Source organism: Eublepharis macularius, chromosome 12, assembly GCF_028583425.1.
Source record: "Eublepharis macularius isolate TG4126 chromosome 12, MPM_Emac_v1.0, whole genome shotgun sequence".
NCBI lineage: Eukaryota > Metazoa > Chordata > Lepidosauria > Squamata > Eublepharidae > Eublepharis > Eublepharis macularius.
The window spans coordinates 41,199,734-41,343,912 of NC_072801.1; the positions used below are offsets into that span (position 1 = coordinate 41,199,734).

Sequence of the window (144,179 nt, forward strand, 5' to 3'; positions counted from 1 at the left end):
ATTAAAAGGGGAGAAAAAACATCCTATTCCCATTCCATCATTCTACACTTCATTAATAGTTTTTTTGGGGGGAAGCCCCATTGTTTTATTACTTTTCCCATTTTTCAAAAAAGTCTTTGATATTAACATTATTTATTACAATAGAGTCAAGCAGCATGAAAAAAATATATCTTAGCTACATTACCTTAATTGCCAAAAATATACACATCTGTTTCTTATTTAATTAAAAATAACAAATGGGGAAAGAGGGAGTGTTAAAGACACAGGCAAAGAATTAAAATGTAACATTAACATCAAGAGAAAGGTAAAGGAATGTACCCCAGTGCAACCAAAGCACAGAACTATCGGATGTTTTCCACTCTGTCAGTGCTCAAATCCACATTTTCCCACTGCTTCAAACATTCTTTTTGTCACAGATCTGAAGTCCTGTGCTAAAGTCATAAGGATTAGAGGCATGCCATTTTGAAGTAGCTTCATAGTTGGGATGCTCTTCCTGATAGGTTTGCTGGGGGGTGGGGGGCTTCAGATAGAAAAGGTGCCCCGAAATGGCAGTGACCAAGGGGTTTGAAGCACCTTCATCTTTTTTTTTAAGGGAAAAAAAGGTGACAAAGAGGGACGTCACAGGGCTTTGTGAAATTGTGTTATGGAGATAAGAGATTTTTCTTTTTCTCTCATAGATAGCATCTACTGGCTTCAACAGTGTAACCAGGGGGTTAAGAAAGGGAAAGGATGTCCATCAACAGCCACTACAAATGTCAACTCTACATTAATGGTTGAAGGGGGCAGTTGCCTTCCTGGATGCCTTTGACTAATCATCTGTATAAACAATTGTAGCATTTATGGCCAGTGGACTCAGCTATGGCCACAAGCATAGATGGCTTTAAAAGGAGAGAGATCCACCTGGGCTTTCTAGTCATGTAATGAGATGGAACCTACCCATTCAGAAGCGGTAAACTTCCAGGGCAACTGGTTGGCCACAGGATTATGCAACAGGATGTTGGACTAGATGGACCATGGACCTGATCCAGCCAGGCTCCTCTTCAGACATTGAACTAGAAGCACCTGGACCAAAAGGGCTCTTCAGATTCCAATCTAACATTCCATGTAAACAACACTCCTTCTAGGAAAGCAGCCGCCACCCCGGCTGATGGATTTGGCTACTATAAACAGAGACAGATCTGGTCCATAGGGGGCACAGTCAACCGGGAAGTTCTCCTATGCAGCAGAGCAGTAGTCAAGCTTCACTGCTTTCAGTGTTGATGGCTAAACTAAATTGAGCTCTCAGTATTCAAAATAAATAATTTGATTGTGTATTGACAGTCACAGGATGGGCGTGGATGCAACTGCATTGAGAGGACTGGTGCCAAAGCACCTTAAGGGCAGAAGAGATAACAAGTGAGATTGTAGCTGCTTCAGGGCGAGTCCAAAACACTTTTTGAGACTAAATAAAATGAAAATGGCCTTTTTCAGCCCACTAATTTAGGCTGCAATTCACACACATGTTCTCCAGCACAGTCTCCATTCATTTTAAAAGGGCTCACATAGGAGAACACCCTGTTGGTCTAAGCTCCACAAGTCCTGTCCGTCTTCCATTTTCCCACTGGTAAGCACACTCGAAGATACACCACCTTGTCTCATCTAATGGTAAGACTGCATCTAGCCCACCCTGGGAAGGAACAGGCAATAGCACACCTCCCTTCACTATGGTCTGCTAGCTACTCCTTCCATACTTATTTCCCTCCCCTCTTCTTAAAATATGTCTTTGCTTAGGGGGACAAAGAACGTGAAATGTTGAGAACTGGGTGACATACTAAGAGTATGGTCAGATTTGGCCAAAGGCAGCCAGTTCTTGACCAACCCCAATCTAACCATTCAAATATGAAGTTACTAAGTTCTTGATACAAAGTAATGTCCTAAATAGATTGATCTTGTACAAGATAAAGACTGCAGCTGGAGCAGAGGCTGGATGGGGTGGTGGTAGAGGGCTCTGATGTTTTCCTTTTTCTTAAAGAAGAAGTGTTTCTTTGGGTGATTCCAGAAACAAGTGCTTTCTTTTTCTCTCTCCTCATACCAACTTCCACCCTAAGTTCCTAACTGTATTAACTTGAGGTCAACTCTGATCTAAAAAGTTGTTCAAACCAGTGAATACTGCAGCAGAATTCTCACACAGAAATACTCTTCCCAGCATGATCCTGCAATTTGGTTGTGTGCAATTGCTATTTCTTTTGAATAACCACGAGGACAGATTTTAAAGGGAGAGTTTAACCCAGGACTTTTTGTCCCACAGAATAAGCCTGCTTTTCTTCTACCTTTGTAATGCTGTTTGGCAGTACATAGCAAGAAACTGAACGCTAATTGAGCACACACACACTCTGCCTGTACTTCAGACAGCCTTTCATTTTATTTTCCTTTCGCTTGCTTGGTGCCTTCTTTTTAAAAAGAGGTTAACATTGCTCCTAGGGAGGAGGATTCATAATATCATGAGCCCCCAGCCAATCCATGCAGTGGACACCTGATTTTTCCTACGGAGATCTGCCATAACTCAGAGCAGAACCACAAGTGACAAAAGGCAGAGATTGGACACTTGTCTGCTTCCCTCAAGTTTTGATGGGAAATGTAAGCAGCTTGGCAGAATGTTGGACAAGTGACAGTTGAAAAGTCCATTGGACAGCAGTCAGAGAGCGAAGGTGCGAGACCAGGATGCCTACATTTCCCATCAAAACTTGAGGGAAGCTGACAAGTGTCCAATCTGTGCCTTTTGTCACTTGTGGTTCTGCTCTCAGAGCATGCGTATCTGGATGAATGCCCATTTCTTCTGCTATGCGTGTGTTTGCGGGAGGGTGAGTTATGCTGACCACTGAAGGAGAGCCCCTCTGCACCCACGGGAAGCCTTCCCAAAATCTCCTGGTCACTGAGGGGTAACTGCTACACATTTTCAAGCCTATCTAGCCACTTGGCTTTGCCTAAAGCATCCAGGTCAAGGTTCTCGGGATGCAGACCCAAAGCTCTGTGGCTGCTTCCACATGAGCAGAATGTGCACAGCCACGATCACTTTGCATCATTTACCGGCTGGCTTTTCACAATCCCAGGGCATAATCTTCTAGTCTTATCTGCTGCCTTCACAGATACGGCTATGTAGTAATTAACCCCTCTCACATCCATCCATGAAATGCAGACTGAATAGCATACCAGAGAGCAGGTGCAACTGTAAAAAAGGGGAGCTTATAGGGAAACATCTTGTGATCACCCTTCAAGTGAGCCAAGCTGTATTTGCAGAGAGAAGCAATGCCCCTCCCCAAGTCATGGTTCAACCTGATTGTATGGTGGACTAAACTACCCCCCCCACACACACACACACGAGTATGCTGACATTATTCCAGGCATTCACAACTTATGACTATCTTAACTCAAGGCAGAGGAACTTGTTTAAATCTTCTGTTTTCTTGTTCCCAGGCAAGCAGGTGGAAATTTGTGAGGAATGGCTGGTAGGTCGAGTTCATCTTGATGGGATTACAAATTGAGGAAACCACTGACAGACAAATGTGGGGTAATGGTTTGGTTTTAAGTACTAAACTATCCCCTCAGAACCACTATGGGGCACTGAGTAAGCAGTGGGGTGGGATTTTAGCACGGGACTCTTAAAAGTGCAAAGGGGGTGCATCTAGGATCTCCCCCCCAAACAAGTGCACAATGTCACATGCGAATTCAGAATCATCTTTGCCCAACCTCACCCTATACATAGAGGGTCAATCCTCAACTTGGCCAGTTAGCATGTATTTTTGGAATACGTGCGTACACTTGCAGGGCATCATCAGTGAGCTGTGGGCAGGGGTGTTGCTTTAGCTCTACCCATTCACCCCCCAGCTCATTTTCAGGAGGGCTGGGCTTCTCAGAACCTGGATGGAGAAAAATCAGTTTAAATTTTAAAAAGGTATGTGTATGTCCTTAAAGGAGATGTATCAGCAGGCAGAGGATAAGTTAAACAATTCCACCACTCTGGCCAAGCCTTCCTCTGCAAATGCCTGCTCCCCTAAGAGAAACCTACGCTTGGGAACCTCTCCCAGGGAAAGCGTAGGTCTGTTCTGCAGTCACTGAAGGGGTATAAACTTCTCCACCACTGGACTAAACAGAATTCTGGTGCTGTGAATCTTCCAAGTTAAATCTTGTTCTTCTTCCTCCATTCTGATCTTCCTCTTTTTTTTAAAAAAAAGTGCTACGTTAATGATGAATTTGCTCCTTTGCATCTTTTTATCTGGGTACCTATTCATTTGCCTTCCTTGAGCAGATACATGGCCACATTGCGTTTCTGTCTGAAAAGACCTCGCTCTCTCTCCACCCCGCCCCCAGCCAGTACACTGCACCGTGTGCATTTGGATGTACGGGTGCTCAGGCACAGTTGTGCAAATTTAGCATTTACCGATGGGAAGAAATTAAAAAGTCAAGCCTGCAATTCCAAGTGGAAGAAGTACACACGTTGTGGAAAGCATATGTACCCTAATCTAGGGAGTGACCATATGCTTACATGGGTATCCTTAGTTGAATGAAGAACCCTCACAGGCACTGCTTGTGCACCCTACCCCCATCCAGCTTCATACCCAGAGCTCAAATGAGATAATTAATGGAAGTGCCTATCAGATGTTTGGTGGGAGGTGGGAGCAAGTGGATGAGTTTATCTCCCTCTCCCTTGCTTCCCACTCTCCACCAAACAGGTAATCTATACAATTACCATTTTTTTTTTAAAAAAAAACCAGCAATCTAGCTGCACACGTCAACAGCAGGATGGAGGCCAACAGAATTAGTACCATCAAGATAGTAAAGGACAAATTTGAAATGGAATGTGGCAGAAGTGCTGGTTTGGATGCATTTCAAAAGGTGATATTTGCTACCTGAACAATAAGTGCATCATGCCGATGGATACTGGGGGTGGGTGGGTTTAAAAACAACAACAACAACAAGATTTATGAATGTCAGGCTCATTCCATTTTCTAGCTGCTCCTTAATCTGTGCCGAAGCTGCCTTGACTGCAAAGAAGGGAGTGCTTGTTGAAGTCCATTTGGAACAGCGGCTGCTCTCGTCAGTTTCCAGTAGCTTCTCGTTAAACAATTTCATTAAAAAAAATAAACTAAACTACACACGCCAACAATCTGGAGTCCAGCACATTTGTCAAGACAAAAAAAGAATCCAAACAAATTAGAAGATAATGAAATCTTGAAAAGCTGAACCGTTTTCTCTTTTCTTCCTCCTCCTTTTTTTAAAGTCCAACTCAACCATACAATGGCAGGAATTTTTTCTTTTGTTTTTCAAAAAAGAGAAAAAGAAAGAAGAAGGAAAATCAAAAACCAAACACACCAAAACAGGTGAACCTGAAGAGCAGTGGTCATTCTTGGGGCATTGGCACACACTCACCACCAAAGTATTGGAATAGTGCAAATTGGAAGCGGTGGTGTGGATGCGCCTATCAACTGTATGTATATCTATCGAGGCATGAAAGATTTCTAAGACTCCAGGCATCTGATGACCTGGAGGCTATACGTTTAAGAGATCTGGATATATCTAGCAAAGGCGGGGTTCCCTCCACACAGATGATCTTGATCTCCATTTCCTTTCATCCCATCCTTCAAGAAACTGCTGAATGGAGGTGGTGCTTTTTCTGAGACATCTGGTTACGAAACAGAGATAGGCCAGGCAGCATTTGTTATGATGGGAAGACCAATGTTCTCATCAGCTAGGACCTGATTGAGTCTAGCACCATCAGTACAGGAGGATGTTCTTCACTAGAATGGAGCTGCTTTGGAGATGGAAGGAACAGCTCCAGCCTTTAGACAAAGTCTCCATCCTGCTTCTTTGGTGTTGGTTTTTCAGCAGCTGATCCAGTGAAGAAGGAAACAATCTTTTGAGCTGCTGGAAAATATCTTGAAGGTGAGCACAGATAACTATCGGTATTAGCCTTTTCAAACCATAGGCTGCTTACCAAGGTGCCTGAAGGAAGTGGTGAAGTCCTAATCAAAATGGAAGCTAAGGAGGATTTCCTTTGAGTTAATTCTGAATGAGAACGTTGCAGGTATTAAAGGAAATTTGGGAGAACCAAAGTAACTGTTCTTAGCCACACTGACATTGGCTTCCCCCGCACCACCCCAAACAGAACCTTGCCCCAATAAAAATCACTGAAGTCATATCCAAGTTCACGCCAAAGACCACGGAAAAGTGAAAGTCTTGATGCAGGATTCTTGTGGGGCTCCAGCAACTTCATTCCTAGTCTTGCCTCATGTAACTGAGACCTCAGGAGCTCCACCCCATTCCACTTTGCCAAGGCTGGTCCTTTGCACTTCTGAACAGCTTGCTGGATTTCCTAGCCTTGGGTTAGAAATGCCCTGCTTTGCAAAGATAACATCACCACCAGGGTAATGAGGCCATAGTCCGGATAGCAGACCTTCCTCTTGACGGGTGACCCGCAGGTATCTGAGGATGAACAGGCTCCTTCATCCTCTTTCCCCTGAAGTGCAACTTCCTTTGAAATAAGTGCAGCACGTACTGGAGAAAGCCAGCAAAGGGAGAAATGACGTTTCCTTCACCTGCCTTCTTGGGGAGGGGCTGGAACAACAGATTCAGAACCAGGGAACACAGATGCCGAACAGACCCTTAGCTTGGCATCACCACACCACTGCACGAAGACTTGCTCAGAAGACTTGCGTGTGGCCACTCTATGCTTCACGATCCATGGTTCAAGAACAGATTGTTTTCCTATGGCAGAAAGAAGCCCTGGGATCGCCCAAAGTTAGCCTTTGTCCTGAACTGGGGCACCTCCCTTTTCATTCATGCTCTGGAGGAAAAAAAACACAGCAGAGGCATACAGTTGTCTCAACTGGCTGTGCACCAATCAGCGATTTTTAAAAAACTAGATAGAAAGTTAATGCACCCACCTCAGGAAGAGCCTTGAGCCTGCAGATTATCACTGCTTCTGCACAGGGCTCTTGCTCCGTATTTCCCCCAGCTCCCAAATCACAGCAGAATTAAATTTTAATATAATTAAATAAATTGCTTGGTATGATCTTTCTTGGAAGACTGTAGCCAAAGCGCGGAAGGGAAGGTGCAGACTTTACCGCCCACTTTCAGCACTGCCTCTGCCACCATTTTCACTTCCACCTGCTGTTTCCCCTCTCTCTCAATGGGAGGCTTTTTGCAGGTTGGTAGTTGTGATATCCCAACAAAACAAAACAAAACAAAACTCTCCCCTGCACCTGTGGCAAGGGAAGGGGAATGGTAGGCAGGAGGGGAAAGAAAGGAGCAAATCTCCATGTGGAAGCACTGCTGCTGCTCCAAATGCCTTTGCCCTGGCAGGGGCCATCAGAGCAGAATGAAGAACAGAAGCAACTTATTTCAAGCATCACCATCCCTTTATTTGGACTCTTTCCTTGGACTCCCTGTCTCCCCTTAGCCTTCCCTCAGGTCTTTGCTTCTCAGTATATTGTCTCCTCTATCTTGCCTTCATTCATCCACCTTCCCTCTTAAACTTCCTTTCCTCAGAGGATCAGCCAGTTTTTAACAAGCCTTCAAGCCTTTCTGATTTTAGTTCCTGCTTACGAATTACAGTCTATTTTATACACAAACTATTTGAAATTTCTGCCCTCCCCGTCAGCCAAAATGGCTCACCACTTCTCTCTCTCTCTGTGCGGTTCATTCACCCCCCCCTTTCCCAGAAACTGGAAATGTCCTTGTGGACATTCTGTGACATCACAGCAGCTCAATGTCTAGCCAAGCACTTGTGGGCAATATTCAGTTCCCAAGCTTGCTGATGATACTCACCAGTCCCTTCTGATTGCCGCTTTCAACCTGCAGGTTGAGGAAAGGGTTGGTTTGTACGGAAAGGACAGGCGGGATGTTTGCCCCTGCGGCAACAGACATCAGACTGTTGCCAGGAGTGCTGAGCGGTGGGGAAGCCATCAAGGAATTGGCCGGATTGAGCTGTTGAGGGGAGATAGAGGCCAGGAGGGTACTGCTGGCAGCTGATGGAGCAGTGCTGTTCGAGTGGAGAAGGGATGCAGAGGTAGCCGGCAAGAGGCTGGCCATGGGCAGCTGAGAGGAGCCTGTCATCTGGAGCCGCTGCAGCTCTCTTTTCTGCTGGATTTGCTGCATCATCTGGAATACCAAGGCTTGCTGCTCCTGGGGACCACATCATAGTGCCAAATTACAGAAAATTCTTCATTACTGTCCCCTCCCTGCAACATATCTATAGCGAGAGAGGAGCTGGAGGAGCCCCACACTCAAGGCTACCATACTTGGTTTAAAAAGCTATGGCACCCAGCACTGATTGCCTCTGAGCATGTACAGTTACTTTTCTTCAAATAAAAATAACTTAGAAAACGGAAAGGAAAACTGGTCCTGTGTATGTGCAGGAAGTTTTCTCTTTTGTGAGAAGGGCCTAAAGGTTTTCTCAGCTATTCAGTGGGGTCTTATGTATTTATTTGTTCAGATATTTATAGTCTGTCTTTCTCCCCAATGAGGGACACCAAGCTACTTACAACATCGTTCTCCCTGCCTCCATACTATCCTTACAACAACCACCCTGTGAGGTAGGATCCAGAGGAGTGAGGTAGGTCAGACTGAACCTGGAGGTCCAATTTAGCTATCATGGCTAACAGCCAGTGATCTGCCCCATCTCCCTTTACATCCGCCAGAGCCAGGGGCCATCATCACGTCGTGTGACATGGGCAATGCCACTGGAAGTGCTCCAGCAGAACCCAGAAGTAACATCATCCCAGAATGCATGTGATGATGTCATCACACAGTGACAGGGCGAAGTCTATAAAAAGCCTCCCTCTGACTCCATCAGGGCCAGCCCCTTCTCATGCAGGGAGTCAAGGAGCGCAGGATGGCACACAGCAGTCTCCTCCCCTTCGTGTTATCCTCACAACAACCCTGTGAAGTAGGTTAAGCACAGAGGCAATCACCAGCCCAAAGTCTGTCAGCAAGTTGCTTGGCTGGCTACAACGCAATGGGGACCCGAAGCATCTTACAACATTATTCTCCTCTCCTCCATTTTAGCCTCACAACAACAACATTATGAAGTACTTTAAGTTGAGTGACTGGCCGTCGTCACACGGGCTTTTATTTAGCGCTAAAATGGCGCTATTTCCCGGCAAACACCCACCTTATTCCAACACTGTAGCGATTTTCTCTCTTCTGCTTTGTGCATGATAGTCGCGCTATTTTGTGCCTCAGTGTGAATGCCTCGCATTGATGTATTTCACCTCGCAACGTCCTATGCTCTCCCTTCAATCCCAGAATCCATTTCTTCCTGCGACTCCCTTTTTTTTATTTTATTATGTCCTTATAACGCCATAACGACATAACACAATGCAAATTTTCTGCTGAAGTAAAAATGACTCAGTCACCATGGCAGAGTCTTCAGCGATGGGGATCATGCCAGACAGGGAGTTTTCTGCGGGCAAAGGGCTATTTATATAATTTCAAAGTTGGAAAAACAAAAGGGTCATAATGTTTTGCTCTAATGGAATGTTTATATGCTGTTATTCCGTTATAGCGGAATTAAACGCCAGAATAATAAAAAAGGGGGGGAGGAGCTGCTTCTGCGCGGTTAGAGAGAACAGAACAGAGTGCTTTGGTGTGGACAGCTGGTGGCGCGAAGAGCCGTTAGGTGACCCAAAGAAACGTTACTGTGCCGATAACAGGTAGGACGCTATATGCTGTAAATTTAACGGAAGAGATGCCCGTGTGACGACGGCCACTGATTCAAGGTCATTCAGCAAGCTTCCATGGTGGAGTGGGGATAATCGGACGCTTTAATCATTACATCAAGCTGGTGCCATAGGGTAAAACGGAGGATGGGAGAACCATATATAGAGGCACAGAGCTCCTTGCATGATGGGTGACATAAAAATGTGATAAGACAAAACATCATTACACTGGGAGGCACAGGTCTGAGTCCCCACTCTGTTCTGGAAGCTTGCTGGGTGACCTTGGGCCAGTCCCACACTCTCCGTCAGCCTACCTCACAGGGTTATTCTGAGTATAAAATGGAGGAGAAGAGATCAATGTAAGTCACTTTGGTCCCCATCTGGGGAGAATGGCAGGGTCTAAGTGAAGTAAATAAGCTGTTATCCTTCCCTGAAGTCACACTTGTACCCTTCACATATCCCCCAGTCTCCATGAGGAAACCTGCTCCGCAATACGTGAACTACCGAACGGCTTACTCTCCTTGCCATTTGTAATTTTATCTCCTAGTGCTCAGTTATCCCTTTTTAAACACCTAAAAAGCCCTCCGGATGCTTTACCCCGCTGCCTTTTTTGGAACTTCCATTTCTGGCACCACCCCTCTATTCCTCCCCTAGCCTCGTGTGACTGCTGAGGTGGCCAGCGCTTGTGCGGGCTGGTGACGTGACACGTACCGGGTTGAGGGGCTGCGATGTGAGGAGCTGCTGCAGCTGCTGGAGCTGGAGCTCATGCTGGCTGAGGAGCTGCCGCTGATGCTCTGTCAAGTGGCTGATGCTGGAGGGAGGGAAGGCGAGAAAGGGCGGGGGAGGGGGTTAGCGCAACCCTACCGTCAAGAACATGCCAGCTTCTTTCCTGCCATTCCCCCCTCTCTCTTTTACGCACCATAGAGGCTATAAACTTACCCCCTTAAAAAAAAAGAAGAAACGGAGGTTCTGAGCATCCTGAAATCTATATTCGACCCCAAATACTCGCCCTTGTGTGGTGCAATCTCAGAGCAGCAGAAAGCACACAGGCTTTACTTACGTATCAGAAATGTATTTTTTAAAAAGCCTTGCTGCATAAAGATCTTAATCTTCACAAAATCATAAAAACCCCTAACAAATAATAAAAAATAACAGAAAACAGCTGCCGTAATAAAACCTGAGAAAGCGTAACAGCAAGCCTGTAATGAAACAGAAGCCCAGAAAATCTCTTAACTGTAGACTAATATGGATTAAAATGGAGTTTAAAAGGTATCAGTCCCTCCCCCGGCAACTAATCACTAAAGGCTGAGAGGATAAAATTTTGGCATGTAAAATGAAAAGGTCCCAGGTGAAGAGCAGGAGGAAAGACATTATATGGGGAAGATGCCACCATGGACGTGGCCCTGCCTCTTCTGCACACTTGTCTCGTGTCCAGGTTTGCAGATTATCAATGGCTGAGCGGGTTTATACGGGAAGAAGTGATCCTTAAAATATAAGTTTGTTCAAATCAGAATCTGGATTAAACGTTAAGGTGGGGTCACGTATATACATTACTTGCTATTAAGACTCTTCCCCAGGAATAATACTTAGGATTTATGTGGCACTAGAGAGTGTTCAAAGCTCTTCATGGAATCACTTCAGTAATCTTCATAATAACCCCATAAAGTAGGCCCGTGTTATTCTCCCAGTATTCTCCCAGACTGAGGCCTGACGTCATCAGCATAGTGGCTTGCCTAAGGCACTGAATTCATAGCTGAAGTTAGGTTTGAACTAGGGATGCTGTAACCCACCATGGGCTGAAAACCCCTTTGCTAAACTGTTCTTTGCTAGTATTTCTTCATCTTGCTTCTATCCACAGTGAACACTTTTCATTGGTCCTAGCTGTTAATGATGGCCAGGACTGCCTGGACCCTGCTGCTGTGTTTCTTAATAGCACTGCACGTGTGCATACTGAACATGATTAAAAAATAAACTAAACATCACAGATACACACACAAAATGGAAACAAAGACGGCAACACAACCAGGAACAGAAAATGTGGAGAAAAGCTGGACCTAGGCAGCTAGGAGCATGAATGTGCACGTGTTTGGGGGAGGGGTGAAGTTTTCATCCAGAAAATGCATTACTTTAAGTAAAATAATCACAGCAATTAAGGCAGGCAGAACCTTTCCTGACTTTGTCAGCTCCCTTCCTGAACTTGGCATAACTTCGATGCTGCTTCCCCTCTTTGTACCTGTTTTGGTTGGTGGAGAGCTGCAGGTTTTGGGGACCGCTGGTCTGTGCCAAGAGGGCATTCTGCGCCTGGGCTGCCATCGTCCCGTTCAGGCCCCCAAGAATACCGTTGACGGAGACCTGTTGCCCTCCAGCCAGATTCCCAAGGAGACCTTCCACCAGGCTGTGATTGGCTGGGGGTCCTCCGTGGGCGGTCCCCACTGCCCTGGCCAAACCGTTCACTGGTGGCTGCTGCTGCACCCCAGGGGTCAGTGAGAGGGAGGCGGGGCTCTGTTGTAGCAAGGGCAGGGGAGGCGGGGTGCTGTGAAAGGAGAGGGAGGAGCTGCTTCTGCTTGGACAGCCTGAATGTGGATCCTGGTATGGGAAGGGAAGGAAGGAGAATCATTATAGGGCACATTAGGGATTGTATCTGGGCCACTGCACTACCCCACTCCCAACTTTGCACCCAGCCAATCCAAATGCTCCATCAAGAAAAGCAGAATTCTCCTGTAAACGTCCAAATAGCAAATTTGCATAATGCCTCTTTATTTTGCATAATCCATTTTGAAAACATTTCCTTGTTAACAGAATTTACTGTGACGTTGCTTGTTAGTAAGGAAGGACAAAGAGGTGTCCTGGACACTGAAGCTCCATCCCTACCACTAGAGATGTTATTCTTCCACCCCAGGATTTCAACGGAGTTCTGCTTGGATCATATGGATCGCACTAGATAGATAAGTCTCTGCTTCGGAGCATGTTTCCTCTTGTCCTAAAGCTTCTGTTTGTGCAAGATCAATCGTTTTCAGTGTGCCCTTGTACAAATGGAAGTGTTAATGCTCTGTAGCAAAGATGCATGGAACTTGGTCACAGGATCCAAGCCTTGGCCTACACATTTTCAAGCAATTATTTGCAGCCATAAGGACTAGACACTTAAGATTTTTAAAAAACAGAAAAAGAGCGCTAAGCTGAGATTCTTAAAGAAGTTGAATTTTGTATCCTATAAAAACTGCGGCATATATGCAATACCAACCATCTCTCAGGGGCTGAACACAATGTCTTTCTTTCATATTCAGCAGCTCTAGTTTATGATTGTTGCATTACAGAGAAGAGCGTCCGTAAGTAGCAGTGGGCCAGAAAAACCATTGGCCTGGCCCCAGTTAAGATTGCTCCTTCACGTTTTTCAGATACCCATACCTACCAGGAGCCCAGCAACCACGCATATTGAGAGCACGTGCTACCCATGACAGCACTGTCACCATGTTGTATGAATGGGGCAATATGCATATTTTTGCAGGTGAGTACAGCTTTTGCAGGTGCAGACTAGAACCCTGAGGAATCTAGTGGTCAGTTTACAATCACCAAAGCTGTCTGCACCTGTAAAATACCTGCACTGCCCCTGTTCAGACAAAATGGCAAACAGGTATGTTGAGCTCTACATGTAGTTGGGAGGGCTCTCGATAAGTGGGGAGGCAACATCTGTAACAGATCTGTCATATATGGAAAGACGTTTGTGACTGAATGACTGGCTCAAGGGTATCAAAATCACCATCATCTGTTAATATGACACAAATTGTCTTACGCCATTCTCTCCTCTTCTGTTTTACCCTCACGACAACAACCCTGTGAAGTAGGTTAGGCAGAGAGTGTCTGACTGCCTCAAGGTCACCCAGTGAGCTTCCACTGCAGACTGGGGATACGAACCTGGGTCTCCGAGATTTCAGTACCACAGTCTAGCTGCCACACCGCACTGTTTCTCCTGGGCTAAGCACTTCACCTTGCCTCATTTGAAGTCAACTCTAGCTGGCACAGAATACAAGTTATGCATGTAAAGGTAACAGAACTTGATGTCCCATACCTCAGAGGACGTGGAGAGTGAGTTCTCGATGCCAAAGCTGTTCTTGCAGGGAGGGCTCTTGCTGATGCTCAAAGAGTCATTGTTGCACACTAGAAGGGAGGTCAAACCACAGACAGTCTTTTCTCTGAGTAGCTGCAGAGGACCTGTCTCTACTGAGTAAGCCTACTGATCCTTGCACTTCTGAGAGCAGCGTTTACATTTAGGGCTTTTGGACTAGGAGATGGATCTGAGCCTCAACATCTTTCTTGTTTACCTGTTTGTATAATTTATTCATTTGCTTATGTGACCCCATGATATCCCACTTCTCAGCAGAGTCCAAGACATGGCTCACAACTCTCTGATAAAAACTACAGTAAAATCAGTTAAGTCCACAATATTTAAAGAGATGATCAAGGTCACCAACAGCAAGCGTAGGACTATCTATAAGCTGCTCAGACAATAATCCCCTATTGCCAAGGGCCTGTGAAAAGAGAACCGTTTTCTTCTGGCACCTGAAGGTAAGAAGACCACTGCTGCACTCATCTGACATGACAATTTGATATCTGTCTGCACACAGCGGCTGTGCCTCCTTTACTCCTCTCACCTTCTTACTTCCTTTGCACACGGAACTTGTTTCAAAACTTCCTCTTTCGATCAAGCTCCAATTTCTGATGAAATCTAAATGCAGGTGTCTGGCCGAATTCAAGCTTGTTCCCTTCTCCAACCACACAAGGATTCTGATACTTACAACTCCAATATGTTTGGGAGAAAACAAACTTCACTTTGCCCAGCTGTCTGCATCTGGAAAATCGTGGCAAGCTACAGTTTGATCAAACTAGGAAGTTTTGAATCAAGATGTGAAGAGAGAAAGGATGAATGATGGGCGCTCCCAAGCCCAGCAACAAGCTATGCTCCTGCCTATCAAAGATAAGTCTCATGGTCTTGCTGTGTGTGACATTTTTCTTGCATCCACCCTAAGTCAGCCACAGGGATTTTTTGATCAGACATGTGCCACGAGTTCTGGCTCAGAACTCAACTCCAAGATGGGCAGGGGCACAATATGGATCAGGACTGCCGCACTTGGGGAAAGTGAGCTTAAGCCTTTCTCCCGCATCATTTCCCCAGCCTGAAGTAGCCACAGGAAGCTATTCTTTGCCCTGGCAGGGAAATTTATACATAGTCCATCAGTACACATCACGTTTCCCCAGTAGAGCAAAAGCAGCTCCCTGGGACCATTTCAAGTGAGGAGAACCGCATGGGACAAAGGCCCATGTGCGTCATGACCCCAATCACAAGTGGGCCTCCAGGGGCCTGGGAACCAAGTTCTGAGCATGGAACTTGCAGCGCATCAGAAGTCTCTGTTGTGCGCCTGGAGTAAACGCAAAGATAATAGCAAAACTCTCTGTTGCAAAGTCCGAATGCAGTCTAGGTACCAGCTGAACAGATGGAGAGAGGAAACTCCACATGCAAGGGCGACTACAGAAAGAGCCCTGCCTCTGGTAGTCATCCTCTTAACCCTGGAAGTGCAGGTACACAGGCAGGAATGTCTTACAAAGGAACCTGCTGACTTTAGACATCCCCACCCAGACTGCAGAAATAAGAGCTAGCACTTCGAACATTAGCACATTTCTAATTTTGGTGATTAAGTGCCACCTGCTGCTCAGAAGCAGCTGAGTTACTGACTTACCGTTAGGGGCTAGGATGTACTGGGCCTGGCCTGTGGGGCCGTTGCTGGTGGTCACCACGGGGAAGGGGACAGAGAGCTGGACGTTGAGGAGCTGCAGCCGCTCCTTTTTCGCCGCCAGAGTCATGATCTGCTCCTGGAGGCGCTGGTTCTCTTTCTGCAGCGAATGGAGCGCCTTGAGCATTTCTACAACTGCAGAAAATGTGGGTGGGAAGGGGGACCGGGGTGGGGAGAGGAGTGAAACAAAATGGGTTTGGGAGGAGAGGGGAGTTGGGGGGGGGGGACAACAGCAGTGATACGGTTAGGATATAGGTGGAATTATGTAGATGTACAACATTTTAGAGGTAAGCCTCAATGGAAGCGTGTGCTCACTGTAGAGCAGGGGTTCCCAGCATGGTGCTTGTGAGCACCACAGTGTCTGCCAACACCTTTCTTGGTGCCTGCCAAGTGTTTTTGGAAGTGGGTAAGGCCAGGTGGGGCTTTTGCTTAGTATGTTTTCTGACTGGCCACTTGAGATTTGATTGGCTGGGCAGATTTTTTAAAACTTTGCTTTGACAAGTAGCTGACACCACATCACAAGGATCTTCACTGTGTGACTGAAGGTAAGCTGTGGTGGCCATTTTGTGGCTGACTCCACCTCCTGCAGCAGCCATTTTGTGGTGGCCATTTTGTGGCTGTGCCCACCATGCTTTGTCAGAATTTCAAAGGGGCCTGCAGGCTCCAAAAGGTTGTGGACCCTTGCCATAGAACCTTCTGCCGGAATTGGGATTGGGGAAGGAGAGAAGCTGGTTTTGTGCTGAGGGGCAGTCAGATTGCACAATGCTGATAGACTGGCCCTTTGGATCAGTTACACAACTGCCTCTGATGCCGGGCAGGAACGCTGAAAACAAAGCCCCAAATAAATCCCAAGGGAAGACAACAGTCAGTTGCAGAACTGTATGTGTGAGATTATCCACCAAAGAGCAGGAAAGCAGATCGTTCCTCAGCGAGCAGCATGGCGAGTGAGGATTTGGACTCTGGTCTCCCAAATCCTAGTCCAACACTCATCCAGACTTTCAACCAATCAGACGGAGGCCACTCCCATGACTCACTGTTGACTCCGGCCTCCCCGTTGCCTTGTTTCTCCAGGAGCTGCTCAATGTTTGGTGTGGCCTGGGGGACATTCTCCAGAGGCCCACTGCTGGTTGACATGGTCTGATCAAAGAGGGTGGGGAGGCTGCTGATGGGGGACCTACAGAGAAGCCAGGGTGGCGAGAAAAGAACCATCAGAAAGAGAGTGAATATCCCCCCCCCCCCGTTCCATGATAAATGATTCATTCTACCCATCCCATGTCAGAACGCAAAGTTAGACGCTCAAAGACCCCAAAAGCGTGATTCTACAATTGGATGTTGCCGATGCTTGCTGATTTTACGTACGTGATTCTGTCATTCGCAGCTAGAGGGAGAGGTCTCATCTACTTCCCTGTCCCTGCTTTTCAGGTTTTCCCAAGTTTTCCCTATTTCTCTAGCTCTAAGGGCTAGAAACTTGCTCTCGCTCTTTAATCCAAAGCTTTGATTCTAAAAATTCTGAATCCTGCACCCCCTTCCAGTTCTAATGGAAGAGGAGAATACTTCTAGGTCCTACTGGTATTTCTACAACTGAATTATGCTCAACAAGCAGGGAACCTGCAAGGCTTGTAGGGGGCAACTCATTTTTCTCTCCTCAAATATTTCCTTTTTCCCATTCCTGAAAGCCTCCATAACCTCTCCTTTTTTTCTGTTTCCTTATCTCCTTTCCACCCACCAGACAACCCACTGTTGTCCGCCCATCTTCAGCTCCCCCCCCCCGCCACTGGCAGCCTCTTCCTCTTCAGGAAAAGTCTGGCTTAGTTGTGCTGTGGGTAACCCATATTCTCTCTTTTCCTTGCTTCTTTCTCTCTTTCCCATCCACCCACCAACTTAACTTTTATCTGCTTTCTCATTTTCAGTTATATATATTATTTATTTACTTCATATATACCCCACCTTTCTCCACAATGGGGAACCAAAGTCGCTCTCTTCCATTTTATCCTCACAACCACCTTGGGAGGTAGGTTACGCAGATAGCAAGTAACTGGCCAAGGTCACCCAGGGAGTTCCATGGCAGAGTGGTGATTCAGACCTGCGTCTCTCATATCCTGTTCTGAAACTCTAAACACTGAACAACACTGGGGTTTTTTTGTGGGGTGGCTGCTATTCAACAGTAGCAAGAAGCCAGGCCTGGGTGAGTCATGTGAGCGACATGATTGCAAGTTGCCTGGTGGCTGCTGTGAGGAAACGTTATTTAAAATAAGCATAGGAAAACCCCGAGCACAAAGTTCACCCCTCAGGTTGTTTAGTTCACTCTACCCTAAATCAGTGCACCACCCCTTCCCCCTGTCCAAGAAAATGATCTTACATGGAAGAAAGACTTTCTTGGGGTGACGACCCTCGGCAGGCAAAATTGCAGTCTTCTATATCTGGTTCTGGAAGTGAAAAAATACATTCGTGAGTTAAAAAAACTCACAGCTTACAGACCCCCCCACCCAATCCTAGTTTCAGAAATAATTTAGTGGTAGGAGTCAAACTATATATGATACAAACAAACGCAAGCCCAGTGGTCTTTGAGTTGCCAACCTTCAGATGGGGAATTATAGCTGATCTCCAGACAACAGAGATCCATTCCCCTGGAGAAAATGGCTGCTCTGGAGGATGGGGTCAAATGAGGGGAACTGAACCTTTCCTATATCTGTTCCTGTAGCCACTGTCACTCACTTTTCTCCCAGGTGAGTATCAGAACTTAGGTGAGGAGAAAAGCACCTGGAGTGGATTCCTGAGATAAACTGCAGCAGGAGTCAAGGGTGGGGGAGGGAAGCTTTTGGTGAGGACCAAGGAAGTGTCACATCCCCAGTCACATTTAACAACCTCTCCCCCCATCCCCTTGCTCTAAAAATCTGGGCCCTGGCTGAATGTGGTCAAGATGATGCAGTGATTAGAGCTGCATTAGTAACTGGGAGACTCAAGTTCAAATCCCTACTCTGCCATGGAAGTTTGCTGGATGACCTTGGGCCAGTCCCACACTCTCAGCCTAGCCTCCCTCACAGGGCTATTGTGTGGATAAAATGGGGAATGGATAACCAAGTACTTTGGGAGAAAGGTGGGATAAAAGTGTACCAGAGAGGTGTGACTGGGGCAGTCCTCGGTTTGCACAAATGGGTGTGTGCTTTCATGATGGGTTTGGCAACTGTAACTCCTATAGTATAAGCAGAAGTGAGCCAGTCATTATTGGCATTACACTCCAGTATCTTACACCATGTGGCTCAGACCCCTTCCAAACACCAGTCCTCTGATTTGCACACATTCTGTAACTATTTAAAATGACAGCCACTTAAAACCTCCGTGTAAAACTGGGATACATAGCCAGTGGCCACTGCCTGTCTCAAGGCATGTTATGCCTCAACCTGCCACCAGATGGCAGTACAGCTCAGTTGCTGCCTACTGTCAATCTGTGGCATGTCTTCCATTTTCACTGTGCATGCGCACCGCCTCATGTGTTCATTTCCCCAGGAGCCTCAGGCCATGTTCCTGATGCTTGGCTACTGTACTTATGTGTACTGTACAATGATACACCTAAAAACAAATATATTAATATTATAAACGGTGATTTTTTTTTGCCATAAGAACGCATGTTGGAAAATATTTTTTCATAACTTGCTCATTTCTATACACAGAAACCTTGTCAGTAATAAACAAATGAGGAAAGAGTCAAAGTAAGTCTGTTGATAGAACACCCTTGAATCTTTGAGGGATACTTTCTAATTAGAGCTCAAGCAATTTTTGGATGCACGTACCTGTCCGGTTGTTTTCTGACTGGTTCAGCAAGGGGTTGATGGATAGCCCAGAGGTGAGGGGGCTTCCGAATATGTGTGAGGAGGGGAGGCTGAATGTAGATCCTGCCAGCGAGAACACCTGTGCAAAGGGAGAAGACCAGGAAGAAGGGGGAGAAAATAACCAGCTTGTTTCAACAGCCATCTTCTCCAAATATCCCATCAGATCCTAGACAAGCATGGTGGGGGGAACGGGTGTACTGCATCTGTACTCCCACTTTAGAGACATCCCCAAACACTTGGCTCTTCTTTTGATAAAGGACTGAGAGTTGCTTTTTAAAAATGCAGTACTTTCCTCCCTATAGAAAACTTCAGGCAAAATTGATCTCTGCTATTTTTCAAGAGAAAAGACAGAGACGTATGTCAGTAAAGTCAGGCATCAGATTTATAGGATGCAGATCCTGGATCATGAGGTAAGTTCTGAAGTCCTTACCTGGGTAGTGGAGACGGAGGAAGCTGAGGAAGCTGCTGGGATGGTGCTGGCGAAGGGTGAACGGGTGAGCTGGGGGAGGGACGAAGTGCCTTGATGAGCCAGAAGGTTGGAGGAGAGGGGGGTGCTGCACACAGTCCGGAGCACCCCGCCCCCATGCGAAATAGGGTCCTTGTTGCTTGTGTAGATCCCTGCATGAAGAAATCAAAGCAGAACTTGAGGGGCAGCCGGACACCAAGGAAAGGGTGTCTATGTTGTGTCTGCACACCTGTTCAAAATTATCACACGTCTCTGCCTCCTTCATCCTCCCTAAACAAGGTATACTAGTTATAGCCCCATTTTACAGACACATCCAACTGAGGCTAAGGCTTTCTCTGGTCTAGAGCCCAAAGCAACCAACTTCTATTTTCTTGTATGTTATAAAGGCTCTAGATGCTGCATCCTCCCTGCTTTCCAACCAAAACATACAGATTCTTGAGAAGAATTACTTTTTTACCAGCTCGCTTGCATGGTCAATGGCATTTGAAGTGCTGTCTGGAATCCATACAACCTCACTGGACAGCATCCATGTCATCACTGATTAAGCTACAAAATTGCCCCAAGAGGTAATATTGTTTAGAGGAGTAAGGCTGATCTGGGCGTGCCTTCTCTGCATTCAACGCACATGCCATTTCCCTCTTCAGCAACAACCACCAGCAAAAACATTTCTGAAAGTATGAAGCAAAAGACAGAGCTGCACAGCACTGACTGACGGCTTGCTGCCTGTGATGGCCCCAAGATCCCCTCTCCAAACCCAGGTTTGACACTTTAAGAAAACTTTCCTGTTTAAAAAAAATTACAAGGCAGCAAACGTCAAGATTAATCTTTATCTGGTGCTTCAAAACGTTAAGAAAGGGAGAGCAGAGTGCTCAGTCAGCATTAGATGCGCTTTCAAATCATGCATATAACTTCAGTTGCTCATCCCGGACAAATGAAGGCTTGCTACAAAGAATGGAAAATTTGCAATAAGCTTCGTTTCTTATATTATGTCTGCCTTTCCTTTTCACTCAGCCTGTAAAGAGGGAATTTGCATGGGGGAGGATGAGACTGGTTATCCTAAAGGGAAAATGTTATGAAATTCCTCACCAGTTTCTCTCTCTCACGCACACATGTCAACCAGTCTTCATAAAAAAAAAAAGGAACTGGGGCAAAGATGGGGAGGGGGAAATCTACAGAGAGCTTGAGTTGAAAGGGAGAAGGACATACAAGTCCAAGACTCCTGCCCATTCATAACCTTGCTTAGTTTTATGTCTGTGCCCAGCCTGAGAGGTAGTGACCTAAACCAAAGGAAGGCCAGCCAGCAAATCCATAGCTGAGCAGCTGCACAGACATGTTAAAACATACTGTGTGGATGCAATTTCCAGTTCTGCACATTCTCTAACTTGTTCCAACCTCCCCCTCACCATGTTTGGGTTTGTTTTGGCAACAAAGATTCCCCCTCTGGAGCAGTAAAACAAGAGATTCCATCCAACCCACTGACCTGACTGGATCCCACAAAAGGTTTCCATCTGTGTGACTGTGCATGCAGGAATCCTAACACTACTCCTTGATGACCTCTTGCACTAAGTGAACGTGGGCGCAAAACACAGTGTGAGAGCCAGTGCATGTAGTGACTCAAGTATCAGACCAGGAAGGATCTGGGAAACCCAGGTTCAAATCTTCACTCTGCTATGGAAGTTCACTAGGTGTCCTTGGGCTGATCATTCTCTCTCAGCCTAACCTACCTCACAGGGTTGTTGTGAGGACAAAGAGGAGATAACAATGTAAGCTGCTTTGGATCCCCATGGGAGAGAAAGGCAGGACCTAAATAAAAGACATAGCAGAAAAGTATTTTATCTGATACAATTTCAAAAGCAAATTAAATGCAAAGCCATCCGCTGTATTTTCCATATATTAAAACTATCATCAGCCACCCTGAGCCTTTTTAGCTTATTTATGTCACTTATGTTCCATCTTTCTCCCCAGTGGGGATCCCAAGTGGCTTACATTCTCCTCTCCTCCACTTGAGCTGGATGTTCCTTGAGACCCGTTGCTGCTTCCTCTGGCCCCAGGTCTCCTTAGGGCTTGCCTGGTCCCCCCCCCCTGCACTGATATCGCTTTGATCAACAAACCAAAGGGCTTGTGCCCCACATCTCCATGCCCACAAATGCAAAGGCAGCAAATAAACATGCTGAACAACAAATCTCCCATTCCAAAAAACAGAGAAGGCTTACAGAGAAAAATGAGCAGATGACGACTATTTGTTGGCATTTTCCACCCCCCACCCCCAACCCCCAAGTAGATCCCGACACCTGAAGGGGCCTCTCTGCACATGACAGTTGTAGATGTCTGCTTAAGGCATGCTTTGTGAGTCCACCTAAAGTGTTAACGTGCAAAGTAAAACTGGTGCATGTGTTTGCAAACATGTCAATCAGGCGAGTTTGCTCATGGAGGGTGTTGAATTTGGCTGCAGCAGGCAACACTTTACAGTCTGTGAAAATGTGCAAAAAAATGGCCCGGGTTGCTGTTTGTGGGGGCGGGTGGGGGGGAGACCCACAGCACACGAAAAGTCTCTTTGTACACAATAGAAGCAGCAAAGAAAGAGAGGGGGAGAAAAGAAATGTACTGCCTGGGGTTGCGATTATGGGAAGCATGCGGTTTGTAGCAGCTCCTCCCTGGAAAATAATTACATCCTGGATTCTCTGTCTCTCTTTCTCGGCTCCTCCCCTGCCCCTAAGCTATGAGAGCAAAAGGCAGCTGTCACTAGGAAACTGAGCAAAGCTGAATGAATGACACCCCCACTCATTCACTGGCTGCCCACCCTATCTGTCTCTCCTGACCTCGACAGCAGCATCTGTAAACAAGCCAGCAGAGAGGGAGGCAAAACAGCTGCCATAATGCCATCCAGTTTCCTTCCCTTTAACGCTTTCTTGCCAAGGATGCTTCAACACAGCTAGTTTTTTTAAAAAAGAAATATATAGGATAACTTCACCAGATCTTGCAGTTTTCTGGCAAGTTTCTCCACTGCCACCATCTCCATCGCTCAACATTTCACTTCCAAAGCAGTTCTGACACTTTCCAACAGGTAATGGGATCACTACGCATGACCAAGATCCTTGCCCTGTGATTCTGCCACAAGGTGAGATGTTCAGGAGACCACTGGACCACGGCGGAGTCATTTCACCCAGAGGATAAAAGTAATGTAAATTCACCCTTGGCAGTACAAAGCTTATGATGGGGGCTTTAATTCTTCAGGAGTTCTGTCCTGAGAACAGTATTCCGGTTCCTGAACATCAAAGTCTTCTTTAAAAGCAACAAGATTTGAGTCCAGGAGCACCTAAAAGACCAACAACACTTTCAGTGCACAAGCTTTCAATGCACTGAGACAGTATTTTCAGTGCACAAGTTTCCATCAGACTCTCGAATATCCTGAAAATCTTGTTGATCTTTAAGGTGCTACTGAACTCTTGATGTTCTACTGTAGACCAACACAGCTCCCCATCTAAAAGTATTTTTTTTTAAATCTTATTTTAAAAATTATATTTATATACAAATATTTTTGCATATCTTTTCTATTATAACTAGGAATATAAAAAATGTCATGAAAAAACGTTTGGCAGGCAAATAGACCTTTTTTGTCAGCCACAGTCACTTGTGAGATGAGACTTGGATTGGGTCATATGGCCTACCACATGTCTCCTGGACCCACGTCCATGGTAGTGGGTGAAAGCCAGTGCCGACGGACTACGGGATTCGTTGGAAACTATTATTAATCTGTCCTTGGGCACCAGGGTCTTTCCTGGTGCACTAAAGCAGGCTGTGGTGAGGCCCTTTTTAAAGAAACCTACATTAGATCCCGCTGACTTGCTCAGTTACCGCCCAGTTTCAAATCTTCCGTTTCTGGGTGGCGTGATTGAGCGAGCAGTGGAAAAACAGCTGCAGAGTTTCCTGAAGGAGATCTTGGCCCTAGATCCCTTCCAGTCCAGTTTTCGCCAGCGGCACAGGGCGGAGACATTGCTGGTCGCCCTCACGGACGATCTCTGCAGACACCTGGATTGGGGCGGATCGGCACTGCTGATATTATTAGACCTTTCAGCAGAGTTCGATACGGTTGACCACAATCTTCTGACCCACCGCCTTGCCGACGTGGGGATACAGGGGATGGCACTACAGTGGCTTGTCTCCTTTCTCCATGGTGGGGGACAGAGGGTGGCGCTAGGGGAAGAACAGTCATTCTGCCACCCACTGATCTGTGGTGTGCCGCAGGGGGCAGTGCTTTCCCCGTTATTGTTTAACATTTATATGCACCCCCTCGCCCAGTTGGTGCGAAGTTTTGGACTTGGGTGTCATCAGTATGCAGAAGACACCCAGTTATATCTGCTGATGGATGGCTGGCCTGGCTTGGCTTGGCCCCAGATGTCCTAGAGCACGCTTTTGAGGCCGTGACTGGATGGTTGAAGCAGAGTTGGCTGAAGTTAAATCCCACAAAGACAGAGATCCTGTACTTGAATCGCGAGAATGAGGATTTGGGACCCCGACTCCCTACTCTTGATGGGACGGTGCTTACACCAACCCCGAGGGTGAAGAGTCTGGGGGTGATCCTGGATGCTTCCTTGGGAATGGAGGCCCAGGTCACTGCAGTAGCCAGGTCTTCATTTTTCCATCTTCGTCAGACCAGGCAGCTTGCTCCTTATCTGTCGACCCGTGATTTAACTACAGTGGTCCAAGCAATGGTCACCTCTAGGTTAGACTACTGTAACGTGCTCTATGCAGGGCTTCCCTTGAGTCTGATCCGGCAGTTGCAAAATGTGGCGCGCGGGTCACTGGTGTGCCGGGAAATGCACATATAACCAGCAGCAGCACCAGGGTTTTCGGCACCTGCGGGCGGCTGATGGGCCAGGCATCCGCGCGCACACACACACGCACCGGCCTACGTGATGATGTCATGTGTGGTGCATGTGCACGCCGCCAGCCTGATTGCTGTGACGGGTGGCTGGGATGGCGCACAGGTGGCCGCCGAGCTCTCCCGCTTGGTTGCTCTGTGCCACCGCAGACACCTGCCTGCGGCTGCTGAGCTCAGCCGGGGGCGTGTGCTGGCGGTGTTGGCGGCGCGGGGTGGGAGGACTAGGAGGCTGTGGCTCCGTGGCACATGCTCCCGCCCCCCGCACCTCCTCCGGCGCCCCCTCCAGCACCCTGCACCCTGAGGCCACTGCCTACCCGGCCTCAATGGGCGCGCTGGCCCTGCATATAACACCAGTATTGCGCCAGCTGCATTGGTTACCGGTAGAGTACAGAATCAGATTCAATGTTCTGGTTTTAACCTATAAAGCTCTATGCGGACTGGGACCAGCGTATCTGCGGGACCGCCTCTCCCCATATGAGCCCTGGAGGATGCTCCGTCCCAGTGAAAAACAGCGATTAGTTGTCCCTGGTCCCAGGGAGGCCCACCTAGCGTCGACCAGAGCCAGGGCCTTTCGGCTCCAACCTGGTGGAATGCTCTGTCTGATGAGACCAGGGACTGGCATGACTTGCTATCCTTTCGCCGGGTCTATAAGACAGAGCTGTTCTGCCAGGGATATGGTTGACACTGGGCAGGGCCCCCCACTGGATGAATAGAGGGGATTGTCCCTCCGTATCAGGAAATAGCTACTACCTGACCCTTTTGGGGGCAGTTGGATGATGGATTATATGAATTGTTTCTGTGCTGCTGCTTTTTGTACTCTGTATTTTAGATTTTAAATTATATATTATTGTCTATTGGTTTTAAAGTTGAAATGTTAACTTCTTTATAATGTATATGATGTAATCCGCCCTGAGCCTGCTGATGTGGGGAGGGCGGAAAATTAACCAAAAATAAATAAATAATTACTTACTCATTTCAGACCTATTTGCATGCCTAGCAACCAATTCGTTTCCTACTGAGAAAGGCAAAAAAGGCTGCCGTCATCAGGAGGGTCAACAAGGAATGTGAGGCAAGCAAAAATCAGCACAGATACTGTCTGAAAACATGACTGAGTGACAGTACAGGACCTGGAAAGGAGGGACGCCTTCTCCAAAACTTAAGCTAAAGAAAAACAAACATTTTTCATTATGGAAGGACACGCTCATGTTGACACATACATAAGGATCTTGCAAGTGCTGCAAAAGGGGCTCTCTGTACTTCCAGAAATCTTCCTCAGCCCTGTGGTGTCTTCAGAGACTGGTGGCAAAAATATCATTTATGTTGCCTGCTGTGGTTTGCTGACTTATACACTCACAATGGAAATAATGTTCATGCTTCAGAAAGCACACATCATGATACTATGCCAGAAGAAGAAGTAACACAGGAAGATTTTGTTATCTATGCGCATTCAAGTTTATTTCCACAGTCACTAAAGCAGAGGTCAGCAACCTTTTATCACTAAGAGCCAAACTACATAAAAATTCAGAGATCAGCAAAGAACCAGTACAGGAAAGCCCATTTGCGCAATGGAAATGGTACAACTCAACATTACTAATAACTGACAGGTTGATTAACAATCTATAGTTTCCACAGCTCACACACTGGTTATTGTGAGTCTTTTATTAAGAAGCAGCACACACGAGGTCTCAGAATGAGTAACACACACACACGCACGCACACAAACATGAAGAGGCCTCCTGTGCAATGGTATTCGCGTACTGGCATAAATCTGCACATAATTCACACTTGGATTCTTGGCAATTGTTCACCTTCATCATTTCACTTTCTGTAAAACATCTCTAAGAAGTCCTTCAGTCCCATAATCTTTGCCTGCCATGCCCTTCACATTTGGTTATTCCAATACCTTACCTCTGATAGGCCTTAACTTAAAAAATTTCATCTGTTTTTTTAGAAGAACTCGCATTTGGTTCTGTTTGGAGAAATACTTGCAATAAAGGCTCAAAAAGCAGTAGAAAGAACGGTAGATCACCTTCACTTTCTTTAGAAAATATGCATTTTGGAGAGGTTAACTATGGAGGGGAAAAAGATTCTATGATAGTCTGGTATGGTTTCAGGTTGAAATGTGGAAAAGCCAACATCCTGTCTGATTCTGATTGCACCGTGGCTGCGAAGGCACCTATTGGTTAGCACCTATGTTGTCACAAACACATCCTTCCTTGTGTTTATAAAAAAAGGGGGCAGTCCCATCTAAAAAGGTGGGTCAAGACTAAGGACTGATTCACTCAACCATCAAATGTTCAACCAGGTGTGTATGTGTACGTTCGCACCCACAATTTCAAATGCTGGGTTCACACGTTACCTAAAGAACCCATTGTGACCACTCCCCCAAATACTACTTTTGCTTTACAAACAAAAAGTTGAAATTCTCAACGTGCTGAGCTCTACATGAAATTCCTAACCCACAAAACATGCCTGTACACCTTCCGCTTGTACCTACCCGATCCCAGAAGAGAGGATTCCAGACTGAGGCTTGGAAGGGTCGCTGCCTGGCTGAAGGACCGCGAGGACCCACCGATACTAGAACTGACCAGGGACCCTCCGGAGAAGGGAGACGAAGAGGTCACCGTGGACCCTGCTAGCTGGGCACCTGGGCCTTCCTTGTTCTTGCTGCCCTTGGGCCTCCCTGGGCCGTGCTTGCTTTTCTTACTGGCCTTGTGCTTTTTTTCCTTCAAGACTTCGCCTTCTTCTACATTGAGGGGTGGCATCCGCTTGTGGTTGCCGCCCCCACTGCCGCCCCCGGAGGGGCTGACAATGGCGTTTGAGGTTTTGTAGTCCACAGGAGAAGCATCACGGCCCCTCTGCTGGCTGACGGCCGTCGTGGAGAAGCGCATGATGGAGCCAAAGCCTGAGAAGATCACTTTCTGCTCAAAGACGTCGCCTTTCTGCCCTTCATACAATGGGGAGCAATGGGCGGAGGAGGAGGAGGAGGAGGAGGCAGGCTTCCGGTATTTCTCTTCCTCAGCCAGCGGTGGCTGCTGCTGCTGCTCAAGCTTGGGGAAGGTCACGAAGTCTTGGGAGAAGGGCAAGGAGCTGCATGAAGTACCTGCAAAGGGGGAATGGAGGGGAAGCCTTATGCCTTCAGCAGAGGTAGAGGTCCGGTAACGGTAGTGCATTTCAGATCAGTCAATATTATTAACGACTGGGATGGTGCTAGGGACGACAGCGGCTCCCTGCTGAGGGCTCAGTCCATCCGCACAAAGAAGGAACAGAGAGAGTGGAGGGGAAAGGAATAGTTCAGAATGATAAAAAAGTCAAATGTGCTTTTCAACTGCCAGATGGTTGACAGAGATTGCTGGCGAGAAGTCAAAGCCCACCTCTTCTGTCAAGCTTTTGGTTTTAACTGCTTCGTTCCTCAACATCCCCTCCCCACTCAAATGATGCCTGTGTTGCTGTACATGACTGCATTCTTTACTCATGATTCTCACCTCCAAGGGGAGAACAGACATGGTAAGTGAAAAGCGATTAAAAACAACAGCAACAACCAAGTACTTATCAAGCCCCTTCCCTGAGTGCTGAGAATGCTTCACATACATGGAGGTCACTTCTTATCCTCATTTTACAGGAGAAGGTGCCTAAGGTCACAGCCAGCATGGTGCAGTAGTTGAAGTGTTGGATTAGGATCGGAGAGACTCAAGTTCAAATCCCCCCTCTGTTAAGCAAGCAAGCAAGCAAGCAAGATTGCCAAGAGGGAGCTCAAGCATGCAACATGCATGCAGAAGCTCCCAGATTGTATCTCTGGCTACGAAGGTAAAGCCTGACTCTGTCTGGCTGTGCCAACTAGATGAACTACTGACTCAGTTTAAGGTGACCTCAGGTGTTCATATGAGTGAGTCAACGGTAGATAAAGTTCTGATTTGGCTACTCCCTGGCTCACAGTTCTTGCTCTTAACTAGTATGCTTTTATGACCCAAATTGCAGAGGAGGGGCAGGCAGGAATAAAGTTCTTTTAAAACAATATATAACAAAGACAACCAATAAAGAAGTGACAGTACAAACAGTCCTTTATAACAGGGCTATGTACAAACATTAAAAAAAAGAATAGTCGAATCTGTGTGTTAAAGCAAGCCATCTTTATAAATCCTGTCAATCTACTTACTTTGCATCATCTGTTCTGATCCTGCTAGGCACAGGGCAAGCTAAGGATCTATGCAGGGCATGGAAGACTGGCTGCTCTTCAGAGCCACCCTCATCCCTTCTCGCACCCTTTGCCATTCCGCGTGGCACTGCCATCTGCTTTTAATTTTAATTAATGATTTAGTGAACTTGGTTGCTGCCTCTTCAAAGACCCACTTCAAGCAAGCCACAAAAATAATTAAAAATCCAACACATAAAAATGAATGCAACTAACAATAAATTCTTTTTAAGGCACTGTTCTCAAGTCTTATGGACTAGAAAAGGGGTTTTTTTAGTGCCTGAAATTAAGTATGATACAAGGGCCTGAGAGCACCACTGTGGTGTAACGGATAGAGAGTTTGGGCTGTGATGTAGGAGTCCCAGGTTCAAATCCTCACTATGCCCTGGCAGCTCGCTGTGTGACTTAGGGCCAGTCACTCCCTCAGTCTAACCTACCTCCCAGGGTGGTTGTTGTGTGGATGAAATAGAAGCAAGGAGGAGGACATTGTAAACTGCTCTGGGTCTCCTTTGGGAAAAAAGTGTGTTATAAATAAATAAATATTAGAGATAGAATGACAGCAGAGATAAGGTGTCAAGAAATAGCTACAACAAAGGGGAAAGGAATGGTGTTCGCCACTGAAAAGTTACTAACCATCCAGTGTCTTTCTTTGCAACCATGAGGGCTAGAGGCTTAGCTTTTTCAAAACAGGATCTAGTGCTTTAAAAAGGCCTATTGCACGCCACTGTCATTCTGTTCAACCAGCTCTTCCGCTCCCTTCCCACCCTTCACCTGCTGGTGGGAACGTGCCACTGGAAGAGGATGAGCCGAAACCAGTAGAGCTTTTCCCACTTCCCGACTTCTTGGCCTTGTGGCTGGTGCCATGGCTCGAAGATTTTTTGCCTTTCACTTCTGACCTGATAACCTCAGAGGTCTCTTTACTGCTTTCGTGGTGGTTGGTGGAGCTCTGAGGAAGAGAAAACAAAAGGAGAGAGAAGGTGTTAGCATTAACTCAGATGTATCATAGCTACCATGCATAAGATCTTAAACCAGTGAGAGCCAGTGTGGTGTAGTAGTTAGAGTGCTGGACTAGGATCTGGTAGACCCAGATTCAAATGCCTGTTCTGCCATGGAAGCCTGTTGGCTGACCTTGGGTCAGTCACACTCTTTCAGCCCACCTCATAGGGTTGTTATGAGGATAAAATGGAGAGGAGAATGATGTAAGCTGCTCTGAGTTCCCACCGGGGAGAAAGACGGGATATATAAATGAGGCAAGCAAGTTAATAAGTACATAAAGTAAATGAACGAACAACAACTGTTAACGGAACATGCAAACGTGAGGAAGCAGTGTCGCCGAAACCCTGAAAATCTTTGCTCAGCATTCCCATAAACCTCTGCCCACAGCACGAAAGCCTCAAAAGCTGTCCCTGATCCTGACTGGCTGTCACTCCCTGCTTCCTCATTGGTGGACGGGGACTATAAAAATTGCCAAGTGAAGGGCCATACCAGAGGTAGGGCTCTTTGACCGCAGACAGTGATTAACATGGAACTCCAGGGAACCACCCTCCTTTTGCTGTTCCCCCCACTCTGATATTTCACTGTTCGGTGTCCAAACTTCTTAAGTGACTAGGGCCATCTATCATAAATCCTTCTTACTCTTGGACAAGCAGTGGCATCTAGCTAGGCCAATGTCCTTTTAGCCTGTTCACTGACAGCTCTGCTCCCCCCTCCCCTCCGCTAAATCTCAAGTCTGGAGAGACCCACAGCTGGAGTAGAGAATATGAAGTTGTAAAATTAAAATTAACATCTGCGCAAAGACTAAGGGGAAGGAGGTAAGGGGAAGGGGTAAGAGACGCAGGACTTTAAAAACATAAGGACTAGCCTTATGATGTTCATATGAATAAGAGAGCACTTTTTGGCCAGGATGGGCAGCTTCCCTGCCTGGACAAATACTCTGAAGGATTCACCTAGCTGAAAAGGATAGCCTTCCACCCTCCTTCCCCCCAAATGAAAGAAAATACAAGCAGACTGATACCTGGATAAAATATCACTCTATTTATTTGGCTCTCTTCAATCAAGTCAACACTATGCAACAGCTGGGAGCCTAAAATGCATTCCAGATGTGCCAGAGGGGCATGGGAGAAGGGTGTAAATCCAAAGCATGAGGCCCCTTTGCCTTCTCTGACCATGTAACTCCCAGGATGTTGAACGTAAGCCCTGCTGATTTATGAACTCAGAGGGGCTTGGGACAATCCATGCAAGTTTCCACATCTGTCAAACCAAGGAGAAGCAGAAATAAAGGAAGGGGAAAGGCTGGAACAGCGGGAGGAGGTTGAAGTCTCAAGGGAAAGGCAAAGAGGAACCCATATTCCAAGAAGGTTCTGCCAGCATTTGGGCCTTAAGAACTGCCCCTTGGCAAAGAAGCTCTGGGCATGAATTTCCTCTCCACCTGCTCTCCCTGCCCATTTATTCTGTACACAGGTGGAGAGGACCCCCACCACACACACAAACCACATCAAAAGCCTTCCTTTCAGTGCACTGGGCCAAGAGGTGAATAATAATGTATTAATCCTGGGCAAAAAAACAACAACAAACTGATGCAGAAAATTAATCTCAAGTGGAAAATTCATTACAATTGCAAAAAAAGGGAAGTACTGAAGTGGAGAGATCCAGATGTTTTAGGGGATTATTGGCAAGACATTCAGACTTTTGCATTTACATTCAAAGGCAACCCATGTTCAGGGAAGGGGGCAGGGGGGAGGACACCATCACTTTGGGGAGAGGAGCCTCTGCCCTGACTCTGGCAACAGAAATCACAGCCATTCCCCTTTCGCATGGAAAATCTTAACACTTTTCTCATTTCCTCCATTGCTATAAGGTTCTCCCAGGCCCTCAGTGCCTCCCTGTCCTGCACACTAACTAGCCAGAAGAGGGGAGCCCTACACAAACCTTTCCCAATTTAGATCTTTCCTCGTACATTCTTTCTGCAAGCCCGGATTTTCTCGCTCACACCAGACTGAGCCTCCTTCTCCTCTCTGGAATGTTTCTAGCCTTTGCTCACAGACTGTCTCTCTGGACAAAGGCTGTTGGGTTTGCCTACATCACCAGTGAAATCATTTCTGCCTTAAGAATGGGTGTCAAGAATGGGCTCCATCAGCTGCGCCCAGCTGCCAGCCCCGAGCCCATGGTGGCCTGCTGGGTTACAGCCAGCCAGCCAGCCTTCTGACAAGAACTGGAGTAACTCCAGGTCGGAAACAGATGCTCCCCAAACCCTGGACGCAACCAGTTCCCTGAGACTGCTTAAACATTGGGAAACTCCGCCCTCCGACCTTCTGGGAACTGGTTCCTCACCTCCTCGGAAGCCATTTCCTACCACTGACTCACTGGAGCTGCTGCCATGGGGACAGCCTGCCCATCCTAACTCTCAGGTGTGAGCTGGAGCATCCACATCCTCCAACCATTCTACTTCCATGTGTTTCCCTGGTTTGCACTGGTGTGTCTGCAACTTGCTTAGCTCTGACCTTTCGGGAACATCAGCGTCAAAGTGGATGGGAAAGTGTGGATTCCTGAAACTTGCAGCCCGTATCTGGCACTGTTTTGCCTCCCTTTCCCCTCGCACCCACCACTCACAGATGTTTTGCTAGTTTGAACAACAAACAGAATTTTAAAAAACGGTAATAGGTATATCACTATAACGTCAGAATACTGCAATGAAATATCTATACCAATTTTTTTTAATGGAAAAGAGCCCTTTGGAAGGGCAGGGACAGATGGTAGAAGCAAGGAGACGGGGAAGAAAGATTGGGGAATCACCCCCGTGAGCGCTCTGTTGCAGCACTCAGCGTGCAAGGGGAAATCGCTCTGTGGAAGCAGCTGAGGTCAGCCATCTTTAGACAGCAAATAAGCTTAGGCAAGACCAACAAATACATGTTGGCAAAGAACCACAATGACCCCTAGAAAAGTTGTACCTGCCTTTGGCCTCCTGAACTCAGCTCCTGTGAAGGGAAGTAAGTTCTACCTTGCAATGCAGAAGATTAATATGCTCTGGGCTTGAGGGATGAGGCGCAACAAGAAATGATGTCTGTGAGTGGAGGAAGCCAGCTTGGGGGGGGGGGGGAGCCGTGTGAGAAACCATTGCCAGCCCTAGCTCAGCCTAGCACTGCTGATGAAAGGAAGGGGAGGGGGAAGAACAATAAACAATCAAACCCCAACAAGAGAGCTCTCTTGATGCAAACAAGGGGGGAGGGTGAAAACATTAACAAAAGCAAGAAGCCGCTGGAAGAAGAGAGATGACTTTGGGGTTGGGGCGGGGATGTTATTCATTCTTGCTGGACTCACAAACCGAGTCCCAAATTACAGCAAATCTCTCAGGTGATAAACAAGGACCATATCTCACCATACCTCACACCTGGAAATGGAGAAGCATTCAGCCCCAAGATGCACCCCTCACACATACCACAGGAATACAGGGCAGACCCTTGTTTGTCACCTGAGTGAGAATTAGTCCCACTCTTGTTCATTTTGTACTGTTGTGGGCCAGACACATTTGAGTTTTTTTCCAGTTTGGGACTTTATTTCCATTCTAGGAAGGCATTTTCTGGCATTGGGCAGGGGGAAAAACTCTTGGTAAGGAGCACAGCAGAACAATCCGTTTCATTTGATTAAAAAACAGCATATTGGCCTATGGCATATTGGTCATACTAATCCAAAGGTGTTCAGCATGGGGTCTGCCGGGGTGCACCATGGCACCTGCTGATGTGTTTCCCCGCACTTGCTTCTTAACCCCTTTCATCCTCCTTCCTTATCCTGTTTCAAATTCCCTTCTGCTTCATCCTCCTTCACCCTGTTCACGCCAGACCACATCCTTAATCCCATCTGGTTTGTTGTTCCCCGAATATAACCTGTGAAATATCTCCCAATGGAGCAAGACCGCCCAAATTCCTGTAATATTCCCCAAACCTTTCCAACATGAATTTGGAAGCAATTAACTTCGAAGCATCCAGTAAAATTTAAACTTTTCTCACAGTCCAATCCTGATTCAGGGGGACAGAAACCCCTAAATAACGGGACTATCTGTTCATGAAAGTAGCCCTGATCCCCACCAGTAACCTCATGGCAGGATCACCCCACCTACTGCCCCCTGTGATGTTGCATAGGACCTTTTACTGAGACTTTGACAGACTTCGGTCTCCACACTACTTTTTTCGTCCTTCAGCCTCTGAAACCACAATAACTGCTTGGGCTCAGCACTGCTGAATGTCTTTCACCTCCCTTCATCAGATCCTTCTCTTCCTGTCAGGATCAGGCTTGTATGATCTCCTTCTCCCTTTTTAACAACAACAACAACAACAACAACAACAACAACAACAACAACAACAACAACAACAACATTCAGTTTATATAACACCCTTCAGGACAACTTAATGCCTACTCAGAGAGGTTTACAAAGTATGTCATTATTATCCCCACAACAAAACACCCTGTGAGGTGGGTGAGGCTGAGAGAGCTCCAGAGAGCTGTGACTAGCCCAAGGTCACCCAGCTGGCTTCAAGTGGAGGAGTGGGGAATCAAACCCGCTTCTCCAGGTTAGAGTCCCGCGCTCTTAACCACTACACTAAACTGGCTCTCCCACCCCATCCTTAGCCCCCACCCCAATCCCAGCAATCCCATTCCAGAACTCAGATATCCTAGACAAGAGATTTTAATTGTATTTCAGCGGTGTGTGGCATTCATTCTGTTTCTTGCTGTCTTTATTTCTGTACTGCATTTTTCCAATAAAGGCAATTTTTTCCTATTTTTCTGCCCATTCTTTATTAACTCCTCCTCTACCTGTTTACAAAGCGCAGCTCAATTTGGGACCCTGGTATATATCAGTGATCCTAAATACAGATTGCCCAGAGGTGCATATGTTTTATCCAACATGCAAGGGGGATGCTCCAATGTTAAAGGCCCTACACAGAAACAAAGAAACATAGTGCTGGAAGGGAGACCAAGGGTCATCTAGCCCAGACCCCCTGCACAATGCAGGAAATTCACAATGATCTCCCCCCTTCACCTCCCTCAGTGGCCCCTACTCTATGCTCAAAAGAAGGCAGAAAACCTGCAGGATCCCCAGCCAATCTGGCCTGGAGAAAAACTCCTTCCTGACCCCAAAGTGGCGATCAGCATTACCCTGGGCATGTAAGAAAGGGCCATGAGAGCCTAGCACCATGCTCATCCCTTCCTGCCCTCCCTCTCCTGATCTGTGTATATTCTTATTAAGACAGAAAATCATCATAGCCATCAGGTGCCCATCAAGCCTCTTCTTAAGTATCTCCAAAAAGGGGATCCCACCATCTCCTGAGGAAGCCTGTTCCACTGAGGAACTGCTCTGTCAGGAAGTTCTTCCTAATGCTTAGCTGAAAACTTAATTGTCTCTAGTTTAACTCTCTGGAGCAACAGAAATCAACTCCACTCTATCCTCTAAGTGACAGCCCTTGAAATACTTGCATACCTCATCTGGGTAACACTAAGAAACGCTTAGGCTGGGAAAGGGGAGAAAAAGTGCTAGGGGCCACTGTAGTCTCTTGTTTAGGGGCCACAGAAACCCAGAGCTAGCCCTGGACTGTTATTCTGATCCTGATAAAGCAGCTTTCAAAGTCTTGTGGCCAGTATCAGTTCCAGAGATTTTGGAGCCTGAAGCAGAAGATCAAAATGGAACCCTAGCCCCGCAATAACAATGCAAAGATAAACAGAAGAACTGCCAATTTACTGTTTGATAACTGCGTCCAAATGGGTGACGCCTGAGGCAGTTGCCTTGCTCTGCCTAACTGCAGGGCCAGCTCTGCCCAGGGCACAAGGAGCTGATTAGCAATTACAGGCATTCACACAGTTGCAGGTGCCTTCTACGGCTGAATATGCGTTACACAAAATAACAAAATAAAGCATTGTGACAAATCCAGAGCCTTGTATAAATGATTAATAATTATCTGCTAAAAATAGGTCAGCACTTGTGAGTCAATGGAGGGGAGGGCGCGTTGTTCAGTGGTACAGCATCAGCTTTGCACGCACAATAATAAGGAATCAGGTTGAATCCCCGGCATCTCCGGTTAAAAGGAACAGGTTGTAGGTAGTACGGAAGACCATTTGCCTGAGACCCTGGAAAGCCACAGTCAGAGTTCTGACTTTGATGGACTTCTGACACAGTTTAAGGCAGCTTCAGGTGTTCATGCATGGTCCAACAGTGGTTAGAGTGTTGGACTAGGATCTGGGAAATCCAGGCAGCTGAGTCTGCACAACCGGATGGAGCCACCAGTGAGAGTCCTTCCACTGCCTTCTGTTCTCTGCAGGCCAGTGGCCTGGGAAGAGGAAAAAAGGAAGAGGAGGAGCCACCAGAGCCACCCCTTCCCCAATTGCCTGAGTCAGGCAGGCAGGGGCACAGGAAGGGGAAAGGGGAGTAGAACTCATTGCCACTATAGAGGCAGCAGTGCAGATGGGGGAAGAGGACCAGGAGCTGCCCCCTCTGGCCTGAACTAGGTAGGTGAGCAGTGGGATATGCGGTGGGCCCCCTTGCAACCACCACATCAACAGGCAGGTGGAAACTTTGGTGGTAATGCTGCAGCTGAGCAGGCTGGCCAGGAAGCTGTCGGCCCACAGTGGCGGGGGGAGAATGGGGTCCCTCTCCCAAGTTGCCAGGGTCATCTCTGGGAGGGTAAGGGAAAGAAGGGGAAAGCCAGCGTAGCATCTGCCAGGCTCTGCTGCTCTACAGGAGGAGGGGAACAAGTGGGCGCTCCATTGAGTGAGAACAAACACAAAAAAGAGAGATGAAATTCTCAATCCCTGCAAGTCCTGTGGGTCCCCACTTGTAAATAAATAAAAGCATTATTGGACAGCATTTGCAATCCTATGCAGGTCCGTATTTGAAGAAAGTGTACAGATACCGCTCAGTTCATGGAACACAGGGTCAAGAGCTATTATCTAGGACAGCAACACAGAACCTCCACGTTTGGAGGCAGGATACCCGATTACTTGCTGCTTGGAATACACAAAAGAAGACTCTTTCCATACTTGTGAGTTTCCCAGGGATATCTGACTTGACTACTTCAGGAAACAAAATGCTGGACAAGAAGGGCCCAATGGTCTCTTACACCAAAGCATGGGTGTATGGTATGTGCATGTGAATGGGTGGGTGAACAGGGCACAATCTGCGCTGGGGAATCGTTCTACAACTTTTTTCAGGGCCAGTGTTCTGAGACACATGAAGCAATAATGAAGACAGGACCTCTGAGGATGTGCAGAGTGCTTTGCCTTCCCACAACTATGCAGGCACAATTACAGTCCATGTATATTTGAAATTAGGGCATAGAACATTCAGGTTAGTCAGAGAAGGATGACTTCCAGGCGCAACTAAGGCCACCTTAAATCTCTTTCTCAGACTAGTTTTATATCCAAAAAGATTTAGGTCAGCTGAAATCTCCAAGTGACACTGGGAAACCCAGTAGGGACTCCGCCTATGGCAGGAGAGCATCCAATTAAAATGTTTCTTTTCCTCCATCTCAGCCTCCTGACCTCGATTATGTAGACAGGGGAGGGAATGCTAAACCGCAGGAGAAGGGAATAGGGACAGAGAAGAGAGCACATAGGCTGGCTTTGGATTTAAAGAGCCAGATGTTGGAAAGTCTCCATCTGTGGCTCTGTATCGAATGTCTGTCAGCAAGTAATCAGACAGTTTGCAGCTGGGGAGAGGGAGAGGGTAGCATCCTGGAGTGGGGGAAAGGCAGATGCTGAGCTCTGGCCTACACCTGGAGATGACAGCATGCTGATGCAGAAAAATGGAACAAATCAGGCAGCAGGTGCAGCAATCACAATTTTAAAATTTTTTTTGCTCCCTGCACTAAAAGGAGGAGGAAAAAACTCCCTTCAAGTAGAAAACAGCACACACAGGGTTGGGTTCAAACCTTTGTCCCTGGTATGCTGATCTTCTATTTGCAGGCATGTTTTAGGCTGCTCCCACATGGTGAGGACTGGTTTCATCTTTCCTAAGATTGCAGAGACTGAATGTGTGACACGCCCCACCCCCATCTAATGTTATCACCAAGAAAATTATTATTATTGGATACAACTGTAAGTTGTTTGCAAATTTAAGATGATCCCCTCTTTTTTGATGGTGTATCTGGAAAATACCCTGCTCCGGCATTTGAGTAAAGATTGTATTACTAGAGAGGGAGGGAAAATAATCTCAATATCAATTTTCCACATGCTTTTATAAATCACTATCATGTTCTTCTTCCCTCTCACTAACATTTCCCCCAAAACTAAAACTTTAAAAATCCTTCCTCATAGGGAAGGCACTTGAAACCTCTTGATTGTTTTAGTTTCCCTTTTCTATACTTTCTTCAACTCTGAGCTATCCTTTTCATCCTTTTTGTTTCGGAAGTCTGAAAGCAGTAAAGAAAGAGGAGAGAGAGAGGGAGGGAACGTCTGCCAAAGACCAGGTTGGAAGCATTTCTCTCTGTCTCACCCGATCAAGTTGCCTCAAAAGTAAAGAACTAGTTTTGGCTTTTTAAAAAAGGCTTTGTAATCACCTATGTATTTGCATACTGGCACAGAATGCCAACCTCGCTGCCTTAGCAACCGTGCTACCATCTCTCCCTTTCCCAGCCAATGAGATCGTGGGTTGGCACAGTTGGCACTGAACTGCAAGCCGAGGGCTATGTGCTCGCCCTCTCCTTTTTTTTCAGCACTGGCTCCCTATAAGGCCACTTTCTCCTGTCCTTTTACAAAGGCTGCAGAGATCTAGATCTCAGTGGACTCAGATGTGCCCAGGTGCTAAAGGGAGAATATGCCTTCTGTTCACTTTCTACGGGCAGATCTCTACATCTTTCCACAAGAAGGCAGGATGCTGTTCTCACAAGCACTGCCACCATGTCTGGAGAGCACAGATCTCTGCAGACTGGCAAGTTTTTGAGATGCCGGCTTTGCAACTGATGAACTGCACAGTGCATTTCCACGTCCACAAAACTGCTTCACCACCAGTAGTGCCAAACAGAGTTAAATCAACTTACAGTTCAACACATACATTTTATCATACACCAACCACCATATTATGGGATTCAGTGCCTGTTGCCCTAAATCACTGATAAAACACATACAGGATGAGCCGCTTTGAAGGAAGACCTCCCTACAGACCTGACGTTTGCCCCACCCTCTACTTAAAATGACCCACTCCAGCACAATGAACTACTGTGCACTTGTCCAGTTCATTTCAATCAGGTCTGCGCAGGAGGAAATGCTGACGGATTGGGCCCTGAATGTATGCCTATGATTTATGAGGTGTTGTTCTTCCTTGCCAATTTCTACCTTAGAAACCAAAATCGACTTTGGGCTACCACTGCCCTTTCCCTTCACCGCCGCTCTTCACAAGCCCCAAAGTTCCATATTGGTTTGGTGCGTGTTTGTGTGTGTGTGTGTGTGAGAGAGAGAGAGGGAGAGAGAGAGAACAGCAGGTTAATTGTCCACAAGCCAAGCTAAGCAGCCAGGTTTTAAGTTTCCCAGAGATCTTGAGAATAATCTTCTTAGCACGTCAACTCCAGACAGCTCTGTGAACCAGGCAACTCCATGGGTGATGAAAGAAAGAGTTTTAATTGCCCTAGTACGAGGCCAGGAGAACACTGGGTTGGGGGAGGGGAGAGAGTGAGGGGTGGTGGAGGGAGAAAGAGCTCTTCCCACAACTCTGAAGAAGCAGTTACAAACGTTTTTGAGCAAGACCTCCAAACAAACCATACCAGAAATGGCTGTCACTTGAACAAAAATGGAGGCCGACGGATTCAAGAAAGTTGTGCCACCAGTCCAATAGTGGCCAGAAGATGGCTCCTTTAAGGTCAGCACACATAAGACATTGTCAGTCTACTGGGGTAAATATCCATGTCGGTACCTGGCTCATTCACAATGGTGAAAGAGTGGAGGGCTATGTACTCAACCAAAATGGAACTAGGGTCTTTCAGATGTTGCAGTAGCCATAGGGGAGCATTGATTAATGATGTATACATGGAAAGCCCTTTGCATAATATTGGGAGACCCTGGGAGGCCTTGGAAGCCTAGTGGACTGCCACGGCCTCCCTCTCGGTGACAGAATCAACCCTTTCCCCTGGGGAGTGAGTTTATGGATCTGGTACAGTATCAGATGAGGTTTGCTGTGAAATTGTTGCCACGTTGCAGCCCCCAAGGCCACATTACAGGCAATCATTTGTACAAGGAACAAATTGTTAAAATCTGGCATGCACATGCACAGCATGAGGTCATTAAAAGTCTACAAAGCTTAAAATGAGTGTTCACAAGTGACAGCCCACTTCACTCTGGAATGGTTTGTTTTTCCCCCAACAGATCAGTCAACGGGGTGACCAAGGAGACAAAGGTTACTCTCACATGGAAGCTTTGCACTGCGTTCCACCCCCCACCCCACCCCCAAACTGCAGCAGTTCTTTTTCCTACATAACAGCATCCTGCAGTTGCCCACCTTCTGGGTTTCCCCCAGCACCACTGCAATTTTTCCCAGACTTGCTCTGGTACGTTTCCTGAAAAATTGTACCCATAGCTGGTTTGAGGAAAGCATGGATGGGAAAGGTACAGATTTTTGCTCCTTCCCAACCCACATCCAGCCTCATTTTCCATCATGGCTGCCATACTAAGCCCCAAGCCTGTCTCTTCTATGAGTAGCAAGACTACAGGTTACACCCTGATGCCTGGGGGACACTGGGGTATCTCTATTGTCATCTGCATTAAGAGAATCTCATCCAGTGGCTCTTGACCTGGGAATGAGGATGGCTGGCCCCTTGCTCTTCGGATGGCTGCCATGGCACCATCAGCTTTGGCACCATCCGCTTTGGCATTTGCCTTATTTATCCTTGCTAACATTAGCCCTTGGTTTCCAATTGACCAAGCCCACAGCGGTCCTGATTTTGCTTCTGGGGGTAGAGATGGGAAGGAAATGACCCCACCATCAGACCAGTTAGCTCATACTGTGACACTTCTTGGGCATTCTTTCCCCAACAGTTGATCACCCTGTGCAGCCGGCTGCAACACAAACCTGCATCACTTGCACAATTGGGTCCACAGCGACTTCCACCGTCCTTGTTTCCATCTACTGAGGCATCCTTCTGGGAGAGGGGCTGAGGCCTCTGGCCCTCCCCCAGTGTAATTGGGACAGGTCCAGCATGCTCCGTTTTTCTTGAGGCAAGGAATTTGCCCCTCCTATACACCAGGATATGGAACGCTCTCCACTAGTTCTGTATCCTTCTACTTTTCTGGGTAAATACAGGTACACCGTTTTGTCCTTCTCGAGCCCCTCATTACGGCACTGAAACTGCTTGCTCTGCTTAACTCTGACAGTCCTGTCATCTTATCCTTGCTCTTCCTTCCTTCTTGTCTCCTGCATTGACAAAACTTTCATTGGAAGCACTTCAGAGGAGAGACCTGCCTTTTTTGCTCATGTTGCTGTGGCTGAATCAACAGCGGGAACACACACATGCCTCCGCCACAGTCTCCACATACCCCAACTCCACACCTTTCATCACTGCCTCTGGCCCTGCCCCAACCATTCCCCCTTCCTCCCTGGTATCTGTGCAAAAAGCACAGGTGCAACGGTAATTGTGCTGGTCATACCACAGCCTGGACCCCCCCTTTTCCTCTCCCTTTCCCAGCTGAGCTGCACTGTAAAGGGAGTGTGGCTCAGCTACGTAAGGAAAAAAGCCCTTTAAAGGGTCAAAAAGCGGGGAGGAAATGCAGGGCTCAGCGCCACCATTTTAAAGGCAGAGCTTTGCTCTACACATTGCCTCCTTTTTAGTGGCAGCAGGTGGAGCATTCGTGCATCTGCTCTGCAGTTGCGCCCTTTGAACCTGATCAAGAGAGATTTCTTCTTTGATCCTGTTTTAAGGGCAAAGCCCTGAGAAGCCCACAAGTCACATTCAGAATGGTGGTGGTTAAAGGGAGCCTCCATATTCGGAGGCAATCACCTTCCGAACCAGCGCTAGGCAGTAACCTCAGGGGAGGCCTGGGCCTCTGTGCCCTGTTTGTTTGGCTCTCCAGGGCGACTAGTTGGCAGCTGTTTGAACCAGGATGCTGGACTAACTGGACTGCTGGTCTGACACAGCATGGATGTTCTCAGGGACGTTCCAGTTTAATTTGGAGACTTCCTGCGTTCCCCCCAGGGAGAAGGTCTCCCACCAAGCGGAAGCAACCTCTGTAAGGCTTCCATAGATGGCACCTAAACATAAGCAACAACACTGAATCATTAAAAAAAAACACCCTAAAATTATGTCATCAGTGCGTGTACACACCTACCTCCCACCTCACGTACTAAACCACAGTTACTTATTCCAAGTCTTTGCCTCAGCTACAGAGGAGCTGCGCTTGCTTTACTCCTCTGGAATATGCTCATTTTGAAACCCTTCCTAGGCCCCAAGGAGAAATTTCACTAATTCCATGTAATCCTGACCTGTCTCTCACACACACCCCTCACCTCTCTCTCCTTGGGCCTCTCTCACATCTCCCCGGCCTCACCTTTGTCCTGACCTACCGAGATATCCTGCTGTTTGCAATTCCCACTCTGGGCCTCCTAACAGGTTGTCTTGTGCTGAAGTATAATTCTCTTAATGGCCAATTTTAACCCATTCCAGGCTTCTCAGAGCTCTACCAGGGGGTGGAAGGTACTTTGGGAGAACCACAGTTGGCCATATTAAGACATAAAAATGGACCTCACAGCTTGCAAGATCATTACTAGGGTGGGGAGAGAAAAGGAGAGAGGAGAATCATTCTCTCGCCAAATACTAAAACTTAAGATCTTTCCCTGAGAGACAGTAAGCTTAGAGAGAAAGCTCGTATTTGACTCAATGCTACTGGATGCTAGAAGAGGTATTGTGAACATGGCTTTGGAAAAGGCTTAAATCAGGCGTAGGCAACCCTTGGCATATGGGCTGAGAGCTGGAATGCCAGACCATTTGACTTGGCAGGAAGGGCTGGCTCTCTACCCACGGGATTGAGGCAAGACCCTGCAGTGTGAGCAGTGCCGCTCCCAGAGTGTCTGGCCAAGTAAAATCCTCTCCCGGTTTACTGGCATACCAGCATCTTCACAGGTAGAAGCTGCAGGATTTTTGGCACTTGGGACAAAAAGATTGCCTATTCCTGGCTTAAATCACTTGCCTCAGGAATCTGGGCAGGCTTGTTCACTTAGAACATTTTAAACCTTACTTGTCCTCTAAGGAGCTCGGCATGGCCTGCAGGGTTCTCCCTTCTACGTTTTATGCTCACGACAACAACAACCCTGTGAGCTAGGTTAGACAGAGAGAAAGACCACTGGCTCTAGGTCAGCCCCCAAAGCTTCTTGGCTGGCTTGAAGCAGTTGAGACCTGTGATCAAAACACCTAACTTTCTTTAAAAGCAGCTGCCCGGAAGAACTAGCCATTTGGACAGGACTGTGACACTGGAGCAAAAGGGGCAGGTGTGTTAACTCTTCTACCTCGTGTTGATTTGTGGATAAAAATTAATCCCGCTGCCTCTAGTATCTATCAATCCCAAAAAGCCACTACATGGCGGCATGCCCCTGACAAGGCAGCAGTATCCAGTGGCCTAGGCGTGGGCAGGAAGGACCTTCACAAGCCCTGTCCTGTGCCACTCATTGCTGCCACTTTTGCCCTTCTCTTTCGTCCCCACTGCATCTGCTCAAAAGTGATGGGTTCCCCTGCGGCTGTGAATACTTTCCTTTCACTTCTCTTGCTGGGCACAGCTACGGCAGAAAAGGTGAAAAAGCCCTTTAAGGAAGTGGGGAGTAGCATGAGGCAGCAAGTTGCCCCGCCTGATTTTTAAACTTAAGTTTAGTTCCACCCAGAGGCCTCCCACTTACACACCTGTGGCAGGGATTTATCCACGCCCAGCCGCAATTAACCATCCTTGAGGAACTGAGGAGTAGGAAGGAAGAATGGCCCCCACGTAGCATATAGTCTCCACATAGCACATAAAGACCACAGAGACTAGGGGAGACCACCTGAAAAGTCACCCAGAAGTGACATTACATTCCCCTCAAATTCTGCCCTCCCCAGGCACTGCTCCCCAAATCTCTCAGCATTTGCTGAGGCAGTTTGGGAACCATATCTACTCCCCTTCTCTTGGTGTCGATGGGTGGAATGTCCACCAGCAGCCACTCTGAAACAAAAAGAGGTTTATTTTTCACCGGATTTACAGAGGAACCTAAACCATTTGCATAGAGAATTACACTGGAAATATTTGTGATGGGATGCTCACCAAGCCTCTTTCTGTCAGCAAGCCATGCACCAAAAAAGTCAAACATCTCCCTCTTACCCAAACTGGAGGCCCTGCATGAGCTTTAAAAGAAAATGAACCTGAAAATGAAAATGAGAGCTTAAGAAAACAGTTCCTAAGTGATGTGCTTTGAGAGAGGCTCTGCTACCTGTAGTGTACACACGTCTCTTTTACTCAAGTGCTACCTCTTGTCAAGCAGGTTTTATAGGTTTATTTTTTTCAAAAACCTGCAGAGCTTGTTGGCCTCCAGCCAAAGGGAGAATAGGTGCACACCACAAAATCTAAAAACAAAAGTTAGGGCTAACCAAAATGCTAGGTAGCCATGTTGATCTGCAGGAGAACAGCAGGATTTGAGTCCAGTGGCATTTTGGAGACCAACAAGATTTTTAGTGTATCACTTTTAAGAGTCAAAGCTCTCTTGTTCAGATATCCGAAGAAGGGAGCTTTAACTCTCGAAAGCTTATACACTCAAAATCTTGGTCTCTAAGGTACCACTGGACTCAAATCCTGCTGACAAAACAATGTGCAAGGTTTTTGAGTCTGCTAGAGTTCTCCATCAGGTTTAAAGAGGAAGGGGGAGATGTCTCAGGACATGGTCACAGTCTGGTGACGGCCCAAGACATCTTCCCCGCCCCCAGCCTCTTTAAAATATCCAGCCAAACTCAAAAACCTGCATGCTGTTTTTGTTGGCCCTAACAAAAGGTATGACGTGGCCTTGCCTTTCTGAATTCAGCTTTGCAACAACGTGGCTACCTGCAACCTCTTTACATCCTTCTTTCAAAGCAACTTCAACGTCTGGAAAAAAAGGCTATTGTCTAGGGCTAGAACTAAATGTTCAACAGCCAACCCATGCCTGGGAATCCTGGCTGTACTCCCATACCACAAAACGAGGCAGGGAGGAGGGAAAGAGAGAGCTTTATGCCTGCCTTTTTCTCCTGCAAATCTACTTGACACCCTGCTTTCTCCCCAGCTGTAGTTCTAGATGCATGCTTGCCATATGGGGGTGGGGAGATGGGGGAAGACTGCAGGGAGAGCAGTGGCCAGGGCAGGGGCTTAACACCACCTCTTAGCAACTCTTCTCCCACCACCCCTCACACAGCCTAGATTCCCCAATGTGTGCTGGTCACCAAATGTGTAGTTCTGGCCTCCCTCCAGAGTTGATCTCTTTCTAACTTTTGCAAATGTTCACAGACCTATGACTGCTAGGGACCAACAACAGGATACAGATATTCCCATACCCAGTGTACAGAATTCCCCATGAAGGCATTTCTCCTACCGCAATCAGTAGACAAACAACAAAGAGTCCTGCAGCACTTTTAAGGTTAATACATTCATGGTGGCATAAACTTTGCGAACCAGAACTTAGAGAACATCTGGAGAGACTTGGATTGTTCCTATATGGGTGTTTTTATTAACTTAGGTCTCAAATTCTGGTGTGTCTATTTTTTTTTAAGAGTTCCCACATGGCATTATGGTGCAGCTTTCGGTTTGCTATGCTCTTTCCTAACTTGCTATGGCAATGTTTTGGTTTCTTTGGTGAAAGATTGTGGTCAAAGCAGGGTGGATGCCGTGTGGATAGGAAAATGCAGATTTCCCCAGGGTCTCAACCACACTGGCACCATTTTCTCTGCTACAGGCTACAGCTATGTGCCAATTACTAATTAAGGATGAAAAAAACACTTCTGGTGGCAAGGGTGGGGGACTGGCACCCATGGGGGACTAGTGAAGGGAATGTGCAGAGAAACCCACCATGCGGGTGCTCTGTGGCAGCTGTAACTGCTTCTGCACTCTGGGCGGCAATGCGAGCCACATGGAGAACTGGCACCCTGTGAAAGCAACTTCGAGAGTTTCTAGATTTTGACAAAAACAAAAGTTTCCAAGGGTGACTCCACTACAAAGCTGCTGAGCTCAAATTCTTGAGCATGATATGATCCAGCTCAGTAAGGACTGAAAGTGGCTAGCTCAGAACAGAAACTAATTGCCCCTCTTTAGGTGTTTACGTATGCTATTCAACCTGCTTAGCCTATTCATTGCCAGTTCAGAGGGGGTGTAACCTACCCAGGACTGGATCTTTTACTCTTTTCTGACAGAATCTCATTTGTACTCGACAAAATAACCTCCTATATTGCTTTGGCCTTTTGGCCTCGCTTTGTTAAAAAAAACAAAACACTCTGCCTCTCCCTTTCTGTTTTGCAAGTATATATATTAAACCTACCCACAGAAGTTACAGCAGTATGCCACAATTAATGTGCCCCAAAACTCTGATCTGTTTTTGCTGTGAGAGGCACAATTTATCAGTAGACGAGATGCTGATAACCTGAGTACCAGATCTGATTCAGCATAATTATTTCTATATTCTGAGAGAATCTTCAGGTCACATGCTAAAAAACAGGATTGGACTCTGCCAATTTTTTCCTCAATGCTGCCCAATTCGCTTTCCTAATGTAGCCCCTATCCTTCATAACTTTTGTCCATGCAGGTCCCAAACAGATCTTCTGTTAGTGGCCAAAGGGGACCAGTGTGGTATAGTGGTTAGTGTTGAAGTAGGATCTGGGAGATGCTACAAGTGACGCCTGACACAAGTTGGACACTTGTCAGCTTACCTCAAATTTTGATGGGAAATGTAGACATCCTGGTTTTACAGCTTGGCTCTTCATTACAGCTGCAAGACCAGGATGCCTACATTCCCCATCAAAACTTGAGGGAAGCTGACAAGTGTCCAACCTGTGTCAGGCGTCACTTGTAGCTTGGCTCCCAGTTTCGAATCCCCACTCTGCCATGGAAGCACACTAGGTGCTGTTGCCAAGTAGGCCCCCTCCCCTGCTTTGAAGCCTGCTATGAACTGTGCTAAAGTTTCCTGCGTTGCTGTTTCACTGCTGCACCAAAGATTGCTTTGCACGTGTGTGCTCTGATACACGTGTCAGTTTCCTGCCTGCGTGTCAATTACCTTGCTGCTGCTATAGACTGTGTAGTTTACCGACTCCATGTTTGGTTAACTGCACAAAAGGACTCTCTTTCTGGGCAACCCTGCCCTAACCTGTATCTGGACTTCCCAGTGTGTGTTTGGACTGTGTTCCCCGTGCCTGCATTGCCATCTGCCACGGACCGTGCCTGTTCCCTGCTTTGGACTGTGTTTTAAAGTGTTGTTCCCGCTGCCTCCATGGAAGCCTGCCTCATATGGGCCCAAGCCGCTGCTAGCAGCCGGGCGCCTGCCGGGGAAACCTCCAGCGAGCCTGGCTAGGCGCTCCCTGGTCAGTTCCCGCCTGGAGCCTCCCGCGAGCCGGTCGCTGAGCTTGCCCTCGCTACCGGGCAGCCTGCTATCCAGCCCCAGCTATGCCCAGCCAGCATCCATGTTCTCAGGCACCCAGAAGACCCTGGGAAGAAGACTGCTTTGAGAAGCCATTTCGGCGAAGCGGGCACACCACGTCCGCAGCGAGAGCCCCTCGCCCCGCTCTGCATATCTTAGGAGCCGCCCCGGAGAAGGAACTAAGTGCCGACCATCCCAAGCACTTAGAGAATGCATCTCAAAGAAACCTCCGCATTCCAAAGCTGATGACATCAGGACAAGCCCTGTCCGCTGGAACATCCTTTCAGCCCACTTGGATTTCCCCCTCCCTCTTTTGTCCCCTCTTCCTGAGGTGTCACTTATCACAATCTGATTACCAAAGTGGCCCATCCAAGCCATTCAGTAGCCCATTAGACCCTTTGTTTTAATCTGTGAGAACCACCAAGTACAGCACCAGCCCCAGGGTACGTTTTGGGGTATTTAAGCTGGTCTCCCAGACCACTCGGTGCTCAGGCCATCCCTATCCAGACTTCCTTGCTGTCCGTCTGTGGTCCCAGTGCTGGCATTGGGCCACCTCGCTGCCGTGTCTCTGCTTCGCTCCAGGATAAGTGAGTATTTCCCTTACCATCGTTGGGAACCAGCTAATGCGAACGTCTCTGTATTTCCTACTCTGTATTTCTTAGACCTTGTATGTTCTTTGTATGATTGTGCAAGCTAGGCTTACGCTACACTCAATACACGTGTTTGAACCTGACTCGTTGTCTGCCTCTTTTTCACTAGAGTGTCTGGGATCAGGACCTCCGTATACATAGGTTATGATCCTCGCTTAATATTAATAGTTACAGACTGCTACAGCTAATTCCCCATTACAATAAAAGAGCAGTTCTGGTAACAGTTTACTGGTGGAGAATGCGGGCATAACCCGGTTCGTGTGAATACACGTGAGTCGACACGCGTGTCTTCAGCGAACTGACTTAGAGGAAAATTTTCCAGACCTCAGTGTAAAGAGCGCAATTTAGCTCAGGGAATTAAAAGTGTGAATGTGTGTGGCTCCAGCGAGCATTTCTATCTCGTGGGTTGGCTTTTCCCCCATTTCCTCCTTCAGCCAGCTTTGGACTACTTGCCTTTTGTGGTGCACCGCGAGGCCCTCCAGCCGTTATAACCGGTGTACTGTGGGTGAGGACCTCTGAACTGGTGAAGTTCCTGGCCACTTTCCGGGCCGCCTAAACGCGTCTATGTGGGTGGGATCCCAGAAGTAGGCTCTATAGATATATATATCCTGAAGCAGCACATATAAAATTATCTTCCGCCCTCCCCCGTCTCTCCTAAGTCCGTCCAAACCCCCCGTTCCTGCCAGCACTTAGGCTTCAATCCCCGCTCCGGAGGAAACGTGAAGGGATCGATAGTCCGTTTGGTTGTTCAGTCAGTTTAGCTTTGGGAATCTGAAGCCAGGTTCCTGAAGCCCCGCGGCAGCTGGCCGCACCGTGCTTAAGAGTTTTAAGTTAGACTCTTGGGCGCCTTTCCGCTTGCGAGTTTTAAGTCAGACTCGTGGGCGCACCTCGCTTGGGAGTCAGTGGGACTCTTGGGCACACTTTTGCTTGGGAGTTGTTAGAACTCTTGAGCGCTTTTCCGCTTGGGAGTACAGTAAGCTTTACTCCTGAGCAATTTTGCTTGGGGACGTGCAGAGGCAGTCCTTGAGCGCATTTAGTCTTTTGGTCGAGGCTTGGAGACAGTTTAACCGTTTGTCTCTGAGCACAAGGCCTGGGGACACTTTGAGTTTAGTTCTTGGGCAGAGAGCTTGAGAGCATTGTTGGCTTCTGAGCAGAGGCTTGGAAGCACTTCAGTTTCTGAGCCGAGGCTTGGGAGCATTTCTGGTTGCCTGAGCAGAGGCTTGGGAGACCCCCTTAGTAGCAGTTCCTGAGCAGAGGCTTGGGAACACTTTTTGGTTTTCTGAGCACATAGGCTTGGGAGGCCCCTGAGCTTTGGTTTTCCGAGTAGAGGCTTGGGAGACCCCTGAGCTTTGGTTTTCCGAGTATAGGCTTGGGAGACCCCTGAGCTTTGGCTTCTAGGCAGAGGCTTGGGAGCACTGAGCGTTTTTGGTTCTTGGGCTTAGAGAGCTTGAGAGCACCCTCTGAGCCAGTAAACTTTTCCTGGTCCCGTGGCTTGTAGGCAAGCTTGAAACGGGAATAGGAATTTTCCTTCTCCCCCGGTGGAGAAGAGCCGAGTGTAGAACCCTTAAAAATCCCCTTGTGAACCTAAAAGTAGGACCTTAAAACCCCCTGGTAAAAACCCTTGAGGACCTGAGGGAAGGATAAACCTCCCAAAAGGAACATAGAGAGGAAGAAGTTGTTAAAACCCTTGAGCAGCTTTAATCGCCCCACCCTTGGTGTCGCTGATCTACTCTTTAACCTCCCCCGAGATCAGCCTTAAACTAAAAAGTAAAAATGTACCGGGCAGCCCCCACCGTGCCCCGCCTGGAGAAGTGGCTAGTTAAGAAGGGAGATTGCCCCTGGGAAGCCGGTTCCTTCAAGGGACCTGACCCGCTCCAAATAGTTAGAAGCGCCTTCCAGGATTTTTGCGAAAAGGAAAAACCTAGGTCAAGTAAGAAGGATAGGTATGGAGCCTGGGCACTTTTCACCGCCCTACAGGACAGCGTGTCCCTAATTAATAAACTACAGATAGCTTAGGAAGAACAGGAACAGGAGATAGAAAAGCTAAGGAGAGAAAAAAAGGAACATGAGGAAAAAGCAGCCGAGTGGCGTTCAGAACGCGTTAACTTCATGCTGGAGAAGCAGGGACTAGCCGCTGCCCTCCAGGACGCCCAGCACAAGGCTGAAGTAGCCACCGCTCGTGCCGATATGGCTGAGCATGCAGTAATTGAAGGTCAGGAGAAAATTGCCAAATTAACCCATGCTGCCCAGTTCATGGCAGAGCAGAAAGTTGCAAAGATAACCGCAGCAGACCACTCCGCTTGTAAGAGGGAGCTAGAGGCCCTAAAGCAGCACCTGGGAATGCAGCAGGCCGTAATTTCCGCCGTGCATCCCGCAGCCCTCTTGGCCCTCCCCGAAGGTAGTACCGACAACTGGTCACCCCCTTCGCCCCAGCCTGCGGAAGCCCCACAGCCCCTCCATCCGATAGCTACCAAAGAAATTGTCACCACAGACGATGATGGCAGGAAGACAGACCGAATAGTTAAGGAAACCCGCAATTGGAGGCCCGATGAGCTCCAAGCCATAGCGGACCGCATGGGACCCCTGAACCGAGATTCAGCTATACAATGGTTTGCACACGTGACCATGTCCCAGCCCTCTGCCAGTGGCTCCGATGTAGCTCAGCTGGCTCGCCATTGTGCCAGCCCCGAAATAGTCACCTCTCTTAACGTATATATTTCCAACCGGAGACTAGCCACTCGCAGTCAGTATGGTGCCATGAAAGAGTTGTGCGCCTTCCTGTGGCCCACCAAGAGTTTAAAGGCCCTATATATTGCCGAATCTCAAAAACCCGGAGAGGATCCAGAGGCATATTTAGCCAGGAAACAACTCCTAGCCGAACTAGCAGACGAGGTAGATTTAGATTTAAGTGACATGCCGGACTTCGACGACTTAGAGTTCAGGAGAGCAGTCATAGATGGACTCAACAGCACCACTCGCCTAGCCCTAGCAGGAGTGGAGCCCGGGAGCATCTCATGGGGAGACCTGGAGGCTCGCATCAGAAGCATTGCTGGCCTGTTGCGAGAAACCGGCGCCATCCGCCATGTGAAGTCCCCAGCCTCTCGTAGGAAGGAAAGCGAGCCGATTAGCGCGGTTACCTATGCCAATCATGGCCCTCACTCTCAGTACCGACCACAGGGACGCAGCCCGTATCCGGAGGCAAGGGGAGGAATCCTGAGGGGAAGGAGCAGTAGCTTTAACCGGGGAAGAGGACCGAGGGACTACCGCCCGGGAGTTTCCTTTGCGCCTACCCCGAGTTACAGTTCCTCTTCCCAGCAGGGACCCCACGAGCCCCGACTACAGGATGCACCCATAGCCCCTTCTCACTCGCGAGCATCACACCCGTACCACCATCAAGTCTACCCGCCTCCAGATCAGTCTAATGCTTGGGGAGCATCGCAGGGCGACCACGAGGGCTACCGGGACCGCGGCAGCACGCCCCAGTCCAGGGACTCCCTCCGTTGGGAACTATGGATGCGCCTCAAAAACATTGGAGCGAACATGGAGCTCTTCGATGGAAAGCCCACGTCCGTTCTAATGAAGGCGATCATGGAGTGGGAAGACCAGCAGCAGCCCCCAGTACCTCCGTCGGCGCCCCCTTTGCCGCCAGACCCTCCCTTCTCGAGTCCCCCGATAGCTGCGGTTCGAGAACGCCCGAGCCCCAACAACCCCTTTAGAGGAAGCGCCGCTTCCACCGACCAGAGTGCAGGATCAGCATAGGGTTGCCCCGAGTCCCAGTCTCCTTCCGTGGGCATAGTTGCCAAACTAAAGCCGGACACATGGGGGAGACCGACAGTAAAGGCAGGGATCGGGACTCCCAGGGAAAAGAAGAAGCCTGCCACCCTCCTCATAGATACCGGAGCTTCACTTAATATACTCCGGCCCACCTTAGTCACAAAGGGCACCCAGACCCCCACAACCATGCAGCTCGCCGGTTTTGGAGGCGGCATGCAGGAATCCCCGGTCTGGCAGGACATCCCCCTTTCCGTTGGGAACCTGGCCACCCGGATTTCAGCATGCGCAAACCGGGGAGAAGACGATGGACTTTTGGGCATGCCATTTTTCCGTGCCGAGGGACTGACCATTGACCTAGCGAACGGGCTCCTGTGGCGCATCCCGGGAGGCCCCGACTTTGTTAATGCAGTCCATCGATGCGCAGCCCTCAAGGCCCCCCTTCCTCTCGCCCCCGTCACCGGAGACCCCTGGGTTCAGGACTTTCCCGAAGTGTGGGTGACAGATAAGGCCGAGTGTGGGATAGTGAAGGGCGCCTGCGTCCTGATTGAAGGAAAGGACCCCCCTCCCCAAAGACAGTACAAGTACCCAGCAGAAGCTGAGGCAGGGATAGCTAAGACCATAGAAGGACTCCTTGAGTGGGACGTCATACTCCCGATGCAGTCCATCTGCAACGCCCCATTGTGGCCAGTTCTGAAAGCAGATGGAGTGACCTGGAGAATGACGGTCGACTTCCGTGCCCTGAATGCCACCACCCCTCCAGTTGCCCCGGTTGTGGCCAAGTATAATGAGATCCTAACGGCCATTGCCGCTGGGTCACGGTTCTACTCGGTCATAGACCTGGCCAATGCTTTCCACTCCATCCGGTTGCATGAGTCTTGCTGGTACAAGTTCGCGTTCACTTTCCGCGGCCAGCAATACGCATTCAAGCGGACCCCCCAGGGATTCCACTCCAGCCCCAGTATTTGTCATGCCCATGTAGTTCAGATGTGGGAACGCCTCCAACCCTCCTCGAGGCCCCACGTACTGAGCTACGTGGATGACATTTTAGTCCACGCCCCCACGGAAGAATTAGCCCGCCAAATCACCAGGGAAGTCCTGGAACTCCTCCGCGAGACTGGGTTCAAGGCAAGCAGGGAAAAGGCCCAATTGGTTCAGACCAGCGTCAAGTACCTGGGTCTGACCCTGGGACCCGAGGGTCGCACCCCGGACGCCCAGCGAATGGAGGTCATTTCCAAGCTGCCTGCACCCACCGATGTCCCCTCCCTCAGAGCCCTTCTAGGAACTTTCAACTTTTCCCGAGACTTCATTGAGTCCTTTGCAGACAAAGCTCGCCCACTTTATGCTCTCCTCAAGAAGAACACCCCCTGGGAGTGGGGACCGGAGCAACAGACAGCCTTAGCCGAACTAAAGCGCAGCCTGGCCGCAGCCCCGGCCCTAGCCCATCCAGATGTCACCCAGCCGTTCTTTATCCAGTTAGCAGTATCAGACAAGAGCATAGGAGCCACGCTCACCCAGCAGCAAGCGGGAACCGCTAGAGTAGTAGCCTATGCCTCTCGCAACCTAACCGCAGTAGAAGCTAAGTTCAGCCCATGCGAGAAGACATGCCTTGCTCTAGTTTGGAGTCTGACCCATTGGGAATTTATCATAGGAGGCTCCCGCACAATAGTTCAAACTACCCACACGCCTCTCAAATATATCCTGTCGGGAAAAATACAAGACGGACAAGTCTCAAACGCCCGCATAGCGCAGTGGACCCTGGCCCTAGTCAACCGCGGAGTAGAATTCAAAAAGGAAACCACTGAACCTCCAGCCCCCTATGGCCTATTGGTAACCGGGACCGAGCACGAGTGCCCCCTGGACCCGCCACCACAGGTTGTCTGGCCAGTCACTTGGGGAGTCCCGTTAGAGGAAGCCCGACAGAACGGCTTCACATGCTGGTTCTGTGACGGCTCCTCCTTTCACGTTGGAGGCTCCCCTCGGACAGGCTACGGCGCCGTGCGAGTGAGCGACGCCCATACTCTCAAAGGTCCAGCCCGCCCCCATTCCAGCCAAGCGGCTGAGGTGCAAGCGCTTCTGGCGGTGCTTGAGTTTGAGCCCCCAGAAAGCCCACTTGCCATTTATACAGACTCAGATTGGACGGCCAAAGCCGCCACAGTCTGGCTCCCGGTATGGCAGAATCAGGGGTGGAGAGCTAGCGATGGGAAACCCGTAGCCCACCTACAGCTATGGCAGCAAGTAGCAGCGCTCCTTCAGTCCCGCTCAGGCCCAACGCAGGTGACCCATGTCAAGGGACACCAGAAGACGAACTCAGAGACCGCTTATTGGAATGACCAGGCAGACCTTGCAGCCAAGGCAGCCGCCACTGAGAGTGCTCCCCCACCGGAACTAGCCACCGATTGTCCCCTCCGCCCTGTCACCACTCGGGCACAAGCCCGCAGCCAAGCTCAGGGAACCGCAGGAACACTAGACCTAGCACAACTGCAACTATCGGACCCAGAAATAACTGACCTCCTAGCCGCAGGAAGGGATCAGACAGGGAGACTCATGATCAGAGAAGAGGAAGACATAGTGTGGGCAGTAGATGCAGCCGGCGAACGCCATTGGGTAGTGCCATTGGAAGTTAGGGCTGACTTAATTCAGTTTGTCCACGAACAGGGACACCGAGGCAAGGATCTGACTCTGGAAAGGGTAAAAGAGGTTGGTTGGTGGCCCGGCATGCGCACCGAAGTAGCGCAATGGGTAGACAACTGTCTGTCCTGCGCTATGGTTAACGCCGACCCCACCGGACCTAGAGCTCCCCTCCAGCATCAGAGAATTGATGGACCCTGGGCTCGCATACAGATTGATTTTATCGGCCCTCTTCCCCCCACTGCTCGCGGCAATCGCTACTGTCTCACTGTCATAGACCCCTTTAGCAAATGGGTCGAAGCGTTTCCGTGCAAGAGCAACAATGCAGCCACCACAGCCAAATTACTGTTTAATAATGTTTTCTCGCGATGGGGCATCGTGAGAGTCATGGACTCTGATTTAGGCTCACACTTCATCGGAGAAGTTACACAGGAGCTTTGTAAAGCATTAGGCATCCAGCAACGGTTCCACATAGCCGGCCACCCTCAAGCTTCAGGCGCCATAGAAAGAACCAACTGGACCCTCAAGGAGGCTCTCCGCAAGATGGTTCGCTCCTCCGGGAGAGATTGGGATGAAAAACTCCCCATAATCCTAATGGCCATTAGAGGCACTACCGCAGTTCACGGGCTAACACCCCATATGGTAATGACAGGGCGAAGAATGCAGCTCCCGGAAGCCTTCTGGCTAGATACGCAGCTCCCTTCCGATATGCAGCCTGTAGTGATTAATGATGCTTGGGTCCAGGACCTGCTCTCATCCATACACGCCGTCCACATGCAAGTGGCCCAGAAGTTGGGCACAGCTCAGAAGGATATGGACCGCAAATTGGGATGGGTCAGGAACCCCAGGCAGTGGGAGGAAGGACAGCTCGTTCTGTACAGGAAATTTTCGCAAAAGGCGCATTCACTAGCAGCCAAGTGGCAAGGCCCAGTCCCTATCACAAAAAGAATCTCCCCAGCTGTCTATCAGGTAGCCATCCAGAGAAAGACAGGAGGAACGTGGCTAAAATATTTTCATGCCTCTCAATTAAAAGAATGGAAAGGGAAGCCGCTGCAAACCGCCCCCCCTGTGTATGACCCTGGGGGAACCACCACCAGCCCAGCCCCCCTCTGCCCAGTGATTCGCCAGATATCACTCCACCCTGGGCCAGAGATACCGTGTGTCCCCTTAGACCAGACTTTTGTAGCTTTAGAATAAAAGAAACAATAGAATATGTAGATATCGGTGTAAATGTTAAAAGTTTTTCCAGTTCTATTTTTTAACTTCACTAGGCGGGCCCCACAGTTGGGACCCTTGGGGAAGACACGGCAACCAAAGCCAAATAGGACCACCACCGAAAGTGATTCTTGATTGGATTGTAAGCCGCATGTTCGGAAAAAAAATTGCACAGGCAAAAGAGATTTGCTGTGTGTGGAGGTGGTTGGAGAGGCTTTGGCCCAGAAGTGAATGCAGTCTTCCAACGTTGAAACCACCAAATAAGGTGATTTCTTTGTTTGAAAACATTTCACCCGCCGTGCTGGTGAAGATCCCGCATCTACGTAGATTCGGGGTCTCACCTGCCAGACCCACGCTTTCGCATGATGGTCGGCTTTGGCTTTGAGGGCCGTGCCTCCCCTGGAAAAGGATCCCCAAATAGCCCAACATCCCTCTTTTACTAATGCTCATATTCGTCATGGTGAGTTGCTGTACGGCGCCACCAGTTAGTACGCTTTAGTGCAAAAGTAAAAGACCCGCCAGTATTTTGTAAATATGTTACCTCTGGAATGTGTTATTGAGGTGCATTCGCCACGCACAAGGGGCAGCGTACCTCATTTACATAGCCAGGATCCCCCGCGCCAAGATGACCCCCCGATTCACCCAGACCCAGTGGCGCCGGCAGATCTCGGCCGCCTCCGCCGCTTTTCGATAAACGCTGCCGAGCACCTTCGGCTCCATTTCGGCCCTTTCCGCCAGCAGCCGCCCGCCCCACGTAATCTTTTCCCTTGCCCGTACCGTATAAGGGAAAAGAAGGGGGGGAGACATATTGAAGTTAAAATGAAGCCCTGCCAGGCCTTCCAAGTGAGGGCAACCCGAAAGTACCCCACACCCGTATGCTTCTTGCTCCTTATATTTTGCTTGCTCAGTGTATTTTTCTTTTTGCCCGGTGTACCTTTTTTTTGAAACCAGAAGATGGGGCCTCCCGAGGGAGTCCCTCCAAAAATTGCTAGTCCTACAAACATATGACGAAGGCCTATTTTTGAAGAATTAAAACGAGGGCCCCCGTCTGCAGCAACCCTTATAGTTAATGAAAGCCGCTCTCTAGTTTTTTTTCGTTTTAAAACGGCAAGGCCAGGCCGAGCTGGACCGATAGCGCACAGCCCGCAAAATAAAAGCAGCCCGCCACCGAGCAAGGGGCACCTGAAGGCCACATAGTCTAGGCACCCAGGGACCCCTGGGGCGAGTTTGCATAATCCCGCCTAACGCACAGCCGACCCTTGCTCGACGCAAAGACGTCCCCCCTGAAATATACATGCCTGAGAAAGAAACCTTCGCACAGGAGCTCCCCAGAGCAACAAGCTGGAAGGCTCGCTTAGTGCTCCGGGACTTCTCGTTCGAGCCCCACCTAATAGACAGTGCTGGCAGAAAAACGCTCTCCCTTTTTCTTTGTCCCCCTTTACTTCATTTATTTTGCTGCAAGAAACTCAGGGAGCCTGTACTTATATCCGCAGGTCTCCCCAGGATATTTTCACTACAGAAAGGAAAAGAAGGCCAGGAGATGAGGCACCTGGCTACTCTGTGTTTGCTCGTGCTGGCAGGCACCCTAACAGAGGGACGCCCGTCCAAATTAATGCCCTACCCCCACTGGAGATGTATTAATACCCTGGCAGGAAATGAAATGATGGTCTGCAAGGTTGTGCAGCAGAGCAATATGACCACCCCTACGGATCGCACAAACTTCCGCAGTTGTGAAGAGCAGTGGATCCGACCCCCAGAGCTTGTTATTTTATGTGTGGGAGTAAAAACTCTGTCTCAAGAGCTAGTGTGTTACTCGCCTACGGATACTGTTTCACCACTTGCTCCGATTCCTTGTATGTTTCTTCCCCGCATCAGGCCAGCCCCCACCGCAGTCCCGGTGGTAGACAGATATACCACCCCTGCCAACTTCGAAACCTCGCCATTTGTCACTGAGGCTTTCGGACCATACTGTGAAGTTATTTTAGTGTCGGCCGCAGTATGGAAGGCAGGAGACCCCTTTAGAATGACCATCCTACTAGGCACCACTGCCACTGAGTCTGCAGCAGTCACTATCACGCCCCCTTCAGGCACAGCTCTCTCCTTCGCTATAGAGCGCTGGGAGAACCTGACCTGGATTGTAAAGGAGGAAGACCTAGCCAAACATGGCCCACCCGATTGGATTCTGGTTCAACAGACGCCCGAATGCCAAACCAAGCCCCTAGTAGAGAAATTTCACCGGCTTGGGCTGCTCTTTGTAAATTTGACTCACGAACCAGGCAATTATTCCCTGCTGATCCGGACCCAGGAGACCCACACCATCCAAATTGACCCTTTGATTGCTAGCAATGAACAATTAAGCCAAGGCGGCACGCACATAGTGGGCTCCCATGTTTTGAAAACTGACATCCGAGAGAGAGTTCTAGTCCGCCCGCAAATGTCTTTAAAAGAGATCCGCATAGACTTAGCTGAACTAAATGTAACCCAGAGGCTGCCGCAGTGCGCTCCTTATCTGGAGGCCGGTAGCAAGGGTTGGAATGCATGGCTACAACTGTGGATCGATCCCTCCCCCTCTCTCTCGCGTGCCAGACGAAGCATTGCCGACTGGACTGCTCCTGCAGCCGGAGGCTTAGCAATCATAGATTCGGTCAACATAGAGACTCTCGCTAATAAGTTTGCCCATGTCACGACTAGCATCTCTGACTTAGGTAAACCGGTGGTGCAGTCCCTAAATTCCATTTCAAATGGGCAACACGAGATCAGCTCCATTTTAGTTAACTGGGAGAGTCAAATTGAAAGAGATTTTTCTCTGCTGCTCAAAGGGACACAGTCTTTTGAACGCAACGTGTCAATAGCTATGGCATGTATGCAAGCCCAACAATTAAATCAGGCTGTGGCCATGGGGCTAATTCGGCAAGCCATGGATGGGCACTTGCCCCTGGAGATTAAAAGATTGATTATGCCCAAATTGTCACCCATAGAACTGGAGCTTGAATCCTGGTGGTCTCTCGTAAATTCCTCATTCTCACCGACCACCCAGGAGCTTAAATTATTTTTATTAACGGCCAGTGCGCACGAGTCATTCCATGTGTATCCAGTCGTGCCTCTGGGACTCCAAGTCAGCGACACCGAAGTCCTCTACGCCAGCCACCCCGACCATTGGGCCCGCTTCACCCCGACCGGATGGCAGCTCGTCAGCCTCCAAGGGTGCCAGCATCGAGACCAGACCGGCTTCATTTGCCAGGACCAAGCCTTTGCACCTCACCACCCCTGTGTAGCCCCGCAAGTCGACGCCCTCAACGAGTGCCCTTTCGAGGTCGTCCGGGAGAACAGCTCCGCTGTGGTCTACATTGGGAAAGGATGTGCCTGCGTGCGAACGGCCTGCGATTTTGTGATCCTGAACTCGTTCCAGCTTAAGCCCGTGATCCCGGGAGTCAACCGCTGCTTCTGCAACCTGTCTTCGGTAGCAGCCTGCGACTTCACCTACACGGTACCGGTCTGGACCCAAGAAGAGATCCTGGTGGCACCCTCCATCTATCGTTATGTGAAGCCCATTCCCCTTGGCATCGGTCTGGAGCTAATCCATGAGCTCCTGGCCCACCCGCAGCTCCACCGCACCCTCCAGAGCATCCAGAGGGACGGGGACACCACTGCTTTGGTTGTGTCCCACAACGGAAAGGAGATTTTGGATCTGGTCCAGCGGATTAAGACCACCGGCGAGCATTCGTGGTGGGAGACCCTCTTTGGTTGGAGCCCCACTGCCACTGGAATTTACAATTTGGCTTTGCACCCAATCATCGTTATTTTGACCTTTCAAGTTTTGTTATGTGCCTCACTGCTTTATCTGGGCTGTTGGAGCCGCCGACAGCTCCAGCAACTCCAGCTGTCTTACCGCTTGGATCACTATAACCCCGACCTTCTTTTGCCTTAAGGGTCGTTCTTGGCGCCCTCCTTTAACCCTTGTTTGTTTTATTGCTTATGCTGTTATAAACTATGACTATGTTTTATTATGTGTACGGATCCTGAACCAGCCCCATGGACGCTTTGCTGCCGGACACCGCTCCGAGGCCCTCTTGTGGACTAGGGGGGGACATATCTCTCTGCCTCCCAGCCCACGGCCCGTCTCCAAACGACCGCCAGCAGCGTCACCTCCATGAGGACTAGAACTGTGTGCCTGAAGCCCTTCTCGCCGCCTGCCGACCCTGCTCTGCGGATTGACACAGACAGCAAGGGGGGGTGGAAGTGTGTTTTGGAACACATGGACTAAGTTTGCTTGTTCTTGTAAATATGCAACCCAGTCCAGCAGCTGTACTGTGGACTGAGCCGCCTGTGATCTTTGTTACTCTATGGTTTTATGAATTTCCTTCCATTGCTTTTATGAATTTTAACTCCCATGAATTTAGCCCCGAACTAGTCCCTCTCTCTATCTATTGCAAGTGCGCCCATGAACTTTATCCCTATGAATTTGATTTTAACCTCAGGAATTGCCTTTTTAACCCGACTCCCTCCGCCGAGGTAATTCTAGCATATCTATTATCTTATGAATTTGGTTTTAAATGAGACCCCTCCTGAACGGTCTCTTTTACTGGGTATTTAAACATTGATTTTAAGCTCGATGAATTTGGTTTTAATCTGACTATATGAGTTGGTCTTTTAATTGCAGAGTCTATTTTTCTGACCCCCTATGAGCCCTTCCGCCGCTCACCCCTCATGAATTGTTTCCACGCACTTGCTTTTACTCTTGCTGCTTTTATTGGTTTTAACCTCCCGAATCATTGCTTTTAATCCTATGTATTTATGTATTTATGGTTTTAATTATCTATGAATTGTTCAATCTATGAATTGCTCTACCCTCTATGAATTGATCTATGCCTTGCTTGCACCCTTCACTTTTATCCTCTATGAATTGCTTTTAATCCTACATTCATGAATTGAACCATGAATTGCCTTTGCTTTTAAACTTATGCTTATGAATTAATCCATGTATATGAATTGCCCCTGGTTTTAAGTGTTAACCCACCATGAATTCCGTATAAATTACCTCCCGCCATGAATTGATCAATGTACCCAAACATGAATTGTTGTTGTTTATATGCATGAATTGATCATTGCTGCCTATTACTATGAATTGCTATTGCTATGAATTATTGCTATTTATTCTGACGGTTGCACTTAGCACACCCCCTGGTGTGAACCCAGAGACCTGCGGCCCATTGGCTGATCTAAATTGCACTTATTCGGTTAGGTGGTTCTCCAAGCTAAATTTTTGAGTGACGCCTCCTCCCCCTTCCCTTCCCACTCCCTCTTCCGCTCGAAGCTCGACCACCGGACATTGCCGACCACCTCGCCTTTGAAGTCAAGTTCGGAGACCCGCGCGCCTGACGTCCCGGGGTCTCCGAGGGGGGGAATTGTTGCCAAGTAGGCCCCCTCCCCTGCTTTGAAGCCTGCTATGAACTGTGCTAAAGTTTCCTGCGTTGCTGTTTCACTGCTGCACCAAAGATTGCTTTGCACGTGTGTGCTCTGATACACGTGTCAGTTTCCTGCCTGCGTGTCAATTACCTTGCTGCTGCTATAGACTGTGTAGTTTACCGACTCCATGTTTGGTTAACTGCACAAAAGGACTCTCTTTCTGGGCAACCCTGCCCTAACCTGTATCTGGACTTCCCAGTGTGTGTTTGGACTGTGTTCCCCGTGCCTGCATTGCCATCTGCCACGGACCGTGCCTGTTCCCTGCTTTGGACTGTGTTTTAAAGTGTTGTTCCCGCTGCCTCCATGGAAGCCTGCCTCATATGGGCCCAAGCCGCTGCTAGCAGCCGGGCGCCTGCCGGGGAAACCTCCAGCAAGCCTGGCTAGGCGCTCCCTGGTCAGTTCCCGCCTGGAGCCTCCCGCGAGCCGGTCGCTGAGCTTGCCCTCGCTACCGGGCAGCCTGCTATCCAGCCCCAGCTATGCCCAGCCGGCATCCATGTTCTCAGGCACCCAGAAGACCCTGGGAAGAAGACTGCTTTGAGAAGCCATTTCGGCGAAGCGGGCACACCACGTCCGCAGCGAGAGCCCCTCGCCCCGCTCTGCATATCTTAGGAGCCGCCCCGGAGAAGGAACTAAGTGCCGACCATCCCAAGCACTTAGAGAATGCATCTCAAAGAAACCTCCGCATTCCAAAGCTGATGACATCAGGACAAGCCCTGTCCGCTGGAACATCCTTTCAGCCCACTTGGATTTCCCCCTCCCTCTTTTGTCCCCTCTTCCTGAGGTGTCACTTATCACAATCTGATTACCAAAGTGGCCCATCCAAGCCATTCAGTAGCCCATTAGACCCTTTGTTTTAATCTGTGAGAACCACCAAGTACAGCACCAGCCCCAGGGTACGTTTTGGGGTATTTAAGCTGGTCTCCCAGACCACTCGGTGCTCAGGCCATCCCTATCCAGACTTCCTTGCTGTCCGTCTGTGGTCCCAGTGCTGGCATTGGGCCACCTCGCTGCCGTGTCTCTGCTTCGCTCCAGGATAAGTGAGTATTTCCCTTACCATCGTTGGGAACCAGCTAATGCGAACGTCTCTGTATTTCCTACTCTGTATTTCTTAGACCTTGTATGTTCTTTGTATGATTGTGCAAGCTAGGCTTACGCTACACTCAATACACGTGTTTGAACCTGACTCGTTGTCTGCCTCTTTTTCACTAGAGTGTCTGGGATCAGGACCTCCGTATACATAGGTTATGATCCTCGCTTAATATTAATAGTTACAGACTGCTACAGCTAATTCCCCATTACAATAAAAGAGCAGTTCTGGTAACAGTGCCCTCGAGCCAGACACACACTCTCAGCCTCACCTACCTAACAGGGAGGAGAGGAGAATGGTGTAAGCTGCTTTTGGCCCCCGTTATGGAGAAAGGCGAGGTATAAATGAAGTTAAATAAGTAAGTATTTTTTTCACCAGCTGAAAAGCTAGCTGGATCCAACCCACATTACACATGCATGTATGTGATTTTCATACAGATTATTCTTCAGTTTCTGGTTAGATTAACCATTCCACACATATCTCTCGTTGGCAATGAACTGTTAACCAGGTCTATGTTTTCAATACAGCAAGAGGTGAGGGAGCAGCATCATATGCTCTAAAACCACTAACACATACTCCCATCTGAGTTCAGATCCAGGCTAATTCCTCTGCAACCTTTTTGCCCCCAATATGGACAACAAAAGGGGACTGAGTAGCATCAACCCTTTGTCAGGAGGACTACGGGGGCTCGAATATGTATTTGCTCAGATTTCAGAATCCATTTCTGAGGCCAAAGAGAAGAAAGGGGCTGTCACAAAAGGCAGGTGGAAGGGAGCGCCACTCCCGCAGTTCAAGTGCTACTAGATGGGACATGCCTGGTGGCCTGGATGAGCCCCTGGGCTATCACCTTCCTGGTCCCAAATGTATACCCTGTGGTTTCTAACTGCCTGCTCACTCACTACAAAAATCTGCAGTTTGTGCCCACCAATTGGTCCTTACCTCAACATGACCTTGTCAGTTTGGCCAACGAGCCCCCACAAAGGAATGAAGGGAAAAGGTCTCTCCCTAAATTATCTATGATTTATGTTTTCCTCAAATATCAAGATATTACCAAGCACTTCATCTAATTCAGAATAATTAAGAAGCCATGGGCTTGTTAGGGATTGAGATAACCCCTGGTTGCAACCCCTCCCCCAATTTATGTGGTTGTTCCCTTAGTTTTTATCAAAAGTTAGTGCATGGCTTTTTAAACTGAACCACGTTAAGCAGACGTACCTTCAAGATGGGGGGAGGGGAATAAAACAGGTAATTAGGCCTCTTCTGGAGGAAGCCTCAGGGAACAGAGTTAAACTAAACCAACCTACAACACTATAAATCCATATTAAGACTGGGCTAAATCCAATTAAAATAATCCAGTTTTAATTAAAGTGGATAAGATTGTCGAACAGATGGCAGTTTCCCCCCAGTAATTGTGCAAACAGGATTAACCGGAGAGTTGCTGAGAACAAGGAAGGTAAACCATGAGCTTTACCCTGAGATCCTACTTACAATTTTCTGGTTGTTGTTTGTACACTCCAAGCCCCTACATCATGTGGGTACAAACCAATGAGAACCAGAATTCAAGCTCTTGGTAGAGACCTATCCTGCTTCCGGCCTCCTTCAGCATAAGAGAAGAGAAATCCCCACATTGCTATCCCGTTATCATGTAACCCACATACAGGTGCCACCCGAAAAGCTCCAAAATGAAGAACACATTGTGAGACAGGAAGAAAATGACATCTTGTGTGAGTCAGAACATCAGGTTAGACCCAGCCAGCTTTTTAAGTCAATCTTAGCTAGCTCCCTTCCTAACTATACTCCCAACCCCTCGTGGCTTTTGTTCATGCAGAGTCCATGAGCCCCAAACACCATTTCGAGGTAGTTAAAGCGGGACACCCTCCTTCCTTTCTCAACAGCAAAAAAAGCTAGTTGGATTCAACCCATTAACAGGAGTTGATTGGAATATATCATCCCTGCAATATACTCAAGTTGCTTTTTGTTGTGATAGTGGTGGGGAACTCCACAGAAACAGCACTCTGAACATCAAAGGAGAACTTCGGACAAGCAGGCAACAGAGAGAACTAACATGCACTGCTAAGGCGGCTCTGCTAAATTCATTACACTTTCTCTGCTTTGGGACACTGGAAGCAATCCTAAGTCGCTCGAAGCCGCTCTACTCAGACCCAATTTATTCCCTGAGACTTACTAAGCATTCTTAGGTTTGTGGCACAGATGCCAGAGGGCAGCCTGCAGCCCTAGCTGGAGGAGTGGAAGACCACTGCATCCCCTCTGCAGGTCAGCTAGATGGTGGCTGCAACCATTTCCTCATGCTCTCCTACTCTATGTATCGCTTCCACCTCCCCAACAGTTGCTAGCAGTAATTATAGGGGTGGGGAGTGGGCTTCAGACAAGCTGGCACTCCATCAATGTGCTATCAGCACAATACCATTAACCCCTTCCCCTACAAGTGCAGGGGGACACAGAAAAAGCACAGCTATAGTTCAGGGTGACCATCAGCCACCCCATGCCAATCTTTGCTACTGCTGGCCAAACAGCTCTTGTGCCAATTTCCCCACAGAGAAGGCCAGTACAGGAACAATTTCCTACAGTGCACGGATTAACACAGGTTCAGTGGTTATCTTACAACCCCTGACTTTGTTGCAATTGCTGTATTCTCTGCACCATGCAGTACGGTCATTTCCATGCATGTTTCCTCTCTGCCAAATAAGCACAGAATACCATATGGGGACACCAACACTGAGAGTCTTAAGATGGGCCAAGAAATCAGAAGGAGACAGAGATGTGGAAGGGCAGCCATGAAGGAACTATAAAAGATCCTTAACAGTTAGGAAGTGTCTCTGGAGACGAAGATCAAGTATTCATACTATGGTATTCCTCATTACTATGTATAGTTGGGAAAGTTGTACAATGAAGAAAGGTGACAGGACCAAAATTAATTCATTAGAAATGTGGTGGAGGAGAGTTTTGGGGATACCATGGACTGCCAAAATGACAAATAAATGAGTTCTACATCAAAAACAAGCCTAAATTCTCCCTAGAAGCTAAAATGACAAAACTGAGGCTATCCTATTCTGGTCATATCAAAAGAAGGCAAGATTCATTGAAGGCAGTAGGAAAAGAGGAAGACCCAACAAGAGATGAATTGACTCAATAAAGGAAGCCAGGTGAAGTATTATGCAATCTTAAAACTAGAGAAAAGCAGCCTCTTTTTTTTCCAGAGAGCTGAAGGTGGTTTAAAAGGATGATCATTGCTCATGGCACATACACTAATCCCACTTCCACCTCTGCTAAACAGGTTTTGCATTAGACATTTTCAGACATAACCATTACTGGGAGCCTACCCACACTGCTCATAACAGGGGCATGCACTACTCTTGATCCTCCCCAAACCACCATGCACTACCTCCGATCCCTTGATCCCCTCCAATACCAGTGGTATTGGGGCAATTTACCAAGCACATATAGCTTCAATATGCATGAACTGATAACTGGATTTTTCAGGGGTCATGTTCACAGGCTGTATGTGCACAATATATAGATGCACTGCCCCTGTTCACACAATATGTTGACTGTGTGTGTTGGGAGGATCTTGTGTGGTCACGGTCCCATTACACTTGGTTAGTAGGCTCCTGATCATTACATTTGAAAAGGGCTGTTGTTTACAGCCCGCCCGCCCCTGCAAAGATAGCATGCTAAGCTTAGAACAATTGCTTTCCAGTTCTCTTTTGCTTGCTCTCCAGTCTAAGAGTACAAATCTCATGTGTTAAGCCAATGAGAGATAAATCTTGCATGTGAAATGATCCAAAGGCCTCTTACTGAAGTAAATGGCTGAAATGCCAAAAAAACACAACCCCAGCCAGAAAGCTAAGGTAAGATTTTCATGCAGAAATCTGCTGCCTGAGGCTTGGAAAACAGGACTGGAAACGGAATTCCTCCTACAGGCTTTGCACTTCATTACTTAACCTAATGGGCTAGCTCTGATGTAGAGAAGTATCCTTATATTTGGCCCCAGAAAGCAGAGCCCGCTTGGCTCCTTGGGTTACAAATGGGTTGCTAAAAAGGGGGGGGAGTGAAAGCAGAGCTCGGCTATTTATGCTATTAATGCTACAGGATGCCTGAACCAAAGCATGTGTTGCAAGAACAAGCTGGGACCTGCTTCTTAAATCACTCAAGGGTTTATCTTCGAGATTATGTCGTCAGGAGCAGACAGCTGCAATATGGAATTCCCAGGACTCTGAGTCTGCTGGTGGTGGGGAAGTGTAGCGCGGGGTGGGGAAATGTGAGCAATTAGAAACTGGAACAAATTGGGAAGAGTAAGGAAAAGACCTGCTTCCTTTTCTCTCTCTCTCTCTCTCTCTCTCTCTCTCTCTCTCTCTCTCTCTCTCTCTCTCTCAAACTCGTCTGTTCCATTCTCCGGCACTATCGACAAGCTGCACATAAAATCCTCATCCTGCACTCTGCTAACCCAATTTTCAAGTCCAGAAAAACTGGATGCTGCAACTGAGATACTGGGGGGAAGCAGGGCATGAATACATTTCTTTATCTGGTATAACATATTTGTGCTTCTAGCAGTTACAGGGAACTACATAACAGTCCTGAAACAGTGAACCAATGAAGGAGTGCATAATCTCCACCCTGACATTGCAACACAGATTTTCAGATTATTGTTACCATAAAGTCACGAGTGAGAAACTTGATTTATCAAAACAACCACAAGAAAATCACAAACCCTGAGATTTTCCAGAGATGGAATTTTGCGCCGGATACCAAATCTAATCCTTTTTTTAAAAAAACACTATATGCATCATGCTGGCTAACATGGTAAAAGATCTGGTGCAAACATACATCTGAACCGTTTTGCATGCATTATTTTATTACCTTTTCTGTGGTAATGGGTGCAGAGGACAGTGTCAGACTGGTGGGTGATTCCGAACGCTTCTTGTGCTTCTGTTTAGGTCTCTCCTTGTCCTTCCGGCTCTGTAAATGAAAAATCAAAAGTTTCCCCACTTTTAGTAGCAGGTGAAAAAAAGAAGCTGGGGAGGAAATGCATTAGCAAAGTGTGCAGTCTAGGCAGCCACAAGGCTTGGTCCTTCTCTCATTCAGCCTTCTCACCCAGTGCATCTGCCTGGAATTATCCCTCCTCCAGCTGCAAAGAACATCTGGCACACAGAACCCTGGCAAAAGACCCCCTTCCCAATCCATGTCAGTTCCAGATAAGGTAAGCTACGGCCAAGTTAAAGAAACAGAAACCTCGAAGCCAACACTGTCCTGCTACCCACATATTTGGGTGATTCCTTCCCTTTCTGGGTCAACTTCATCTCATGTAGCTTACTTAAAATCAATTCCAAGAGACATTTTTCAGTGTGCACAACAGCTGAAGACTACCCAGTGAATACAGATATGCATATATCTGTATTCCATCATTGGGAAAGCCAAAGGGCTACATCCCCATGATTACTAGAAATTCAAACACGATTTGCACACATATCTTCTAAGCACACTTATCTTTGAAGCCACAAGGACTAGAAACTTGGGGTAGGTTTTGCTTCTTGGAGTTACATCATTTTCAGCAAGCCAACATCTATGCCTCATTATCAAAAATTTTGCAGTGTCCTTAACACACAAGTGCCCTGCTGAAAATGCAACAACAGAGTTGCTTGCCAGCATCTGTAAGGAATGGCTGCTTCTTCCTAAAATTTCAAAGGCACAGAAAACACACAAGGAATTGGTTGGACCAATTCATGCGCATCATCTTAACAATTTCAGGTCTGGTGCAGCTCATTTGAAACCTGTTAGGAAGTCCCCCCCACCCCACGTTTGCTGCCTTTAGTTCCAACCCATCTCTCTTCTGGCTCATTACAGATGGCCATGACTTACAATGAAATCCTAAACAGAGTTACTCCTATCTAAGCCCATTGAAATCAATGGACAGACCAGAGTAACTCTGCTCAGGATTTCACTGCAAATGAAGGATATTTAGTGCTGAGAATCCAACCAAATTTCCTGATCTGATTCTTTATTTAGGCTCTTCTTGCTCCTTAAGGATCCCCTGCCCAAGGCACTCTGGCCCTGCAGGTACCTGTGCTGCCCACCTGCGGTGCTTCTGCAGTACTCTCTATTGGGGACATGCATAAAGCCTGCTGTTTAACCACATCATTTAGCTCCAAGAGCACTCTAGGCTCTGTGCAAAAATGACACAGCCCCTTTTCACAGCCTATGTTAGACTGACATAAAGCAACTATTGTTGGACACGTGTTCACCTTTTCACCCCCAATATTATATAGCTTTTCGACAAACCATACATTCATTGGGTCACTGCATTCACATCATGCGAAGACTCACTGGAAAAGATAATAATGCTTGGAAAAGTTGAAGGCAGTAGGAGAAAAGGAAGACCCAACATTAAATGGATCAAGGCAATAAAGAAAGCCACGGCCTACAGTTTGCAAGACCTGGGCAGGACATTCTGGAAGTCATTAATTAGTAGGGTCTCCCTAAATCGGAAGCAACTTGACAGCACATCTCTCTCTCACACACGCTTGCACACAGAAAACAGTACAATAGTCTGTGGCACCTTAAAGGCTACCAAAATTTATTCCAGCATAAGCTTTTGTGTCAGAGCTCACTTCATCAGATGCACAGGAGTGCAGGACAAAAGTGTATGTTCCTTTGCGTCTGACACTGCAAGCACTGACTCACCAAAGTTCATGCTTGAATAAATTTTGTTAGCCTGCGAGGTGCCACTGGACTCTCCTGTATCATTTTGTCACTACAGTCTAAAATAGTTACCCATCCGGAATGTAAAAGTGTTACTGTTACCATCATGGAAGCCATGGTATGAAAAACACTAAAAATCTAGTCCTTAAAACCAGGGTTGTCTGTATGCCACAGTTCTTAAGGGGGGGGGGGATGCAGAATGGGGTAATGGGCACAGAATCCAGTTTTCTAATCATCTCAACTTTATTTTTAAGCAAGTTTCTAGTCCTTAAGATGAAAGGTATTCAAAATACTGTGTAGGCAATCCTTGTCAAAATCCTTGCAGCCAAAATCAGATGAAATAAACTTTCTAGTTGTTGTGGGTGGGGTGCTTCTCCTATGAGAATGTGCAGCTGAATGAATTCTGCAAAATAGCAAAATCTACAGGATATGTTTCTCAAGGTAAGAGAAGTCACTCAGTACTCATTATTTCTTCATATTGCAAAAGCTAGCTTTTGTTGGCAAAGAATCCGGACAGTTCAGACTACATTTGCTTTTTAAATTTTTAGCGCAGACCCCTTGCAACCCTGCCTGGGCCTCGAGAAACAGACTTGGAAAATGCTTGAGAGAAGCCACGGGAAGCTAGAAAAGGTCTGAGCAACACTTCAGGGATGATGCAGACTTTTTTGATCCCTCTAAATAAGTAGCCAAATTAATTAGGCACATCAATGCTGATCCTGCACAATTGACATTGGTCACAGTAGTTAACTTCTCAAGGCAAAGGTACGGTGTCATTACAGAAAATTCTATTTTATAAACGGGTTTAAGGAAGATCATTTCATATATACAAAGAAATGCACAACTATTCAAACCAATTATATAACAATGCCTAAGGAAAATTTAAAAAGAAAACAGACCTCTTTACATTACAGCTTTACAAACAACAAACTAACAATCCTGGTATTTCGAATATTTAACTTACTTTTTTACTATGAAAATCAATCATTAGCTTTATCTCTGTTTGGTTTGCTAGCTTGTAAGTCCCACACCAGCATAACATTTTCTGGAGGGCTAGCCAGGTTAGCCAGCTGCAACCAAACCCATCTTGTAGCACTTTAAGGCTAACCCATTTATTGAGACAGAAGTTTTTGTAAGCCATTTAGAACCCACAGTTGCATGAAGTATGCATGAAGTATTCATAGTTGTCAGAAATAGATTTTTTAAAAAAATGTCTATCTCTTGACTTTTTATTTTTTACTTGTGTGTGGGTGGGGGGGGGGCGTATTTCCAGTTATAGAAGACTTAGTCTTATGTAGACATGGCTGTGGTGGTGTCTGGCTATTGCAGTTGCCAACCTCCAGGCAGGGCCTGGAAATCTGGGATTGCAGCTGATCGCCAGACCACAGAAATCAGTTCCTCTGGAAAAAATGGCTGCTTTGGAGGTCAGGCTCTATATAATTGTGCCCCAATAATATCCCTCCCCTTCCCAAACTCCACCCTCCCTGCTATCCTTTTAAATATCCAGTAATTTCCCAACCAGAGCTGGCAACCGCACAATTTGTCTAGAGAAGCACAACTGCAGGGTTCTCTTCCTGGGGCTTCCCACATACCAGAAAATGGTAGCAGGTCTCAGCAACGGTGGAAGCTGTGGGCTAGTGTGGCATCATGGTGGGCATGGGGAATTTTTTTAAAAAGTAGTTCTTGCAAAATTGCACTTGAGTCTCTTGCTGCTTGCTGGGCACTTATCTTCCTGGTCCTCCTCGCCAGTCTTAAATGTTATCCATACTCAAATAGCTGGTTCCAAATAGACCACGCAAAATGGACATTTTGTTATTATTTTTAAAAACAAGCAGGAACCCTGTGCTAGAATTTCTTCATTGGTGGTGGTGGTGACAGTCCTGTGTATATATACTGGGATGCCAGCTGAATCACACTGAAATGCAGTCAGCTGCTCTGGTATGCCAGCTGATTCCCCCTCCCCTCTCCCCCATGGCTCCTCAACGTCCACCTTCCTTCCCAGCACCCTCCCCGCAAACACAAAATAAGCCAGAAATATTATTTACATGTCTTTGCTGCTTTTGCTGAAGTCTGATTTTCTGAACAGAGTTCGCACACCCTGTCTTCAGCTAAGGAGTAGATTTAAAGTCTGCTTGGAGAAGGAAGTTCCACTCCCTACCCTCCAAATAAAAGGCCCCCCCTACCTTCCCGACACGCCAAACGCCTCTGCAGCAGCCAGCTCCCTGGGTATGCCTGGATTGGCAAACCGCATGGGGTTGCCAAGTTCATCTGATTGCCCCAAAGTTCACCAACAGGAAGAAACTCTTTTCCCCACCCCAGGCTGGGAGTTTCGAGCGGCGGGGGGGCGGGGGTGGCATTGCCGCAGGAACAGCCCGAGAGTCAATTGCCCAGGAGGAGGAGGAGGAGGAAAGGGACGGGGAGAGGGGAGCTCTCGGCGCGCAAGCCACGGAAGGCGGTACCCAGGCTGCACACACTAACTTGCAGCTCTCCCACGTCAGGCCGAGTGAAATCGGATCCCTCCAGATGCCACAGAGGGCCTTGCCCGTAAGATCCGCCCGCCCGCCCTCGCAATCGCTGGGCACGGCAGGAGAAGAGGAGCGCAGGGTTGAAAGGCGATAAGAAGGGCGCGCCCGGCCCTTCCGGGAGGAGCGCAAGACGAGCCGGGGCAGGAAGGGTTCCTCTCCGACCCGGAACGGGGAGCGCCGCCTCTGAACTTAGCGATGCTTCTGTCCCTCGGCGGGGCCCCGAGCACGTTCAAAGGGCCCTCTCCTTGCAGGCGATGTCTCTGGGCATGTGCAAAATGCCTCGCAGTCTCTTGGCACGGCGAGAGCGGAATCTCGCTGCCTCTCTCGGGAGTGTCTCTGAGCATGTATAAACACCTCGCTCTTGGCATGTAGAAAACGATCCTTTCACCAATATCTCTGATCATGTGCAAAATATTTCTCTTTCTCTCACACCCACGTTTCTACATTGTATTAAAATTGGACAGGAACCGATCAAGCCTCAGAGCATTTCCAGCCAGTGCATAACTGCAGCCATCAGCTTCTGGGCATGGAGTGCAAGGCAGGACTTGCTCAGCCCCAGAAGTACACAATAATCAGTAAGGAGGCATTTACAAAAATTTAAGAGGACATCCTATTATTCATCCTTACAAAACTTCCTCACAAAAGAGCTGCTGTGGTGCAGCGGCTTGCAGGTCAGACTAGGAGCCGGGAGACAAAAGGTTTGAATCGCCACCCTGCCACGGAAGCTCGGTGAGCAACCTTGGGCCAGCCACACACTGGCTGCCTAGCCTACCTCACAGGGTAGCTGAGAGGAGAAAAGAGAGGGAAAAGATGCACATTGTTTTGGATCCCCGCTAGGGAGAAAGGCAGGGTATAAATAAAGTAAATAAAACTAAAAATCTGTGTAAGGTAAGCCAGCATTGTTCCAGGGCTCAAAAAAAGAGGCTTGCCTAAAGTGAAAGAAACAGCAGTCAATATCCTGTTATTCAGCGAACTGGAAAGCTTTAGTCTGGCCTAAGGACCCTTCTGCCAATGAAGTGGCACTTCCTTCAGCGAAAGAGCCACTTCCGTTGGCAGAAGGCATCAAAGGTTGCTGCTGAGTAGAGAAGTAGGATATAGGCCAGTGCCCCTGTGTATGCTCCGGCCACACGTCTTTGCGGCTGAGGCGTATGTGAGGCCAGCTCCAGGGAACAAGCCTAGTTTAAGCCATGGATGGAAAACCACATGTGCTTTGCCTTCCCTCAAAACCTGACCCCACATAGCTGCTATTTGCCTTTTAAAAACCCCTTTATAAAAACTCATTTGCCTGTAAAATATCCAATCACAGTCCTCACAAAGAGTTATCTAGTTAGACCTTGAGGTAATAAATCTTTGGGTTGGCCCACAACAGGTGGGGGAATTATTTGTGTGACTGCTTTTCTATGCAAAAAACATGCAGAGAGAAAGTTACTGATTTATTTACTTACTTCATTTATGCCCCATCCTTCACCTCTCTTCCATTTTATCCTCGCAACCCTGTGAAGCAGGACCAGTTAGGCCAATATAGAAAATGACTTGCCCAAAGTCATATAGTGAACTTCCAATGCAGACTAGGGATTCAAGCCCAAGTCCTCCAAATCCCAATCTGATGATCTAACCATTGCACCATGCTGTCTCTCTAGCCTAGAACACTTTTTCCTGATGTGCTGATTTTTGAGGTGAAAGGATTCAGATGTGTGTGTGTGGGGGGGGATCAACCATGTCACTCCCCGTTGTCTGAAGACATACACAGGCCACACACAGGTTTACCACCTGAATGAGAACTAGGCTGTGAGGTAAACATCTCTGTGTTTAATAGTGCCAGCCTTCACTGGATGACTTCAGTGAATTTAGAAGAGTGCAACTCTGCTTAGGATGGCACTGTAAATTGTGTTTGGAAGAAAACTGTAGTTGCCAGACTTTAATATGGTAACTATTTTGGTATATTCCAATACTGCAGTGTTAAACTTGAGAGAATGAAATGCCAAAAGACCAAGTGAGGGAAAACAGAACTCCCTCCTTCTTACTGGAACTACTTCGGTTTGTGTTTCCAGATTTGATGCAGAACTGTTCGTTCTTTTTGATTTTCCCTATTAAAGAACTCACTCAAAAGCTCCTGGGTTTTCACACAAACAGCAATCCAAATAATTATAATAGACAGTTCCCGCCAAGTGGCATATAAATCATATTTAAATACCTCATCGGCTGAACCATAGGGGGTCTTGTTTTCCTTTGCCAATTTGACATTTTTCTGGGGGGTTTTGTTGTTACCACAATAGATCCCTTGAACTTTGGGATACTGGGATAAAGCCTGGGAACTTGGGACATTATTTCCATATTTCAAATCAAAAAATGGATTTGATCCACCCACTCATATGACTGGAAAAGAAGTGTTGCAAAACATATTAACTACAAGCCATAATAAACTGTTCTACTTGCAGAAACAGGCTACAGAATAAAGATAATGGCTTGGCTCCCACTGGAAAATACCTACTGAGAGAAGAATTCCCATCAATGGAGGGCGACCTTCTCATCTCCCTCGCCTGCTGCAGGGTCCCCAGGAACAGCAGGAAGATGGAATCAGTAAAAAATCAACCCTGCATTTTTGTCAGCAGAAATTCTACACTGGATCCAACCCAATACAATTCCACTATGTCGTTCTGAAATAAGGACATTTTGACCCTGTAATTTAGGGATTGGTGTTAGCCAGGATAGCTTAACAGAAACTCCATGTACAGCGATAGTGTACCCCTGAATAGCACATGGTGGAAATAGCGCAATGGGGCAAGGCCTTTGTGCCCCATCTGTGAGCTTCCCGGGTCTATCTGACTATTCTTGCTGGAATAGATGGCCCTTGGCTCTGAGCCAGCAAGGCGAGCCCTATATTATTATACTTTCATGCTATTTTGCATACACATGGTGGCCAAGAACTCAGTCGGTATACGGGAACATGTGTGCATCTGCAGTATTTGGTACTGAAAATCCTGTTGCATGGGAGGACACTCAGATTATATCTACGCGCAGATCCCAGAAGGATCCCTGTGTGCCTGCTGGATGCACAGCCAGCCATTATTTCCATGTGGGAGAAAGTGGGCCATCCTTTCCTGCTTCTGTCATTCTCTGCATCAGTGTTTTGAGCTTTTTTTTGTAGACGGGAGTAGTTAAAAATATAAAGCCAAGAAAAATGAGAGGGAGGAAAAGAGAGAAGCTTGTTAACTAGTACCAAGTAAGGATGAAGCCACATACAAAACTTCCAGTGGTTTTTCCTTTTAAACATCCAGCATGCAGGACTCTGGCACAGAAGGGTTAAATCCCTCCCCTCCCCCACCCCTGCCCAACTGCAGCCACACATGTACCATTTTCCAGACACAAATAATAAATTGGTATCATAGGTGTTGATGGTTTTGTGATATGTAATTATGTTTGCAGAGAAAAGCAATCTAGGAATTTTAAAACAAGTTAATCAATCAAATTGCACTCACTCATCCAAAGGAATGCAAAATAAGACTAATAAAGGAAAAGAAACTACTTTTTCAACAGAAGAGAAAAAGATATTCATGATCAATTAGGCTTGTTAGTTTTTGCCCAATTCAGTGGCTCACAGTGCAATCCTAAGCGGAGTTACTCCGGTCTAAGCCCACTGAAACCAATGGTCTTAGACTGGAGTAACTCTGCTTAGGATTGCACTGTTACTGTCCAAAAATATAATCAATGAATGATCCATTTGCTCTATACTGAATCCACGTGTGTTCAGAAAAGTTGTTCAGAACTATTGTGGCTCAGGTTTTTTGCATACAGTCTAGGTTATAAGGGAGCCCAGAATGTTTCCATTTCTCTGCACACTGAATTTATTTGGTTATAATATTTATACACCTGCCTATCTCCCATGCAGTGGGACCCAAAGTGGGCAAGAACAAGAAATAAAAAATGGTACCAGCCACTAAAACTAAATCCAGACAGCACAGTGCCAGCAAATGATGAAAATAATAGTTCCCACAACGTAACAAATTACAACCAAGTTTTCCTGGCTGTTGCCAATGTCTTCCAAGAAACCTCAAAAGTAGTCCTAAACCTTTTTCAGTTTTACAACCCTTCCAGAAAACTAGTAAGATGGGGAGGTTTTCCTCAAACCCTTAGGGGGGCTGTTTTGAAGGGCAGATTATAGAAAAGCCTCCCTCCACAAGACCTACAGCTGATGCACCTTAGTTTGCAAAGGGATGATAAGAATATGCTGTTATAATAAACAGATTTGCACATACTTAATGGATTGAGTTCAGACTAAATGACAATTTACAACAATTCCCCATTCCTGCTGTAGACCCCCTCACATCATTCCTCAGGGCCCCCAATTCCTCAGGAGCAACATTTTGTGAAGATCAGCAGGCTGCAGTGGGTGTGGGAGGCAGGAAAATTTTATTCTGCTATTGGACAATCTCGTCTGGATTCAGCACAGTCCATTTTGGATCGATTTTTGGGACACCAAGCATTTTTCTCACCATAGATATGGCCCGACAGCACAGCTAACACATCGTAATTCATACTGCGCAACTTTCCCCAAATTGTTTTGCAGCATTTCCCCCAAAAAGTGAGGCGTGAGAACAAGTCCTCTAAGGACAGCAACACACACCTGGCCTTGGGCAATGTCTGGCAGCATCAGCTCACACCTGTTCCTCCACCACTCCCTGATCCACATGCCTCTTCTCGCAGGAGACAACTTTCAGAAGCTACTGGCAGCTCCTGTGCAACATCACCCTGAGATTTTCTAGTGGGCTCATGGAAGCAGAGCTTGCTAAGCCAGAGAAGCATTTCCTGGGGTGCCAAAATTCCAGGGTTGCGGTTTTAATTCTCCACATGCCTTAGAGAGAGAACAGCTTCCTGCAGTACTGGAGAAGGTCCAAGGTGCCAGCTTACTTAGGGGGAGACACTCTGCATTCCAGGGAAGGCAATTGTTCTCCTGGGGCACAGACAATAGTAAACAAGAAGAACCAGAAAGCTGCTTCCACACAGACGATTTGCTTGGCTCCAGCTCTCATACTGGAGCAGAGTTTGTTGGGACACTGCCTTTCACCTCTGCTCCTTCCATCGTATTCTGAGGTTTGTGGCAATGTTTTCTAAACCCACGTTGCTCCAATTTGTCTGGAAAGATCAGAGTCAAAGTCCATAAATGTGAATTTCTGTACTTCCTACCCGCATCTTGCACCTTTTCCTCTTGTACCTGGCATCCCTTTAAAAAAATGGTAAGCATATACTGATTTTAAAAAAATAGCACAAAACCCTCTGGTAGTGCAGGTGGGTGAAAATGGTGGGCATGAGGACAAATGGAAGAAAGAACAGGGAATTGCCCCATGTGGGAGCTCCATTAAGATAGCAGTTAGTCCACATTGGGGAATCATTTGTGTGTGGAAGGAGCCAAAGGAGGGGCAGGCATTCACAAATAAATCCAGAAAAGAGCATCCAGTCAAGTCTTAATCATTAATGAGCTTCTATGAGGCTCTTCCCAGGGGTCAGAGGAAGGGAAGAGAAGGATGCAATACGGCAAAAGCAGCACGTTGTCTTCTTCTTTTTTTTTTTTTACATATGCCTCAGGACCAGCCCTGTGTAGACATAACACTGGGAAGTTCCCTGCGAGCCAATTCATCACAACACTTTAAGAGAAGTGTAGACTGTGTTGCTGATACCAGACCATCCCCAAATCTAACAGTGGTTAATAATAACAACCACTGTACTTATATACAGCTCTTCTAGACACGTGAGGGCCCTACTCAGAGTGGTGAACGGAGTCAGTGTTGTTATTATCCCAACAATACAGCTGGGGATCTGGGGCTGAAAGAAGGGGCTTACCCAAAGTGTTGATTTGCAGGCCGACCAATTAAACACTACGCTACAGCAGCCAGTTAATGGAACCAGCCCCACCCACCCCACTCCCACCAGAGAGCTTTTTGCTATTTTTTTAAAGAAATCAGTAGTAGTTATGTGGCTATGGTGGCTGTCCAGGGAAATATTTCAGGAAAAGCCTAAAAATCCACACCTTCCCATTCACATGGTGACCAAACCCTCTTTGAGGATGATCTTCTTGGAAAAATCACACCCGCATGGTATAGTAGTTAGAGTGCTGGACTAGGATCTGGAAGACACAGGTTTGAATCCCCGTTCTGCCACAAAAGCTTGCTGCGTGACTTTAGGCCAGTCACACACTCCCAGCCTAACCTACTTCACAGGATTGTTGTGAGGATAAAATGAAGGAGAGAAGAATGATAAAAGCTGCTTTGGGTCGCCATAGGGGAGAAAGGCTGGGTATGAATGAAGTAAATAATAAAAATAAATTTAAAGATCATACCAAAGCAGATTTATTTTTTAAAAAATCTATGTATTTGCAGTTTGGAGTAGGGGGGGATGCTGAGCTAAAGGTCTGTATGAAAGCAGCGACTGCAGAGTCCTCACTTAATTTAGGGGGGAGCTCTGACTCTCTTCCTTCCCAACCAGGACATTTTCCAGTGCAGAGACCCTAGCCTTGGCTTATGGAAGAGTCCATGAAATTGCAGCCATGCACTTCTCAGGCTTTTCTTTCTTTTAGTGAGGAAAGGAGAAATATATTTTTTAAAACCTGCAGTTTGCCTCCCAGCCATATCTGCCAACCTCAAACCACAGCTAGCAGCCTCCTCAGCTTGCTACTGGTACATAGATTAAAAGAAGCCAAGAACCCTGGCTCTTCTGCCCTCTCTCCTTCTCATCTAAATCTGAGCAAATATAGAATCTTCCTCCTTCTCGTCTAGTTTTGTGAAAGCTGCTCTCCAAATGACACACCAGTCCTTCTGGTTTTCTTTCCTCCCTGCCTTTTTGACCAGTGTTGTATTATTATTATTTTTTTAAAAATGTTCCATTATCACCATTTTTTAAACTTGCTTCCCTCCTGCCTCACTTTTTTCGTTTCCTGTTCCCACCGCTTTTCTTGGCAACCACTGCCTTTGGGTCTGTGCTGAAGCCAACCCGCCCTTAGCTGCATTAAAGGAATAGAGAAGAAAATTGGACTGCTGGCCTGCCCACAGCCACTACAGCTGCAAAGGCAGAGAAGCAGCTTTGAAAACAAGACAGGCCCTCTCAAGTTTGCAAACCACATAACAGTGTAGAATTCTGGGTTCTGTGGCACATGAGAGCAGCTTCTAAAAATGGACTTTGGGGCTTGACGTGTGATGAGATATCCCCTGACCCAGAGGTTCTCAAACTTTTTAAAGTGAGACCCACTTTAGTTTGCCAAGTTGGTCTCTGCGTTTTGGACCAACTTGGCAAACTAACCCCTTCCTACTTTACCTCTTCTCCAATGTAAAGAGCAAGCACTTCACATCAATAAACAAAGCACAAGCTCTTTATTTTATTTTTTCATTCTTTGCCATTTTTGTTGTTAAAGAAGAGATATGCCAGAACTCATATATAAGGTTGCATCAATTCCCCCATTAGGATTTGGGAGAGCCCCGTGCACCAACAACACACACACCATTCTTAGCATTTATATATATAGCATTATTTAGCATCAGGCTATAGCTCATGGCCATTTGTACCTTGTGCAGAGACAAACTTGGAATTTGCCAAAAAAAGTCCCTGAGCCTCATCTCCCAGTTTACTCTGTTCCACCTCCTCTCACTTGGTCTCCAAGGACCAACCTGTGAGAGACTATGGATCCACTTTTGGGTCTCAACCCACACCATTGCCCTAGTCCCCGGCTGCATCTACTCAGCAAGGATTCTCTATTTTGCAGTTAATGTGGCTATACTACTGTGAATGCAGAGGCATGCACATTGGCAGTGGAGCTTCCATATGGGAGTTTTTCTCTGTCACAATTTCCCCTGCACTTCCCCTCCCCGCCATGCCCCTGGAGAGCTTTTCTTTTAATGTTATAGCACTACAGCAATTGCTGATTTTTTTTTAAAAAGCCCTCTAGTGGCATGGCAGAGAAAATGGCAGCCATGAAGGGCTGACAGAAGGAAAAAGGCACTGGTCTGGGGAGGACCTTTGAAAATACGCATCTTCCCTTCCAAATAGCATGATAACTGATTGGGCAGCACTCTTCCCAAAAAGATCAGAACAAATCAGTTTCAGCCAAGAGTGTACCAGAGACTGGTGACTGGAGCACAATTAAAGCATAACATGGGTACTCCAAGAAAAAGTGCTCCAAGTTAGATGCCAAAGTAGAGAAAACAGCACTGGAAGTTAGCTCTGCTACTTTTCCAGCTAGGGGTTGGGGGGCGGGGGAGATGAGTTTAGGATGATCTCTTACTTGAGATCTCTCCACTCTGTTCCTAGATGAACGAAGGTATGCTATAACTAAGGCACTCTGAGCATCTATCTGAACTGCTATTTCCTACGTTATCATTGTGGCACTGCAAGCAAGCAACAAGGCTTGTTCTAGCTTTGATCCTGACCTGAGCCCTAAATGAAATATATGCAAACAACTTGTAGGAACAGCACCAAGAAACAAGACTAGTTCCCTTGCAGGGCAACAGCCCCAATTCTGAGGGTGAATGATTAGGGGTGGTCCAATGCTTTCCAGTGCAGAGCTATTTAAGTAATATTTGTGGCTGGACTGGAGAATAAGGAACTAGAAACTGCAAGTAAAAATGGGGAACCCACTTCAGCATTTTTTCTGATATCATACAATTCACTCACCCCTTTTGATTCTGGACAATCCCCCCACAAAACCTTTAATCCTAAACCATTGCATTGTGATTTCCCTGTTTTCATTCCACCTTTTTTTTCAAGCACTTGAAGCCTAAACAGGTCTACCCAAAAGCAAGTCCCATTTTAACCCAGGAAAGCATTCTTAGGCATGTAACTTGTGATTATTTCTTTTTAAAATGTCCATTGTGATAGCAGGGCAAATTTTCAGATACAAACTGACGAGAGTGTTATTTTCTTATCTGAAGCACAGTGGTGGGTGATATTGTTGGTGACTGAGAACAATCCCAACCCCTCAAGTCTCAGCACCATCTTCGGCCCCCTGACACCGTTGTCATAATATTTTAATGCTACGAAACTGACAAAAGTTTTTCAGTTTCCAAGAGGCTTTTCCTGACTAGTTGCAAAAACGCAAAAGGAAGTCTGATCTGTTTCACCAGGTGTACATGAGCATTGGCATATATAGCTATGGGCTTTTTTTTAAAAAAAGGAGCAACAGCAACATTGCCCTGACTTTCCATCCACCCACCTCTGCAGGAATTTGGCAAAACCCAGTGAAACTTGCAAGCTCTGATAGTTTTCACTGTGCTTTCTCCAAACTCAGCAGAAGGGGTTGAAAAACCTTGTCAATTTCATCAGTGCTTTAAAATACGTATTACTGCGCTGTTCAGCAAAGATGTGTATGCAACAGAATTTGACGGGGGGGGGGACTCTTCTCAGAGAAGCAGCAGCAATGGGGCAGGTGCCCCTGGGGGTATGGAGGGGGGCAGTTCTCCCTTTCAAAGGGCTTCTTTCCACTTTGGATTGGGTCTACATAACACGCAACTGTGTGGGAACTATATAATATACAATCACCACTGGAAAGGTCTAGCTTGACATGGCTAGTAAAAAAACATTTTTAGTTACCTCAAAAGCTGAATTCTGTGCCCAACAGTAATTTCTACACGCATAAATACAGAATGTAAATTCCCTGATTATGCCTCCCTGTTTGACTGGATTTGTTTCTGAGGTCAAGCCAACTACATGTTGAAAGAAATGTCACATAAATCAGTACCTGTGAATTGCCATTTATTCAGTCAATAATCCTGCAGCACAATAATTTAATCACTATTATTATTTTACCTTCTTTGGTTTCTCATGGTGAGACACGTGCTTCTCTTGGGCAGGTGACGTTGACCGGCTTCTCCTTCCTGCAATGAACGCACCACTTCCAGAATGGCGCGATGTCTTCTGGAGGCAAGCATGGAACCAAGAAGGAGGGTGGCAGAGGATGGAGTGGTGAGCAAGGGAGAGAAGAAAAAGATGAAGACCCACACGCACAAAAGCAGCGCTATATAACATCAACTCTGAGCTTTCTCTCCTTCCCGCCTGTGGGCATAGGTATGAGTCTTCCAGCAAGAGCCTTTTGGTGTGAGCCGAAGGGCAACACCCAAAGGGCCCTTAGCCCTTGGCTCACAGACTGTGGCCCTTGAATGAAGCAACCCGCTGGATTCAGAACCAGACAAGAATGAGGTTTGGTGCTTTGTGTTGTTTATCCCATTTGTATTTTATTTTTTAATCATTTGTTCATTTAAATTATACTTAGGTATGTTTGTAAGAGGCTCCAAGTCCCCAGTGGGAAGAAAAGCAGGGTAATAAATTGTCTAAACAAACAGAAAGGCAGGACTTGGTTTTGTGGTTAGGATCAAAGGAGGAATTATGATGAATTCTGATGAACTCAAAAGCATGCACGATCTTTTGTGTCACTTAGGTTGGCCTAACAAAAAGTATTGCATGGATTTTGTTTCTTATTTAAGATAAGCTATAGGAGAATTTAAAAATATCCCCTCCTCTCAACATGTCTCTGCCACTTTGCAAGTAGGCCCCCAAGTCTGATATCCTTTGAAGCAGGGCTTAATTTGGAGTCACTAAAATCTGCTCCTGGGGCCCAGGCTTGGATACAAGCAACATGGGAGATGCCCAGTGATCCAAGACCAAGGACCTGTGTTCAAATCTCTGCTCAGCCCAAAAGCTTCCCTGAATGGGCATGGAGCAAAGTTTATTTATGAATTCTCCCATTCAAAAGGAGAAATCAAGGACAAGCCTATTAGGCTGAGGTTTGAGTTACAGACAGACCTATGGGATATGTTATTAATTTATTGTTTATACACCACCTTTCTGCTGTGATGGAAGTCTAAGCAGCATACTCAAAATTCCTAGAAGCTCTTCCATCTGGGGATGGATCAGACCAGCTCAGTTTCAGCAAGGTCACCCTATCATGTGCCTTCCCTGGTGCAAGAACGCCTGTCGGTTCTGCTGCACATGAAATCAATGGGAGCCACATAGTAATGCTCCTTTTCAGCTTCTATCCGTTTTAATGAGACATATACAGGACTGCGTGGGTGGACAGTGTCCCAGGTTAACCAGCACCCTTTCTGCACATACTGTCATGGGTCAGTCCTCCCAGTTATAGTAGCACTCCTACCCCCAGTGGTTTTAATTTATATATGGAAAATATAAAGCTGCTTGTCAAACTATTCACCTCACTACTATTTACACTGTGACAGTAGCTCTCGAGGGCCTTTCCCAGTTCTAACATCCTTTTATACTGGGGATCCCAGATATGGCTCCTGGGACTTTCTGCATGCAAACAGGGGGACAGGCTCAGTAGCAGCACCTGCTTTGCATACAGAAAGGTCCCAGGTTCAACCTCCAGCATCTCCACTTAAAAGGATCAGGTAGAAGGTGATGTGGAAGATGTCTGACTGAGACCCTGGAGAGCTGCTGCCACAGCAGACAATGCTGACCTTGATATACCAACAGTCAGACCTGGGATAAGGCACCTTCAGGGCTTTTTTTCAGGGGGAACGCGGGGGAATGGAGTTCCGGAACCTCTTGAAAATGGTCACATGGCAACCCACTGAGTTCCACCACCTCTCTTCCCAGAAAAAAAGCCCTGGGCACTTTCATGTTTTCAAAGTACAATCCGTTGCCCCTCTGTAGACACAAAAGCTGCTGTGACTTCACCCAGACTCTACCCAGCACATCAGGTAATCCAGTCCCTCGCAGCCATTCCTTCAACCTCTGCCCCTCGCCTCAAACAGTAAGCACTCAAAGAAAAGAACAAGAGTCCAGAAGCACCTATAAGACTAACAAAATGTTGTTAGTCTTATAGGCATTTACTAGACTCATGTATTCTTTTCTATGGCTACAGATAGACTAACACAGCTACCCATCTTGATAATTAAAAAAAAAGGTACTCTGTACAAGCTCAGAGCTGCGCTTCTTGTTATCTCTTCTCAGGTTCCCTCACCCCAGTCTGGACTCGTCCCCCACCGAGTTACACCCTAGGAGCACTCCAGTTTTACCTACCTCAGTTGGGCCCTCATGAAGGCAAACAAGATAAGAGATTGAAAAAGCAAATTTGCTCACTACCATATAAACGTTTATTCAAACTGATAATGACAAAATGATGCTGTGATTGTATCCATAGTTTCCTGCTAATGATCAAAACTGGGTGGGAGACTTCCTCCCATGGTTGAAGCAAAGTTCAACCAAGCAACTGACAAGGTTGAAAGTAACAGGAGTGGGTGGAAGCCTCCTGTGTGACTTTGGGGAGAGGGCTGGTATTATTTGTCATCTTAGGTGACAAGGTGACAACACTGATAAGCTCTTTGTAATTGGGAGGAAAGTCTTTTTGCTTTGGGGGCGTGACACTTCCATACAATGAGCTGATCTGCGGCTAGGGAAGCAACAGTGAAAGAAATACAGCTATCAAGCTTTTTTCAGCTCCCCTCATTCTAAATTTATTCTGCCTCCATTCCCCATACCAACTCAGCACCCACCATCTGTTCTACAGCTGGGCACGCCAAGATCTGTGCAGACACAGGTGTATGTGAGTATCTGTGGCTCTGGATGCTGATCCAACCAGGGCATCAGAACAAGCATCTCTGACCAGTCCTGAAACCTCATATGGGTGATGCCATTAGACGAGGAGATGATGGGGAAAGTGAGGAAGAAGAGATGTCTTTAGGGGAGTCATCTGCTAGAGGAGCAGACATGCCTTCACATCTTCTGCCATGGGCAGTCAACCCCCACATGTCTTTAGTGCTAAGAGGAAGAAGGTTCTAGTGTGCCTTTTGGGATGAATGTGAAAGAACAGTGCTCACTGCACTTCCTGGGATTTTCTGTGAGTGTTTCTGTGCCGCAAATTATATATTTGCATAAACACTTCTATGCCACTTTAAAAAAAATAGGGAGGGGAAGAGCGAGGGTAAGGGCTCATGCACCTATAAGCCATGGGAAACAACTCCCCCATCTGTATGTTCATCTTAGGGCTGCCAACAGGCCTGGAGAAAAATGTCCTGTCCCTTTAACAGAAGTTTAAATGTGTGGAAATTTCCAGTCAAAGCTTTTCATGGCATGGAGGTAAATAATAACACCTGGTAAATAAACTTTTATTAAAGGGACAGGACTTTTTTTTTCTCTCCAGGCAGTTCATCTTGCTAGTATGCTTCAAAGGTTATGCTGGTGAGTTCATAGCACAGGTGAAGCACTGGCTGTGATCACCTTTAGGAGAGTACTAAAGTGGAAAACCCGGCTCTAGGTTGACCACTGAAGACAGCTGCAGAGCTCAAATGATTGACTGTTTCCCTGCACACCAAAATTTCCTGCATACAGAAAACTACCAGAACAAGAAGAAAGTGGGTCTAGAACTCTTGCCCGACATCTGGTTTACTAGATGCAAATTTCTGTGTCCATATGAAAAAACATTCACTCATGGCAGGTCCTATAGTTGCTCTGACATGGTACAGCTCAGAAACAAGTTTACTTCCAGGGAAAGCAAGGTCTCTTTATCAGGGGAACGAGATCTAGCTTTGCACTCTTCGTGATGTGGTCCTCTATGCATGAGGATTTGGGTGGGGTGCAGCAGTCTGCCGCATCATCCTCCACCTGCAGTTTGAAGTGGTATAGTTAAAACGTAGATCGCAAATACAAGTAACATTCCTGGAATACTGCATGCATAGCTACAAGGGGGCAAATAATTCCTCACTAGGTCAGTTTTGACTTGGGAAAATGGCGGTAAGGAAGCAGGAGCCCCCCACCCCTGTGTTTTTGAGCCAAATCTGGCCCCCACAGGCTTTTAAAATGACTGGACCAGGAGTGGAAGAGGTATTTGACATACAAATTATACAAAAGAGAGGCAGCATTGTGTAGTGGTTAAAGTGTCAGACTAGGATTTGGGAGAACCAGATTTGAATACCCACTCTGCCATGCTCACTGGGTGACCTTGGGCCAGTCACACAGTCTCAACCTAACCTGCTTTGCAAGGTTGTTGTGGGGATAAAGTGGAGGAGAAGTGAATGATGCAAGGCACCTTGGGTCTCCATGAGGGATAAAGGAAGGGTGTAAATAAAATAAATAAATAAAATTATGCACTCTGCTTATTGAGCAGTACTTCCTCATTCTGAACTGAATATTGAATTCAAAAATGTTTTTGAGGGGAGGGGCACTGAAATTAAACAACCTAGCACCCAAATGATTCGAAGATAACAGCAACTCACAATTTTATTGAAGTGGTACTTGCAATAGCCGCAGTATTTCACATTGTCCACTTCTAAGACTTCTTCTTCGCACAAAAGCCCAGCCATCTGAGCACTGCAATTTGGAAACATGTTGATAAAGAGCATCATGGATTTGGGTAAGAAGACATAGCCAGGTTCCTCTCTCTTTCCCAGCAGAGCAAGGAAGGCTATGCTTTACCAGCTCTATAGGGAACTTTTTAAATAACAAAAATCGTACAACTCAGGAACAATCTGCTCCCAATCCCTTGATGGTGATTTGATTTGTACTGAAACATTTATTCCTATTCTTCAAAAAAAAAACCCTCAGAACTGTTTATGAAAAGAAAATTAAACTCCTTCACAAAGAAAATCCCACATAAGAATGACCACATCAAACAGCCTCTTATACCCCATTCACAGTGTGTCTGGCTTCTGAGAGAGAGGGGCAGAGTAATAGCAAAGACAGACAGTTTTCTGAAGGAAGTCAAAGATACTTCTTGGGTGAAAATGAACAGACAGCAATGATTTCCGGACTAATCTAAGGGAGATGGGGCAGTCCCTCAGATCCGTAGGCACCAGATTGCAGTAGGCTTTCAAGCACTCTGAAGTGAACCAAAAAAAATATTGGAAGCCAAATTTCTTCAAAACTGGCATGAGAGATCTAAGAGCACTGAGATGCGTACACAGAAGACCAATATGAGGGTATTTAGAAAAGGGGGCATCCAACTTTTTGGTCTGAGGGTAAGGTTGCTGTTAAGCCACTATCAGAGGGGCAGGATATTTTCCTCCTTGCCTGTTGGCAACCCTACAGTCGCTCCATATGTGTCCAACATATTTCACAGGGTTGTCATCAGGATAAAATAGAAGAAGGGAGAACTAGGTATTCTGCTCTAAGGCTTCTTGGAGAAAAAGGCATGATAAAAATGTGAAAGATTCAGGAGGCAGTCTACTATGAAGTAAGGAAAGCATCCTTAGGACTGCAGCATCATGCAAACAGCCCAAATCTAAGCATTAGCAATAGGATATGGGCAGGGAGGCCGGCAGAAAAATGCCCTGTCCCTTTCATAGAGGCTCAATGGGATGTCAAATACCAGGCAACGTTATTTACCTCCATGCCATGAAAATTTTCAGCTGCCCATTTCCACACATTAAGCCTCTATTTAAAGGAACAAGACAGTTTTCTCCAGGCTTGTGGGCAACAGTAAGTGCAGGAGAGAAGTCTCAAGCTAAGAAGAGAGAAGCACCCTCCTCCTAAGTCCCCCCCCCAAACTTCACTTGCCCCCTCTAGTGCTTTTTATATTTGGCAGCGGCAGGGAGGGGCAGGGCAAAGTATCCTGCGTATTATTAGCAAAGGGACTGAAAATAAAATGGCCCTTATCACCATGTCATTCCATAGACCCACTGTGAAATTCCAGAGGATTAGCTTGCACTAGTCAGTTGCAGGGTCCTGCAGCACCTTAAAAACTTTTATTAGGGCAGATCATTATGTGAGCCACAGCCTGCTGAAAAGTCATCCCAGTTGCTTCACAATTGATGCAATCAATCTATGGACTTTGCAGCCGAGGCCAGAGATGAGCAAGGAGTCACAGTTAGAGGGTTGGACTAGGATCTGAGAGGCCTGGTTTCAAACTCCAACTGCGCTGTGGAGTTTACTGCGTGACGTTGGGCGAACCTCTCTCCCTCACTCTAACCTATTCCACATGCTTGTTATGAGGATATAATGAGGAGGGGTAAACTATGTACGATGCATCTTTTCCTTGGAAAAAAGATGGGATAAAAATTGTACTACACAGATACTATCAAAATTTAATGGGCTGGATAATAATAATAATAATAATAATAATAATAATAATAATAATAATAATAATAATAATAATTGATTTATATGCCGCCCTTCAGGACAACTTAACACCCACTCAGAGTGGTTTACAGAGTATGTTGTTATTATCCCCACAACAATCACTCTGTAAGGTGGGCAGATCCAATGATCTTTGCTGCTGGTGAAAAAGGAAGGAGGGGTCCTTTCTGGCTGCCTTAATAAATCTCTGTTGGAGATCATGGGACCTGCTTGGATAAAAGCCATGTGGGATGGAAGCTTACAGTAAAGAGGGGAAATGATGAATTTAAGGATGTATCCGGGCATCAGAACAGCAAGATGCAAGTACAGTAGTACTGTAAAGACCAACAAAATTTCTAGGGTATAAGCTTATGAGCATCAAGCTTGGAAAACTGCTTGGTCTTTACGGTGCTACTAGACTTGAATCTTGCTGATCTACTGCAGACCAAGATGGCTACCCACCTGAATCTATCCAGACATCAGCTTTCTCTAGGAATGGCAATGTTTTTGAAGATGACTGGCATACTGATTTGGCTTGCCAGACACAACGAATTGCACTGCACCAAGCCAAGAGTTGCTAACTGAGCAGGAGAAGGTAACCAGCATATTCTATTTTTTAAAAAAAATGGTTCATATTAATGGTTACTTATCTCCATGTCCCACTTGCTAATTCCTGTATGTCAAGTTGTTATTAAGAGAAATGGCTACAGTGACCAGCTGAACTCTAGATGAGCCTGCTCCTAATCCATTACTGTTAGTTGGGGCCATGGCTCAGCAGGAGAGCCCCTACTTGGTATGCAGAAGAGCCCCAGTTCAATCTCTGGCATCCCCACTTAAAGGGTCAGGTTGGAGTTGATGTGAAGACCTCTGCCTGAGACCCAGTGAGGACTGCCGGTCAGAGCAGACAACACTGACCTTGATAGTCCAAAGGGTTGTCTCAAAAAAGGCAGCTTCATGTGTTTAAGGTAAGAGGAGAAGGAAGGCAACCAAGAAGAAGGTTCAGTGGTTCCAGAGGAGTGCTCGCCCCATCTGCAAAGCTTCTTGAGGTAACTCTCTTAGGAGAGGCAGTTGAATCCAAACTCACAAAATGGATAGGGCAAAGTGATGTGTTTTGGATATAAGGAAGTAGGCGGGAGGGGCTTATCACCAAGGCAACAGCAACACCGTTGCAAACTCACCAGGTGACGTGGAAGGCTTGGCGACAGCCATGTCGGTTGCAAGTCATGCAGGCTCCAGAGGCTGCTTTGCTCTCCCTACCCTGCTCTTCGCAGATGTAACATATCTGCAAAAGAAAAGGCAGGACAGCATGCATCACACACACACTGGTGATCACTGCACAGGCACAAAAGATGTGAACCTGTCCCAGCAGAGGTGAGGGGAGATGGAATTATAACATTACCCTGTCAATATATACATAAAGCACAGGGAAGCTGAAGTAGACCCCTAGTCTGCTAGCGAGAGTGGGATCACGGGATGGGATACAGTACAAGGTAGATTTCTTTTACCTTATTGAACCGGTCGTGGGGCACATACTGAAGGACAATCGGCTCCATGGTGAGGACATTAGCGAACTGCACCTCGGGGATGTAGAGAGCGCAGACAACATGGGCCCAGCCTGGTTCAGGGAGAAGGGAAACAAATTGTGAAACAGTCACAGAGGGGCTGGAGCCAGGAGACCAAAAAGAAATTGGCTTCAGAATCCAGTGGGTGGCAGAGGCTTCTAAGTCTCAAGGTAACTGTAAATTTAACTTATTTATTTACTTACTTATTTTTTATACTCTGCCTTTTCTCCTCAAGAGGGACCCAAGGCGGCTTACATTATTCTCCTTTCCTCCATTTTATCCTCACAACAACACTATGAGTTAGGTTAGGCTAAGAGTGCGCAACAGGCCTAAGGTCATCCAGCAAGCTTCTGAACAGGGAATCGAGCCTGGGGTCTCACAGATCCTAGTTTGACACTTTAACCACTACACACTACTGCCTCTCACTAACTTCATTTATATTCTACTTTTCTCCCCTACGGGGTTTAACAATATTCTCCCCTCCTCCATTTAATCCTCACAACAATCACCCTATGAGATAGGATCGACTGAGAGTAACTGGCCCAAGGTCACCCAGCGAGCTTCCATGGCAGAGTAGGGATTTGAACCCGGGTCTCCCAGATCTTAATCTGACACCGGAACACTACACCACACTGGCTGTTAACCTGCAGGGGCCACTTTTACAGATGTTTTGGTATGGAAGAGCATTCTGTTGTGGTATCCCCCACTTGCAGACTGAAAAGGTGTAACTCAGACACACATTCACCACCTCACTCTGTGTGCACGTGCATGTTTGCTCATCTGTCCCCCAAGTAGAAGTGTCAACAGCCTGGAGAAAAAATGTCCTATCCCTGTCATTTACCTCCATGCTATGAAAGGTTTCAGCCACCCATTTCCACAGGACATATTCTCCAGGCCTGTTGGCAACTCTTCCCCAAGACATTCAACCCCACCCCCCACCCCCCGCCCATACTTCTTACCATGGCCCTTTTCACACTTTTACTTGCAATGACACAGAACATCGCGCTAAAAACGCAGAACATCGCGTTTTCTCGCGCGAGATTTGCGTGACATCGCGCAAATCTTGCGTGAGAAAACGCGATGTTCCGCATTTTTAGCGCGATGTTCCACGTCGTTGCGAGTAAAGGTAAGCAGTGTGAAAAGGGCCCATCTCTCACCTGTCTAGGGAGGCAGCAATTGCAAATTTTGCTGTACGGCATTGTACAATCCCATCCATTTTTGTTATCACAATCTATTTAGCATATTTTGATGCTGCCCTTCTTCGAAGGAGCTCAGGATAGGAACACGTGGTTTCCCTGTTCCTCCTTTTTCACGTAACAACCCAGTGAAGTCGGGTAGGCTGAGAGACAGGAAACAGTCACCTACTACTCCCATGAGCTTAAGAGGTGGCCTTGGTTAAGCCACTCTTTTCAGTACCAATTCCGCAGCTCTGTTGTGGGGATAATAACACTGACATTGTTCACAGTTCTGAGTGGGGCATTAATCTGTTTAGAAGAGCAGTATATAAGTGCAGTTGTTGTTGTTATTGTTATTAGCCTGGCTTTGGGTCCACACTGGGGAAAGCAGCAGGATATAAATATATCAAAATAAATTAAAATAGATTAAAGTTATTTAAAATGTGAATGGAGATCCATAATCTCCATCACGTGCATTTTTGAACTTTGTATGTGTTGCAGGATAGTACCAAACCTGAGTACAAAAATTAGACCTCAAAAGCATTCACACCCTTAATTTGGAAGCACTTGAGGGTTTTTTTAAACAAGCAAACATTTATTTCTCATCTTTTTAAAAAGAAATTCAGGTCAGGCCTACATAAACTGGTGTCTATTTTACCATCTCAACAACCCATTTTACCCCCCTCAACCCTCCCTTGGAAGATTTTAGTTTGCCCAAGGTCACTTAGAAATAGTCATATGCAAAGAGGCTCTTCTCCATCCTCTGGTTGAGTTCATTGGTGCAGATGGGAAGAAACCCCTATCTTTCACATGCATATCTTCCCTTTCCTTTAAGGAGCTCTGGGAAGCTTATATCATTCTCCTCTCCTCCATTTTATTCAGAAAAACACTGTGAGGTAGATTAGATTGAAACTGAAGGTAACCCAGTGGTGGACCTTTAAAGCTGCGTGGGAATTTGGACCCAGGTTTCCCACGACTATGCTATTCTGGTCAGGAGTCCATTAAGCGAAGAAAAGAGGCCAAAAAGATCTATACTAGCTGCCAATGTATGTGTGGGTTTGTGTGTAACTTTACGCGTAGTTCTTGGACATGGTTTGAACTGAGGTGATCTTGGGACAGCCCTCAGCCAAACCTTCCTCACAGGATTGTTATGAGGATAAAATGAAAGACAGGAGAATGATGTAAACTGCTTTCAGTTTCCATTTGGGTATCAATCAATCAATCAATCATTTGGACTGTACTACTTCAAACTGTAGGCTGGTGGAAATCACATGATTGCACACGATTTTTTAAAAATTCCACACACAGAAAATATATTATGTCAGAGAGAAAGCTAGGCTAGAACCCTTCCCTGACATGCCAGCTTTCTTTGTAGCAGGAACATTTTGTAAGTATGAGCATTCAGTCCCATGAGCCCCAGACCTGTAGTCAAGCATGATACAGCTCTGATGGATGTTTGCTCGTAAGCCCCACAAACAGCAGATGGGGTGAAATTATCCTTCTTCAGGATGCCAGTGATCACTTGCACGATGGAACTCCGCTATATAGTTTCAAGTAGGTAGCCATGATGATCTGCAGTAGAACTGCAAGATTTGAGTCCAGGGGCACCATAGAGACAAGATTTTCAGGGTATAAGCGAGAGTCCTAAGTTCTGAAGAAGGGAGTATTGATACTCAAAACTTATACCCTAAAAATCTTGTTAGTCTCTAAAGTGCCACTGGACTCAAATCTGGCTGTCCTACCACAAAGACATTATTTTCACATAGAAAGCCAGCATGTCAGGGAAAATACTATACCTGAACATTTCTCTTTGGTATCTAGTTTTCTGGGTGCAGGGAACTGGTTTAGTGAACCCTCTTGACTTGCAGTTTGAAATAGTACAGTTCTAACATCAGGTTTACCTTTGTCCATCTCTTGTAAGAATTTCACTGAAGAAGTGCCTTGGAGCAGATATATTTTTTTTCCCTGCCTGGGCTCTCAATTTCATTCCACCTCTTCCCACATCCCTGTGGACCACAAAGGGGAACTGACCTCCATTATCAGTCCGCTTCAGTGCTCCATCTTTATGGGGACACAGCTCACACCTCTGGAAATCCAACAAGAGGAAAAAAACAAAACAATACAAAGGTTAGGATTTCTAATTGTACTACTCGGTTTCCTGGTATGGTTCTCACCAGGAGGCCTTAGCTTTTATCTTTTAGTCTTCCTTCTTTCTTTTGCTCCCCATATTCTGTTACCAAGTCAAGTTGCTCCTCCCTTTATCACACTGCAAAGAATACAGAAATCTGGTTTGCACTCTTTCCTTAACTAATGCAACCGCTTCTAGTTTTCCATTATTGCATCTTGGACCCTTCTCGTTTATCCACCAGCTCATCACCCTGCTGTGAGTCCCCTCCTTCAGTCCCTAAACAGGATTCCTGTTTGCTCCCAGATCCAGCACCAACTCCTCCGGCTGGATCCCACGGAAGACTCTTACATGCTCACAGACCCTGGCACAAGCAGAGGAGCTAAATTTACTGCAGTCTGTCTGCATAAGAAAGCCACAGTGCAAAGTATTTCTTCTGGTACGGTTATGAAGGCAAATGAAATAAAAACACACCAACGGTCTGTTCTACATTATATGGCTCCATGTGCATGTTGTTATTTTGTTAAAAAATTGTTTTGAAGCACTATGTGTTGCTGTAGCCCTTGCAATATTGTTTGTATAAGCTGAGCTGTGCTAAGTACCTTTTCCACTTTCTACTCTCTTGTTACTGGATCCCACCTAAGACCCTTGTCCTTCCCTTCAAAACCCTCTGTAGCCTGTCTGTCCCCTTGGGGATATATGTTGCAGTGAATCCTCATTTAGGACGTTCACTCCTCCAGTTCCACCACTCTCAACACATGCAAACATCCCAAGCAGAGTAACTCTGTATAGAACTGGTACTGTGTTATGCACCACACCTGGAGAAACTGCAGAGAGAACAGCAATGGGATGGACTTCTCTGTTCCTTTCAGCTGAACTCCCACCCCTGCACTATTACCCCCCTCCCAATAATACCCCAAAGAAACAAGAAACTATTTTGATCTCTGGCTGAAAAGGCTAGTGTATTAAAAGGGATTTGCATTCATTTAAGATGATCATCATTCTGCTGTTAAGAAATAGTCTAAACGTATCTTTTGCATATGTATGATTTACTAGCAAAAAAACCTTATTCTTGCATATAATTGAATACAATGCATTTTCTTACAACTTTCAATACCAATTCTTTTTTACAAATTCAAGAGAATCATCATTTCTTAAGTACATGGGATTAGATCCAGCACAACATTTCCTCTTGCGCTAGAGCTCTTCTGCAAGTTGTAACACAAGAAAAAGAGACCAGTAGCTACTTGCGCTAAGTCAAACTTATTGTTTCCCTCTTGCATTTCTGCTTGAGCATGATCTTGTGCAACCAATTTCAGGGCAGCATCATATATAGGGAGGAAAGGACTCGCTGTTGTACACGTTCGTGTGCAAGCAGAACTGCACGAAATCTTCTATGTTTCTGCTTTTTCATCACTGGATCCAAGCCACGAAGAGGAGCAGGCCCAGACACCTGAGCAACTGTTTTGGGTGCTGTCTAAGCATCTTCTTTGGGCCTATGTCCAATGGCATCTTTATGAAACTGCACATGCACAATCTCACAAGGAAAGGTTTTAGTTTAGCAGGGATAACTAAAAAGAAAAAAAAAGGAGGGAAAACCAGCCCCAAAATTAACTTAGTAACAAAGTGGTTGAGGGGGGGAAAATAAAAAATGAACAAGCGTAAACATAATAGATGTATTTGTTTTATTCGTTTTTGGAAAGGGGAGACAAGCAGCAGAGAAAGGTGCAAAGAGGATGGCAATGGGAGGAGAGAAGCAGATGTTTGGGGAGGAGAGAGGAATCCAGGCTTGTCCCTGCAAGGATGCACTTGGAACTCGAAGGGATACAAGAAGAAGAGGAGCCGGAATAGTAGCCTTACATCAGGAAATTTGCACTTGAAAGGCCCCACCATCCCGGATCAAAGCGCCTCTTCCACCACGCTATTAGCAAGCCTCTGATCATTAACAGGAAGGGTTAAACCCCCACCGACCCGCCCACCCTGGCGGACTTCAATACCCTTGTTTTAACAGGACCGATAAAGCCTTCCCATCATTCCCACACCCTTCCCAGGAGCTGCCCTCCAGCCAGACCAACTCAAAGGGCTAGCCGGGCAATTCCTTTACAAAGCAAATGGAGATTTAGCATTTCCTCCATCTAATGGAGCGCAGCCTTCCCCAAAGGGGCTTTGGGGAAGTATGGAAGGATAAGAATAAGCCTGAAGTGAGCTCCAGTTCACAAACTCTAATGATGGAATAAAATGTTGTTAGTCTTCAAGATGTCACGAGATTCCTCTTTATTAAGAATGAGTGTGTGGTTCTTAAACTAAAGAGAGCCACACCTGGGAAGTGGGAAGCTGCTAATCCTAGAACTTTTGGTTTGCCAACCTCCAGGTGGGGCCTGCTGATCTACCAGAATTACAAGGGATCCCCCGCTGAGGTCCATCCCCTCCCTAAACCCTGCCCTCTCCAGGCTCCATTCCCAACTCTCCAGGGATTTACCCACCTGGAGTTGGCAACCCTATCAGCTGCACATAGTCAATTGTCAGAATGCAGATATATACATACGATTATGAAGGAATAAAATTTGTTAACAGCATGTTAAAGGACCATGAAATACAGTTAAGTATAGGATGTAAATTTCACAGGAAAGCAGAGATTTAGGGGGAAGTTTATGTGAGAGATGCAACTACTAACCAAAAAGCACCTAGACTTCTTGTTTTGTTTGGCATAAATTCAGTAACTACTATTGGCCCTCCTCCCTGATTGTGTTATGTGTGCTTGTATGCCCACATGTTTTTATCTACCTTATTTCAAATGCTGCTTCAATGTATTAAACGTTCTAATTCTCACCTCGTGGCACAGAGTGGTAAGCGGCAGTACTGCAGCCTAAGTTCTGCTCACGACCTGAGTTCGATCCCGGCAGAAGCTGGGTTCAGGTAGCCGGCTCAAGATTGACTTGGCATTCGATCCTTCCGAGGTCAGTAAAATGACTACCCAGTTTCCTGGGGGTAAAGTGTAGATGACTGGGGAAGGCAATGGCAAACCACCCCGTAAAAAGTCTGCCAAGAAAACGTGGTGCGACGTCCCCCCATGGGTCAGTAATGACTCAGTGATTGCACCTTTACCTTTACCTTTAATTCTTGCCATCTTGGGGACCCTAGCTGGGTGGAAATGTGGTATAAAAATGTTTGAAATAAATACAAATTTTAAAATATCTAGCTTTCCCTCTGACACATGGAAAAGTAGAAAAACCAGGGTTTTTTTAACCCCAGATCTTACTCCTAGACATTAAATGTGTGGGTATTTTCAGGGTGATGAAGATCTTCTCAAGCTTCCTCCACAACTCTAAAAATGGCTATGTAGAGACATATATAATGGCAGCAATGAGCGATTAGAAAAGCGCTCTCTTTCATTTTTGCTTTACAGCACCCCCTCCAGGATCAGCTTCAAAGAAGATCAGCTATTCCTGGCCATAGGAGAGGTTAGCTTTCCCTCCCCCTGTGTTGTCACCTCCTCCCTCTTCCTTCCTATGCAGAGAGAAATAAGCAGGGTCACCAACCTCCAGGTAAGGCCTGGAGATCCCTCAGAATTATAACTGATATCCAGAATAGTTTTAGGTGAGTAATTGTGATGGTCTGCAGTAGAACAGCAGGGTTTGAGTCCAGTGGCACCTTAGATACCGACAAGATTTTCTGGGCTTAAGCTTTGGAGAGATGGAGCTCCCTTCTTCAGATGTATCTTCAGAAGACTGAAGTCAGTTCCCCTGGAGAAAAATGGCTGCTTTGGGGGGTAGACTCTGTATGGCATGATTACACACTGTTGAGGTTCCTCCGACCTCCAAACCCTGCCATTCTCCACCCCCAACCTGGAGCTGGTGAACCTACAGAGCATATTATTTCACCTTTAAATTTTTTTAAAAATAAATGCCAAACAAACACTGATGTGTTTTTGCGCTCTGCTTCAAAAGTTTTTAAGAAGTGCACAGGAATCGAGAGGGGGAAATAGTCTGGGATCACCATTCAATTCACTGATTGGGGCGTTTCTATACGCAACAGAACTCTGTGTGGCTCTGGCTGATGCTGTGAATGCAGAGGCATTTGCAACGGTAAGAAAGTGTCCAAACGGCAGTTTTCCCTTGAGTGCCTCCGACAGTGGCCATTTTTCAGGCAAAAAAAAAAAATCAGTTTGATATACCATCATAGCATTACACTATAGTGATAAGTTAATTACCTTTTTTTTTTGTAAAGCCCTCAGAGCCTTCCCAGTGGCACACAGGGTGGTGGGTAGGAGTAGTAGCTGCAGGGACTGGGGCAAGGAAAATGGGGCTGATGTGGGCGGGACAAGAAAAACAACCACACCTTCCCGTCCACACTGGTACAAGTTCACTTTGGCTGCAAGTTCTTCAAAAAGATTATCCCAAATAAGGTTTGGGAAAGATCACAGAAATGCCAGAAAATGCACCAACATGTAACAAAACAATGTGGCTGTTGGGAGATAGCCTGCTTTTGTTTGGGAGCCACAGCAGAGCAAAAACTTCCATGCAGAATCAGCTCTGTCGAATAGGTTTTGAAGCTGAGAGAAGATTGGGTCGAGCCAAGTGAGGGGAAAGACTCCTGATTTCAGCTCCTGTCCTTACACCAGCTGCATTCATCACCTGGGCGAGCATCAGTGGTCAGCATGGATGGGCACTTGTCTAAATCAATGCTCTAGCAGGAGGCCCACCCGCAACTGGAAATGCTGGGTTGCTCTCCCATTTCCCGATGGGAGAAGCACCTTTAGCAGTGAAAGAAGCAGAGCCCCAAGAGGGTTTTGTTCTACTACCTCCTCTAGACAACGCAATGATCCAAAAATCTGTGGCAACACCTCAGAGTCTTCTGGGACAATCTCCCATTCCCTGGCAGGGGGAGAAGAGGAGGGGGGAGATCGGTAAGTTTTGAACATGATGTCCCAAGATGTCCTGGTCCTAAAGGATCACTCCATCCTGCCTAGCTGCAATTTCAGGCAGGGAATCTGTGACGGAGGGGCCACTCACATGGCAGCTAATGTATTATTTATTTCCTTGGTGCCTGAGGGCCCGTAAAAACCCGCGCTGGCCCTGATCATCACCCTTAGAAAGCATTCTGATCCTCAAAGAGACTGCCTTGGAATGCTTTGGCATCCTGGGAAGAGAGACATCATAATAACTAAACAAATTTTTAGAAGAACAGCAGCCTATAAACAAGAAAAAATTTAGACGATCAACATAAAAAAGCAGGGGATGCATTCCTACATGATATATGTCTCTCTTGGATTATAAAATGTAGATAAAGATGAACAGAAGCAAGTAAGCAAATCAAGATTCACTGTGGGAGTTTTTTCACTGCAATTCAAACCTGGCTTTCTCTGATCTTCATAATACATTTTACAGACACACAGGCCAGCAAATCAAAAGCGGATGCAGCAGTCACTGGTACCTGCCCCATTATTCAGATAGTTTCAGGAGGGTAACCATGTTGGTCTGACAAAGGGAGCTCTGACTCTCAAAAGCTCATACTCTGGAAATCTAGTTGGTTTTAAGCTGCTACTGGACCCAAATCTTATTATTCAGACAGGCTGTCTGCCCTTTTAAGTGCATGAATATATATATGCAATTAAAACACATTCCCCACTCCCTCTCCATTCTGCTTTTAAAATGTTGGGACATTGCTTTGAGGAGAAGAAGCATTACTGATGTCACCAGGGCAGGGTTTAGCTTCCTCCTTTCAGTAAAAAACAGATCTCCCCTACTACTTGTTTAACTCAGATGGATATATGAATTTTTCATCATGTTCAGTTTGGCTGTCAGGGTTTGTTATTTTTTATATATATATATATATATTAAAAAAGCAGAAGCGCTTTGAAGTTAGTAATAAAACCAAAAAATGCCCAGAAAAGCTATTAGCTTGTGAACAGGAAAAAAAATAGAGAGGGGAGAGACCCCCTACCTCCCAAATTCAAAGGCATGCAAACTCTGCAAAAGCTACAGAAGACACTGGATGTCAAATTAGCAACGTTCTCCCACCCCTCGCCCCAAATCCCTATATAAATTGGATTAACCACATTAAAATGCTGCTGAAGACTTTCTTCCTTACTCAAGACATACTAACAGTTTCACAGAATGAAAGCCACGAGACTCTGGGTCTTTCAAAGTGGTTACAAGGTTGAAAGTGTGCGAAATAACAGCTAGGTTCTTAAAAGAAGGATCCGTCCACCATTGAAAAATCAGCAGTTTGGGTAGACATCAAGGTGGGTGCTGCATAAGCTTCATGTGCGCTGTACATCCAAGTAATGCCCCCCCCGCCCCCCAATTCGGCCCTGTTATCAAAGTTCCTACAGGACAATTTCTCATTTAACATTCTCTCTCTGCAAGGAGAGTTAAAGCATGTTGGGCTTCAGTCACGCTATTTAGTCATCTGACACACCAGGCGGAGCTAAATTTGCTCCCTAATAAGAAATCTGGCCACCAGGATGTGTGTGTGTGTGTGTGTTGTGATCTGCTAGCTACACTCAAATCCCTTCTTCTTCTGACTTGGGGAAGAGAGAACAGGACAATGTGCTCTGTGTGCCAGACAACACCGGGACTTTCAAACAGGTTGGGAGAAAACATTTCAAGTTCCTCAGATGCAGTATCCAGTGTCAAGGGACCAACTCAGGGTGCCATTTCAAAGGATTCACTCCTTTGAGCAGAGCCTTCTCAAGGTGCCATGCTGCAGATAGGTAAGATCAGGGACTGCCCATTCACAAGTATTCCCTGTGGTGGCTCCCACTGTGGAAAGGCCTGAGGCAGTGAGGAAGGCCCCAACATTTACATCATTTTGCAGAATGTGCAAAACAGAAATGTTCAGAAGGGCATTTTTATAAAGGGACTGGAATTGCAGGACAATGGAACACCTCAGGGGGTTGCTGTATAAGGGAACAGGCCTGCAATAAGCAATGCTTCTAGTATGTATCAGCTTGCTTTTACTGCACTGTCTTCTGCCTTACTGCATTACAGGATGTCATGCCTCAGGCAGAGTTTTTTTGGTTTGCATTATTTTCCAGTTCTGTGATCCTAGTCCTAAAGGTAAAGGTAGTCCCCTGTGCAAGCACCGGGTCATCACTGACCCATGGGGGATGTCGCATGACAATGTTTTCTTGGCAGACTTTTTACGGGGTGGTTTGCCATTGCCTTCCCTGGTCATCTACACTTTACCCCCAGGAAACTGGGTACTCATTTTACCAACCTCGGAAGGATGGAAGGCTGAGTCAACCTTGAGTCGACTACTTGAACCCAGCTTCCGCCAGGACTGAACTCAGGTCGTAAGCAGAGCTTGGGCTGCAGTACTGCAGCTTGCCACTCAGCGCCACGAGGCTCTCATCCTAGTCCTACTACATCGTTTATTGGATGTTTTGTGCTGTCTTATCATTTTTTAAAATTTTAAATAATCTGTTTTGAGTCTTCACAAGAAAGGCAGGTTATAAATGAAGTAAATAAATAAATATAATAAAGGAGGTGGGTAGGGCTGCCCACTGACATGTGGGAAAGGCCAGTCCTGTTCCTGAGTCTTTAACAGCAACTTCTGTTTGCCAAAAACAGTGGGTGAAGTTTTTCTCACAGACTGGAGACAGCAATATTATCTACTACTGATTGCAGATCACACTGTCAATAGTGGAACAACATCAGGCACCAGTAAACAAGTCAGCAACCTTAGGGGTGGAAGGACATTTACAAAGCTAAACTGCCAAAGAGCAAAGGGATTTGTGCAGATGGCATTTACATTTGGGACATATAACCATGCAATTGTTTTTAATAATCACTATTCAGTATGCAGAGCCAGCGAGTTCATCAAAATTATACATGCTCTGGAATCATATTGAGTCTCAGAAAAAGGGGGAGAAGGGCAACTATCCTTGGGGCCATGCTCAACAGTGCCATTTATTTTCGTAGCTGTACAAAATATATCAGAGGCGCCGAAGCAGCCAGCTTCCTTGCTCAGAGGCAGCATACCAGATTTTGCACAGGGAATACGAAAGGCTTCATGGCAATCTCGGAGCTGCCCAGAAGCTTCTGGCTGGCCCAGGCCAGCAAAGACTGTTGTACCGGATTTGCTCTTATGAACTGGTTTCCGAGCATACTCACCACCCTGGCGGCCCTTTCTTGAGATTCACATTTTCGACAGAACCATGGCCCAGTTGGAACCTGGACAATTCCATAGCATGCTGAGGGAAGACAAACAAAATTCAGACGATCAATTTGAGCAGAAGTATATACATATATGAGTGTAACTATCTGCTTAATACCTTTTATTTCAGCTCCAAATCTGTGCTGACCACAGGAATACAATTCCCCATCATCCACACTCATAGATGGTCACCTGGACTTTAAAAAATACCCATCGCACAAGCCCATACAACCTGGGATCCAAAAAGCTGTACAAAATGACCCACCAAGTACTCAATAAATTTCTTGCTGCTCCTTGCTAATAACTGCAAACAGGTCTATGCCCCCTGTTTGGGAGGGGCCTCTTTTAAAAGCTAATCTCTCTCCCTCCCACTTTTACAAAAATATTGCCTTTATTCAGAACATTTTTGCCTTCTGAGTCATTATCTTGCAAGGAGTTTTTAAGAGAGAGGAATATTTTTAAGAAATGGGATTACTCCCTCTGCCACAGCATGAAGTAGTACAGTCCATTCTGCCACTTCGGCACCCTGCCACCTCATTCAGCTGCATGTGGTGACCAGGCCTAAGGGCCTGTGGCCACGATATAGGGTGGTCAAGAGGCCTGGAGAAAAAAAGTCTTGCTCCTTTAACAGTGGTTTAATGTGTGGAAATAGGCAGTTGAAGTTTTTACGCTGGGGATATATACCATCACGTGGAAAATAATGGTTGGCAAACAGCAAGAGGAGGGGTGGGGACAGGAGGAATGACATCACTCCGATGGTGCAATATCACTGCTGACAAATAACTGTATGTTATGTCACCACATCAATGTGACTTTCTAGGATTCCCCCTAAATTAGTTTTTGGGAAATTACAGAACATCATGCTGATCCAGTGATATCATTTCCAGTTATTCGCTGGAAGGAACGTTAATCCATCAGCAGAACTCTGATTTTCCCGCCCTTTTCCCCACTGCCATCCCTATAAGTAACATCCCATGATAGAAGGGACAGGATTTTTCTTCTTCAGGCCACTGCCATTCTTACAGCCATGAGGACTATGTTTGAGATGTGAAGTGGCAGTTCACAAGTCTCCAAAATGCATGTGGGCCACATTCTGAAGGCAAGTATGATGTGCAAGACGTGGCTTTGGCTTCTTCTTCCCATTGGAACAAACAGCTGCAGCTCCTAGGGGCTGTTTCAGGTTAGCAAAACAGTGTGGGGTCAGGGGAGGCTGAAGCCCCTTATATATGTGCACGCCATAGTCCCAATAAGAATCAGGCCCTTACTCCGCGAATAAGCACAGAAGTCTCTCACCACGTGTCACCCAAAGCCTTTGTGGCAGGTGTGAGGAGGACCTTGTATTGTGTGAAGAGGACCTAGGCCTCACCACCACTCTCAGACTCAGCTGGAACTCAACCCGTGCCACCCCCACAAATGGGAAAGAAGGCAGTGATGCAGACACACAACCAGGCCCTTCAGAGAGGGAGCTGCACTATTAAACCCAGTACAACAATGGTAGACAGCATAAGCCTGCAGGAGTCAGCCAGCCCCTGGGGACAGCGCCCCTTCTTGCCTTGCAGGCATGACCCCAGTTTATTGTCTAGCTATCCAATACATTTTCCTCCAACCCTTACACCAAGGAGTGACATGAGGATCAGATTGAGGGGATGGTAAAACAGTAAGATGAGCCACGTGACCATTGGGTGACCATGGGGCAAACCTATAGCCTGTTGCCATAGTCACTGAAGCTGGAGTCCAAGCTGAGCAGACCCTACAGCACAGACCAGACAGCAAGAAACCTGCAGGAGTGGTGGAGCGTCACTTGGTTCTGCTTGTTTCTGACCTCTCCATGGCCATCCTGGGAAGCAGCCTAATAGGAACTTTCTCTGTAAATTAAAAGCTATTTTGCTCCTGTACAGCATACCTTGTTCTCTTTTCCACATTTTATCCTCACAATAACCCTGTAAGGTAGGTGAGACTGAGAGAAAGTCCTTTCCTCCAATGGGAGACTGTCTACGTGCTCCTTTTCTTTTCCTCAAGATATCCCTACCTCTCTTCTTCCCCATTTTTCTTTCAAGCAAAACAATAAAACAATACAGTAACAGTATTTATTCATTCAGTAAATAACAACAACATTCAATTTATATACCACCGTTCAGGACAACTTTACACCCACTCAGAGTGGTTTACAAAGTATGTTATTATTATCCCTGCAACAAACACCCTGTGAAGTGGGTGGGGCTGAGAGAGCTCCTAGAAGAGAGACTCCATAGCCCAAGAGGGAGGGCGGGAGAAAAAGAAAGAAAAAGAGAGAGCAACAGAAAGAGGAGAGGAACTTAGCTAACATGTAAGGACAATACAAGAAACGTGTAATAATTTTTAAAAATGATTAAAAATTTGATCTTATTCTTTAAAAAAATCAAAATAAAGTCTACCATAAAACTTTCAATTTAATCCTTTCTGCTTAATAATGAAATTATTTGTTGAAGAGGCATTCCTTTCTAAAATGAAAGATGCCAGTATTTAAAGTCTACCTGAAGATCCCTGATCTGAAAATTAATTTTCAGGTGAAATATGAGAGCAATCCTAAGCAGGTCTTCTTATGAGTAAGTTTCAATGTATTCACTAGAGCTTATTCCCAGGAAAGTGTTCTTAGGATTGCACTCTAAAGTAACCCTGGCTTGAGGAGGTTGTGCTTACACAGTGGGGAGGGGAAAACACTCTGCACATGCTTAGTGGCACCTTCTTTTACATTACTACTATCCTCCAGGGCAGAGCCCTGGTATTCAAGGGCACCCTTTCATATTTCTCCATGAGTGTGTGCAGGGGGATTCTTGCTTTATAATTCACACTTCAATAGCACCACCACCCCACAACTCATTTTAATACCATTTCATGTGGTAACTTTTATAGCCTCATAACAACAATAGCAAAGTTATCAACACAGATCAAAGTCATCCTTTAATTAAACTGTTTATAGCAAAGGCATGTGTGCCGTTGGCATACTTATCCTGCAAACAAGACTAATTTAAGATTGCATTGTACATATAAAGAAATACTCACAGGGCAGAATTACCGGCAGTGAGAAAAGAAGGAACTTGTATCTGCTCTGTGGCTGCAGTCCTATAGACACTATCGTGGGAGTAAGCCCCACTGAATAAAATTAGGCTTACTTCTGAGTAGATCTGCCTAGGATTGCTCCCTTCCTAAATTGGCACCCAGCTTTGCCTCCGATCAGGAGGTGAGCTTTCAACCTCTGTAGAAGACTTCAGTCTGATGCCAAAGCAGATTAAAGTATGCAAAATAAACTGCATCAGCGTGCTCTGTTTGCATCAGTCCTACTGAGAGACAATAGAATGTTGGTATTTTTAGCACTGGGTGTATCTCCATCCAAACAAGCCAGATAAAATGTACTTTCTCAGAGTGCCACCTACTTTCCTACTGAGACCAAGAATGTGATGCACAGAAGCAATTCCCCAGTTACTGTCCCCTTTTGGTTACTAGGACAGAGAATTGAGGATCTCATTACACACACACGCCGCACACATGCACACACGCAAAGTCAGCTGCAGAAACAGAGAAGGCGGCTTTCCAAATTTGGGCAAAAATTTCGTTTCAGATCAATGGAACACTGAACAGCATTTGTCGGACACTCTAAAATATTTTCTTATTTTCCCTTGACAGAAATGCCCCAGCCTATCTAATCAATAAACACCAATTTAATCCGAGAAATCATCCCTTGAAGCAAAAATAAACCCTAGTCTAATGGCACCTTAAAGATTAACAAGAAAGTAAATGGTGTTAAGTCTTCAAGGGTGCCACTAGACTCGTGTTTATTTTTTCAGCTTTATCAGGAGTCAGTGAATGTATTACTTTGCTGCTGCTGCTGCTTTTTTTAGTTGACAAAACTGACTAATGTTTTTGGTTGGCAATCTTCCGAGCTGCATAGAGTGCTTCTTAACACAGGCAGTCTTGAGAATTAAGCATCAGAAGGCGGCTTTGAAATTGCCAGACAGCCTCTAATTAAAATCAGTATAGGAAGGAAAGCACAGAAGTGACTTGCGAGAGGGCCATACAGGGTGAAAAGCAAGCAGGGGGAAATGCATCCATATTTTTCCCCATCTTCAGTGTTGGTCTTGCACCCATGCAAAAAGCACAGGACAATCCAAAAACAGCATGCAAAGACGAGGGGACTGTTGTTATTATTAATTTTTTATCCCGCTCCTTCTCCCAGAATCTCATATGGATCTCCCTTCTGCCATTTTATCCTCACAGCAACCCTGAGAGGCAAGTTACTCTGAGAGAGGAGGGCAAGCCAAAGAGAGTTCTGACTCTTGAAAGCTTATACCGTGGAAATCTAGTTGGTCTTTAAGGTGCTACTAGACCCAAATTTTGCTCTTCTACTACAGACCAACATGGCTACCCAACTGGAAAGTTCCCCCAATCACCTTCACTGTAGGGTTGCCAAAAGGCCTGGAGAAAATTGTCCTATCTCTTTAATAAAGATTTAATGTGTAGAAATGAGCAAGTTGAGCTTTTCGCAGCATAAAAGTAAATACTATCCTCTGATAAATAACATTAAGCCTCTATTGAAGGAATAGGCTTAGATTGGAGTAACTCTGCTTAGGGTTGTACTGTACATGAATGAAAATAGAGACAAACGTCACTCTTCTGTTCTCATACTATGGATTGTCCCCTCTGCAACCACCCCAGAATTGCACAGGCTTAGTTACTGGAGGTATTTATTCTGCAAAAAAACCCTTTTCTTTTGTAATTTAAAATCAACACTTTTTATCCTTTTCAAATACACTAGAAAAGATCATCCAAACATTGATAATCAACAGCTTTGTACCACCATTGTATAGGACACTCATTTGACACATCACATGAAACCACGGTTTAATCTGAATAGGGGTAATTCAATTGTCTGAATACAGGCAACTGCACTCATTATAGTTACTTAGGGTCCATCAAATCAAGTCATGAAATCCCAGCTTGAAGATGGTTTATTAACACGAGTAACTCCAAACTGCACTTTCGTGTGTTATATGAGTGCATCCTCAAATGGCTGTCTGGAGAGAAGGCATAAATTCCCTAAATAAATATTAAAAACTTGCAGGCTTAATCCAGGTGAGTTCCTCAATGACTCCCCCCCCCGCCCCCAGGCTACAGAGAGAAGGCAATGAATTCAGTTATTTGTTGAAGCAAACCAGGATTTTAATGACTGATCATCTGTGGGCTGGATCCTAGTTCTTCCATTTAACCACGGTTAAAATAAACCATGATTTTGTCTTCTGCCTGAACTGAGCCAATGACATTCTTCTCCAAAATGGAGACATCGGTTACACATCTAATTTTGTGGATTAGACAATCTCTTTCCAGTCATTTGTAAAAAATGGCATGCACCAAGTGGTAGAGAGGTCAGAAATGTGCTAATGGTTTGTGACATGTGAGGGAGAGGGGAACAGGTGGAAATATGACATCGCATTCATGCGTTTGCTTCTCCAGCACAATCCCATTGTTGCTCAGTGCAAAGAGGAATAATGTTCTTGTTTTTCCACAATTTTCTCTGCCTGTTTCCTTTCACCCACCTCAGTTTGGCAGGGAAAGATGAGAACATGACAGCAATTATTTAATAGAAAGACAACTGCTGAGAGATAAGTTTTGCAAAGTACAACAATATTTGTTACTCATCTCTGTGTGGGTCAAAAAATGATACTCGTCAGTCAAAACCAGCTGCATATATTAATTCTTGGAATGCACCTTCTGGCAGAACAGACACTATTGATATTTTTGTTTTCTCCATAACTTGCGTCATTATCCGACATTGTGATCTGTATTATCCCCCTTTTAATTGTATATCTAAACAAACAGATAAAATGGGTGCTGTGGGGATTGTAACATATCTGTGGGGTAGTGAGTCTATTTTGTTATAACAAAATGAAAATGGGGAGAGGGAGATTTAACAAAAAAATTAAGTGACACTTGCTTTAAAATTGAATCCCACTGAGTGCATCCGAACCCATAATCCACACATAGTGGAGAGTTCATCTATCTATTAAGCCAGAGCAAAGGAAAATCCTCAGCAGGGACAGCAGCTGAGAGACAAGACTCTGTCCCACCCTCCTCCAACCCACTTGCTGTTGCTTCTGCATCAGAGGGCAGTGCTGCCCACCCTCTGTTGGGAACGGATTTGGGCATGCTCTAGTATAGCTGAGAGAATGGAATATGCTTTAAGCTGAAGGGACTGCCTCCTTCTACATTTACGGCGCTGACTGGCCCCCCATCACAGCACCTGAGATGCCAGCAGTGCAGCTTCAGAAGGCAGTGGAGGATGCCTCTTTAACCACTGGTGGCTGGGAGCAAAGTGAACTCCTGGGAATGGGGTTGCAGGGGGAAGGGGGGGACAAGAGGGAACGCAGCAGCTCCCTTCCTGCCACTGGGAGGAAGGGAGCCCACCGTCTCCTCTCCCAGCAATAGATGCCAAGCAGTATAATGCACCTGCAAAAATTAAAGTCCTCTTCTGGGACACGAGCCACACACAGTCAGAAAACCACTGCTTTATGTCATATATCTTTGCACATGAAAAAGTGAGGAATGCACCACTTATTTAGCACCCCGTTTGATAGTACCATCAGAGGAGCCCCTTGGTGCTCTTTGAAGCAATGCAAGATGCATTACCTAGACCAGGTATGGTCAGTCAGTGGCCTACAGGTCAGATTTAGCTTCCAAAGCAACTTCATTTGGTTCCCAGTGATCTTACCAAACTCTCTGCTCAAGTCCTCTGCCCTGCCTCAAACTTCCTGGGTGATTTTTCCCCCTGTCACTCAGCATCCATTCCCCTTCTGAAAAGTACCTTCCTCATTTGCTGATATGCATGAAATTTCTTTAAATGGGTTGCAGGTTCAGGAGTCCCCTAACAGGATAGTTTCATCTACAGCTCACCAAGACTTAGCCCATTAGTTGATGCTGGGATCCAGCCTGGGAATGTGTCATATCACAACAACCTAGAATGTATAAGTTTAGGCAGAAGAAACTGGTGTAATGAAGTTTGTCTGGGACTTTCCAGTTTAAAAAAAAGATGATTAAGGGGGAACATGAGGGAGGTTTATAAAATGATACATAGGGTAGGGAAAGTGGTTAAAGAGAACCTTTTCTCCTTCTCTGTAACAGTAGGACTCAGGAACACCTGATAAAGATGCTGGGCAACACATTCAGGATGGACAAAAGGAAGTAGCTCATTATTCAATGAGTAATTAAATTGTGGCATTCACTGACAGTAGACAGAGTAATAGCCACAAGCACAGATGGCTTTAAAAGGGGGTTAGAAATATTCATGGATATTGGTTATGGTGAGCCAAGAGAACCTGCATATTCAGAAGCAGTAAACCTCAGAAACCCAGTATGAGGAGGCAGCAACAGGGGAAGGCCTTGATGCCCCGTGGGTTGGCTCTGCAGGGAAAGCTGGAGGAAAAGAGGTTGCTGGTCTAATCTGGCACTGCCTTCTGGTGCTCTTAAAGCCCCTTTGGCCACTGTACATATTTCTGCCAATCAAAGCATCTGGCAGCCAAACCCAGCTATACAGGAGTCATATCAAGCCAAAGTACACTGATATGAAATTTTTAAAAATGCACAACCTACCAAGCTCTGTGCACTGAAGATAACACACTTCTATTCAATCTCAAATGTGCATCTGAACGCACAGGGGTTTGTGTGTGAAAAGATCACCTCTGAGCATGGGCAGAGCTTCAGCCAGGTTTAGAGGTAAGAACAGGGTCAGTGAGCAGAAGGCATGAAAACTTGAGGACTGGCCATTTTCCTTTTTGAAATGGTAAGAAAGGGTTAATCCAAGTCTGAAATTATATTAAGGGGCATGGTTCACCCCAGGTGACTCCTGCTGCCCTTCTGTCTCCAGTGTTAATGATCTACTAAGGACATTAGAAATAGACAGCAAAGAGGAAGGAAGCCCTTTCTCCAATCCAGCTCTCTCTCCTTGCTTTTGTCCAAAGGCGATGTGCGGGTCCCTCTCTCTAAATTCTCATCTGTCGCCTTACCTTGAAACTGCCGACTAAAGCCCACCCCCTTCCCACCTCCATCCCCAACGTGAAAAAGAAAGAAAGAAAAACATGTTACATGGGAGCTAATAATAGAACCCCTGCTAATCCGGAAGGAAGCTGAGAGAGACAGTCAGAGGTCATTGCCATTCGATTCCTCTCAAGCGACGTCAAATAAAATAAAAAGCAAACAAGAACAGGCCCACAAGAACCTACCACCAGCACCCACCCTCTCCACCCTTTCCGCCTCCACTGCTGCTCAGATGTCACCCCTCCTCGGTTTCCTAGGCTCATACAATTTCAATAATAAATAAACAAAACCACAAAGCATTATTCGCCAACGCAGAGGGAAGCAGGAAGATCTAAGATCCCCGGAGACGCACATGCAAAGTTCTTTTTAAAGTCCATCTTCCTTCTATAGACATATATGCAAAGATGGGTCTCATAGACGCACACATTTATGCAAGATTGCTGTACATCTATACCGATCTAGGTGTATTTATCTGTATCTGTCTCTCTCTTCTCTATATAAACACACAGATGTAGATACAGATATATGTCAGTTCTCTTAGAAATGGTTGGAAAGGGTTAAGCTGGGCCAGAAATTGCATTAACGCTAGGTCGGTAGGGCAGGGTGTGTTTGTTATGGGTGTATGCATACGCAGATGTACACAACCACAATACCCCCCTTTCTTTGCTTCTGCCACCTCCTCATAAGGCCCCATCCGTGATGAAGATTACGATGATGATGACCCATTCTCTAAATCTATTATTGTTGTTGTTGTTGTTGTTGTTGTTGTTATTTACTTAAAGCTTTGAAAAGGTGGTGATGCGGGAGAATGGGAGGGAATCCCCTCCTGCTCCCCCCTCCAGCAAATCTGCCCCGATCTCTTCTGGCAAAGCCCCCCCCCCGAGTTCCAAGGCAACCGGGGCTCGGTTGGCAAGGGGCAGGGTCTGTCGGGAGGGCGTCTTGGGGTCTTCTTACCTTGATGCACCGCCACGTTACAGCCATGCCCGTCGCAATACACCAGGGGGTTCTCGGTCCAGCCCCGCTCGTCGGAACAAACGCAGCAGCCGCCCACCATCTCCTTCATTCTTCCATAAGTTTCTTCGGCGCGGATCCCCCCCTCCCCCCTCCGGCGGTTGTTGTCGTCGCCGCCGCTGTTGCCAAACACGCATCCAAGCGCCCTCCTCGCCTCTCCGCTCCGCTCGACGCTCCGCGGCTTCCCCTGGCCTCCCGCTCCGCCTCCGGACTAGGACGGGCAGCAGCGGAGAGGACTCCGGCGCCTGGCCCCGGCGGGAGAACGCCACACTCGGCTGCGCCTCGGCGGCATCGCTGGCGCGGGGCTGGAGCAGAGGCGGTTGCCAGTCCCCATGCACGCACACGCACACGCACACACAAGCGCCGCACTCACACGCTCGGCCAGGCTCACGCACACACGCGCACAACGTCGCCCGGGCTGCGCGCAGCCCGCTCGGCAGCGATCATCATGGCTCCGTGCGCCTGCAAGTCCCCGCTGCGGGATCCAGCCAGGGAGCGGGCTCGGCTTCCTTTCTCCACCCCAGGAAAAAAGAAAGGGAAGGAAAGGTGGAGAGGTTCTCTCTCCCCTCTCCTCCTCCCTTTCTCCACATTCAGGGCAGCCAAAGCGTAGGAGCGATGCTGTGGTCGGGGGCAGCGAGCGAGCGAGCGAGCGGAGACCCCAAAGAAAGAGGAATCGCTCCCCCTCTGCCGCCCCCCTTAAATCCTATTATCTGTAATATTGCCTTCTTTGACAGATCGGGGTGCCACCAGCGCCACCCTTTGGCCGGCGAAGAGTACCGGATCTCCAGCAAGCGGCATCATCAAAGAGTGTGTGTGAGCGTGTGTGTGTTTTTAAGTATGTTTTGAAATTGGGTTATATTTGTAAAAAGCTTCGGGGCAGCCAGACCAAAAATATACTGTGGCGAAGAGAGGCAAAGGATCCTTACGGCACATGCACCATGAATCAACATGATTAAAAGAAGTCCACTGGCACTTTAAAGACTAATAAAATTTATTCCATTATAAACTGTCATGAGTCAGGGGTTCCTTCATAGATAGGTTGGCGTGAATATCCATAAGAGTTCTATATCTACTTAAAATTGCAAGCAACAAAAAGCAGAGTTTGGGGGAGATATTACAAAGAGTGGTCAGTGTAAACCAAGAACCAAAGAGAAATTAGCCCAAATGTTATTGTTCTACTGAGCCTGCAATTGTTTCCTGGACTTAGAAGTGTCTTCTCCAGAGGCTCTGCCATCTTGAAATCTTGGGAACTGAAGACATCCAGGCTCAAACCAGGGACGTTCTGCCTGTGAAGCAATGACTTCACTGGTTCCAGAAGACCCCCCACATTACATTTTGTTTTGCCGTCTATATACAGATTCTCTCTGAGATTTTGAAGGGCTTAGATCCTTCTACAGCAGAGGATAAATTAATTTTTTTTCTCGTAGACACTAAGTTTGTCTCCTATAGAGTGGCACAGTTTGCTTTGGCAGCTAAGAAAATACAGGCTAGAGCTGTGCTTGAAGGTAAAAGTATTTTATTTAGGTATGTAAGACTGTTTTGATGTGTTTTTAACTTATTTTGATCTACTGTTCATCATTACTTTTTGTTGTATGTTTCTTTTGTGTGTTTTAATTGTAGCAGCCCTTGGCCTCATACGATAAATGCTACTTGACCACTAAGCAACACAGCTCTTGCCAATGCATAAAAGATCTTCAAACTTTTCATACCAAAATATCACCCAAAGCATATGTATTGCTTGCTCTTTCCCCTTTTTCAAGATCGACCAAACATAAAGCAAGGAATTTGTCAGGTATCATTTAGGTTTCTTTGCTGAAATCCCTCTTCCTATGCCATAGCTAAAAGACAAGAAGCTCTGTCTGCTTTTCACAATAATAGTTCCAGAAGAGCAGCCTTGCTAGTTTGTCGTAGCAAGAGAAAACAGGAATCTAGTGGCTCTGACTTGTGAAAACTGATGCCGGAATTAATGTCGTTAAGGTGATACTGGGCTCCCCTTTAATCCTGTTTGCCGTTGCCTCTGGACATCCATTTTATTTATTCTCCTCCATTTGTGTAATTTATTTATTTAAAACATTTATTAGTCGCCTTTCTACTTTAAAGCACTCAAGGCGTTTTACAACAAACATAAAAATACATAAAGAAGCACCTCAATTTAAAATCACAATTTAAAACTACCAATAAAGAGAAAAAACTAATCAAATGCAGTTCTAAATAAAACTGTCTTCAGTTGCCTCCTAAAGATTGAAAGTGAGGGGGCCTGTTGCATTTCTCTGGTTCCACAATTGTGAGCTGCCACCAAAAAGTCTCTCTTGTCTAGGATGAGCTTCCCTGGTTAATGGGACAGTCAGGAGGGCCCTTCCCTGTTATCCTAACTCCCAGGCAATAGCATATGGGAGAAGATGGCCCTTCAGATACCTGGATCTCAATCCATGTAGGGCTTTAAAGGACAAAACCAACACCTTGAATTGATGTTCAATCAGACATCCCTGCTTCCCCCATTTTTTCTTTCATCTTTTTTCTCTCATCTAAAAACCTAAAGAAAATAAAATGGTAGTTGTATTAATGGCGCACTCACCTTAGGCTGAGCTGTGACTTGACTCACCAGGTGAAGCTGCAAATCTAGATATGTTCTGACAACAAGGCCTCTGCGCTAACAGCCACCTCACCTCACCTCATGATGACTGGGCCTTCTCCATTGACCTTTTTTTACAACCAGATGGGAAAGACATGCTAAGGCCTAAACAATGTCAACTTTAAGAGGCTCCATAACATTACCAAAGAAGTCTATTGATCTAACACTAAAATTTAGTCCTTTTTTAATATTTAGAGGCCCCTCATCATCTGAGGCCTTAAACTGTGGTATGTGCATAAATGCAGCTCTGCTTATGCTGGATTCACATAAAACTTTTGCTGTCACATGAGCCCACAAGGTTGGATGGATCACGGGGGGCCGTTTCCACATTGTCAATAAATAGCGCGAGACTCACGGAAGGCTGCCGTCTTCCACCCACGATTTTTAACACCATCCGATTACAAAACGCCATAAATCTCCATTTGTGGCGTTTTGTAAACAGATGGCGTCAAAAATCGAGCGAGGATGCCGGCAGCCTTCAGTGAGTCTCGCGCTATTTATAGACAGTGTGGAAACAGCCCTGGTCAACAGAACAAGTATTGCATTGGGAGATGTGGCCCCCAGGGAAATATAGAAGCCCTTAACATTTTTGATATTACTACCACTGAATAAATTAGGCAGACAGTGGAAGGAAGGTCGGTAGGTTTTAATGTGAACCTGAGCTCAATTGTTTCCAGGGCTTGGACAATATGCTGTTACATTAAAGAGTGCTTCTAAGCATATGCAGAGTGCCATGTCCCTCCAAATGGAAAAGCAGTATATATTTTAGATTAGGTATTTATTATATTGCTATCCTACCTTTCTTCCAAGGCACTCAGGGTAGGATATGTAGCTGTCCTCCCATCTGGCTTATCCTCACAACTCTCTTGTCAAATAGATTAGGCTGAGAGATAAGGACTGGATCAAAATCATCCAGCATGTTTCTTGGCTACATGAGGATCTGAACAAAGATCTTCTGAACTCTAGCAACACTTTAACCACCTTCCCAGACCAGCACCTGGGAGTTAGAACCCTCAGGATGGAGAATGTAATTTCCAAGCAAGCACCTGTCATTTTTTAAATTAGGCACTGCGTAGAGAGAGACAGAGACGGGGGAAGAAGAGAGAGAGATCCCTCCAATAAGCACCAGATCATAAAATTAACAAACAAAAAGACTTAAACTTTGTTGTCGTTATTTAACCACAATCTATTCCTTCCTGAGGATCAATATGAGAAACAACTTTATATCCAGAAACAAAGTAAGAGCAAAATTGTCACTTGTTGAGAGGATGGTGGATTCCAGTAATACCCCTCCCCACCAATTACAAATGATTGATGCTGGCCAAGCTTCAGCCTCTTGTCTGAAGAGGCAGCATGCATGTAGCCGGATCTCTGTACTAGAGGTGGCCAGGGTAGCAGACCTGTCCTGTCTCCTGCTTGGCATTCCAAAAGCTCCTCTGTGAGATCACGGCCAGCTTAAAATCCTCCTTGGAACTGTTGATGAGGACACCAATTGTTATTACGTGCCAGTCGACAATGAACCCAGAGAAAACCATGACTAGAAAACAGACCCCCAGTTCCAAGACACCCAGGAAGCAGATGACATCCTACGACATCTGCAAGACCACATGGCGGTGAGGGGCAAGTGAAGGACCCCCTGTGAGCCCAGCAAATCTCATAGGTGGAGAAGAAACAAGGGATGTGGGTCTGGGTGACCAAGGACCCACGAGGGCGGGGAGGTCTGCCATGTCTTGATTTCCAAGGCCTACCAGAAGGAAGTCCTATGATTTGCCCATGAGCATGAGTGGACAGAGCCCCAGGGTCCAGCTAAGATCGTGGCCCAGGTCTTGGACCACTTCTGGTCCTCTGTCTTCCCAGACATCAAGGTCCATTGCCAGATGTGCCCAAATGCCAGAGGGCCTCCACCCAAATGCCTCACAGAGCCCCTTTGGCCCTACTACTTGTGATCTAGGGTTGCTACCTCTAGGCTGGGAAATACCTGGAGATTTTGGAGGTGGAGTTTAGAAAGGGTGGGATTTGGGGTGGGGAGATACCTCAGGGAGTATAGTGCCATGGAGTCCAAAGTTGCTGTTCAAAACCCAGGCATTCGACAACTCTTCATCTTACTCTAGTATCCCCAGATTCATGGAGTGATTCAATTAAACTCTGAAGGAAGCCTTCCAGAAGCTGGCCTACAACCATCCCAAGCAGTGGGACTTATATCTAGACCCTCTCTTCTTCATAGTCTGAGGGACATCCCAGGTCTCCACAGGCTTCAGCCTCTTTGAACTGCTCTTTGGGCATTGGCCTTGGGGCATCCTAGATCATGTGGAAGGCCAATGGGTGGTCCTTGAGCCACAGGCAGCCTTCCCCCAGTCACCTCCCCCAGAGGTATATGTTCAACAACTGTGAAAGAGGCTCAATTGGAGGCTAAGTGGCAGCCGGTGACTGCCCAACAATAGCAGAAAAAGCAATATGATGAGGGACACGGCTGAGGACATTCATGCCCATGTCCTTGTGTATCATGAGGCCTGCCCAGGACAGGGGGATGACCCCTGGCAGGAGTTGTTTCCTATGATGTTCGTTACAGTCTGGGTCATGGATCAAGGAAGGCTGCATTTTAATTGCCTGAAGTGGTGGTTTGACCACAAGACTGATGAGGGTAATGTGGTGGACGACTTCCTGAAGCTGGAGGAAGGGGACCTGCCTTGGACTGTGGAAGCTCCTGAAGATCAACCCCAGGCTATCCTCAGACCATGTTTGCCAGGTCCGCTCCCTCAATTGAGGTTTGCCTGCAGACTGGGCTCAAAAAGGGAGACTGGAGGGTGTGCCAGCCACTCAATGGGGAGCCTGATACATGCCGACAGTTTTTATATGTATAAAACACAAGTAGCTTAAAAATATCAGCCACCCAATTAATGTATGTGGGGAGGGGATCCAGAGAGCCAAACTAGGTCTGGGAACACCTGGGTTCAAATCCTCTCCCAACTATGAAGCTCACTGTGTGATTTTAGGTTAGTCACTCCCTCTCAGCTTTACTACCTAATGGGGTTGTTGAGAAGACAATATGGAGGAGGTAAGAACTAGGCATGCTGCTCTGACTTCCTTGGAGGAAGGGGAGATATTAAAATGTGATAGGCTGAGCAATCTTTTGGGTCAACCAAGAGTTTTCATCTGGTCTGTTCTCCTGTGCAGAATCACTCTAAATTTCAAAGGTGGCACAGATCTTTTGCACCCCATCAAGGGCTTTGCAGGAGGTGTATATGTTAATGAAACCCTCAGACCCACTTAGCCCCCTCATACATTTCAAAGAGAGGAATAAATCAACCTGCCCACTCCCTTTGCTCCTGCCAGATTCTCCCAGTATTGTTAAGAAGGGGAAGTCTATGCACATGAATTCCATGTGAGCATTAGGGCGCATATGGGCGCTGTAGCAATATAAAACCAAACATGTCACAGGGAGCCGGTTCACACATGCATCTATATTGCTTGCTTTTTCTAAACCGGATTCCTGCACACTTGAGGCTGACTCACACACATAGCGATGACTTCAGCCAGCGTTGGATGCCCTGAAGTTGATTGTGTGAACTGGCTCTGTTGGAAAGCATTGTGTTTGAAGTAAAGTGAACAGGGTTGCCAGCTCTGTGCTGAGAAATTCCTGGAGATTTGGGGGTGGAGCCTGGGGAGAGTGAGGTTTGGGGAGGGGAGGGAGCTCAGTGGGGAAGCGTAGCCACAGAGTCTGCCCTCCGAAGCAGGGGAACTGCTCTCTGCAGATTGGAGATTACTTGTAATCCTGGGAGAACTCCAGGCCCCACCTGGAAAATGGCAACCCTAAATGTCAATGTTCTGTCTGTGACTTTAGATCCATTCTGGCCCCATTCGTACAGGCAAGTTATGGCTTATTAATTTTACCCTACTTTTCTCCCCAATAGGGAACTAAAGCACTTTACAAGACCCCTTCTCCATTTTATCCTTACAATAATAACCCTGTGAGGTAAGTTAGGCAGAGAGAGTATGACCGGCCCAAGGTCACCCAGCAAGCTTCCAAGGCCGAGGGGGGATTTGAACCTGGGTCTCCCAGATCCTAGTCTAACATCCTATCTATTCTACCTCACTGACTTTCCAGTTATAGCAAGGCCAGTTGCAAACAACGCTAACTCCAACTTCTCAGTTGTTCTGAGGTGGTTGAAGCACATGGAGTATATTTGTATAAAAAGTTAGGCATTTGGGGTATAAAAATTCAAGCACTTTTTGGTATTAGATATCCAGATATGATTGACACCCTTCATTACGACTGAAATGAGTATGGTCTGTACTAGCTACCATTATGCACTTTATAAATATATGGGCAAATTAGATTTTCAAATTAAGGAAAAACCGTTTAAAGGATTAATCTTAAACAAGTAGTGCAGCTTCTTTACTGGAGGTACAAAAAGTTATTTTCAGTAGTGCAAATGTGGTGCACTCCTGTGTCTAAGTACTCCAAAGCGGGTCCCATGGTTCCATGGGACTTATTTCCCCCAAGTTTGCACAGGAGGGCAACATTAGTTAAAACTTCTGATAATTGTATGCTCTCTGTTGGTGCTTTTGCAATTGTCTCCAGATTTGGACAGATCTGTGTAGTGAAACAGCAATCCAGGGACTTCCATGTATGTCTGACTGTGCACTACTGAATGGCCCCTGGAACTCAAACCCTACAATGTTGTGCAAGAATAGAAATGTGGTGACATTCCTCCCATTCTGGCACACTTCCACCCTGTGATACTAGTAGTCCTGCCTGACTACTAGTAGTCCTGCCTGCCTGAGCTGTGAAAGTCTGTTGTAGTGCAGACTATCAGCCTTCTGCACCCCACCCCCGTCTTTTAAAGACTGTCTTCACATCAGAGAAGAGCCCCCTTCCAAACGGCCCAATAATCACCAGTTTAGGATCTTTTATGCTGCACCTGTTCATGCGTTTCATCAAGGGACTAGAAGGCAGAAAATGCCTGCTGAGACCTTGTCTCCTTTTTATTGAGTCCCTTTGAAAGTCTCCGGGGCAGACAATATGTTCACCACATTGCTGGAAATCCACTCAGCCTTGGCGCATGGTTTTTAGGAAAGGGAGGGGAGAATTTCATTTTATCTTGTGCATTTTTGTTGCAAAAATTTGAAAAGATGCACATGAGTTTCAATCATCTCTTCATTTCTTTGTCTTTTGATAGCTTAGGGTTTGTTTGTTTTTAAATTAAACTTAAGGTTGCATCCTACCACTGGACAAAAGAGAATGAATCCCCGGGACTCAGGAGATCTTGGCTGAATGGAAAGACACTTGGACTTGAACTGGGAACTTGCTTTTAAAGGATTAAGTTCCAATTTACATAACTCACCCCTGTGGTGAGGGAAGGACAGACAACTGGAGAAAGTAGGCAGTGACAGGAGGGAAGAAAAGAAAAGATGGACTCAAGAAAGGAAAGCTGAAGACAGACTCAAGTTTATATATGCAGTATGTGTGCATGTGTATAAAAAAATGCTGCATTAAGGTACTCTCAATTCTGCCCTAAAAAAAGCCAGATTCTGCAATCCTGAATAAGTGATGTAAACATGCCTTAGTTTTTCATCATGGACAATTTATTCTGCAATGTTGGCTATTATATATTTTATTCTGATTTTGCTAGGCATGGGAAGGGGGTAAGGTGCTATGAAGGGCAGCCTAATCCTGCCTCCAAATACTGAAAAACATATAATGCATAAGCCATGATGGTGTAGGATTAGGAACTGGATTCAAATCTCCACTCTGCCATGGAAGCTGGTTGGGGGACTTCAAGTCGCTGTCGCTCCCTATAACCTACTTCGCAGGATTGCTGTGAGGATAATGTAGAGAAAAGGAGAATAAAGTTGCCAGCTGCTCTGAGTCACTACAGAGGAGAAAAGCAGGGTATAAATATCTAAATAACTGTCAAGAAACCTGAGATTTCAGCAAGAATTGCCCACAAATTTTCAAGTACATTGTCATACCCATAGAACTAGAAACTTGCTTTCTCTTTTAAAGAAGGAAGTGGAGATTCTTGGGAAGCTCAATTGCTACAGATGTGGGTTCCAAATTTCTGGGAGAAAATTGGCTTTATAAATACATTCTGCAGACTGTGTGGCATCAACCTCATTTTTACCCACTCACTCCCTGCTTCCTCCAGGGAGCTCAGGGTAGGGCCCATATGGCTCCTTCTACCCTCCATCAATCCTGTGAGGTAGGTTCAACTGAAACCACTTAGAGAAGGTTTTTAAGGTACCCAGTGAGCTTAATGGATTTCAAACCCAAGAGTCTGAGCCCATCCCTCTGTCCATTATCACACTGGCTCTTATTGAAGCAGCCCTAGATATACTCCATTTAATGCTTATACAGAGATATCTTTTCAAAATGCAGTTCTTTTCAGGAAAGAGATCATGGAAAAGATGAGACCAGTTTTTGCTGCCTTCTCTGACTTCAGATATACGCAGGGATTTTTTTTCTGGCAGTATGTGTTGATATGCAGTACTGGCACCTCTTTCCACTGTACCTGCACCTCTTTGGGCTGGCAAGCTTGGGCCCCCACAGTGGCAAACACCATGAGTACCAACATCTCTTTTTTATATTAAAAAGGGAGGGGGGAGCACTGGATATAGCCGGTGCCACTCAACAGGCAGGATAGGTATTGCTGACCAAAATCAGCCCAGATGAGGGAAAAAACCAAATCTTGCACCAAAACCCCGAAGCACTGATGACTCAACCAAGTGCTATTTGCATTCTCTGCATGTGCATCTGCTCTAGCAAGCATGCAGAAGTCTGCTGTGGGGATACGTGTTGGTGGGCCTCTAGTAACACAGATACAGAAAGTCACGCCCAGTGCTGTAACCAGTGCAGAATGAACATGCTAGGATTCTTAAATTCCATGGAGGCTGGGGGGAAGAGTTGCTAGCCCTCCTGGCTGCCATAAGCTGCTGTTTAAAAGGAACAGTTTAGTTTGGATTCCTCAATGAAAAGACTAGATAAGCGTCCCTTGAGAGAGTCAGTGTGATGTAGTGGCTACAGTGATGGACTAGGATCTGAGCAACCCAGGTGTGATTTGCTGCTCTGCCATGGAAGCTCAGTGGGTAACCTTGGGCCAATCACAAGAGAACTCTCAGCCTAACCTCCCTCACAGGGTTTGTTGTGAGAAAAAAATAGGAGAGAGGAGAATGATTTAAGTGGCTTTGGATCCCCATTGGGGGGGAAAGCCAGGGTGCAAATGATTTTTTAAAAAAAAAAAAAACCTGAAAGGCACCTTGCCAACTCTTCTGAATTTTCTCCTGCTATGCACAGATAGAATGTTGGGTGCATTCTCAGTTTATGCAAGCTCAGTGAGGCCAGAACGTGTGCTTCAGAACATACCCAAATAATACGATTCGGTTTCGTTTTCTCAGCCATGCCGGACGCTCCTCTCGGCTGGTCCGGGAGGAAACGACCGGGCACCCTGACCGGGCGGCTGATCCGCAAGGATTAGCCCCCAGGACTCCCAGGGAGGGAGCCAGGGTCCGGGACGCGGCGGGAAGAACTCCCCGAAATCAATGCGGGGGGGGGAATTGCCCGTTTGTCCCTATGGAGGCCGGCAGACGTGCGCGGCGCCTCGAGTGCCGCCGGGCAATGAGAAACGGCAAATAAAAGAAACAGGCGGAAGCCCGTAAACAAGCAAATCCCTTCTGTTCTACAAGCGTTTGTGAAGGAGAGGTTGATCTGAAGAAGACTCGTTCTTCCCCTTCGTTGAGTTCCAGAATTTTGTTGGCGCCCCCCCCCCCAAATGGCAGCAAAGAAGCAAAGTCCCGCTCTCGGTAAGTCAATCTCGGCTACCTTGAAGGGGGAGTCGCTCGAAGAGTTGGTGCGCAGGGCGGTGGTGGAAGCCATAAAACCCTTTGTTGACAAGCTGAACGAAACTGATCAAAGGGTGGGCTTAATTGAAAGCGAAGTGAAAACCATTAAGGCAGCAGAGGGGGGGCAGAAAAGTCTGCTCTGGAAAGTGCGTCACTTGTGAAGGCTACAAAAAAGGAGCTGAAGCTGGTTGAGAACCAGCTGATCGGGCTACAGATGGAACGAACGCAGACAATTTTGCGTCTCCAAAACGTGAAAGAGGAGGAAAAAGAGGATCTGTGGGAGGTGGTCTCGGAACTATTGGCGATACCCGCGAGGACGACTAAAGAAGAGGTTAAAAGCGCCATTTTGGAGGTCCGTCGGGCTTCTTCAAAATATGCAACAAAGCGACAGTTGCCTCGTGAGATCATTATTGACTTTTCATCTAAAAAGATTCGGGACACCATCCTATATAACTCATACAATGCGGATTTGGACTTTATGGGTTTGAAAGTCAAGATTTTGAAGGACGTTCCATTTCTAGTCCGGAAACGGCGTTTTAAATATAAAAAGTTTGCAGCTCTTCTGAGGGACCATGGAATAAAGTACAAATGGTTATTCCCGGAAGGAATATGGTTCAGATATAAAGATCAGGCCTATAAGATATTATCAGAAGATCAACTAAAGGATTTTGAGAATAAAAACCCAGAACTCTGCTGCACCGAGAACGAAGAAAAGGAGGAGCCGGAGGGGGGGGGAGGAGGAGGAGAGCACCGCAACAGCGGTTGCACAGAGAGAACTGCGTCCGGGACCTAGAAGGGGGAGGAAAGTTTAATCAGAATTTGAAATGTTTATTCTCTGTATGATTAACCACTCCATCATTATCCTATGGAGCTATTTTTGTATTATGACAGTATGAAGGGAAACATTGAAGTGTAGTGTTTAGTGTTTGTAGTTCATTCCCCCCCTTTTTCTTTTTTCTCTTTTTCCACCCCCCTTTGTCCCTTCCCTCTCCCCTTTCCTTGTGATAGTCTTGTGTAGTGCTGTGTAGTGTTTTGTAGTTATGAAAAAAAAAAACAGAACATACCCAAATAATACAAAGATGTTGAGAATAAAACTAGTGGTTTTTTTTTTTCAAATCTGGATTCTAAGCAGGACATGCTTTGCAGTCATAGTAGATGCGATGAATGTGCAGCATTAGGTTTAGTAACTTTGGGTTAGGAAATTCCTGGAGATGTGGAGGTGGGGGGGGAGCCCTGAGAAAGAAGGGTTTGGGGTAGGGAGCGACCACATAGAGTCCATTCTCCAAAGCAACCATTTTTCCAGGGGAACTAATCTCTGTAGCCTGGAGATACGTTGTAATTCCAGGAGATCCCTGGGCCGCTTATAGTGATGAAGATCCAGCACAGAGCTAAGACAGACAAAATATTGAAACTGTGCAATCCTAAAAAAGGTTGCAACCTTCTAAGTCCATTGACTTCTAGTCATTTTGCAGGGTGTAACTTTGTTTAGGATTGCACAGTAAGGATGGTAGAAGTGGTTTGCATGTACAGGAGCAGCATACCAAGGCATGTATTTTCAAGATATCGGATGTGTGGCAACTATTTTCTCCGCACTTAGAAAATCACATCCATCTTCACCCTCTGCAGATAGAACAGGTGTTTAGTTTTAAGTATTTAGGGGTGGTGTTCCACCAGTTAGGCTCTTGGACAACCTGTATTGATTATGCTAAGTCATTTTTGGTATCCTTAGTTTTTATAGAGAGAGAGGAGGTTGCCTGATTTCCCCAACTTTGGAAATTTTTAAAATGAAATTATTACCCCAGCTTCCATATGGTGCAGCAATTCAAGACTCTGGAGATTTCCAGTACTAAGAAGTTGTCCAAAACAAATATTTATTTATTATTTATTGATTTGATTTATAGCCCACCCTCCCTGCAAGCAGGCTCTGGGCAGGTTACAGCAACATTACAAAAATAAACATGTAGATAACATTAAAACCATTGTCTTCAGTATGTATGTACAATCAAACATTAAAATAGCATCAGGATGGCAACTCCTTCCACTCTTTCCCAGTCAGAGTGTAAACAGGTGGGGAGAGAGGGGGTACAAGCTAATATCGCCACAGTAACTGTGCATATGAGGGGGAAGATGGTTGTATATAGCCCCCCCCCTTTACGGAAGACCGGTCGGAAGGCATTTCTAAGAAGCCTTAGACTGGCCTCAGCCGTACGCCTGGCGGAACATCTCTGTCTTGCAGGCCCGCCAAAAGAATATAAGATCTTGGCGGGCCCATCTGCTGTTGGTTGCTCCTCCTTCAACATCTTCAGCTATGTTCAGAGTAGAATTATCTCTACCATCCGTAGCAGTTTAAAAGCAGCCATTAATTACTGGCTGAAAACTCTAATTTTGTATATCTCCAGGCCTTCTGACTTGGGCATATGGAAAGATGAATCATGGCATGGTTTTGTATTGGGATTAGTGGCTAGTAGAGATGGGCACGAACTGGAAAAAACCCGAACCATACGGTTCGTGGTTTGTCAAATTTCACGAACCACGAACTTTCATGAACCTGCCCCTGGTTCGCGAACCGGTTCATTTGGTTCGTGAAAACGTCACATCCGTGGCAGAAAATCATCAGCAGAAGGTCACTTCCGGGCCAGAAGGAGGTCACTTCCGGGTCAGCAGAAGGTCTGCAGGAAGTCCATCCCCTGTTGCCTAGGAAACTGATTGGCACCAGGCTGTCTGCAGTCATGAACCAAAAAACGAACCAAGCGAACTAGCCTAAAGTTTGTGGCGGTTCGTCAGAAATAGGATTTGTCAAATCGCGGTTCACGAATTTTGGTTTGTATTTCGGTTCGTGTCTATCTCTAGTGGCTATCCTCAGATTCTCGAAAGAATCCTTAAGGTGTCTTGGCTTTCATGCAGCCAAACTTGTAGTAAAACAAAGGTTGCTTGACCAGTGTTCAAACCAATGTTGGACTAGAAGGCACCTTGAGAACAACCGTCTTTTGCAGATAGGGTTGCCAGCCTCCAGGTAGTGGCTGGAGATCTCCTGAAATTACAACTGGTCTCCAGGCCACAGAGATCAGTTCACCTGGAGAAAATGGCTACTTTGGGGGGTGGACTCTGGAATTATGCCATGCCAAGGTCCTTTTCCTCCACAAACCCCACTTTCTCCAGGTTTCTCTAGGTTTCACCCCCCAAATATCCAGGAATTTCCCAACTTGGAGCTGGCAACCCTATTTGCAGATAGTTATTTCCTTCTCCCCTGACTCTTCCGGGGTACTTTACTAATATAATGAATTATGAGTACAGAAAAGCTTTCACTAGGGCACCCCTAGATATTCTACCGCTTGCAGTTTTAGAAGGCCTCTTCAATGGGGTTCCACATAGTGGAAAACGTCTGCTCTTATGCTTATAGGTCCATTGAGAATTTGTCCCAATTCACATTCTGGTGTCCAAGATTTGAGACTGAGCACAAAAGATTTCTAAAGACCATTCTATCTCATTTCCCAGGAATGTCAGATCCCAGGAAGGATAAGTTAGTCTTACTATTGGCAGATAGGGACAAATTCATTACTTTCCAAATGGCAAGGTTTGTTGCCACCATCATAAAGATAAAGATGGCGATGAGGCATGCTGAGATAAGCACAGTTGACACCCCCCCCCCAATGCCAGTTGCTTCACTCTGGGTCATTAGCCATTGTATTGTAAGGTGAATTGTTATGGTTTTATTATGAGATATTTTAAATGATTATAATGTATTTTAATTTTTATGGAATGTGTAGAGATTTCTTGTTTTTACCTTGTTGAAATCACTGTGTTGTGTTGCTGTGGCTTATTCACTGATGACTGGCTATTCTTCAGTAAAAGCTAGTATTGGAGTTGCATGACCTATATTTAAAATCCTAGGGGCCATCTTGTCCAACCCCCTGCTCAATGCAGGAAATTCAGAGCAGGAGCATCACTGATCAATGGCAGTCCAGCCTCTTCTTGAAGACCCCAAGAGAGGGAATGTCCATTTTTGAACAGCTCTCAGCAATAGGAAGTTCCTTGAAATATTCAACTAAAATCTCCCCTCCTTTATAACAATAACAAAAACAAACAATAACAATAGCAACAACAACATTTGATTTATATACCACCCTTCAGGACAAATTAACACCCACTCAGAGTGGTTTACAAAGTGTGTTATAATTATCCTCACAACAATCACATTGTGAGGTGGGTGGGGCTGAGAGAGCTTTGGAAGAGCTGTGACTGACCCAGTGGCATAGTGCGATTTGGCAGCGCCTGGGGCAACTCCTGGTAGCCCTCCACAGCAGCTGCCCACGTCGCCACCACCAGCTTGGTGTGCTCCTCAGCTGCAGTATGGCCAGCTCAGCGCCTTGTGAGCCAGTCGCCCCATTGGCATGGCAGGCAGTCAGGGCACCGCAGGCGGCCCCCCGCGGACAGAGCACAGACTCTCCTCGGTGCAGTACTCCCTAAAAGATATGAGCCCAGGGCAACCACCCCTCTTGCCCCTTCCCACGCTATGCCACTGGTCTGACCCAAGGTCACCTAGCTGGCTTCAAGTGGAGGAGTGGGGACTCAAGCCTGGTTCTCCAGTGGTTCTCCCCACTACACCAAACTAGCTCTCACTTATACCCGTAAGATCTAGTCATTCTCTTTGGAGCAGCTCTGCCCTTTTCCCCATCAGCCCTTCAGGGATTTGCAGAATTTGATTATTTTTCCCTTCAGCCTTCTTCAGACCATACACACCCAATTCTCCAAGCCTCTGACCTTCCTCTGAACCTGTTCCCAATAATCTACGTCTTTCTTAAATTGTAGAATCCAGGATGGGACACAGTACTCCAGTCTGAGGTCTGACTAGCACGGGATAGAGTGAAAATAAATTAGCATTTGTTTGATCCCAGTTCTCCACCTCCCCCCAATAAATCTGGCACTAGGAAAGGAACCAGCATCTTTATTTCTTTACTTGATTTGTACCCTGCTTTTGTCCCTAAGGAGGACCCAAAATGGATTACACAGTTCTGCTCTTCTCCATTTTTATCCTTATAGTCACTCTTTGAGGTAGGGTCCCGGACTGAGCTTCCATAGCAGAGCGGGGATTTGCATCTAGATCTCCCTGATCCTAGTCCAACACTCTAGCCCCAGCATCGTGCTGTCTCTGTATACGTAGTTGTGGGCCGTTTGTCTTATGTCCTTCATTTTTTTTCTTTACATCAGCCCCACCAATCTATCAAGGGACGCCTATCTGAATTTTCCCTTTAGGATGAGGAACATGCAGCCCAGCCCATCTGCAAGAGATCTCATGCTTTGGTCCCCTGGTTTTGGTGTGAGTAAAGGAAAGAGGGGGAGAATTCAAAAGGTTTCTATCACCCTTCTTTAAAAACAGCAATGGCAATGAAAACATTGATGAAAGTGGATGGATGATCCTGAGTATGAAATCTGGTTTTGCAAGGAGCAAAACCTGTTCTTTCTTTCTTTTCTTTCTTTCAATTTCCTAGAATCCACCCCTAACTCAGTGAGTTCTCAATAAATGACAACAGGAAAAGATTGGTGGCTTGGGGGTTTTGTGTGTATTTGCTTGTATGCATACATGCAGAGATTTTAACTCTGAAGTCCTGGCAAGAACATCCGGTTCCAATGCGTGGTTTTGTGGGAGGGGGGAGGGGAGAAGGCAGAAGCGATGTGGCAGAAATGTGGGGTGCTAGAGAGCTGCTTACGGAAGAGCACGGTTTCATGTTATCAAGATTACCAAAGGTTTTGCTTATAAGGCAAAGAGCTTGTAATTTGCAAAACTTGTTCCTTTCTGTATTTCACTAACAAAATGCCTGTCTGTATGAGGAGCAGTGTGCAGAAGGTGAAGCCCAAATTTTGTGAGTGAAATTTTCTGTAAAAAAACGAAAAACCAAAAGGGTTTCAAGGCACCAAAAATTCCCCCAAAAGATGCTCCAAAAACATCTCACTTTAGTTGTTCACTGCCCCTCTTGGTAGCTGCTTTGATTTCTTAAAAAATGAGTTTTTTCTGGGTCCTACCTGATCCTACTAAATGGAGATCACATAGTAGGCATGATCACAATCCTGTACCATGAAGCTAATCAGATAATGTTGGAGTGAGAGCAATGCTTCCTTTCCTCTTTTTACCACATTTTACAGACCTCCCAATTATCATTGAAAGAGTATGTGTGTGTGTGGGGGGGGGGGAATAATTCATGTTACACAAGAAGAATCCCCACGAATGCACCCACCTTTTCAGCAGCAAGTGCTAGGAAAATCTGGAAATTGCTGGATCACCTGAGGCATTCAGGTAGATCCAGCCAGCTTTTTGACTGTCAGGGTCCCCTTTAACCACCAAAAAGGCTACGCTGGGGATCATGGGTCTTCCGTGGACAAAAGTTGTGAACTAGAGGCTGTAATAAGGAGGGGAACTGGGTGAAACTGAGCAAAAAAAACCCCCTGGTTGGATCCAACCCATTATGTGCACAACCCATGGCTTTCAGCAGTTTTGACACAGAGAAGAATGGCAAACATCCACTTATACAAGAGAAAGTCAAACAGTGTACATATTATGGTGGGCAAGCTAAATTAGTTCCCCCCAAGTCCTGGTGATCTCAATATCTGAGATTAAGAGCTAGCTAGGCTTTGCTCCCTCGAATCTGTGCCCCATATCTCAACTTTTTAAAACTTCGTACTCAATCAGAATCATGGGAACCAGTCACTGCTTCCACCAAGTCCCCCCATTTCATTGGCACAGCCTCACCTAAAGTTGTATTGTTTGGTCACATAAAATATGATGGAAACCTGGAAATTTGCGTTCATGGCAGGGCAGTCAAGGTTTTTAGACACTTCAGGCAAACTATGGCTTTGGTGCCATTTTTTTAAAAAAGTAAGTCTCTAGCACTTCCCATTGCAGAGATATGCCTTTCCCCTTATACCTCTGCAATGAAAAGAGCTAGAGCAGGGGGCATGCCTATTGACACGAGGCTTACTATTCCCCGAGTCAGGGTGGAGGATCCACTGCTGCAAGTATGCACTTCCTGTGGCCGCTCATCTGGCCAGAAGGGCAGAAAATAACAGGAAACTGGGAATGGAATATCAGCAGCATCCTGACACACAGATGTCACTCCCCAAAAGTGATGTCAGCACATTGTCAGAGGAAAACCTGGAAACAGGAGGGTTATAATATGATGTCGTGTTGAAACTCCAAAAGAAAAGCATTCCAGTTTGGAAGTTGAGGCAATGAAAAACCTCCATGCGGAGACACTTAAAAGATAATGGGGAGGGGGCAATCAGCCTGCTCAAGCCCCTGTTTGCTTAGAGAGTTGTGAAGGGATTTTTCTTCAGGCCTGTTGGCAACCGTACTCCCCATATGACCTCCCTTGCTAATGATATTTGGGTATGGTCGCCAACGAGACTGGAGGAAAATATCCCATCCCTTAACAGGGGTTTAATGGTGGGGAGGTAAAGCTGTTCAAAGTATGAAGGTAAATAATATCCCCTTAAGCCTCTTAATTGGGGGATTTTTCTCTCCAGGTTGTTGGTAACCCTAATCCTACCACCTCAGAATATCTTCACCCTATTCTGTTCCAGCTAGGCCTCAAGAATCTTTACAACAGCCCTGTAGGATAGGTCAATTTTGCAGCCCTGATAGTGAAGAGTGACCTGAGGTGGAGAAAATCTGAAAAGATCTGGCTTACTCGCAGCCACCTAAAGTGTTTGTGGCAAAGACGGATTTCCCATTTCACAGTTATTGCTTTGCAATCTTGGTGAAAGACATGGAAACCTCAACAGAAAAACAAAGGTGGGCCTCCAATTTGCTGCTTCTATCTACACACTTCATGACTCACCAGAAATTCAGTAGTTGAAGACGCCTGTTGCTTCCAGGCAGATCATCCTGTGTGACTAATATCTGTTGCTGTGAAGATCGGTTGTCTGTCTCCCAGGAGACTACAAGTTTCCAGAGTTTTCTGGTTACTCATTTTGAAGTGGGCGAACTGAAACTGAAGGGGAAAGTCCCTGAATATGAGCCTGGTAAGAAAAAGAGAACGAGAGACAGCAATTCTGTGTTGCATTTTGGAACGTATCAAAAGTCAAATTTCCAACACCAGTACCATCAGTTTAAACCACTGTTAGTTTAAACCTTTCATAAGCTTTCAGTCCTATACTGCACTGGATGTGGGGTAGCCAATAGGCTTGGAGAAAAATGTCCCATCCCTGAATAAGCCTTGGTGGGGATTAAGCTTGCCAGATTGCCCGCTATGGTAGCCAACCTCCCACCCTCGGGCCTGGGCTTCCAATGCTGCTCAATGGAGCAGCAGATGCAAAATGGGACAGAAACTGGCACCAAGTGATGCCTTTGGAATTTCCCAGATCTCTCTGGTAAAAGCCCATATGCTGTAACTTTACCTCTGGGTATGAACCGGGAACTGATGTCACGATGTCCCTGATGCCAGTTTCTGCAGGGCCCAGCTTGGAAACTCTACGTGCGTGCGTGTGTGTGTATCTGTCTTCCCCGTCCAAACTGGAGCTTACAGAGCTAGGGGGGAGCATTTCTGATCACAGAATTGCACTGGGAAATGAGGTAAGCCCCCCTTCCCTACCAGTGTTACTTCTACCTCCATTCCTCTACTCTGCTTCTTTTCATGTCCAAACAGGTTTGCCAAGTCCATCTTAGGAAATTGCTGAGGATTTGGAGGTGGTGCCTTGGGAGGGCAGAGCTTGGGGAGGGCAGGGAATTCAGGAGGGATGTGATGGCACTCTCAGACTTCCATTTATCCTAAACTCTATGGTATCCCAAAGAGCCGGCCCACTGAAGCTGCCATGTCCTCCCAGGAAACTGACCTCTGTAGTCTGGAGATCAGCTGCAATTCCAGGAGAACTCCAGGCCCCACCTGGGGGTTGCCCTATGTCCAAATTGCACATCTGGAGTTCCACCCACTCCTCGTGTCTAATTTAGCTCTTCATATACTTTTGCAAAATAGGATATTTGCACTCATTCTCTCCTAAAGGCAGAAGTTTCTTGCAGCAAGCAGTAAAAGTATACAGGAGTCATTTGCAGCTGAAGCTTTTCTTGAAGAAAAAAATTAATATTCAGCACTGCCAAAGCAGTTAATGCATCTGTTTATTTCATTTCTTTCCAACATTAGTAATTAGAGGCTGAGGGGTAGCTGGCTGAAGTTAAATCCTTTGAAAACTGAGATCCTCCTGTGGCTGGGAAGGACTTCAGCTGTGAAGAATTTGTCACTCCCATTATTCAACAGAGCCCGGTTTTCTGGTGTGGACTCTATGCAAAGTCTGGGGGGTTGGCTTGATTACCTTTCCATGGACAAACAGGTGTCCCTGGTGGCTAGAACATCATTTTTCCATCTTTGCCAGGCCCAACAACTTTCCCCATAACTATCTCAATCCAGCCTTGCCACACTGATCCATGCAACTGTCACCTCTTGTTTAGACTACTGCAACTTGCTCTGCATAGGGCTACCCTTGAAGACACTCCAGAGGGTGCAGAATGCGACTGCTAGGTTGATGACTAAGTCACCATGGTCAATTTATAGAACATCAATTTTGAAGCAGCAGAACTGGTTACCAATTAGCCTCTGAATCCAGTTCAAGGTATTGGTGCTCATCTTTAAAGCTCTTTGTGGTTTGGGACTCTCATACATTCGGGTCTGCCTTTCCCATTATGAACCCTCCTGCCTTCTTCCTTCATCTTTGCAGTGCTTGCTGATGGTTCCTGTCCCCGGGTTGGTACGACTTTCTTCCACCATGAAGAGGGCCTTTACTATTGTGGCGCCCTCGCTTTGGAATGCAGCGTCCAACTCCAAAGGTGCTCATGCTCAGCAGGACCTGTTGATGTTTCTGAAACTCTGCAAGGCAGAACTATTCCAGCACGCCTTTCCTATCTTACATTCTTTCATGGGGCAGAGCAAATTGCTGTGCATTATTATTGACCTGCATTTTTTATGTTATTTGCAGGGTTTTATAGGCTGGGTTTGGGACTAGAGTGTTTTTAAATTATTGTATTAGGCTGTTTTATTGTGATTTTATTGAATATTATATTTTTGTATTGTTTTGAACCATTGTAATTGTTGTGAACCACTTCGAGATCTTAATTGAAGAGAAGCTGTATAAAAATTGAATGAATAAAAAAATAGTAAGCCATCTTTCCAGATCCCTGCTTAAGGCAGCTAACAAAAAGAAGTAAAACAATAAATACAAATTAAATCAGTAAATGAATAAAACAGTAAACAAAAATTTCGAGAGAACTATCCCCTCTGCAGAAAAACCATTTACCTGTCTAAAACTGGAAGCTGATAAAACCAACCACATAAAACAATCTTAAGAACTTAAAAGCAAGCCCTAAAACATCAAAGATGGTAAACACAGGCTGCAATGGGAGCAAAAAGAGCATGAAGGTTCAATTAAAAGCCTGGGTGAACATAAATATCTTGGCCTGATGCTTAACAGAGAGTAATGTGAGCCTCAAGGATGAGGGCTTTCTGAAGATGAGGGGCCACCACTGAAAAAGCCCCGTCTTTAATCATCACCCACCTCACTTTTGCTGGTAGGACACAGAAAATAGGGCTTGGGAGGAAGATCAGCTGGCAGGATACAGAGTGACCTACCCACCTACATATATGTCCCTACTTTATGAAAGAAGGAGAATATACACCTAACACAAAATACAGTTCTCAGAAGGCTCTGTTTGCATGCTGCAATGTTCTTGACACTGTAGGGCCTGCCCTTGTCCTTGCCACTGATTGCACTAATCTCACACTATGTAATCCGCCTTGAGTCTGAGTGAGAAAGGTGGAATATAAATGACATAAATACACAGAAAATGGATCTGAGAAAAGCTGAGCATTCTAGAAGCTGGAATTAAGCCCCTGAGAACTTCGGGGACTTCATACCAATCTGCTCTGAAAGGGAGAATAGGTAAAGAAGTGTAACTGAGAGGATGGGGGCGGGTCCTTTCAAAGTAGATTGCTAAGCTTCCTGGGGGTGTTTGTGGGGAGAAAGTGACCTCTGCTGGCTAGGTTTCAGAGACACAGGAGGGTTTCCTAGGCTGTCTTTCTTACTCCTGAGGAGCCAGCAGGAGGTGTTAAAGGGAGATTTTTACTCTGTTGGGTCTTGTAATAGTAGGATATTTCTGTTTTTATTTTCTAGTTTCATTAAAGGCCTTACTATGCTTTTATGGATGGTTTTCCTGCTTTTTAACCCCCAATCTCCTTATCCTTGCTATGAGCGGAAGCTGCTTTTAGAACAAAGATGCCTGCTGTTTGGGGAACAAATATTGTTGATATATTTATCATTAACAAATCTTTATCATTGACAAATGGAAGTAAGCCATTCTGAAATCAATGGGACTTCTCAGTAAAGATGGTTAGGATCAGACTCAACAGCTATTTTGGGCTGCATCCTGCAGATCCATTCTGTTACTGGTTGGTAATGCTTTTCCATCAGTGTAAACAGACTTCCCCTGATGCAAGAGGTTCCTTGCACCAGGATCAAGTGCTACTGTTAGCAGAATGGAACTTTAGGATTCAGCTTGAGTCCCTCCCATAGACACACTGGGTTGCCAACTGCCTGGAGAAATAACATCCTTTTACCAGGTGATATTATTTGCCTCCATGCCTTGAAAATCTTCAGCTTCCCATTTCTACACATTAAGCCACCATTAAAGGGGCAGGGCATTTTCCTCCAGGCCTGTTAGCAATCTTACACACACACACCTTTCTTGTTTGCCTTTGGAGATTGGATGGGTCTCCTTGTAGATAGCCACTGGCAGGAATCAAGAAAAGTCCAGGGGGCTTAAAAGGAGGGAAATGATGAAAGCAGAAACCATAGTTAGTGGCAGAACACGTGCTTTCTTTGAAGGCCTCTATTTCAATCTGCTATATCTGCCTATATTCACAAATAATTGAATATTGTGCTATACCAATAGTTTGTAACAGCATAGTCTTGTCCACACACAAAAAATCCCACTATGAAGAATTGCTATAGTTCAGTGATCCCCAGCATGGCGCCCAAATGCACTCAGTTGCTTACCAGTGTGTTTACTGGCACCCACATTCTCCCCCAAAGTATCTCTTTCCCAAATGAAACAGCCAGGTCTGTCTTTCCTCTACTTTACAGGAGTAGGAGGTGGTTCAGAAGAACCTGGAAAGTGCCATCCATTATGCCTGAAGCTGAAGGGAGCATCCATCATTTGGAAGCATCTGCCTCCATCACAGGAGGTGCTTGGAGTAGAACCTCTCAACATTTTGTGCTTGGACCCAATCCCCAAGGCAGCCATGTTGTGACTGGCCTCATCCCTACCCCATTTTGTCATGGCATCCACTACCTGTTCCCAAAATTCCCAAAGTGTTCACAGGTTCAACAAGCATGGTGACCTGATAGAGTAGTATCCAATGGTATGCGGATGCAGCTGCTACTTAAAAGGAATGAAATGAGGGAGGATAAAGAAGCCTGAGAAGTTTGCGAAGCAGTTACCAGTCAGAGAAAGCAACACTGGTCTGTATGGACAAATGGTCATGCGTTGACCAGAATCTTCTAGATGGAGAGAAAAGTTTAGGGTGGCCTCTAATAGAATTGCCTTCTGAATGGATGGCTGATTTTTCTGTGAGACTTTTGTCAAGTATCTAGAGGTGCCTCAGTGGCTGTTTCAGGTGGATAGCCATGTTGGTATGCAGTAGAAGAGCAAGATTTGAGTCCTTAAAGACTAACAAGATTTCCAGCTTTCAAAAGTTAAAGCTCTCTTCATCAGATACCTTCATTGGACCCAATCCCCAGTTTGGTGTAGTGGTTAAGAGTGCGGGACTCTAATCTGGAGAGCCGGGTTTGATTCCCCACTCCTCCACTTGAAGCCAGCTGGGTGACCTTGGGTCAGTCACAGTTCTCTGGAGCTCTCTCAGCTCCACCCACCTCACAGGGTGTTTTGTTGTGGGGATAATAATGGCATGCTTTGTGAACTGCTCTGAGTAGGCATTAAGTTGTCCTGAAGGGCGGTATATAAATCAAATGTTGTTGCTGTTATTCAGATACCTTCATCAGATACGTGTGATGGCTGTTGCATCAGTCTGGGGCTTACATGGGTGCATGACCTTGATCTAACACCATTGATCTGTAATGAGCATTGGACCTGGACACAGGAGACCAAGATTTGAATTTCCCCTCAGCCATGGTGCTCACTGAATGATCTTGGGTCAGTCAACTTCACCTCCCTGATAGGATTCTTGTGTGGCTAAAATGTTACTTCCTCAACTGCAGCTCTTTTCAGAGTCATCACTAAACACAAGCAACAGTGAGCTCTCAAGAGGGGGAATGCTGTCTCTCTCTGTGTGAATGTGTGTGTGTGAACCAGCTCTTCAGTTTCCCCTTATTTATAGACTTGTACCGCCGATGGCAGCTCCACTACATTCCTCTTTTATAGAATTGTACAGCTTGCACCTCCACCACATACCTCTTTTTTTCTCTTCAGTGTTTCCTTCATTCTTTTCAGATTCTAGACAAATTTCTTCTCCTGCCCTGAAAGTAAAGTCAGAGTGGAATAGTGGTTAGATTGCTAACCTAGGATTCTGGGAAGTCTGGGTTCAAATTTGTGCTGTGAAGCTAGCTGGGTCAGCCCCTTTTCTTAACCTAACCTACCTCACAGGGTTGTTGTGAAGATAATATAGAGATGGGTAGAATGATATACACTATCCTGAAAATCTTAGAGGAAGGGGGTCCTCTGTGCCCTAAGAGCAGCATTGGGGGAGGTATTTGGGGTGCAGTGGGAGTGGGGAAGTGAAGTCACATTCTGTGGATTGACATGCCTCATCTGGGATTAAGTCACATGCCTCATCTGGAATCAAAAGAATCAAGACTTAAGGTTGAATCCTGTGGAAAATCTCCACTGAAGGAAGGGATTTTCCACAGGATTCAACCTTAAGTCTTGATTTTTTTGATCCCAGATGAGGCATGTGACAGAGTCCAATGACTGGATCTCCAGATGTGGTATTTGGCCCAATACTAAAGTTGTGGGGAGTTTTGATATGGAATGGGACCTTAGCACTGAAGAAGTGAGGTAAAATCTCTCCATAGCGTTTCTCAGTCAGAGGTGCCTCTCCCTATGACCACAGTCCTGATCCAAATCAGGCTTCCTGTGGCTGTCCTCTTGGGCTAAGCGGGATGGCTAGAATTAGTCACTCATGGGACTTGTGTTGCTGTGCCTTCTCTCCTTTTCATCCTCTCATTTTCAGTAAACCCTGAATAATAACCTGGCTGCTTTCTGTCACTGGAGCTATTTTATGTCCTGGCCTCTGTCTTGTTCCTCCTTTGCTGTATTTAAGCAGCTGGTAAAAATGCCCTCCCTTCTTCAATGCCCTCTCTTTCTTCTGCTAGCCCATCTTTGCTCCCTTTTGAGTCCATTACTTTGATGGTCAGGCAAAGGGCAAGGCCTCTTTTTCTTATTTTGTGTGATGCCCAGCAGCTACTTTTAGTTGGCTGCCTGGAAATGAATTTTTAAAAACCCCACCGCCTTCTTTATCAGTCCTCCAAAGACAGGGATTCCACAATATCCCTCAGCAATTTATTTCTCTCCTTGCTAACCTGCTTTTCATCACTGGATTGAAAGAACAAGATGACATTCCACGTCTTCATGAGAGGCCTTGGAATTGTGATTTCTCACATTTCACAGACCTTCATTTGTTTATTTGATGACAATAGCGGAATATTGCTTTTCCAGTGCTCAGAGTAGTTTAATAAAATACTGTACCAATATGAAAACAGAAGGAATAAAAAAGCATGAAAACAATCAAAGCAGAAGCTTTGAATGGGGAATGTTTTTGCACCCTTTCTAGAACCTTTGGGAGGACATCACTTTTCAAACATCCCTCTGAAGAAGAATCTCCAGACCTTAGGGGCCATCATTAGTGTTGCATAGCAGTTAAAGTGTCAGATGAGGATCTGGAAGACCCAGGTTTGAATCCCCACTGCGGGGTGACCTTGGGCCAGTCACCCACTCTGAGCCTAACCTACTTCTCAGGGTTGTTGTGAGAACAAAATGGAGGAAACAAGAACAGCACAAGCTACTATGGGTCCCCATTGGAGAGAGAGGTAGGTTATAAATTAAGTAAGATCTTGATAATGATCCACCTAAATCTAACTCTCACAGAGAGTCCAAGTCAGTAGACCATTGTTGCAATGGAGGGAACTAAGCGTTGGGATCCCATCCATATTAGGATGGATTCTATTTGATTTGTTCATAAATCACTTGGAATTTGGGGAAAGAAGCAGCAAGGTCAAGTTTGCAGATGAAACTGAATTATTCAGGCTGGGGAGAATCACAGAGGATGGCAAAGAGCTCCCAATGGACTTCTCCAAACAGGGTGACTGGGTGACATCATAGCAGATAAAGGTTAACGTAAGCAACTGAACAATGATGCACTTTGCAGTGAAAAATCCCAGCTTTAAACAAATGAGGGTCAACAGGTGATGATCAATCTGGAAAGAGATTTTGAGGCTGTAGTGAGTGGAGAGCTCAATGAAAATGTCAACTCAGTGGGTGGTGGAAATGAAAAAGGCAAGCTCTATGCAAAGAATTATTAGGAAAGGGACTGAAAACAAGACAGCCCATATTGTAATGTCCCTTTATGGTGCAGCCACATTTGAAATACTGTACATAGTTTAGGCTGCCGTATCTCAAAAATGCTATTGTAGTACCAGAATACTTACAGAAGAGGGCAACCAAGACGAGCAAGGGATTCCAGTCAAGGATAGTCTAAGGAGTTCCATAAGTTAGTAAAAAAAACACTAAGGGGAGGGATAGGGCAGAGATTTATCCCTGGGTACAGAAAGTGGACAGAAAACTTTTTCTCCCTTTACAGCTGCACTAGAACTCAGGACCTCCTGGCAAAGTTGAAGGGCAATAGATGCGGAAGAGACAAAAATGAAGGACTTCTTCACTCAGTGACTGATCTATTTGTGGGATTTTCTTTTGCAGAATGTAGTGACGGCCACAAACACAGACAGGTTTAAAATGGGATTAGACATCTTCCAGGAGGAAAACTCCATGAACAGCTGCAAGCTGTAATGGCTTAGTGGAACCTCCCTGTTCAGAATAGTCGTCCCCAAATGCCAGTGCTAGAGTTGGGGTAGCAAGAGTGGAAGGTTTTGGCCCCTGTGTCCTGTTTGTAGACCTTCCAGAGTATTTGGTTGGCCACCTTGTGAAAGAGGATGGTGGCTTGATCCTTATAGTCTCCTTAAAACAGGTGTTTGTTGTTCTGTCTGTTCAGGTTCTGAATGTTCAAAAAGCTTCCTGCACTGACATTATCATTTGGCCTATACATTCCTTTGCCTCAGGGCTCAACATTCCTGTGGCAATTTCTACCCCCTTGCAGCTGTATTATGAAACAAAACTCACAGTGGGTGTAGAGCCCAGGCAGAGAAAAATCACTCCATGATAACAGCTTCTGTTTTCTAAATTGGTGTTATGATGCCATTAATTGCAATTGGCATATCTGAGAGACTGTTTTTAGATGGATTGATACATTTATGGGTTTTTTTTAAATGACTAAATGTACCTATATAAAATATCTGTTCCTTGCTTTTGGAGACACAGGTCAGCAAAGGCGATTGCAAACAAAATGCATGTTGCAGTCAGTTCTTGTGCTGTCCAGTTGTTGAGAGTGAATTTCTTTTGCAAGAGGCAGGTATTGGAAGAATCCTGCACTTTGGCACATTGGAGAACTTGTACTTGGCTCAAAGTCTTGCATATCAGAACCTGTTTAATTGAACTCTCAGAAACTATCAGTTGCAAGTTTCTGTTACGCCCATGGGTTTAACTGTGGGAACCTATATGGAGGACAATTTTGAGTTAAAGCAATTTTGTTTAAATTTGTCTTTCAGGTTTTATTCCTAATTTAGCCTCATCGAACCCATGCAGGCAGAGCTGATATTGCCGCACCAACATTTTTACAGGTAGATGATGCATACATACATTTTTTCCCTGTCAAATTTTTTGCCCACCCATGCAGAAAATGGCCTGTGCGTGTGGATGCTAGTCCACACCCTGAGATGTGGATGCTGTGCGTGTGGATACTAATTCCATGTGTCCTCTTTGGGTTTGCCTTTTGGATCCTTGATCCGCTCTGCAGCTTTCTTCTGAATCTTTCCCATTCTGTCTACAGCATTTTTGAACTGTCTTATGCAGAACTGAAGGCAAGACTCCAAACTGAGGTACTGAGTCCTCTTCCTCCTCCCCAACATTTCATGGCAGGGGATTTTTAAAAATTCACAATGAACACATTTTTGTTAATGAAACCCTCACCCACCCTCACCCACCTTCCTCATCTGCAAACTCTCTCCTTCCTACCTTCCACTCCCTGAAACTCTATCAAGTCCCACTCAGCACATCTCAGCCCTGCTCTGCTGGGCTCAAATGTTCTGGAGGTCAAAGGGTCATGAAGGAGGCAGGAGGGGTCAGTGTACAGCCACCCCAGGTCAATGGGCAACCCATTCCACATTGGGACTAGAAGAAGACAGAGAAATGGGAGGGTCCATTCAAGCTAATAACAACCTTGTCAATCAAAGCATGCATGAGAAATAGCGGGAGTTAAGACAAGGTGAAAGGGAATGAGAAGCTGGGCAGGCCTCCCCTTCACAGAATTTGACAAGATGAAATTCTGCCCTAGAGAATCCACCCATTTGCTGTTCACTACAACTATAAAAACTCCAGAGGAATCCTCACAATGTCTTACAATTTCTTTACATTTTATTTTTATATTGTAAAAGGTAGATGAAGGCTGCAATCATAAGACCGCTTTCATGGGAATATGGAAAAATTCTAATAAATAATCTCTAAACTGAAATTAACTTTTAAACAATATTGAATTCAAGTCTTTCACATACATTTATCCAGAGATTCAAAATTCAAAACATCCTCACTCCAAAAGAGACAAGACAATATAAAATATACTATGTTTTACAACACTCTTTTAAAAGTCAGTTGACACTTGGAGGACTCACCTTCTTTTCCTATCAATTCCATACGTTACTGCTTTTAAAATTTTATTTTCTAAAAATTATAAAAGCATAAGAAAATAAACGAAACATAGAGATCCACATAACCATGGAGTTTTGCTGCAAAACAACCAAAGATAAACATATATTAATCACCTTTTAAAATTACAGTAGCAATGACCCCAGTAGTAGTACTGGAAGAAGAATTGTCTGACGATAGCATAATTGTATTTTTTAAGTTCGACATTTAGTTCAAACGCTGCTATCCTAAATTGCCTTATCAGGAAGGATAACTTGCTAAATTCAATTAAGCTAACTTCTGAGTAGGCATACGTACTTATTTATGCCTCTTTTACTAAAAAAGATGCTTATTCATTTCCCTTTCAAGTACATAGAACACAACTGAATAAAAAGAATTCAGATTCCAAATCATAGTACTGTAATTTTAATGTCTATTAACATTTTAGGCAGTTACCATTTCCTTGATTATTACATGTATTATATAGTTTTTATTGCATTATTTTCTAATTTTTTAGTCTAATGATATTGCATACTTTGTTGTATGTATTTTACTTTTTATTGCATTATTTTTTAATTTTATAATACAGCTATATGGCATTGTTTGTTGTGTGTATGATAAAGCTTTTATTCCATTGTTCTCTATTTTTGAAATCCACTTGTACTGCAGTTTGTTGTATGTATTATACTTTGTATTGCTTTATTTTCTAATTTTATAATCCAGTTTTTTTCATTGTTCTCTATTTTTGTAATCCAGTTCTAATGCATTTTCGGATGCAGTATAGTATAGTATAGTATAGTATAGTATAGTATAGTATAGTATAGTATAGTATAGTATAGTATAGTATAGTACATTGGATCATCTGCCTTGACAGTGCAATCCTAAACAGAGTTACTCCAGTCTAAGGCCATTGATTTCAACGGAATTGGAATGGTGTCACTCTGCTTTGGATTGCACTATGAGTCTCCATGGGAAAAGCAGACTTTAAATGAAGTAAACTAAAATAAATAAATAAATGAAACATGGGAATTAACCAGATAGAACAAAGAGATGTAAAGGCTGCATCCTGAAAAATGATTGTGCAGCATGGAATAAGTATTTCCATATGGCAAGTGAGCATGTTATAAGAGAAACATTTCTCAATGGACTTTCTGCCCAGAGGGCTTGGGACCAGGTTAGAATATTTTCACAACTGGAGATAAGATTTGGAGTCCCATTCATTCATTGGATAGAAGCAAAGAATATGTGAAAGCATTACACTATGTAGATTGTCTCTAACTCTCATAATGAAAATAAAGGGTACAATTGATTAGGAAGTTCTCCTGCACACACTCCATTGAAATAAATAAGGACTCTGCCTCCATGTTCCTATGATGTTTTCATCCATTTCTTGAGCAAGAACGGTTTTCAGTGAATTGTGCTAAAAATTTAAAGGTTATGCTTTAGTCCACATAGATTTTTTCCCCATTTCGTTTACATCTGCAGGAAATACACTGTGCAATCTGAAGAACACTTTATGGGATGTAAACTTCATTGAATACACCTGAGCAGGATTCTGAGGAGACCTGCTTAGAATTGTTCATACAGACATTAATCTAAAGTGTTACTTGTGGAGGGTAAACTGAAGGGACAATTCTATTGTTACTCAGTTAAGAATCAAACAAAAAAAAAACTTGTTAAAATTAACTGGATGATCTCAATGAAATAAAATGCATTTTCCTCCAACCCTGTGCGTTTTCATTGGTCAGGATATACACTCAGGAACCCCAAAATATAATTTTCGCCTGAAAAAGGAGTTTAGTTGCAAAGGGAACAGGTCTGTTTTTATCATTCTTCATCATCTGCAAACCTTTCTCTTGCAAAAAAAATGTTTCTTTACAAAAGGAGCAGAGACGGGGGCTTTTCTTAAGCAGAGAAACAAATCACTGTGTAATATGGAAAATGTCAAAGGCAGGCAGAAAAATGGTACAATTTTCCCCCCTGTCTGGAAGACTGATGCATGAATGTTTTTCCTTGGGAATGTACAAACTCATTCTTTTTAAAGTAGAGTTGCTATCATGGTTGAGAGCTATTTCCAATGGCAGTATTGAAGAACTGGGGGTTAAAATTAAGGAAGAATTTTATTATTTTTAAATGTAGAAATTAGCCAGCATGGCCAAATTTAAAATATATTTTTCAGAAAACAGATCTCTGTTTACTGTTTGCAATAAACAGATCTCTTGGTCAATATCTCCTGGAGTGGGCTGTGTGACTCACAAGCTCATATTGAAATAAATGTTGTTGTCTTTTAAGTTGCTCCCTTATAAAATATAGATTTTTACTGATCTTAAACATGCTATACAAACAGGAGAGAAAAAGGAAAGCCAATAGAGAATAAAAAGAGATACAATTAAATACAAACTTTTCCTATTAATATCTATTTAATTCAAGGCCTCTTTCCTCAAGTCCAGATTCTTATGCTTAGTTTTGCTTCTGTCTGCAGCTGCCTCCTCCTCAGACACTTTATTCTTATAGCGTTGACATCATTCACTCCAACCGATTAGCTTCTCAGCTGAGAATCAGTCCTAAGAAATAATTATTTGCTGGTGTGTTTTAAAAACAAAAAATAAGTTTGAAGATGTCCCCATTTTGGGCTGCTTCCTTCACATTTTCAGAAGGCCAAATCATAATTTTAAGATAGCAAATAATTACTCTGCTTGGAAGAACAGGAAGAGGGAATTATGTGAACATGATGCACTGCACTCGCTTTGCTCATGCACAGAAAATCTCTGAGGTAGGGTGAGGGGGAAATGATTTGCTGATAGAGCAGCTGCTTGGCATGCAGAAAGTCCTAGTTCAGTGCCCAGCACTTCCATATTAAATTATCAGGTAGGATTTGCTGGGAGAGACCTGTCTCCCTGGGATCCTGGAGAACGAGAGTCACTGCCAATCAGAGCCTACAGTTCTGACCTTGATAAACCACGGGTATAACAGTATAAAGCAGCTTCATGTGTTCTTTTTGCAGTCCAACCACACTAAAATTGTTTAGCATCATCAAGTACTCAGTGTTCTGAAAAATGCAGTTGGTTTGCAGTTCTGAGAGTTCAGAGTTCCTATCTAGACTGCAACTGAAGTGGTATTGAACAGGGGCTGATCCAGATACTGAACACTGCTTGGTTTGAACAAGATGAAGTCACAGTGGAACTCAAACCAGAAATTAGACTAACGGTTTGGTTTCCTGCTAGCGCCACCATAGGTGTTAAAGAAAATATTGACTGCCACAGAACATTTGCTGAAAACAGTAACATCTTCTCAACACTTCCCAAATGCAAAGATTTCAGTAATCCCATTCCCCCTCTCCATCTAAATTATTGTTCCAAAAAAGTAAGCAGCAAAGCATGGATATTGTATTTCAGGCTACGCCCTCCCCCTTGCACACTTTCAAGCATATCTTCCCATTCTTAAACACTAAGAACACCTGCTCCAAACTCCATTTTGCATTTTCCATATGCCCACGGAATCACATGGGTTAGGTCACAGATTTGTAACACTCTCTCTTTTCATATAAAATTATTCCCAATAATTGAAATAGTACATGGAATAGTTGCTTACCTGAGCACGTTGCTTGCAAAACATGCAATTCCTCAGCCCTTTCTGGTCCCAACCCAGAGAAAGGCGAGAGCAGCAAAGGGGGCGTTCTGCTGCATGACCGGATCAGGGCTAGCTGTGCATTTTCTAAAATATAGGTCTCCTGACAAGGCAAACCATAAGGTGACACGCATACTACCAGACAGTGAGATGAGGCCTCTTCCTCTCTCCCACTGAATGGCAAATTTCCTGGCAAGGGAGAGTTGGGATTTCCTGTTTCAGCGCTCAGCTTGCATTTGCTCTTCTGGTGTGCCTGTTGTTTGCTTAGATAGACTTGCTTGGATGCTGTTGCAAGATTTATTCTTCAAGGCACACAGGGGCTTGTTGGTATCCTTTCAGCCTCTCCCCTTACAAACCATTAAAAAAAACTTTTAAAAGCAATTCCATATCTTGAAAGTTCGCTAGGGCAGCAATCAAAATGACTCTCAAACGGTCGTTGGAACAAAGAGGCCTTAATCTGTTTTTGGAGGCCCAACGGAGTTAATGAGGTCAATGGGCTTGGATCTGCTTAGGTGAGCACTGCAGATCTGCCCACTTCAAGGAGAAAGAACAGTGTTCACAGGTTATAAAGTTCCAGGTGGGCAGCTGTATTGGTCTGCAATAGAAGAGCAAGATTTGAGTCCAGGAGCACCTTAAAGGCCAACAAGATTTCCAGAGTATAAGCTTCCGAGAGTCAAGCTCCTTTAGAGCTTGATTCTTGGAAGCTTATACCCTGGAAATCTTGTTGTATTTAAGATGCTTCTGGACTTGAATCTTGCTATTTCACAGATTATTAATTCTAATTGTCAACTGCGGGTTTTTCAAACTGGGCAGTTTTCACAAGAGACGGGTTTTGCTTTTCTTTGGAATAGCATTATAGCTTCACAACAGCACAACAGCCCAGACGGAGAGGCAGAGTGCTGGAGGTCAGCAATGTGAGCAACAGAGCTGTTCTCCGTGGAACTACTCACTGCTCATTTGCATTGGTTTTGCTGCCATTTTGTTTGTGTGACTTTCTCCCAAAGAAACCTGGGCATTGTTGTTTAGTAACATGATGAGACTTCTCAGTTCAATATCCAGGGTTCTCTGGGAAGAACTATCAAGGGGTGACTCCTTCTGTGAAACAGGACTTCTGAAATGACCCCTGAAATGCAGACCCCGGGGAAAGGGTATCCTCAGGAACTACACGAGGGGGGAACTGCAAGTCTGCAGCAGGAAGAGGATGAACTCGCAGAACCGCCCCCCCCCGCAATCTGTGGAATCCCTCTGTGAGGTGCAACCCTTTCAAAATGAAACACTGAAGATAAAAAATCACTTTGTGAAGCCTGTCGGAGAAAAACCCAAATTGGCGCTGTGGCTGTTGACAACGCAATCCCCCTGGAGGTTTTCCTGCACAAAGCTGCCGAAATGAACAGCAACAGTGCAAGAGCACATCATGTGCAAGAACTTCCCAGCCAACTGTGGCTTGAAGGTGAGTGCTGTCCATTTCCACCTGCACCCAAAAATCTGCTGGGGGGAGGAGCTGCCTCACCTTGCCTTGTGGTGGGGCCACGAATCCGAGAAAGGACACAAAATCCCACCACAATCACTCTGCCAGGGCAGATGTCACGTTACAAGGCCCGAGAGCATACAAAGCATTGAGAAATCTCTGGCGTATCGGAATGGCCTCCTGCAAAGGATAACCAACAGAGTTAGCAATCAGCACAACCCTTTACAAGCTGCTGCTTTCCCACCACTCCTGGAAGATTGCTGCAAATAGCTATTGATTTTTCAAATATATGGAACCCCCACCCCTAAAAATTAACCATTATCTGACAGCAAGTGATGGTATTTCAAAGAGGGCTAATCCTGGCTCCTAAAACAAAACAGAAAGAGATCATGATTTCAAAAGAAACAAGAGGTTATATACTTTTTTCTTTTAAGATCCATTAAAATGGTATATAGACCAGCACATTACCATCCATACATTCAGGTGATTCTCTTAAGTCAATCTCATCATATGTGGGTTCAAAGAGCTGAGGTTTCAGAGGGAATGTCACATCCCATAATTTCATTTCAATATTTTTTTATCAAATTATTATTAAAGTAATTAAATGCATCTTTTTTTCTCCAGCTTGCTTTATTACTTTTAATTTTCATCATGTACCTGATTTTATACAACCATTCTTTACAGTTAGGGATAGTCTTTAATTTTCAATGCCTGATTAATATAGTTTTGACTGCAGCTTGCAGATTCATGTAAAATTCTTGCTGTTTTGATTTGACATCTAGTAAAGTAGCCAAAGTACTTTAAAATCATTTATTACTTCATTTATACCACACTGAGGAACCCAAGTGGCTTCCATGGCTCCTCTATTTTATCCTCACAACGACCCTGTGAGGTAGGTTGGACTGAGAGTATATGACTGGCCTAAGAAAGCTACCTCATAGGATTGTTGTGAGGATAAATTTGTTAGCCACCTTGGTG

At 45.9% G+C, this 144,179-nt stretch overlaps 1 protein-coding gene across 1 annotated transcript; it reads right to left on the bottom strand.

The window, feature by feature from the left end:
- Positions 1-4,742: 4,742 nt before the first annotated feature.
- On the bottom strand, positions 4,743-109,991 carry MLLT6 (MLLT6, PHD finger containing). Its single transcript, XM_054992226.1, has 20 exons — positions 109,575-109,991; positions 100,514-100,593; positions 92,303-92,357; positions 89,040-89,149; positions 88,713-88,816; positions 85,698-85,791; positions 81,277-81,381; positions 67,127-67,225; positions 29,623-29,797; positions 27,157-27,762; positions 19,742-19,929; positions 19,273-19,390; positions 17,841-17,907; positions 16,516-16,655; positions 15,428-15,616; positions 13,762-13,850; positions 11,929-12,281; positions 10,407-10,506; positions 7,804-8,160; positions 4,743-6,820 (listed from the first exon to the last, which is right to left on the bottom strand). The coding sequence occupies exons 1-20, from the start codon at positions 109,681-109,683 to the stop codon at positions 6,776-6,778; spliced, it is 3,183 nt and encodes a 1,060-aa protein (XP_054848201.1). The 5' UTR covers positions 109,684-109,991; the 3' UTR covers positions 4,743-6,775.
- Positions 109,992-144,179: the final 34,188 nt, after the last annotated feature.

What these genes read in the sequence shown, in the direction of transcription:
- MLLT6 (XM_054992226.1), bottom strand. Translation starts at nt 109,683, where the DNA reads ATGAAGGAGATGGTGGGCGGCTGCTGCGTTTGTTCCGACGAGCGGGGC. An exon ending in AGTACCACTTCAATAAAATT is followed by an intron (nt 81,382 to 85,697) that starts GTGAGTTGCTGT and finishes TGCCTCCAGAAG; the next exon opens with ACATCGCGCCATTCTGGAAG. An exon ending in TGGCACGTTCCCACCAGCAG is followed by an intron (nt 27,763 to 29,622) that starts GTGAAGGGTGGG and finishes CCCCCTTTGCAG; the next exon opens with GTACTTCATGCAGCTCCTTG.